We start from the raw sequence: 121896 nt of genomic DNA, 5'->3' as shown, positions 1-121896 counted from the left end.
TGTTGCTGCTGTATAGCTTATAAAGGGTCCTCAGCAGGACCAGCAGGAGTTCACACTTAAACATCTGGTCAACAGTTTCCAGCTGCCCATTGACACCTCTACTCAGCCCCTTCCTCTTATCTGATCTGAGCCTTGTCACACTAAGTCTCTGTCGTACTGGAGAGCAATTCATGTTTTGTTCCGTCATAGTTTATGTGTGTGGACTTCACCAGGCAAGGACACGTCGTGACTGCTAGAAACCAATCAAGAAGCGAACGCGGGTGTGGGCGTCATCGTTTCACAAGGTATGCGTTCACGCGAAGAGGCAACGCCGTACTGTGGACGCTCAGTGTAAACGTAGCAAAACATATGCTTTCCAAATGGAAAGGTAGTAGCGTGGACATGGCCTAAGACATCTGTTTCTGTTCCTAAACTAAACATTCTCTGGTTAACTGTACCTCCATTCAGTTACTTCCTCTTATGGAATCAAAGGCAGAAATACCCCATATGGTCTTGTTACCATTCAACTAGGTACACAATCATATGTTAGTGAGTAAGGCACATAAGCTAAGTCACAGTAGAAAAGTACTAGCACTGGGAAAATTCTCCATCACAATAACAATGTTTCAGACTTAACTCTTTCAACTGAATGACATTAGAATAAAGGCAGCGATAGTTTGAAAAATGTATCAAAATTAAATTAAATTGACCAAAACTGTGACCTGCACAGCTGAGCGTATATTGCGCACCATGATAAGACTTCCCCTTTAAACCTTGCTGTTCCAGTTATAAAAGAAGCATTCAAATCCTTTAGTAAAGTAATTAAGACCATATTGTAGAAGTATTGACATTAATTGGGGATAAACTTTGAAAGTTTCAAACACACACACACACACACACACACACACACACACACACACACACACAAACACACACACACAGTGTAACAGGCCAGTCACATATTAAATATTTTACAGAACCGATATGGACTCTTGGAAGGAACTACTGACAGGGTTTGACCTTAACTGTTGCAATAACGCTTTGCAATATAACAGACTTTTGCATTTATTTGATAGAGAAACTTTTGCTTTGCTAATCACCTCAGTGTCAAACCAAGTCTGCTTGCAATCAGACAGTCCTTTCAGTGTAACCTCTGTCAGTCTATCAAAACATGAAGTCTTTTTTTTAAGACAACCTTACATTTTGGGGACAGTTCATACTGCTGACATGTATTTGGGCTGGTTCTGCCAATATTCACAAGAGTCTTAGCTTCATCTCCTTCACTCTACTGTACTTGGTAGATAGGATTTAAAATTAGCCATTTCTTTGGGGGGCAGTAAAAGTGTAAACAGCACGATATAATGTAATAGGCAACTACAGTTCCACAAAACCTGTTACATATCTGAACAGTTGCACCTCGCTGTCACAGTGGCAGATGACTCCTCTTTCCGTTAAACATTGCAGGGAAACCAGTGTGAGAGACTTTTTGGTCATCTCAATCTGCACCAGTTTCCCAAGAGAGGTGGGGCAGGATACAGACAATGTTGACTCAAGCAAATGTTTATATGCACCATGTTTAATTTGATTTCTTTAGCACATTAAAGTTCACTGAAAAAAAGCTTGATTAAAAGTTTCGTCTGTTAGCTAGTTATTTCTCACAAAAAATACATATGTATTGCGCTGTATCAATTGGCACACAACAAACAGGCTCACAAAGAGAACAGACTGTAGATGAATTAGCAGTGAATGGCTGCAACACAACACATATGCTGTAGAGTTGTCCCAGAAAAAATTAACAGATAAAATCATAGTGTTTAGAAAGCAAAAGTAAAGCAAATTGACACATTTGCAACTGTATTTTGATTATCTCTACTGTATATTCATTGATGAACTAAGAAAATGTAAGATGTGGCTTATGATTTAAAACAGTACATTTATACTTCAGTTAAATCAATGCTACAACGATCACATGCAGTGTTTCTTTCCACGAAAAAACAGAAAAGGCAGTTCTTCCCTTTCTCACTTTTGTTAATAGCAAGCTGAATTTGGCCAACATCTGAGTAGGTCACACCTTCAGATATTCAAATGGCCACACTATTTTCTACCACCATTGGATCCAGGTATGTGTATGGGACCTCCAGATTCTTGTTTCTGGCATTGATGATTGCACTAAACATTTGAAGCTCTCCTTGGAAATCCTCGATTAGCTTGCAGGGCTTCTTCTCACTAAAATGCTCCTCTGGGTACTTGCCAAGAGGGACCTGATGACATAAATGATACATTTAAAAAATAAAAGTTTAGAATGTTTTAAAACAGACTTTGGGCAATATACAGTAATGTACAGTTTTAGTGAGCAGGACTCTAATAACCTTTTACTTTAAACAACTTGAACATGAATTTAATTTATGTGATTAAAGACTTGGACACTTACAGAGTCAGTGGACTGCTTGCTGAGTAGCCACACGGTGGACATTCCATGAACCGTTGCGTTGACAGCAGGGAGTGTCTGCAGCATCGTGGCCTCACTTGTTGTCCCCTTTGTGGTTGGTGGAGAACGTTGTAGGGAGATTGGACTGTTGGGCATCCAGCCAGCGTAGTCAAACTGTGAAGAATGAATGATTGACAGATGACTGATTAATATGGTTTGAAGCTACGCCATGTATCAGTCTGTCTACTACTTTGGTCCACACTGAAATATTGGATTGGAACAAAGACATTCATGGTCCCCAGAGGATGAATCCGAATGACTTTGGTGATCCAATGATTTTTCCTCTAGTGCCGACATGAGGAGAACATTCTTGGTTTTCAGAGGAATGTCTCGAGAACTTTCGGCTGGATCGTCATTAAATTTGGTTCAGACATTCATGTTTACCTCAGGACGAACTGTAATAACTTTGGTGATCCTTTGACTTTTCATCTATCAGATCAACGTTTTTATTTGTCCAATACTCTGTCTTATGAACAAATACCTTAAAACTAATGACATTCCTACCAGCTTCAGCTGTACTTTGTGTTTTGTGCTGATAAGAAAGCTTGCTGATGCTCGCATGTTAAACAAAGATTGTGATCTCATAAACATTATACCTGCTAAAAGTTAGCATGTTAGCGTTGCCATTGCAAGTGTGTTAGCGTTTGTTGTTTATAAGAAACATCTTGCTGGGGCAAGATGTTTCCGTTTAAAAGATGACTATGGCCCCTTTTGAAAAGATGTTGAAAATTGTTTCAAAAGTGAAAGTTTTTTCACCGACTATTTGAAGACGTTGATTGAACGTTCACGTTAACACCAGATTTTGACGGGATTTGCAATACAAATATTTTTCAATCTCTACATTGTGCTAATAATCGTATATCTTTATTTTAGATGTTGACAAAGAAAGCACAAACATTTCTCAGTTGAAAGTCAACATTTCAAATCCCAGTGAAATATTGTCTAGACGTGAACATTTGATCGTCTTCAAATAGTCGGTGAAAAAACTTCTTTTACACAAAGGACTTCATGAAATCTAACTTTTAAATTGTGAAATTTAATTGCTATATGCAAATGTGCAGCACATACACGAGCCACAGACAGTGTCAAGAGGAAACGCCGGAGCGGATGCTGCCGCTAAAGTGGCAGCCCGTCTCCCCCTGTGTCACTCTCCTCCTTTACTTCGCTTACCTGAAACATGTCCTTCCTCATGCTAAATTATCACATGATCGAGACCACGTGACAAAAGGGGGGACTGTGGATATTGTAACCACACATTGGTTTACTAAAGGTTTTTCAGCCTATGCACAAAAACACTGTCAAGCCTGCATCATATGTGCAACACATAACGTAGGAAGACCAGTTCAAGTTTCTCAACAGGCAGCGCATCCACCTCCTACAAGGCCATTTGAACACATGATGATGGATTTCATTGAGCTAACACCATCAGAAGGTTAGAAATACTGTTAAGCCACAGTAGTAGCTAAAGCACTGCTCCAAGAAGTTATTCCCCGCTGGGGCATCCCAACGAAACTGTCAAGCGATAACTGCTCCCATTTTGTCGATCAGGCGATCCAAGAGGTTAGCACCTACCTAGGTATAGACTTAAGAAACCACTGTGTGACCGCGGCACCCGTTTAGGCAGCCAGGACTATCTGGTCTCAGAGGCACAATGCGTTGTTTACTGTTCTCAATGTGTTCAACAACTTGAATCCTTGTGAATTTGTTAGCGTGATGTAAGCAGAGATGTCGTTGTAAATTCTTAATTGCAAAAAAATGTCTTGTGTTATCTAAAGATGATAAAAGGGGTCGAGTGCAATGGGAAAAATGTCCATTATACTAATTAAATGTTTATACTTATTAAATGTTCATAATCAGGTCTTATAGTTTTTGTGATACTGCTTGACAGTTTTGGTGTTCAGACCCTTTTGTCGCCTACGCTAAATGTCCAAGAAGCGTAGCGTGGGGTGACCTGTCAACGCACTAGCCACTTCTCTATTTGCTGAAACATCTTCCTGTTTTGCAAAATCTAGCTTTTAAATTGTGAAATGAAATTTGTCACGGGGACGCCCGTTTATAGAAGTCCAGACCATTGGTAGCGGTAAGCCAGTAGACAGGAAAAGAAGAAGGCTGTGACCGGTCCGCCTCTGAGTACTGTTAAATAGTTCTGCGTGTTCCAGACTATTTAGGCCGCCTCACAACCTCTGAGCTAATCAGTCGGACTAGCTATCTGGCCCGTTAGCACTTCCACCCGTGACCAGCCGCTGGTGGAAGCAAGAGGTCGATCTTTGTTGTTGCTACAGCAACGAAGAAGAAATGAAAAGAAAATTGTGCCCTCGTGCCCGAAATAGGCAGTTTTTTATTTAATTATCTTGCTCTCTCGTAGTTCAGTGAAAATGTAAAGTCCTGAGGAGGGGAGGTATCTAAGCTACTGTATTATGTTACTTTAAGTGCTCTCTAGGAAGCAGTGTTCCAGTGTGTGTGTCTGGGGCTTTTATTGTGAAGGATAAAACGGAAGGAAGGGAAGAGGAAAAAGGGTTTTGTTTAAAAAATGAAATAAGCAGTACAAATATTGTTAGTAATCTGAAAATTAACGAAACTAAACTAAAGCAAATTCTAAAGGTCTAGACTAAAAAGAACTGGTTGAAAATGTGGAACTACTGTAACCTTGCTTTAACTCCTGGTAAACTCCTGGCTGCTTACGTGGCCTGGTTAAATGTCAAAGGTCAGAGGTGTCCCACTGTGGCTTGAAGCTGCTCTGCAGATAAAGAAATGACACCCCATTTTGACAAGGTTTTAGGTGTGTCAACCAAATATTGTGGGGGGAAAAAACTATTTAATAGTACAGAGTGAGTCCTATAATACTATTGTCTTTGGAGTATTTATTTTCTGCGCAGAGAAGGCTCCATCGTCATACAGAGTGCAGTGCACTCTACAGCAGGATGAGCCAAGAGTGTTGCTGCTGTATAGCTTATAAAGGGTCCTCAGCAGGACCAGCAGGAGTTCACACTTAAACATCTGGTCAACAGTTTCCAGCTGCCCATTGACACCTCTACTCAGCCCCTTCCTCTTATCTGATCTGAGCCTTGTCACACTAAGTCTCTGTCGTACTGGAGAGCAATTCATGTTTTGTTCCGTCATAGTTTATGTGTGTGGACTTCACCAGGCAAGGACACGTCGTGACTGCTAGAAACCAATCAAGAAGCGAACGCGGGTGTGGGCGTCATCGTTTCACAAGGTATGCGTTCACGCGAAGAGGCAACGCCGTACTGTGGACGCTCAGTGTAAACGTAGCAAAACATATGCTTTCCAAATGGAAAGGTAGTAGCGTGGACATGGCCTAAGACATCTGTTTCTGTTCCTAAACTAAACATTCTCTGGTTAACTGTACCTCCATTCAGTTACTTCCTCTTATGGAATCAAAGGCAGAAATACCCCATATGGTCTTGTTACCATTCAACTAGGTACACAATCATATGTTAGTGAGTAAGGCACATAAGCTAAGTCACAGTAGAAAAGTACTAGCACTGGGAAAATTCTCCATCACAATAACAATGTTTCAGACTTAACTCTTTCAACTGAATGACATTAGAATAAAGGCAGCGATAGTTTGAAAAATGTATCAAAATTAAATTAAATTGACCAAAACTGTGACCTGCACAGCTGAGCGTATATTGCGCACCATGATAAGACTTCCCCTTTAAACCTTGCTGTTCCAGTTATAAAAGAAGCATTCAAATCCTTTAGTAAAGTAATTAAGACCATATTGTAGAAGTATTGACATTAATTGGGGATAAACTTTGAAAGTTTCAAACACACACACACACACACACACACACACACACACACACACACAAACACACACACACAGTGTAACAGGCCAGTCACATATTAAATATTTTACAGTACCGATATGGACTCTTGGAAGGAACTACTGACAGGGTTTGACCTTAACTGTTGCAATAACGCTTTGCAATATAACAGACTTTTGCATTTATTTGATAGAGAACCTTTTGCTTTGCTAATCACCTCAGTGTCAAACCAAGTCTGCTTGCAATCAGACAGTCCTTTCAGTGTAACCTCTGTCAGTCTATCAAAACATGAAGTCTTTTTTTTAAGACAACCTTACATTTTGGGGACAGTTCATACTGCTGACATGTATTTGGGCTGGTTCTGCCAATATTCACAAGAGTCTTAGCTTCATCTCCTTCACTCTACTGTACTTGGTAGATAGGATTTAAAATTAGCCATTTCTTTGGGGGGCAGTAAAAGTGTAAACAGCACGATATAATGTAATAGGCAACTACAGTTCCACAAAACCTGTTACATATCTGAACAGTTGCACCTCGCTGTCACAGTGGCAGATGACTCCTCTTTCCGTTAAACATTGCAGGGAAACCAGTGTGAGAGACTTTTTGGTCATCTCAATCTGCACCAGTTTCCCAAGAGAGGTGGGGCAGGATACAGACAATGTTGACTCAAGCAAATGTTTATATGCACCATGTTTAATTTGATTTCTTTAGCACATTAAAGTTCACTGAAAAAAAGCTTGATTAAAAGTTTCGTCTGTTAGCTAGTTATTTCTCACAAAAAATACATATGTATTGCGCTGTATCAATTGGCACACAACAAACAGGCTCACAAAGAGAACAGACTGTAGATGAATTAGCAGTGAATGGCTGCAACACAACACATATGCTGTAGAGTTGTCCCAGAAAAAATTAACAGATAAAATCATAGTGTTTAGAAAGCAAAAGTAAAGCAAATTGACACATTTGCAACTGTATTTTGATTATCTCTACTGTATATTCATTGATGAACTAAGAAAATGTAAGATGTGGCTTATGATTTAAAACAGTACATTTATACTTCAGTTAAATCAATGCTACAACGATCACATGCAGTGTTTCTTTCCACGAAAAAACAGAAAAGGCAGTTCTTCCCTTTCTCACTTTTGTTAATAGCAAGCTGAATTTGGCCAACATCTGAGTAGGTCACACCTTCAGATATTCAAATGGCCACACTATTTTCTACCACCATTGGATCCAGGTATGTGTATGGGACCTCCAGATTCTTGTTTCTGGCATTGATGATTGCACTAAACATTTGAAGCTCTCCTTGGAAATCCTCGATTAGCTTGCAGGGCTTCTTCTCACTAAAATGCTCCTCTGGGTACTTGCCAAGAGGGACCTGATGACATAAATGATACATTTAAAAAATAAAAGTTTAGAATGTTTTAAAACAGACTTTTGGCAATATACAGTAATGTACAGTTTTAGTGAGCAGGACTCTAATAACCTTTTACTTTAAACAACTTGAACATGAATTTAATTTATGTGATTAAAGACTTGGACACTTACAGAGTCAGTGGACTGCTTGCTGAGTAGCCACACGGTGGACATTCCTTGAACCGTTGCGTTGACAGCAGGGAGTGTCTGCAGCATCGTGGCCTCACTTGTTGTCCCCTTTGTGGTTGGTGGAGAACGTTGTAGGGAGATTGGACTGTTGGGCATCCAGCCAGCGTAGTCAAACTGTGAAGAATGAATGATTGACAGATGACTGATTAATATGGTTTGAAGCTACGCCATGTATCAGTCTGTCTACTACTTTGGTCCACACTGAAATATTGGATTGGAACAAAGACATTCATGGTCCCCAGAGGATGAATCCGAATGACTTTGGTGATCCAATGATTTTTCCTCTAGTGCCGACATGAGGAGAACATTCTTGGTTTTCAGAAGAATGTCTTGAGAACTTTCGGCTGGATCGTCATTAAATTTGGTTCGGACATTCATGTTTACCTCAGGACGAACTGTAATAACTTTGGTGATCCTTTGACTTTTCATCTATCAGATCAACATTTTTATTTGTCCAATACTCTGTCTTATGAACAAATACCTTAAAACTAATGACATTCCTACCAGCTTCAGCTGTACTTTGTGTTTTGTGCTGATAAGAAAGCTTGCTGATGCTCGCATGTTAAACAAAGATTGTGATCTCATAAACATTATACCTGCTAAAAGTTAGCATGTTAGCGTTGCCATTGCAAGTGTGTTAGCGTTTGTTGTTTATAGCTCAAAGCATCACCGTGCCAAAGTGCAGACTTGCTATCAGTAAAAACCTCATGAACCCATTCCACAAAAAGAGCATTATTATAACTGAATTAAAAGACCTCACCTGTCCAGCGTTCACAGCCGAGTGCTGTCCTGAGCAGGTGAAGATCACCATGGTGACAAACTTCACCAACTCAGCCACGGTGGTGAAGCTCTCTGGAATTCCTGACAATTAGAGGGAATAAACTGCATTTAAGATGTCTGGAAGGCAACATTTAAGTTTGACTTCTGTTTGCATTAAGATCATATAATGGTTCATAAATGTGCACATTCATCATCATGAAGATTGATCTTGTCTTTAAGCCCACCTGTGCCGGCTTGGGACAGGAATCCATGTTCAAAAATGTCCGAAATCCACTTCTGCAGTTCAGTGTCTTTCTGGACCTCAGTGTCATTCTTGTAGTAGAAGCTCAGCACTCCCTGCACAAACCTTTGACAAATGTGGATAAGTTCTGTTAAAAACATTTTTTAATACACACTGCAGTAGTAAGACATTCTTTTGTAAGACAATTTAAGGCCATCTCTTTAGAATAATCAGTTGTGTTCTTTTTAAGAATTTGCTGCGATAGTTCATTCAACACAGTAGATCAAACAACTTTAAAGAAATAGTGTGACATTTTCTGAAACTTGCCCATTGTCTCTCTTGTTGAGTGAGATGAGAATATCAATATCACTCTCATATTTGTGCGTTAAGTATAGCTCTAGAACCTGGTGGCAATTAGCTTAGCTTAGCATTAAGACTGGAAACATTTAGCTGGCTATCTTCATATAGTTAAAATATACCTACCAGCACCTCTAAATTACACAAACAGAAAATATATTAGTTACATGCCACATGTTATTCTTGGTAAACAGTTGCCAGGTGCAGGGACTTCCTGGAGTCTTCTGTCTCTGTGGCAACCTCACAGTGATGACAAATCACCAGGATTGGTTTTGATCTTCTCATCTCTTGGCCAACTCTTGGAGAGAAAGTAAAAACTTGTATTTTTGTTTGTGTTGAATTATTCCTTTTAATTAAACCCAAAAATACATTTATATTTCATATTCTGTAACTCCATTACAGTGCCCTCTGTCATAATACAAGTTATTACAGTCAGACATCACCTGTCTTTGTGGCAACCACACTAATGATTGCTTTTTATTGAAACTGAAGCCTTAAATGTTGAAGGTAGGGATGCCCCTTCCCTAATCTCACAGAAGTTCTCAATCAAAGTAGTTCAGGCTGGTTCATTTAGAACATTTTACAGCCAACTGCCAATCTACTCAATCAAGAGGCAGATCACTCATTTACTGTATTGTCATATTTTAAGGCATCGTTATTCTAACTTGCAGCAGTGACTGCTATGGAGCATATGTTTCAAGATAAACTGTTAACATGGACTAATTGAAAGAAACTGTTAAGGGTCAGAAGATGTTGCAGCTTAACTGATCCTTTATGAGAAACCAACTGAGTGACATAAGAGAATAAAAGCTAGCTAGTAGAGAGAGCAGGATTTAGAGCTCTTGTTATCCAATACCAGGACACCTGTACTACCTGTGGATGATCTCCCAAAGCTTGAGTCCATCATCCCTGTAGTAGAACTTCGGTACATCCTCCAGCCCACGGTCAGCAATGTCGTCTGGTATGCAGAGGGAGCGGTAGGTCACTGAGGACAGTGATCTCTTCAGGAGTGTCCTCATACCCTCTCCACCAGAAGCCGCAAACTAGGAGACATTCAAATATGTAAGGATTATAGTTGGAGATAAATAATGTACATGACACTGAAAATATATATATTACTTTTTTTAGGTATTTAGGTGTTTTTTCGGACCTGAGTGAAAACTCCATTCTCAGATATTAGAAGAGCTCGAGCCAAGTTGTTGATCTGTAGAGTGTAGCGAGTGTGAGGTACAAGGAGCTGAGGGAAAGAGGAAAACTCGGTGAACTCAAAGCACACATCTTGATGCTTCTATACTATTCAGCAGTGTCAAATACTTGAAAATATATATATATATATACCAAAACAGTATAATTCATCAACTTTGGAAGACACAAAAATCAGCAACTTGAATAAATGACAACTCCAGTAAAAGTTCAGTATTCTCCCTTTCAGTTACCTTGTACAGCGGATGCACCATGGGCACGTTGCGCAGCAGAGACACAGCAAAAACTTCAGCCAGCAAATGAGTGCGCAGCAGGTGAACGTTGAGTTCATGCTCGTTGAAATCTGCACTTCTCACAAAAATCTTGGCCGTCAACCAGTCGTACTCAGAGTCAGTAGGACAGAAGATGGGATTATCATCTGCTGGAGTCTGCTTCAGCTGCAGGAGAAGGAAGGGAGGTGTGGTTAACTCAATCCATTCAATATATTACCAGTAGTGGTCAATACCGTTAGATACTCTGTTGATCTCTAAGAGCAAATTCATCATTTATTTGACTCCCATGTCAGAGCACAGGGTCAACTTCAGAAAGGAAGCCCGACTTCAATGATCTAATGCCTAAATTCTCATGTCTTTGGCCGAGGGAAAAGGGAGGCGATCTGCCAATTGCAATGAAAAGACTTTCAATATTTCTTTCTCTGATCCACATTATTCATACATGTTTTCACTCTATTTGTGTCATTTAACTAAAGGTATTTCTGTCTTCTCTATACATATGACATCTATTGTGTTGCATGTTTGTCCGTCCTGGAAGAGTCATCACTACAATAAGATATTTGAGTGTTAATCTCACCTGAATAGCAATTGGCATCAGCTGATCATCAGGTGTTTTGTGAAGCAGGACGAGGGGAGCCATCAAGTACTGCTTCTTCCCGTTGATGTTGTTTGTTTTCAGCCCATCCAAACGCTTGTAGTCACACAGGAATATGTTGCCTTTCTGTTTAAAATTTTAGTGAGGATGAGAAATAATTTGACTCACATGCATACAGTGTGAATATTAATTATACAAAGTAAACGTTAGTGAATGTAAGTGTAACATGCTTTTTCAAATTGAACATGTCACGAAGCAAAATATGACTCTAAGATCACTCAAAGTCAAAACATTTACCTCCATTTCATCTGCCAAGACGCACTGACCACCGAGGGAGACCATGTCATCAGTGACAGGAAAGTTCTTGGGCAGGACTGAACAACGTTGGATCAACATGGGGTTGAGACCGTTTAGAAACTGGTAGCCAAAGAAAGCGTCCTCCTTCCAATGTTCCTGGACATAGTCTAGAAAAAAAAGTTGAAGTTCATTGAGTTATAAACTTTGTGCTAGAAAAGCTTCCTCTATCACAGTTATCAGCTTACTACACAGACTGCAGTCACAGACATGGTTGGACACTGTTTATGTTTCAAAGTCTTGATTAAATGCAATTAAATACGGTTAAACGATTCCTTCTGTGACATTTCTTCCTTGTTTATTAAGCCAAGTAATGAAAACAATTATAACATGTTTCGGTAGCATCACGTATATCCGAATGAACATAGTTGAATCATGCATACAGTAACAAGTATTTCATTAAACTACCATGATAGTACCTGATATGTCAGTCCGTTTGCAGCAGAACACCCGATGGATAGCATCAATATTAGGCCAGTTCTCCGTGCAGTCAGAAAGTCCCTTCAGTTGCAGCTCAGCCAGCCTAGAAAATAAAAGCATATAAATGTACTTTATTATTATGCCTTAAATCATGTTCATAGGAAGGTACAGTTAAATAGATAGATATCTGAGAGAATTGAAGACCTCACCCAGTGGCTGCAGTGAAAAGAAACTCTGTTGTCTTGGTGAAGGAGAAGCGGACCTCACAAGGCAGATCAAGAGGGTCCTCTGACCTCATGCAGTGGGGTATTCCCTCTAAATACTCATCCCAACTGGTAAATAGAGAAGAGCTGAGTAATGAGGAACTTTGCACAGATCCCAGTGTATAAGCAGTTTTAATTTAATATGTAAGCATAATATACTTAACTTGACTTCAATATTGCAATTTTGCTAAATACATTTCAATAAACCCTGGCAGGTGTAACAGTGTCATATGGTGGTTAATTTTCACCCAAAAGGGCGTAGATGAATGTTAGTTTTGGGGTGTTTAATAAAGTTAAAAAGTGTATACGCTCTGATTGCTCACCAATAGTCTTCCCCTCGCTGCTTCAGCTCCTGATCCCGACTGTATCTGCCAAGATGATGGTCGTCTTCAAAGACTCTCAGAGCTTGAAGAAAGAAATAACAACAAGGTTTAAAATTATTGATAAATACAGCGAGTTGGTTACTCCAGCCTCCTTATAGACCAGCATTTCCTTCTTTTAGGTCTTCTGTGGTCAGTGAACAGCGTACATGATGTCTGACAAGTGTAATTCACAAAAACCTTTTCCCTCTTTGAAGCGGTGCACCTCACTGTCAGTGATCCAGCGGTAGATGGGAAAGTTGTAGGTGTCACCCTCAGGGGATTTCACTTCCACGTTGGCAGGGAACCAATCGTCTTCAGGGAAGATGAAGTGAGGCTTTTTACCTATCTCAATCAGGATCAGCTTTCCAATGGAGACGGAGCAGGTCACAGTAAAACTGGACACCTGGAGTAATGGGTTGCGTATTTGATAACCAGGAAGTGAACTGTAACATTTCAATACAATACTGAATGTAGAAGGATGGACAAAAATGTATTCAATGCATGAATACAATATTTATTTGGAGCTCATTATGTGGACCTTTTTTGTTGCTTTGGTCACCTTTGAGGCCGTAAGTTAAAGAGTTACAGAGCAGCACATATCCTGTTGCTGCACATGCTGAGTTGATGAGGGTTTACATCAGCTTCTCTAAATTGATATTCAATTCAATAATCTGAAGTTGAAGAAGAGTGTTATACATTTAGAGAACGATATTTCAGACTTACTGCTCCACTGTAGAAGCACAAAGGCCCTTTGAGGCTAACGAGCCAGGTGTGTTGACTCTCTCCATCTGTGCCCACCAGCTTAATGAAGACATTGTTAAAAGTGCCGGCGGTGGCGAGATCAGTAGTGGCTACGGTCACTGTATAATCCACCATTTTCACACTGGCAAGCAGAGGAATCCTGGTGGGGAGAGAAAAATAATAACCATTCTAAGTACTGATCAGGTTAACTGTTGAGAACCAGATGAACCTTAGTGCAAAGAACCATTAACATACTGGTATCACAATGAAAATGGCATTAGCAAAAGATATAAGAACTAACATTTAATGGGTTTTTTTCCTCACCAATCTATTACAGTCTAATCTTTAAAATAATTTATTGAAGCGTCTCTCTTACCTGTTTATGAGACCAAGAAGCTCCTTTGATGAACTGCTCTCTCTAAGTCATCAACACTGATTTCTCATTTTATACACAGTTTTGTGGGAGTGTCAAGTCGGTATCAATAATAAATGGTTACTTCTGGTGATGGAATGTCTTCCAATCTGACTGTTTTTCTGCACTAAACCACAGGAAGATGATGCAATAATGATGTTTAAAGGCAACATTACTCATCAATTAAGACAAACCACCTTTTAAATGTGAGAACATCACAGTCAATTAAAAACATTATAAAACAACAAACTCAGCATTCACCTACGCTCTTTATCCAGATTATTCATCAGAGTTTTATTAAAAACAACTGTAACATGATAGAAACCAATTTCTATGGCATAACAAATACATACATTACAAAACCTAGTCGGGACAATTCAGTGACAGGTAAACGAGGTAAAGGCAAAGTTATTAAATCACAAAATGCACAAATTACTGATTTATTTCTATTGTTTCTAACACAAACATTGATTTTGTACACCTCTACAATCTAATGCAATTGAATACAACAGCTCTGCCATATAATCTACCTCTGCAAAGCTTATCATTTTTATAGTATCAGTTTTGTTGAAATTGTCAGAAATTAGTTAAGTCATTTATATGTTTATTACTGAGGTCATAGTAAATGGTGGACTATAGTGAGGTGTTAATAACTTTTTCCCTCCCTATTGTCACCTCTGAATATAATGTGGTCAGGTTCAACACCATTATTAACTATGGCTTAATCATTACTAAAACATAACATCTTTCTTGCATTGTCAAAAAATTAACATTATAGACATTAAAGTAGACTTTATGGCAGAACTATTGTATTGCATTGGTTCACACAAGTGTACCTCTTAGAGTGACCACTGAGTATACGACACAGTTCCTCAGATCAACTGGCTCAGAACAGACAGGTTGACATACATCAAGATATTCACAGGCAGCTTCATCTATCAGTGCAAAGCAACTACGACACATAGCAGAAGATTCAGAAGAAAATAACTGATTCAATCATTCTTGTTTGGAGACAAAAAATGTAAAAAAAGGTCCTGAAAGAATATTTGGTGATGAAATCAAATTGTGTTGAGAAGTGGATTACAATGGCATTTTTCATTTTACACCAGTTTAATTTGATTTGAATGTGTATCAAAAGAAAGTCTAAATTTGTTTCTTTGCTTCAATATCAGCTCAAAATGCAAAATACACTCGTTCCTTTTGTTAGTGTGAAGCTGAGATACGGGGTCAAATCTGAGGGGAGGGGACAGTCAGGAGTCCAGTGGGCTTCAGCTTGTTGATCCCTCCATCCAGGATACAAACCCGCTGGAAATTTACCTTCACCAGGTGTGCTGCAAACTAGGAGAAAAAAAAAAGAAGCTTAGATATAGCAGAGACACTGCGTTAGAAAGAACAGATGTTACTTTTGTTGTGACCTCTCATTTGACCTGTGTTGTGTAAGCCCTTGTGTCTGTGGCATTTTAGTAAATCTGATTGAGAAACCTCTGGATGAGAATGTAAGATTTGATCATACACAACAGGGATTACAAAACAGAAACTGACACATTGATACATATATTTTAGTTGTGTCATACATCAGGAGTTTAACCAAACCTGAATGCGCAGCTTTAATTAAATGTTGGGAGGGACCTGGTAGTTTATCTTTATTCACAATCTACATAGATGTCAGGCCATTCAACATTAATGCTTACATGGTGTTATTTGTAGGACACAGTTCATTGGACTGAACATAGTCTTGATTGCTTTACATGTGAAAACCGGAAGTATTATTTAAACAAAATCAGTCAAGCTTTACAGATGAGCTCTGTGCAAAACTGTGAGTTCCTTTATGTTAACAAATAAAGCATCCAACATGTGTGAGATTGGCCTAAAAGTCCCTGACTTCAGTTATTTTGGCTTTTTGCATTAGAGCTCTGCTCAGGTTGAAGGTGGCTGGAGTTATGCAGTGAAATAAGCAAGGTCACGGGACTTCAAACTGCTTATTGTGATAGAGGTGTATTTTGTGGAGCTCCATGAGGTGCAACGAAGCAAACGGGAGTCGGGGAAACGTCAGTCAAATACAGTCAATACAAGAGGTCTAAACAAAAGTGAAAGAACCTTAAAAATGTATATATAAAATATATGTAAACGCCTTTAATTAATGAGTGACAAGTATTGCTTTTCAAGAGCTGGAAAAACACAATTCTTTAGTTCTACCTTAAGCACACCTCTCAACTGGCTATTTTGTTGTTATTTTGCTTCCCTGTTGCCATGGCTTAAATCTACAAATGTGTTTGGCAATCTGTCTGTAACTATATGTTTTTTGTCCTGAGTCTAGGCTCACAGGCTCATAAAAGTCATGCTGTCTAATTATCTAATAGAAAATACAAATAAATAATGGACATAGACATTTTAATTCTTTTAAATACGGAGTAAAACCCAGCAACAATTTATGTACAAAAGTAATCCCTTTGAATAAAAACTGTAATGATTAATTGACCCGATTCATGTTATTCATGTGTCTATCACAAAGCAACAACAACAAAACAAAGCTTATTTCGTGAGCCTGGGTTGTTGCTCACACATTCAAGTGTTTTAGGAGTACAGTTAAAAAGAATCCGATTCAATCAACCGACTAAAATAAAAACAGAGCATGAAGAATCAGGCTTACTTCTGACCGCCAATAGGTTTTAAATGTTAAAGGTGCACAGTGAAGCCTGAGCACAGAGAGTGCATTCATTGCTTTGCCCCTGAGTTAATGATAATGTCGCACTGGTCTGGTGCACAGAGATGTGGATGGCATTTAAGCACAATTGAGTCCTTTTATTGACCTTTACTTTTGTGACCCGCACGACTGAAAGGTCTGATGAATTACTGAGGTTGAACCTCAGATGTGGAATTTCAAGTGTGGGGTTGGCCATAGAGGGGGGGGGGGGGGTGAATAGTCATCATACTTGCCTGCATTTGTGATGATAAAGATGGTGATCAATCATCATACTTAATACAAAATGATGATAATGATGAAACATCATTACACTAATGCTGTATAACACAGATGCTCTATTTATCAAAATAGTAGAGCTATGACCACGTTCTGATACATGAGCAGTTCACAAACAGATGTATTTACACTTCAGTCTATCTGCAGAAGAAATCTTCCATTACTCTCTGTAACCGTTATTTTTAACCAGGTTAGAAACTGATATCTTTCCGCTGCTCCCTAAAAAAAATGTAGGACTCATGTTTCTTTAATTAGGGAGAACTACTTATTTCCCTCTCTTACTTTCCAACATATGGAAGGAGGACATCTTTTCTAAATTGGGATGTTGCCAGAAGCAATATCCCTGCTGAGTATTTTTTAAATTTAAGTTTGGCTAATGTATTCTAACGAGAGCACAAAAGGAGAATATATAATGATCAATACAGTTTTCTGTTCAGTTACTCTGAAGTTATTTTTCTGCCAAATGTCAAAGGTAATAATTTATGTAAAAGCCGGTTACAGCCTTGGCTAAGGTCCTAGTGTCTTTTAGAGGTTTTTATTACACTGTACATCAGACCTATAAATGTACAATACTACTGTATTCATTCATGTTTTTCTGCTGCTTTCAGAATACAGCTAAAATATGACAAAGTGCTTCTTGAGTAAAACTAAATCAAAGGAAATTATTTCCAACACTCTTCAATGAAAGTCAGTTTTCTACTGATATTCTATCAACTAAAGAATCCCCGAAGGCAATATCAGTCTTTTGCAAAGTGTTTATGGCGCATGTTGACATCACAATGATGATTGAAAAAAACCCACATTGCATTCATTGTACACTATTGTCACAATGACCAGTGCAAGCAGCGGTTTGCTCGTCTTTGTGGTACTTTGGTTCCCCGGGCATATATACAAGCAGGCAATCAAACTTACTCACTCACATTGTTTCATGGTTGTGTTGTTTCCTGTCTCATTTACATCCTACGGCCTCAATGAGGATAGTCATAGAGCTTTATATTCAACAGATATCAGGGAATGTATAAATATAATATTAACTATAAATATGTGGTTCATGTCTGTTTTCATTAACTATTATTTCACAAGTATTTACGAGTCTTATGATCGGAAATATTGTTAAATAATTTCCAAAAAGTAAGACAAATATATATTTATTAAAAAAAAAACATACATTGGTGAAAACTGCTGTGTATTGACTGGAATAGTTGAGTAATTGCTGGATTTTGGATTGGATTGTGAAACACAAATTTTTGTGATAATGGTGTCGGTGAGTAATGTCACGTGAAAATGTTAAGTTTGGGTGGGGATCTGGATAATTCATCGCAGGATGAAACATCCTTTAAAAAAAAAAAAAAGCATAATCTCACTAGACAACTGCTCTTGTGGAGTTCACCTAAGACTCCAGTGAGGTCCAGAAGATTACAAGGTTTTTTAAGGAGGCAATATGACCCTGAGGTCTGCTTCCACTGTCCTGACATGACCCCCACCCAGGCAACTAAAGGGATTTCACACTCAATGAGACACCTCTGAAAAGATGAATATAGAGCCAACTTTGTTTCGTTCTACAGTTTAAAAAACATCCCTGCGCTGTTATTTTGTCAAAATTGCTTGATGTGCCGTTGCACTGCAGCAAATCGCTCAGGTTGTTGTTTTTGGGAACACAGCAGCCAGAGTACAATCTTTACCAAACCCGTCGTTCTTGCTAGAGGCTCTGTGGGGCTGTGCGTAGGCACAGTTGTGCTTTGAGATAAAGCCTAACATCAGCTTGATTACATTTCTAATGTACGTTCAAACAATAATGGTACCAACATGTCCCCCTTAGATATTACAAAAAGCAACATTACCGAGAGATTGACTTTCACAACATTATAAAGTGTTTGTATACGACATCTCTATGGTAGGTTATGTAATGCACATCTTGGGTTTATATGTCCGAGTTAACACTTTAAGAGTTAAGATAGTGTGTATACATGTGTGTGTGACTGCTTTCTCACCATAGCAGCACTTTTCATGGCGTGGCTAATGATCACGATGACACGTCCTCTGTATTTCTGGAGGATTCCTGTTGCAGGACACTGCACCAGCTCACCGTCGGGGCGGATGTAAGGGGCCTAACTCAATGTTGCACAATCTGGCAGCACCTGACTAAAGTAGATCATCCACCCTGAATCTGTTGCTACTTGCCTTAGATGGTAATGTCACTGGTGTACTTTCTGTGCCTGTGGTTCACTTTAAAAACTCTGCAAAGCACTGGCACCAGGTCAAGAGGTAAGCAAGAGTTCAGAGGCACTGTGGGATCTTGCATGCACAGATGCAACCAAATGCAAATCTCGTCTGTGTGTGTCTTTAACCTTGACCAAAATAATTTTGAGTGAAGGAAACAATCTTCAACAACAATCAGGTAAACAAAGTTTCACACGTTACACCAGCAAATATATGGCACAGATATGATACAAATGACTTGGACTCTGACCTTAAGAGAACCATTTAATTCAGCTGTGAGACTGAAAAGAGACACAAGAAATCTCAAAGCTGGTGTAGGTGTAGCGTAGGAGTGCCGTGTAGAAGATCCCTGTCAGAGGGGCCGTGTGCATAGTGGACACTGCCTTGTAGTGTGCAGTGTAATCTTAATCCACCAACTATGTCGGTTTCATACTTGATAACATTAATAGTTGTAATTCATCGTTTTATCTTCTGAGCTACTTAATCTCGGAACCCATCGACTATCGGTCTCAAGACAGATAAGCCTTCCGGGGCAAGGGGCTATATTTCTGGAGTCCGGTGTAGCCAGCGGATATCCGGACCAAGACTTTGTGCAACGCTCATCGTTTACTCTCCGATTAGCAACTCGAAATGCAAAACTGGAGTTGGAATTAAGAAACAACGTGTACGACCGGATGGTTTTACAAGTAGCCAGTTCACATACAAACGTTAAACCAATAAAAAGCTAAGTCATCATCAGACGATAGCCGGTAGGTTTCTCCACACAGACCGTTTAACTGTATTCAACCAAAGCCTGCTCCAACATCCTTGGTCAATGCTACTAGAACTACAAACTGAAACCAGAACGCCTCTGATGCCAAAATCTTGTCCCGCTGCCTACCAGACTGCACAAGACAAAAGACTTTTGCTATATGGTTCTTTTAAAAGTGTTTGTAAAGAAGTGATGGTATTGTTCAATACTGCTTAGAATTACAACACTTTCCACGTTATTTCCTGTCCTGCCTACAAGAAAAAGAAATTGCCAACATACTTCTGCTGAAGTGCTGTCACAATTGGGAGGGGGGCTGTGTTTGGCAACTTTCGGCCGTCAACAATCTGACATTCCCACCCATTTCACAAGAAGATAAAGAAGCCAGGGATTGAACTTCTCTCTAGCTCTCTCTTTTCATTCCTTACACAACAATTTCTGTCACTTTTCATGTGTACAAACTAGTGCAACACTATGAATGTCTTCCAGGAGAGACTGTCTGAAAGTACAGGCGGTTATTGCATCTCCCTCCGCTCACCCGACAGCCAGCTTTTCACTCGACCTTCAAGTGTAGCCTTTCGGAACAACTATAAACACTTTTGATTCCTGACGTGGTCGGACAGCATGTTGTAGGACCCATCTTTTCTAGTATAACATGGCACTCAAAACTACACTCAGCTGGGTTGCATCTCAGCTGAGTGAGAATTGAATAATTATAACCCTCCCTTAAGTAACAGAAAACTTCAAGTTGGAGGTTTGCTGATGTAAATTCTACTCAGAACAACCTTACCTGAAACTGGCAATATGTCAGCAGATAATTTCTTGTTCTTGCTTTGTTCGACACAATCCAACGTTGTCCAAACAAGCTCCAGTCTGCGTGCACCATATCCTGTTGTGCCTCAGCAGAGAAAGATTGTACAATGTATTTGAATGTTAAAATTTCAGCATTTAACAGACTGGTAAGGATACTCCTCGACACTATGGATGTCAACAGCAATGATTTTGGGCTTGCCGGCTTTGGTCCTTTTGGTGGGCCCGGCAAATGACAGCTCACACAGGTCGATTAGGTCCTCGGCCGAGATCCTCGGGGATACTTCTGCTTTCAGGTCACACAGCGCCAGAGGCTCCCGGGACTACAAAAAAAAGGAACAGGAGGTCATATGATGAAGGAGAAAAGTGTAGTGCAGTAATAAGTAATTGTTGTAAAATGACTCGAGAGACAGAAAGAATAGTTTAAATTTGGATATTGTTGCTTCTTAAAAATCGAAAAAAACACAGTGATTAGGCCTGAATGCCTTTTACGTTAAGTAAATTCTTTCTGTATTATTGAAATATTTAACACAGTCCTTTTAAACAGTTTGTCAAACTAACCCAGTATTACAGGTCAGAGAGCACCACAGACAACCAGCTGCAGTGACCAGAACACGGTTGCCAGTTTCCATGTGCACTGCCAAATGGGTTTATTAAAGCACTGAGCCAGAGGCACGGCTGCAGGGGACTACAGGGGTCTCTGCAATGGTGAGCAAGTGTAATACCTCTATGATTCCAAGATGCCCTGAAATCATTTTAAGCATTAAATGATAAAAAAGGAGAATGCTGACAATTTATTTTCAACAAACAAATGCATTGTGATAATGACTGGTCATTAACTCTGTGTGGATGGATACGTTGGTCTGTTAGCCACCGGTTTGGTTGAGACAGAAATATCTTGACAGCTTTTGGATGAACAGCCATGACATTAGATGTTGATATTCACGGTGCCCAGAGGAGAAATCCAACTGTCTTTGGTGATACTTGATTTCCTAGCACCACTATGAGGTCCAAATAGGTACACTTTGGTTTATGACCAAATGTCTGCAAAAATAATGGGATTCCCATCAACATCAGTTGCACTCTGGGTTTTGTGTTAATTGGCCAACGTTAGCATGTTAACATTACTTAGTTGGTGGATATGTTAAACATTACAACTACTTAACATCGGCATGCTGACGTTAGCTTGTGTGTGATGACTGCTCTGTGGGACTGTATTGGTGTCTTATGATGTTGATGTATGCCAACTTTTTGTAATTCTCAGGTGTCAAAATGTTGACTTCCTGAATTAACACACAGCAGAGCACTTTTTAGGCTATACTCCAATAAAGTTTGATACGGTCAATTCTTATTTTCTTCTGCAGATTCTAAGAGGATTATCTTCTTAAAAGTATATATTTTGTGATTTACATGCCTATTCAAGAACTTGTTACGTCATTATAAGATTATAATGGCAGCCTAGTTATTTAGTTCAGGTACAATAGATGAACAATAGATGAACGTAACCTGAACAATTAGAAAGGTGTGCCTTGTTACAATGTGACACAGAAACACTGGTGAAACTAGTTGGCCCAATGTGCAACAAACTGTTTATCACCTGGCAGTATCATTATTAATGGGTGGAACTGTAAAACTGGCACGAATTTAACCATTTAAGTCGTTGTAAAATGAGGAGGCATGAGGAAGGCGTTATCCTCAGATTACATTTCTTGGAAAGTGAAAGTGAAAGGAAAGATACTGGAGAGCTGAAGAGCAGGAAAGACACACAAGAGCGATCATTTCCATCTGCAACAGAAGCTTCTCAAACACAGGTGAGTTAAACCACTGTAATATAATGAGGATATTCTATCTATCTATCCGTCTATCTATCTATCTATCCGTCTATCCTTCTGTCCGTCTTTCTATCTACCTACCTATCTACCTACCTACCTATCTACCTACCTATATATCTATCTATCTATCACCTATCTACCTACCTATATATCTACCTACCTATCTACCTATATATCTATCTATCTATCTACCTATCTATCTACCTATTTATCATCTGTCTATCTATTGATTTATCTATCATTTGTTTGTCTATTTATCTATCTATCGATCATCTCTCATCTGTCTGTCTGTCCGTCCGTCTGTCTATCTATTGGCACTCTAAGAAATAAGAGTTTCAAATGGGTTCTTCCTGAATGGCCGAGGTTCTATCTAGAACAATTTGCTTCTAAAGATCAATTTTTTGATAAAAGTTTTTTTCAAAGGAGACTCAGGGTTCCATTAAGAACCCTTTTCATCCAAAGAACACCTTTTAGAGGAAAGAGTTCTTAAAGGATAGGGTTCTAGATGAATCCCTTAAATTATAAAAGGAATCTCGGTATAGAACCCTCTGTGTGGGTTATTGTTCTTAGAAGGTGAAAAGGTTCTGGATAGAACTTCGAGAGTAGGTTCTGGGTGGAACCATTACACAATAGAAGTTTTGTCTGTAGAACCTCTCATAGGAGGTTCTGGGTGGAACTTTTCACAGATGATTCTAGGTTTAACCCATTATGTTGGGTTCTAGGTAGAACACTTTATAAAAAGGTCTACCATGAAGCAAAATACGTTCATATTATATTATATTTTGTGTGCGCTTTGTCTTAAAATAAAACTTCCAAGATTTTTCAAACTTGCTTTTTTTGAGCGCACATAATCAGTAAACATAATGCAAACGTATATAAAATGTAAAGTTGGACTATAACATTTGTCCAATTTAAAGTTTTTGCTTTGAAACAGAACCTAAACTTGTTCATTTATATTTTTAATGCCATGGTAACGTATATGCTGTGACTTAGTTAAATTATGGTCTTCTGATGCTCTTCTTCATTAGAACGAAACGCCTCCAATGGTTTCCATCAGAGACACCAGTACAAACACGGCTATAAAACCTTTCAACCCTAAACTTCTGTACTCGTCTCTAATGTTCAATACAATTGTTTTTCTCTGTTTTCTGTACATAATTATTCAAGGCTGAGTGATGGACAGAGAGGACAGAGATGTGAAGGGCAGTCTGGCTGAAGCAAAGCAGCGTAAAGACGACACCAGAGGAAAGTCGAGTCCTCCTCGACTCACACCAGCGAGACGGAGACAGAAAACTCAGCAGAAACAAGCTTCAGGTGATGCTGCAGATTAAATTTGTTCAAAACTTTTCCATCTTAATCTCAAAATACATGTAATTCCGGCATGGTTATTTGTTGTTGAATGTTAGTGTGGTAGACATATTCAGATCATACAGTGTGTAGGATTTAGGGGAATCTATTGCACTGAAAAAAAAAAACCTGAGCTAATGTAAATATAGCATAATTCAACAATACAAAATCTCTACATGAAAATCTCTAGTTTGAACTAGATATATTTGCATAATCCCAGTCAATCTTTTTAGACACACCCACACAACAATGATCTTGCTAATTTTACTAAATTCCAATATAAATGTGAAGTGGGAGGAGCCATGGGGAAGTCAGCCATGAGTAACACCGAGTGTTGTGGGTTGCTTTGAACCCTGGCTGTTTTAACAAATTAGAACATTTCGATAGTTCCTGGATAATATGTCAATGGTGTCAGACACACAGGTCTGTAACACTGACATCAGGAAATAAATGGAGAACATCTCAGTTCCCCTGTGCCACAGAAATAGGCACTACTAAAGTAGTCTGTAAATGTACTTATTAATCATGTCTCTTTGCAGAGGAGGGATCCAAAGTGGTTGAGGAGTCGGTCTCTCCGGAGCTGACCAGCTGGATCAAACTCAACGCTAAAGACCTCAAGATCCGACTGACGGACCGCCGTTGGGCCGCAGAGGTGGTCAACGATTTCCGAGACAACCTGCTGAAATTCCTGAGAGGCAACAGTGATCAGCCTTTCTTCCAGTCCGCTGACTTCCTCAACAGCGGCAGCTACTTTGAGAAAGTCAAGGTGAGGTTGTGATTAACACAATTTCTAAAGTCAACAATACAGCTACAGAGCCCAATTTATTTTAGAACACTAAAAGGGTTTATCACAAAGATTTAAACCTCATAAAATGCATGTTCTGTTATTGTGAAGCACATACAGACAACTGCAGCGCGACCCCGGACCCCAAAGTTACTTTAAATCAGATAAAGTAAACAGACATTTCAAGTGTATGGAAGATAAACATCCACCGTCTTTGTTGTGCTGAATCTCAGATCCACAGCCCCGATGAGTTTGACATGATGCTGAAGCTTCAGGCCCCGTCGCGCCTCAACATGACAGAGCTCGACGGCGGCCTCTTCTACCGGATCGATCTTGCCCGGCCCACTCAGAGCCCCATCCAAGCCTTTGTTCTGGAGAACGGGCGCACCCTCTCATCGAATAAGATCCTGAGTGAGATGTATCGCCTGGTTCGCAAGTTCCTCAAGACCTACAAAGGTCTGATCATTACCTCTCATCTGTTGCTGTTGTTGTGACAATCATCTGGTTTCTCCCTCTATATTTCTGTTGGAGTTTGAGTTATCAGGACTCATTTTACACTTAATACTTTGTGGACCTTCGTCCTACTTTGGGAACCTGGATAACAGTCTGTGTTCACGTTCCCATGTTTCCAGTGCCTGATGAAGGCTTTCGCTGGGAGATGAACAGGAAGCGACTTCACTCGCCGGCTGTGACTTTGTCTCTGTGCAGGAATGAAATCTGCAGTGACGAGTTGATCTCCGTGGACCTGGTTCCTGCTCTGGAGGTAATCATTTAGATTTGTTTAATCACGAGGACTAGTGTAAATCTGGACAGATCAAATCATCGGATCTCGGATTGATATAAATTAGAGGGAAAAAACAAACCACATGCATTGATATATGATAATACACACACACAAAATGTCTGTTTTATCCCCTCTAATCTCCTAATTCATATAGCAATTCCTTCTCTTGTACGAGTCAAGCTCCAAAATACGCAAAGTAATATGTAGTCACAAAACTGTTAAATCGTAGTGGAGTAAAAAGTACCAGGAGGAAATGGCCGGCAGACGACAGACAGACCAGGTTACACCAAAGACAAACGAACACTGAGCCAAGGGGCACACAGGGTTTAAATACACAGGGAAGGTGCAGGTGATTAGACACAGCAGGTTTCAATTAAGGGCGGGGCAGACAATGACGAGAAGAACAGACGGGCAGAAAGTGAAGTGAAGCACACTGAGGAGGTGCAGGTGATTGAACGCAGCAGTGTCTAATTAGGGAAGGGCAGACCATCACAGGGGGAAGACAGACAACGGCAGGAGATAAAGTGCAAGACACATGGAACATCTCAATAAAACAGAATAAATAACTAAATCCAAACATAAATCGTGACAGAAATGTAGCAGAATAGAAGTATAAAGTAATATAAAATGGACCTCAAAGTACCTCAAAATTGTACTTAAGTATAATACTTGAGTAAATGTACTTTCCGCCAGAAAGTACTTACTGGATAATACTTATGTTGCTTTTAAAATGTACCAAAGTAAAAGATATACATCTTCCACCTATTGTAGCATTAAAAGTCATAATTGTAAAGGCAGTAGTAGTATTGGTAATTGAAGGAATACTAGTGAGGGTTCTATGTACTAATGTATTGACAGAGGTAGTAGATGTAAGGGTAGTCATAGTGACAGCAGTATTGTACTTAATGTAACACTTGTCCTTGTTGCTGTATGGAGGTTCACTCCTCTCAGGGCTGGCCGCTGTGGACAACTGGCTGGGAAAGAAGGTACGTCAAGAAATCAAAAGTTTGCCGTGCTTCTTCGTACCGAAGAGGCTCAAAGGACGAAACCTCAGTGAGGAAGCCAAAGGTGAGAGAAACGTCCGTCTGTTTTTGTTGTATTTGAACAACAATGACTGTGACAGAAGCAAGACGGTCATTTATCCGTAGAGGATTTTAATGCCAACGTGCAAAACTTTCTGACATGAAGTTCTTGGAGCTCCAAAGACTGTGTTTTCTCTCCGGAGGCAGTGGTGGAGTAAGAACTCAGCACATTTACTCAAGTACAAATTTGAGGTACTTGAGTTTACTTAAGTATTTCCAATTTCTTCTTCATTACACTTCTGCTGGGACATATTGTACTTTTTACTGCATTTATTAGTATTTGTTACTTTTCTGGTTGAATGTAATGAAATATATTACTTTGTTAAAGATTCCTCCAGTGGTTTCCAACCAATTTGACTTCTGACCTAAAAAGAAAACCTCAGTCTAGTTGTAATGTTTCAGGTGTCTGTGATTCGTTTGCAGTAGTGGTTACATTGAAATAACAATTAACAATAATAATAAGATGTACATTTTATATTTCACAGAAAAATTGCAGACATGGAATACAGATTTGTGTGTCATAACTTGATTTTTTTCCTTCATACTCTCCCATCACTTATCTCACAACTGCCCACATTTAGCTTGTGACCCTTTAGAGGGGCCCGGCCCCTAGGTTGGGAACCACTGGACTACACAACCTAACTAACCACGGCCAGCTACAACGGTATCTGTGCTTCTTACATGTATGCATCAGTATTAATGATGTCATTTATCATATCAGTCACAGGGTGAGTGAATTTAGTGTAATTTTAACTTTAACTTTTATTTGAAGGACTTTTACTTGTAATGAAGTATTTTTACATTTTGGGACTTTTACTTCAGTAAATGATCTGAGACTCTGAATACTTCCCTCCCCTCAGGAGAGTTGAATCTTTTACAGCTCCAAATATGTACAGAAACCATTGATAGAAGTCACATTTTAATGTTTTCTTTTGCAATTGTTTGTTAAAACACATTTTTGGAGTTGTAAGTTATTTTCCATGGTGGGTGTCCAGTGTTTGTGTTATTTGTACGCTGTCATCATCCCATCAGGTTGTTTTTGTCTTTATGTATCAGAAAGTTGGAGGATTTCTTTCTCTCACATCGAGAAGAAACTCATCAGGAGCCACGGCAACAAGAAGACCTGCTGTGAGAGCAACGCCACCAAATGCTGCCGGTGAGACTCTGAACCGTCTGCTTTCACATTCTTTACTGTAATAAGGTTGCCAGGTTGTGAAAAGAAATCTCTTTAAGACCAATTATTTCTAGGAAAGGTCTGCAGACACTCTGTACTTAACACCTAATTAACATTTTACAGCTTCAGACTTGATCATTTAAACCCTTTAATAATAATTAATTGACATTTCTAACTGCAGACTTGATGACTTAATAAAATGGGATTACCAACATGAATAACTGCGTTATTACCAAACTGACCCTAACCCTGGCGACCACCGAATGTGTTCTTACAAAATGGTTTATAACCGATTAAATCTTTAATACATGATTGATGGCTAATCAATAAAAACAATTATTTACTACTTATGAACACTTCATGAAGGGGGCGGTCTTAAAGATGATGTACTTCTTTAAAAAAGTAGTCAACACTGTATACAGGGTCAACAATAACTTAATAAAAGGACAAACGGTTAAGAGATTTGAAAAAGGCCACCATAACAGCCTCTAACTGAAGACGTTTTCGGTTGTCGCGATTTAAAAAAAAGGAAGACATATAAATTTGGAATAAAACATTTTTCTTGGAGCCCTTTTACAAGAAACTATTTCATCTTGTCTCTGGTAGTAAACAGTGCTTGATGCTCCTCAAGTCTCTGATTGAAGGCCTGAAACAACGTTTCCCCAAAGAGCTGGATCACCTCTGCTCGTACCACGGGAAGACAGTCTTCCTACACACCCTGTCCATCAGGTAGGACATCTTTATTATTATGACAATATCTTTATTATCATTGTAAGAATGGAAACGTAGCGGTGGTTGTTGCCAAAGTGTTATTAGCAGCTGCTGTGGATGTTGTTGCATTAGTAGTAGCTCTGTCAGTAGTGTCAAAGGTAGTTGTAGTGTTATTGTGAATTGAATATCCTTGGATTTTATGCATTTAAAGCATCTATAATCCGTTTTTATAACAATAATATAAGCAATGTTACAATGTGAAGGGAGTCACTCGTAAGGATGAACCTACAGAGAATTCTTGCCTGAATCTGCAGCTTGGCTTGGCTTGATACGGAGCTTTACAATCAGTTTCAGCTCATTGACTCGAGAACAAAAACAGAGCCACAAACAACAACAAAATGAATGATAATGTTGCTCTGTAACTGTTAATGTGGTGTTTGTATTTGAACTAGTTTCTGCTGCCCCCAAGTGTCCAAAATAATTGGTTATTGCAGGTGAAAGACATCTAATTGGACTCTATGATCAACATTTTCACTTTTTCTGCCATTTTAGAGACAACTATTCGATTAATTCAAAAAATAAGCAACATATTAATCAGTCATATAAAAAATCATTGGTTGCAGCCTTCGAAATATTTAATGTATATCAACACAACAGTTATCGCAGTAGGATGATGTAACTACTGGAGCAAGTAATCGATTAATTGACTGATTGATTAGTCTATCAACAGAAAACTAACCAGCAGAACTGGTTGTAAAAACTACTATTAAATATCCTTCAGTCTCATAATTTCTCTTTCAGTCATTTCTGTGACACCTTTTTCCCGTCAGGTTTGATGACTCCATGTGGGCTCGCCAGCAGCTCCCCGCCTGCTTCCTGCACCTCCTCGGGGCCATGGAGAGCCACGCTCGCACGGGCCTCCTCCCTCACTTCTTCGCGCCCAACTGCAACCTCTTCTCCCCGGACCTCCTCCCCCGCAGAGCGCTGGCTTTCCTCGTCAGCGCTTTGGAGGAGCAGAGGAGGGAAGGACTGCCCCTGCTGAGGCATCCAGCTCCTGTCCCACCACTCAGACTGAGGAGTCCTTCAGGAGACACCTCCTCTGAGATATCCACCGACAAGTCGTCCATGCTGACTACAGTTCTCTCTCTGGACACTGCATTTATGAATAAACTGGTCCTGCTGTTTGCTGTGGCTGTAGTTTGTGTCCTATTTTGTAAGTTAGGATGGAGTGTATGTATTGGGTGAAAACAGGGAGCCTAATAAAGGGCATCATTCCTTATTGATTCTAATTCATCTGTGACTATTTCAAATATTATATTTCCATGGTGATAAATAAGGTTTTAATAATGTATAATGCAAAGGGAAAATAATTATCCTCATGTCTACTTTTAATGCAGATTGTTTCAGAAATGTTTTAATGGGAGATGTAATCATTGTAGTTCTTTTCAAAAAGAGAAAACCTTAGTAACCTATATATGAATGTTTTCCTTTCCTTCCTTATTTCAGATAACACCATCAACAGCAAGACCTTTTTTCATACAAATTCTTTACCTTTTGTTTTAATGTAAAATGTTTCGTATTGTTCTGTGTTTTTGTAACTCTGTTTACTGTCATCTCTTGTAGATTAAATAATTATACCTCATCTTTTTGCTGTAATGACGAATAATAGGTGTTTAATGCATTCGTAGATGATAAACATACTGTATATGGCAAATGTGTATACTGCGAAAAAGCCAATAAACAAGGACTAAGGAATGTTTTTGTCAACAATGAAGCTGATGATTATTTTCTCAATTAATGTTTCTTTTACAAAATGTAACAATACCCAGAGGGCAAGGTAACAGTTTGCTTGTTTTGGCCAAACAAACATCCAAAACAAGTAAGATATTCAATATTTAAAACGAGTATTATTTATATATAAGTAGCAAATTGTGATATTTGTGAATATTGAACCAGTGGGAATCATTTGAAAAATATTAGATTTTTTTTTTATTGTCAAAACTGCTGCTAATTAATTGCCTCTTCATCAATTGATTATTCAACTAATTACCTCAAATCAGCTAATCGTTTCAACTCTACTTGTGAAACAAATTCACGCTGTGAAGATACTTGTGCGATGATTCAAACCAATTAAATGCGTAATTCCGATAGACAATAAAATAATGTACTTATTTTGTTGCTTTTCGTGCCGTAAACCGGAACTCTCACGTTTCCCCGCGATGTCTCCCCGAGATGATTTGCGGTGAACACTTCACTATAAATTTCTTTTGCCGGAAACGTTTCGGCCTCTTCTAGTGATCCAACATGGCGGTGAGTACTGTCTCACACCGTACGATGGTGATCCTACGTGAAGCTGTAGTTGAAATCTACAATCATCGGAGCTGTTGGGTCATCCTAACTGCTCCTTGACGTACAGAGACTTAAACTCTAATATGAAGGATTAAACTAGAGCCGTATTTCTTTAACAAATGAAACGGAAGACAGTTTCACCAAAAAAAGCGAGTGATGCTAACAGGCTAGCTACTGGAATATGCGGTTGACTCGTACGTTTGTAGTAATATTCAGTCATTGAAGACAATATTGTAGTTGTATAATGACACCAAGGCTATGCAGCAGGCATGTCTATGTTCTTATTGTGATATTTTTAGTTGTGTTCCATACTTTCCGGACACGTAACGTTAGGTGACAACGTTAACAGCAGAAGCAGCGGGGATATGTACGGACATGTTCTCCGGCCGGCATGCATTAGTCTGAGGCTGTTGGTAGTTTAATGTAGAGACAGAGGAGAGCATTGCGAGAAGTTGTGGCTTTAAAGACAACGATAGTGTGTATTTTAACCTGAAGCTCACTGTTAAGCTGGTGAAATGTTCGTGTATCTGTCTAGCCTGTGCTAACGTGATAGGCTAACGCTAATAGCTAAACTCAACATGGCAGCAGCGGTTGACAGGGTGTTGCAACTTCTTCGTAGTCATTTTGTGACTTCATAGTGTGAATTCAACCGTTTGTCTTGTGTCCTCCAGGAACAGGGTGAGAAGAAGGAGAACCCCATGAGAGAGCTTCGCATTCGCAAGCTCTGCCTGAACATCTGCGTCGGTGAGAGCGGAGACAGACTGACCCGTGCTGCTAAGGTGCTGGAGCAGCTCACCGGGCAGACCCCCGTCTTCTCAAAGGGTGAGTGTTGTGCAGTGCAGGACTCTGAGCTGTGGAAGTGTTGAGGTACAGCCTTTAGTGAAGTAATGTTTTATCCAACACGACGATAAAGGCCTAATTATACACATACCTCGAGCTGACAGTCATCGTGAAACTTGACTTAAGAATGTTAAAGATTTGATAAAGTTGTTGAACATGAAAGTGATTAGGTTTTTGTGATATTGCTCTCTTGTATTCAATGTCCTGTTTTCTTTTCTCAGCCCGCTACACCGTGCGATCCTTCGGTATCCGCAGAAATGAAAAGATTGCTGTCCACTGCACCGTCCGTGGAGCCAAAGCCGAGGAGATCCTGGAAAAAGGACTCAAGGTCAGAAAGTCTACACATCTCAGTAGTTCAGTTGTTCCTAACGATGTCGTCCTTGGCTTGTGACTTGGCTGCAGGTTTCTTAAAATGTAGATCAACTAGAGGGTAAAGAGCCTTTTTTGATCAACAACTAAATACAAATAGAGATGTCAGGTTAAATACGGCTAAAAGCTGGTTTTGGTCTTTGTGTTACCTTCAATTTAATATTCAAGGACAAGGTTGATGTGCTCATCATGCAAAAAACTGTTCTATTGCTTTGTACTCAGGCTTGTTTGTACAGATGACAATGTGTCTTAAGTTCCGTCACGATCAGCTTTCCAAGAACAGAATGCATGCGGAAACAAAGTTATGTTTGACTGCTTTCATTTGGCTCCTGCTTTTGGCTGGTTATTTCAAATATTGGCGTCACTCATCCAACTAGGGGTTGTGTTACAATGTTATGACCGTACTATTGCTTCCAGGTGCGTGAGTACGAGTTGAGAAAGAACAACTTCTCCGATACCGGAAACTTCGGCTTCGGTATCCAGGAACACATCGATCTGGGTATCAAGTACGACCCCAGCATCGGCATCTACGGACTGGACTTCTACGTGGTAAGTGGACCCAAAGACTGGTTGGATTTTGTGGCGAGAGCTAATTATGTAAACAATTTTTAGTTGCAACGGCACAAATTGGGTGTGGAACATTTCAGTTAACAAGGTAAATATTCAAAAATTCCCAGTTTATTTCCTGTTGCAGCCTGTGTGACAAAAGCCGACGGGAAGTAAACATGAACCCAAGCTGGTGGAGTACATACAGATATCTGAGGCGTTTCATTTTGTAGGAAGGATTTGTCACGATAGATAAAAAGTAGTTATTGTTTTGAAGTTGTACTAATTGAGCATTTTTAATTAAAACCACTTAAGATTTTTTTTTTTGTAAAGTGTGACATAATTTGTGCTTTACACATTAACATGTTGCAACTGAGATAAAAGGTGTTTGTAGAATTATGGATTGTGTAATTTTATTTAATGTAAATGTCGTTAACTTGCTCCTTGTACTTCTTCCTCAGTCGGAGGTCAACAGAAGATCAGTTAAATGCAGTTTAGTTTGTTTTATGTTGATTGTCTGAAGTAAATCATGTCCATGGTCAGCTGACATGTTGAGGAACCTGATAAAGTACTAGAGGTGCAGATATCAGAAGTATACTTGATTGTGTCTTACTTTGCCAAATACAATCAGTTTTGTCTCCATGAAAAAGATTTCTTGTGTGAAATGTCTAACATCAATATTAAATGTTGGTGCTAAAACACTAAGATGATAAATTCTCGATCGATCCAATTATTGACCATGTAAGAAAGTGATTAATCTTTGAAATTGTTTATCTAGTAAAGATTTGTAATCATTTCTTACTTGCAGCTTCTCAAATGCAAAGATATTATTTTTCCAGTTTTTTTTGTTATTTTAGAAAATATACACTCGACTTGTTGCTGAGTCTACTGAAATCCTTGAATATTAAACCTGTTGAACCAGTACTGAAGTCAAGAGGCCAGATCACCATTCAGTGATATGAATCGATGCCTCTGCAGTGTTCATATGTAACAGAGAGACGTTGCTGAAGCTTCTCTGACCACCTCTGTCGTTCAGGTTCTGGGCAGACCCGGCTTCAGCATCGCCGACAAGAAGCGGAAAAGAGGCCGCATCGGTTTCAGGCACCGCATCCGCAAAGAGGAGGCCATGCGCTGGTTCCAGCAGAAAGTGAGTGTTGTCATTGACATCCTCAGACACCCGGAAACTGTCGGTGGCTTTCCAGGTTTTGTTTAAAAGAACTTCCTGGAAGAAACCAAAAGGAACATGTTGATGATGGGAGATTTGGAAGCTTATTTTCAGAAAATGTACACCCAGAGTGGCTTATTATACAGACCGTCCACCTCCAACAACATGCTAGAGAAACTGCTGCATGATTGTAAACTGGTCAATTAGATTATTCATGATTTAATTAGAACGACTGCATTCTGTGGCTTTAATGTGTGTTGACTCTCGTCTGTTACTTTATTAATCAAATGTCTCATGTTTTTATTTTCTTTATATTACGATCTAATATTTGTCTCTTTTTATTTCTCTTTCTTCAGTATGACGGCATCATCCTCCCCGGCAAGTAAAGGACCACCCTTTGATGTTGTTTGTAAGAAATAAAATCTGAAAAAGGACACTTTCTGTTTGGTGTTGTTACTATGGTACTTCAACGGTGTACAGGGTTTAGACATGGCTACTTGTTTTCATGAGTCTCGTGCCTCACTTAAAGAAACTTGCAGTTGTGTCATCGCCTAATCGGCCCTGTTCAAAAGAATTTGGTTTATTGAGTTAAAGGGAAAAACTTTCTTGAACAAAACCTTAAAATCAGGAACATCTGGACAGATGTGAAATAATACCAGTAACTCTTTTGTGATTGACAGCTCGGGTAGAAGGCAAGAACAAACCATTGAAGGGTGTTTATGTTCCACATCTATATGGAAAGCTGACACCTGGGCAGTGATGGGCAGTTAATGTACTGAAGTACCGTAAATACAACTCTGAAGATGCTTCAATGTTTTTATGCTTTATATTTCTTTCTTTTTGCTCCATTTGACAGCTGTCATTCTAAATGACTTTGCATTGTTTAAAAACCAATGTATTGAGCATACAAAGAGATCCATTGTTAAGCAGTACATTTCCTGACGGTATATTAAATATAACTTGCCCCACCTCGGCCAGCTACATCAAAATGTTGCTTACTCTTGATTGCATCAGTAAAACATTAGAGAAAGGGGCCATTCTTGCTGCATGAATACTCAACACATTTTGCTTATCTTACTTAAAATTTCCAAAATAAACGTTAGTAGTTCTTACATAATGGTATTGCTGTTTTTGCTAAAGTAAGGGAAGTGAATCCTTTCACCATTGCATCTTTAAAGTCTGTCAAACACACATCTCACGTAAAGTAATGATCCCTTTGTATTGCTGTATTCAAAGCTCAGTTTGCTCTAAACTTGACCTCTGACCTCTAACGAAGAGTTTCTTGCAGCACAGCTTCCGTTCTGTTGTTGGACTACATTTCCCAGCAGCCTTGCCTGAAGTAGAAATAGAAAGCAAGACAGGAAATGGACATGTTTTGATCACTTTGGCTTTATTGGGTGAAACCACCAGCACAGAGCTCGTCCAGCATCAAATACAAAGGGATTCATCCAATCAGATGAGCCAGAGTGACCTCATTGTATCTCAAGTTAAAAATAATAATCAAAAACTCGATATGCAGCTGCCGCTCTTTGCAGTTTGTCTTTCCACCTGCTGGCGTCTCACTGGTTCTTCAGTTGGTAGTTTCTTAGTTTCAGTAAAAATTAGTTCAGTCAGAGAACTTCAAATGTTTTGAAACAAACACAGGTGAGGCTTTGTTTTAAATTATTGGATTTTTTTCTACATTTTTTGATTTTTTCTTTTTTTTAGATATGTTATAAATATTCTCAATTTTCCCGCTTCAGTATACATTTTTGCACATTGTTTTACTTCCTTTAAAATCTTTCCTGTGGTGTAGAGTTCACACCGTAATCCCTTTCACATTGCACTTATAAAATATTCATATATTTAAGTCCTACATCTATGTTAAATACATTTTGTTACAGTTGCACTACTCTACTTCTGTCAGATAACCATCAAATAAATGAGGTTTGTTTATTTCTAACCTGCTAAAGTTTTCTGGTGAGAAATCCTAATTATTGCAATTTTTGTCAGAATTAGCTCATATTCCTGTCACACACCTGTCATTCTGTCTCTCTGTCACACACACACACACACACTCACTTATTTTCACAGTTGAACGCTACAAACACTGCTAAGATACATCTTTGTACACAAACTTAATAGTTTGTTCAACACACTCAAACGCATGCCACTGTTCCCGTCTTCATCATTCATCCTCCTCCATCCATCGCCTCTCTACCTCCACCTGCTCCACTAAATAATTCATCCCTTCTCCACGTTTTTCTTCTCAGTTTCCATCAATGTAAAACCTCCTGAGACCACTTTGGATCACACAAGCTCTCTTTTTTTTCTTTCATACAAAACCAGCACATGAACATTTCATAGATCTGTATCTGGTTGTATTTTAGATTTGCAGCTTTCTCTTGGAAACTATAATAATGGAGGTCAGATGTCAAGTTAATATGATTTTGAAACTCCCAAATCCCTTTGGGAAAGATTGAGGACCAATACTAAATCTAAATGGTGTAAATCTATAAAAAAAAAAAAGGCAGAATTTTGTCCAATCAAATTATCAGTAATCATTGTTATCAGTACTTTTAGAGTTACATTTATATAAATATAAAATGTATTTATTTTATTATATATGTAGGATATATACTGTATGAATGTATATTCAATATTTATTTAAATTTTATATAATTTAGTTAAATAATGCTACAAAAAAGATCTATCTTCTAGGTTGCATTGTTTTCTAAATTTGTTTAGGATTGTCTTTTTTTTTGTCGTTTTTTAAATTATATTCTTTCCAAAATTCTTTATTTACAGATGAAAATACAATTAAATTTATTTTTAAGTAGATTCACTTTTCCAGAAGATATAACCCAATATAGAGCAAACATTCTCCAGATGTTCTCCAGAGGTTGAACTAGCCTTCCTCTCCTCTAGTCTCTCCCGTGCATCCTGTCTCTCTATGCGGTGATGGTTTGGGAAGGAGCCATGCTGCTCTCTCTGCTCCGGTTCTTCCCGGCCAGCTGCTGCTCTTCGTGGGCTGGGGTGTTGCGGTGCTGCTGTCGGCGCGGCGCGTGGCGGGGCGGCAGGGTCAAGGTGCAGCAAGACACTCCCACCGTGGGCTCGGGCAGATCCTCCGCCATGGACCAGCTGTCTGTGGCCGGGTCGTACTTTTGGACGGCTGCCTTGTAGCGCTTCTCCGCCTCGTTCCAGCCGCCCAGCAGGTACAGCTTGTCGGCCAGCGGGGAGAGGCCGGCGGTGCTCACACCGAGGAGGAGAGGGGCGGCCCGGCTCCAGCCGCTGCTCTCAGGGGAGAAGACCTCCACGGAGAGCACATCCACCCGCTCACCCCCGGGCCCCAGCTGGCTCCCTCCGACCACGTACACCTTCCCGCCGAGGGCGGCGGAGCAGTGCCAGCCACGTGGTGTCTCCATGGGGGCCTTCTCGCTCCAGGCGTCGGTGTCCACGTTGTAGCACGCCACGGAGCGGGAGTAGGCGCAGTTGATGTAGCCGCCGGTCACCAGGATGTCTCCAGAGGGCAGGGTGGCGCTGGAGTGGCAGCAGCGGGGCACCTCCATGGGAGCGCGCATCTGCCAGGCGTTGGAGGACGGCAGGTAGCTCTCGGTGGTGACCAGCAGACCCTCCACGTTGCGGCCGCCGATGGCGAACAGGCGGCCGCCGCTGGCTGCCAGAGAGAAGTGGGTGCGGCGCTGTTTCATGCTGGCCAGGTGGAGCCAGGTGTTGAAGCGAGGGTCATATCTGTTGGAAGGTAAAGGGCAGAGGGTCACGTTCAGAGCGGATCCCCAGACCCCAGTGATGAGGACCTTCAGGAGTGTCCTGTTTTACCTTGACGCCCTGTGTCTCAAAATGTGTCTCAAAATCTAGATTTCAACATTATGGTGCATGTTCCCCAACTAATTAAATGTTTGATCAGGTTACCAACCTGCATATTTGGAACTAAGTGATTAATAGTAGCCTCCACTATGATTAAGCCGGCTATTGGTTTATGTCTCTTCATACACTGTTTACTGTGTTTATGTCAGACAGCAGCAATATATCGTATTGTGAGGTGCTTGCCAATCCACAGCCCTAAACAGCAGCACCCTGCTACCTGCTGAGGGTGCTGACGGCATGCTTGGCCTGGTTGCGGGCGTCGTTCTGGTCTTCCCCTCCGGCCACGTACAGGAAGCCGTCCATCACAGCCACGCACTGGTTGAAGCTCTTCGCCGGCAGCTGGGTGAGGTGACGCCAGGTGGCTGCTCCTTCGCGAGGGTCCCTCCACAGCACCTGGATTACAAAGGTCAAAGGTCAGTGAGTGTTGTTTTTTTTTACGGTGGTGGATATTAGAGACAACACAACATCAAAGCACCGACCTCGCGGCTGAGAGCTCTCTCAGTGAGCGATGGCCGACCACCGACGGTGAGCAGAGTCTGCTGACCGGCTCGGACCTGCGTGCGTCGGGACTGCAGGGTGTTCTGCTGGAAGGGCAGCAGGTGGTAGTTCATGGCGTCCACCAGCAGGCGGTGACAGTGCGGGTCCATCATCATGCGGGGCACTGGCTGGATCTGGCTCACCAGCTCGCTGGCGGGGATCGTCTCAAAGCGGATGTGGGACAGCAGCTCGGCGGCGTGAGCCTGACGAGAGTTGTCGAAGTCGAGCCACCTCATGACCAACTGGAGGGAGAGTTTACAGGGAAGATATTTAATACATAGATACATGTCATGTGTTATGATATACATTTCTTTACAAAGCACCTTTCCAAACCAAAAAGGGATTAACATGTAGCTGCAAAACAGTCCAAAGGATGTCAAGTTCAAAATAGATCAATAATGTTATTAGGACGATAGGAAATAGATAAATTATTACATATGTACCGAAAATAGGAAATAAGCTATTGGAAATAAAATAAAAGTTTAATACGTTTTAATTTATTCCATCAACTTCCATGGTAAAGACAAAAACAAATAAATACCTTTATTTATTTTTTAACTAACTGACTAGAGGTTTAATGAAAATTATGAGGTTTTATATTTCTTTTAATTATTTAACAAGCGATTTATTAAATTCAGTTATATTTTTTGCTTGTCTGATAACATTTTGCCACCTTTGTTGGTTTTGGGACTCACCCAAGGTGGCAAATTCAAATAAGTAAGTTATATAATAAAATACAAAATCAAAAAAAAAAATGCATTTGGATTAATGAAACCGATTCCAGTGATAAAAGTACAAATGTAATCAAAACCTGAAACGTGATGATAATCTCGCAGTGCAGACAGACTCACATTTGGTCCTGTTTATAAATACAGCGATCGCTGCTTCTCTCAGCTGTCTGTCTATTTGTGTCTGTAACAGAGTTGCATATTAATACACAAGCTCTCTTCTTGCGTACAGTGAGATATTCTCAGCGGTTTCTGCCCACAATACTGTATGGATCTGTGTTATGCTCTGAGCAGCTGGTCTGGGGTCTGTTTTTAGGGCCTGGATGAAAATAGCAGGAAGGCCCAGAGGGTCGACGAGTTAATACTGGAAGTCGGTCTCCTCCTAGAAGACCTGGCACTTCTCCTCAGTTAGGATATCAGTAGTGAATCAATTCATTAGACAGCAATATCATATTTTAACCCAAATTTTCAGCTACAAATTTCAACCTTTGACCTTTAAAGACAAAGCTTGACCTCTGACCTGGAAGGCAGTGACCTCTGAAGGCAACAGCAGCGAGTCGTCCTGCAGGAAGGCGGAGATCTGCTCCAGGGTCAGCTGGGTGAAGAGCGGCGTTTCCGCAAACTGCACAAAGTTCTCCAGGACGAAGCGGCGGGCGGCGTCGCACACCGACGCCAGGCCGTAGGCGGCGGCGATGTTCCAGATGTAGACGCAGGTCTGCACGTTGAGCTCGGCCAGCAGGAAGTCCGTGCACATCTTGAGGAGCTGAGGGATCTGCAGGGTGGCGGCGGCCGAGGCGGTGCAGCCGATGGTGTACAGGGACATGTGGACGCGACCCAGGTAGGCGAAGGTAATGACATTAGCCAGGCCTGCAGACCGAGCGAGACAGGACATTTCACTTAAAACCAGATGTTTTTGAGGAAGCAGAAAACTGCTGTGGACAGGAGAAACTGAATTCTTGAAAACTGATATCTTTCCTTAAATTTAAATTTAAAGTTTAAAGTTGGACAACATTTTTGCTCCTCAACGCACCATTGAGGCTTTATGACGTTTACACTGAGTCAAACATTACAACATTTGGCATATACTTCTTTTTAGGGCTGCAACTAATGTTCTTTTTATTTTAATCAGGAGTTTATTTTCTCAATTAATTCATCATTTGGCCCATGAAATGTTAGAAAATAGGGACTGAAGGCAATCACAAAACTCAAAGATATTCAATTTGCCGTCACATTACTCAAAATAAAATAAAGAAGAATCTACAATTGTCAAGCTGAGACTACAGAGTTCTGACAATCGACTAATTGTTCTCATTTTATACTAATTTCCTGAAAGTTAAGCATAATATTTGGCAGCTAGAAAGTTTGGGATCTTGATCTGAAGTTCAAATATTGTAAACATTATTGTAATATCGTGGCTCAGCTTAAACTGAATTGGTAGGTGTACCTAGAGGTGAGAGGGAGGGGAGCTCCAGGCGCTTCATGCCCGGGTCTTTGGCCAGAATCTCTCTGAAGTACTGACTGATGGAGGAGATCACCAGCTTGTGGACGTCAAAGGCTTTCGTCTTACAGGCCAACTCCAGGTCAGTCAGGAACCTGAGGAGGGGAGCAGGAGGATGGATGACACACATGCCTGAGACAATAACTCGTGACACAATAAGTAATTTTGTTGTATCGCAATTTGAACGTATCGTAATTGTACCACATTGTTATTTTGTGCCTTGTAATTGTACTCTATCGTAAACGTATTGTATCCAAACTGTATTCTATCGTGAATATATCGCATCTAAACTGTATCGTATTGTGTCGTAATTGTATCGTATCGCTGTTGTGCCGTATAGTAATTGTATCAATTCATATCCCAATTGTTTTGCATCAATTACAATGCAATACAGAAAGTATCAGAACCCACTTCTCCTGCCGCATCTTGCTGAGCTCCTCCAGCAGGGCGTTGCCGTGCAGGGGTCGTGTCAGCTCGCTGCCCAGGCCGAGGCCTCGCTCTCCGGGCTTGATGACCGGCGGCGGCAGCGGCAGATTGAGGCTGTTCAGCTGAGCGATGTCCAGCGCCGCCATCTGCTCGATCTTCTTCACTCCGCTCTCCACCACCACCACACCGTCACCACGGTGCTCCACCTTCAGCTGGGCGGGGGCGGTCTCCACGGCGACCTGAGGGATGGTTTCCATGGCGGGCTTCTTCTGGCGGGAGGCCTTCTTCTTGGGCGCCATCGTTTGACCGCTGAGGTTGTCTTTTTTAGATTTCAGCATGTGTGTACTTTACACTAAATGGTTTCCTACAGTAAGTAACGTTTGCTGAGTTGACTTCTTGCTGTTTCACTTGCTAGAAATCCAGTTGATCAACAAAAATAAAATTGAAAATTTTTCTTGACACTCTGACCTAAGAGTTGAAGTTTCTCTTCTTTTAGCTGGAGGTCGTAGCTGAATGTTAGAAATGGTTGGACTAGTTTGGGATGATTTGTGATTTCGTTGGTGTTTTTACTTGAACACAGCACACAGCACCTGAAAAAAAGAAGGAAAAGTGAAGAATTGTTCAAACCCTTTGCTCTTCATTTCATTGCTCTTTACATTCATTAAAAAGTTAAGTTGACTGTCATGTAACTGGCCCATTAAAGGTCCAGTTGAAGACCTTTTGGAAGAATATGCTGTATATAGAAATGCAGCAATGTTGCTTGAGTATTCTGTGTATTCATTTATTCCATATATTTTACATTTCTGTCAAAAATCCCCAACATATCACACTATCTTGGATATTTTTATGTTATTCTGACTTCTGTTAGTTTCAATACATTTTTTGACAGCAAAAATTTCACATAAACAAGGCTTTTTTTTACATATTACATCTTTGGTGTACCAGAAGCAATAAGTCACAAAGCGTCCAAACAGTTTTTGGATATTTTAATGTTTGTCTAACTTTAGGCAGCCTTTCGTTTGGATTCATTGAAGATAAGTGTGACAATCAACATTCAGAGGTATAGAACGAAGGCTAATCTATCTTGACGTTCTATTGTTTTTGATTCTTTAATCGAATTGTGCTTACATAATATAACTTTGACAATGATATAAGAGAACATAATGTCCACAGAAATGGATTAGATCTGTAAAGCAAAATTCAACGGTCTGGAACTTGATTTTCCTCCAGCACTGAAATGACGCACAACACTTATATACTTTTCATTCTTCTTCTTGACTTTCACAAAGCTACTCTAAAGAAAACAAGAGTCACTCTTCCCTGCTCTTATAATGCTTTGTCTTGTCTCTTTTGTCTGCCACAGTGCCTCTTTATATCGTGACTCATTAAAGGGAAAGGTGTGTTTCAAAGCCAACAGTGAGCTCCTCATAGACAACCGACAACAGGTCCCTGGCAAATGTTTCCAGCCTTTAAACCACAGATTCATGGTCGCTGGAGGACATGACAAACCCACTGACAGATGCGCATTTCTCCGCTAACATCACACAACACAACAACACACAGGCTGACACCTTTTTCTGAATCCAACTGAGGGTCACCTACAAGCTCTGTCTCTGAGCCAGCAGCAGTGTGAATGACAGGCACGAGTGCAGTAAAGAAGCTCAGGGTTAAGGTTTTTGTGGTTTACAGCAGCCACAAGGAATTTAATGCAACTGGGGGAATCTTATTCATGATAGCAATGAGCCACAGTCTGCCAACTTCAGCAGAGAGGGGAGACTGTGACGGAGAGTAGAGGGAGTCTGAGATGAACAAATAGGAGAAATGGGGGCCGTGGAGGATACTGGAGGGGTTATGCAGAGCATGTATCTCAATTTTTGTTGTGGGTTTTCTGTACTTTGTGTGCTTGGTTGGTTTAGTTTTGTATCTGTTGCATGAGGCTTGGCTGGAAGTAATTGCTCAAACCGGAACAATGCAACAACAACAACCAGCCATAAGTGGTCAGCAATAGTGTCCAAACACTAGCAAATTGTATAATGATATTAAAGGCAATGAGTGCGTGGTGATTTCACCAATTGGCAGCATATTTGAGGAAGCTAAATAATGTTTTTGTTTTTCATTTTCACGTCCACTAAATCTTTGTTGTGCTCTTTCTTTTGTTAAAAAAAAAACGTACTTGATGTTCACGCAGCTTCGGAAACAAGACACGTTAAAATCAACTCTCCACCTTCTAAACTGCAGCAGCTGTAACAATTGTCGGATAATGCTGTTTTTAGCATTTAGCTAAAGCTTTTGTGATACTAGCTCAAGTGGAGAGGAGTCATGAAGTCAGCGCTCCGACTCAGTTTCGTCACAATATATTATTGCAAAGTTGAAGGCCTTTAAAGGGACTGGAAGCTGGACGTCTGGTGGTAAACAGCAGCAGGATCTTTACTCCTAGTTTACGGTTTGTTGTGGTTCACCTGAGCCTCGGTGCAGAGATCACCTCACTGCTGGTTCAGGGCGGGAAGTAAAAGAAACCCCAGGTGCTATTTAGGGACTCAGCTGTGTGCCAGTTCTATATGATCTTTCTCTCACATCGAGATCTGTACTTTACATTTTCTCAAATTTCCCCTTTGGGCCTGAATGGTGTTACATCATTTATTGTCCGTTCATTATTAGATTCAACTGGAGCTTCTCATAGTCTGACTTTTAGTTGCCTTTTTCACATCTTATATTTACACCAATCCTATGTCTCTGTCGGTTGGTTCACCACTTTCGTCCAGACTGAAATAACTCATCAACTGTTGATCAATCTGGTTCCCAGTGGATGAATCCTAATAACTTTGGGGATCTTCTGACTTTTCATCTAGCGCCATAATCAGCTCCAATTTTCAGTTTGTCCAATACTTTGTTTTAATACCAAATATCTGCACAACTAATGGCATTCCCTTTAGGCTAAGCTCTACCTTATTCAGTGCAAATTAGCAAATGTTAGCATGCTAACAAGCTAAATTAACATGGTGGGAATGGTAAACATCAGTATGTTAGGATTGTCATTGTGAGCGAGTTAGCATGCCGACATTTTCAGGTTATTATACATTAAGGAAAATATACTTATTAATATTATATTAAATTCCTGCCAATAGATCCCCCCTAAATGCCACTCACTGTACAATTTATGGTCATGAATGTGCTTGGAAAGTTTATTGAGCTTTACGCTCTTGAAACAACGTCAGATATCTTTTTTCATAATATTAAAGATTAGTGTCGCTAAGGCTAATTGATTTTCCATTACTTTCTTAAACTAAAGCTGCATGTCTCTATTTTTAAATACCTTCTCCGACCATATCACATCACTGTCTGTGACCTCTTTAATAACCTCATCTAGTGGCCATTTTGAATAATACTGACAATGCTGATAATGCTACTACCAGTGCTTCTGACCACAAACATGTGCATGACTCTCCCCGTCCCTCTTTCCACCCCTCCTCCTCATTCGCTCAGCGTCTGAACTCGGCTCTTTTTAAATAGCATCTATTGGCTTGCCAGCCAACGAGGCTCCACACATGGGCAGACCAGGGGCCGAGGCAGGATGGCACATACCGGGGCAGCAGCTGTTGTCGGTGTCATATGAAGAGGAGGGGCTCACCGTTACAGACCATAGGCTACTTGTTGATATGTTGCTATCCCCCTTTAAACAGTTGGAACGGCAACGATTCGCTGCCAGGACACCGTATGACTTCAATACACCACAAATTAATCAAGAGGAAGATGTATTTGACAGCAGCCAAGAGTTTCTGTGAATGTGACCCTGAGCTAATGGAACATGTGGGGAGACGATGAGTTCAATTTCAGGGCCAACTGGAGACACGAGGGGCAGGATGATGTCAAACACATATTTGATTGATGCAAAAACAGCAAGGTGGAAGATAAGAAATATATCCTTTGACTTTATGACTTTACTTTATTACTAATGAGGAGTATGGTCTTAATAATCACACGTTCCATAGGCTTTGATAAAGTATTCCTAATACCTCACTCACAACAGAAACAATCTCCTTCCCCAAAATCACAGTGTAAAAATACTCCATTACAAGTTAAAGTACACAAGAATTATCAGAAGAATTTACCTAAAGTATCAAAGTAAAAGTACTCCATCTGCAGATAAATGTCTCACTGATATATTATTATATAACACATTATTATAATACAAATACTTATGCATAATGTGAAAGCAGCATTTTACTGTTTTAACTACTTTAATACAGTGGTTTTCAACATACGGGTCAGTCCACAAAGGGTAAGAAGATCAATCTGAGGGGTCGTGAGATGATTAATGAGGGCAGGAAAGAAGAAAAAACAAAGTTATGTTTCACAAATTTGTTTCAATTTTTTTGACCTTTCTCTAATCTTTGTTTATTTTTTTTTATTATGTGATACTTTTATCTCTTTGGGCTTCAAGTTGTTATTTAAATGAAACTATCTGAAAGGTTGAGAGGTGAAATTAAAGAGTAACTGTAGCTGTTATATAACTGTTTTGGAGAAAAAGTATGAAGTAGTATAGAATAGAAATAGAAGTGCCTCTAAAGTACAAGTACAGCACTATAAACCCACTGCAGTTCAAATCCATGAAATGTAAAATCAAGGTCTTTTCTGTGGCATGAAAATAATCTCTGCAGAGATCAGCCATCAGAAATATCCAGGACCAAGGTTGGCACAGGGAGCAGCTGCTCTGTCAACCAGCATACTGGGAACCAGACCTCACCACTACCCCCTACCATCATCATCATCATCATCATCATCACTGACAGATATACTGGAACGAACAACAGCATCTGCTTTCTAAGCAACAGCCCCATGGCCCGATTAACAACCGAAGGAGGGTGCATAGTCTTGTAGATCATTTTTACACCTTCCCATTGTTAAACACTACTGACAATCAATGTGGTAATGCTTTACTTTTAAGGTACTCAAATTCCTCTTTATTTACATAGAATGTCGACTAATTACAATTAAAACAGGTTTAATTGGTTCATTCCCAATTGAATAATTTCAAATGAATGCCAATGAAATTGATAACCTGTGTCTTAGTCACACTGCTCATATATTTTGTACGTATTTTACTTTGTTTTTAAGTATTTATGTGTGTATGTTACTTATTTGGGTACTGATATTGTAGGTACGGTATTTTCTTTTCTTCTTATATATTTTTTACAATCTAAGTTATTATGATGCAATGAGAAAAAACTCCACAGTAAATAATTAAGTTTTTAATAATAATGAGCAGGGAAGAAACAATTATTGGCTGAAATGGAGCAGTGGAAATAAAGAACTATAGACTTTAGAACTACTTTCACAGGAAACATTTGTGTAATTATTAGGAAACAGACTTGAAAAATCGTGTTATTCATATGTTCCTGTCATGAACTACTAACTGTTACTATGTTATTATTATATACAAAACTGGAGCCTTGAGGGTTTTTAAAAATGTAGCCAAACTCCACAAGGTTGCAAGTAACAAGTCAGACACCAAACTAAATTATTTTTCAAAATTTCGAAACAAAATTTGCAAAAACCTCAACATTTAAAGGCATAAGACTAAAATGCAGTAATCCATGTCCAACATCAAATGTCATGTTTAAAGCAAAATGACTGAGTGTCGAAACTCAGTTATCTAATGACTGTTTTGTGTCTCGTGGAGAAAAAAAACCTGTTCCTCGATGCAAACTAAAACAATTAAAAGTAATTGCAGATTAATTCGTGGTTGTCAGGTGATGTGTGTGTGTGTGTGTGTCTGTTAACTCAAACTGAAAAATAAACAGTTTTAGTGCATAAGTGAAGGAGAAGAGCGGGAATCTAAGCACCCGAGGCCCTTCGTTTTCTTTTTAGTCTGCTGTCTGTTTGAAGCTTTACAGAGGGAAAAAGACAACTGACATGAGGCAAAGCATTGTGATGCTTCAGTCAGAGCTGTGGTTTTAAGGAGTGTCAACGTAGGACACAACAACTGTGAGCGACAACCACATTCTTATGATTCCAGTTCACTGAGTGTCTTAATCGGTGTGTTTTGATGTGTTTTACCGTGATTAGGTTTGGGTATAGGTGTATTTTAAAAGTTTGAGCAGGGCCAGCTGTTTCCAATCTTTATGCTAAGCTAAGCTAAGCTACTTTGCTCTGGCTTCATACTTAACGCACAAACATGAGGTTTACATAATTCTACACTTAACTCTCTCCAACAAAACAAATAATTGCATTCCCAAAAATTGCAAACTAATTATTTTAAACCTCTAATAACTGATTTATTCGTCCACTTGTAGGCAGTGTAAACAAGCTGTGAACATGAGAAAGGTGACACGGTAACATGTACTAAGTTGATATGACAGATATGTTAGTATGCAGTTGCTAATTTGCCCATCTAGCAGTTACCGAGCAACATTATCACTCACTAGGAGTTGTGTTTGTGTCCACCTGATGAATGTAAGTCCATATTCTCTCAGTTTTGGCTGTTTTTGGTCTCCACCAACTCCAGAGGAAAATATCTGCCTCGCTAGCTGCTAAATGCTCCACTATGTTTACCAGCTAGTCGCTAACTGTGTCTATCTGCTGTTTGATGCTGAGCAGATACAGTGTACAGTGGGCTTTTACAGCTTTTTGGATGAAAACAGCTGCCTGCTGCATCCAAAAATTACAATATGAGAGTGGTGAGTTGGCTATTGGCTAAAAGACACTAAAAGACACTGTAGAGATGATCATTTAAAACAAACCTAAACAACCAAAGTGCTCTTAACTGCAGGGCTCTGGTATTAAAGGGCTGCAGGAAAGAATCCTAAAACTCAGAAATGAGTCAGTATTTTTGCACTTCCCGATTCCCTCGTCTTGAGGTCAACGTTACTTTTGACTGTGTTTTTGGTTCGGAGCCTGAAATAAGGTCAGTGTTTAACACAAGCTGAAGAGATTTTTACGTTTTGTTCTATGATATAAAAGACGTCAGTAAATACCACTCTCAAGAATGTATAAGCTTTTACGTGACTTCAAAAACATCATCACTAGAACACTAGTCAACCTTTAAGCTTAATGGTGGTGACGTTGAAGTTATGTGACCGTGCTGTAGTTTATTTAAAGCCTAACATTAGCTTTTTACTCCTGCCGATTGTATTGACGCTTAAAAGATCCTAGAGGTGATGTTCACTCTTGAATTTGATCTTGCTGAACAGAAGTAACTATCATAAATGTTTGCCACAGAGCTTAATTCTGCAATAATCCAAAATCCAAAGGAAAAATCCAAGTGTTTCTGTTATTTTGTCCACCATTTGAACCCATACATGCACACAAAAAACACCACCCTGCGTGCCTGCCCAACTCTTCTATCGTTCTGTGGCTGCAGCTGAATTCCTTGTCTATCTCGTGTGTGTATTTATAGGTGCTGACACACAACATGTACTTTGTGTGTGTATATTGTGTGTTTTACAGCTAAGGACTGGAAAAGGAAGGGCCGACACCCCCCCCCTGCAGAGTAGTAACATCCACACGGCCACTGGCAGCTTCTACACATTGTTTCCATTAAGCGGTTAAATATAAATATAAGTATACATTACGAATTATTATGATTATGTCATTAGTTGTATCATTTGATATGCGGTTTCCAGTGGCGGTAGTCATACAGTATATTTTACTTCAGGAAAAGTAGCAATAAAACTATGTAAAAATACTCTGTTCAAAGATCTAACATAAGTAAAACTACAAAAGTATTACATGTAAGTGAAACGTAATTAAAGTATAAAAAGTAAAAGTACTCGTTGGCCATAATACTCTCTGTCAGAGTGTTATAATATCATATATTATTTGAATATTATAACTGAAGAGGCATTAACACACAAACAGCATTTCAGTGTTCCAGCTCGTAGTGGTGGAGCGAATATTAACTTTTTTTATGCTGTTGGATACATTAATATTATATAAATTCATATGTTTTGTTTGTAAAATCTTTAGAGTAATTATAACTCCAGCTGTCACATAAATGTAGTGAAGCAAAAAGTACAATATTTCCCTCTGAAATATAGTAGAGTGGAAGTATAAAGTACAAATACCTCAATATTGAACTTAACACATTACTAGATTAAATGTACTTCACTGATGATTTCTATCGGTGACAACAGACAAGTTCTCATTTCGATTCACTCTTATGAGACCTTTGTGGGAGTTAAAGTGTAAGTGGAGATTTTAAGACATTAAATCTTTGCGTTGACAAACTCTTCTCCCAACAAATTGTTAGGCAGTAAAATAAGTGTATTTTTCTTTTACCTCTTTCTCCCTCCTGGTTCCTGCTCTTCTTCCCTTCCTTTTGCTCTCTCAGCGTCTCTCTTGAAACTCTCTTTTACGTTCTCTTTTTTCTTTGTTTTTCTCTAACAGGCTCTTTGCTTCGTCCGTCTGTCCTCTGTCAGAGGGCTGTGTGTGTGTGCATGTTGGTGTGTGTGTGTGTGTGTCAGCATCAAAAGAAAATCAGGGTCCCAACCAACGTTGTGACGTATGTGCCCCCCCACCCACCCACCCCCGCTTAAACCTCTAAAATCCAACCATACTCACATCAGAGCCTCTTCTGTCATTCCCCACCTCCTCCAACATCCACCTCCATCTCCAAATACAGGCAGTCGGCGTCGCCCTCCCCTCCAAAAATATCCCATCAGAGGACGGCTCTTTTCGCACCCAACCCCGCCCTCACCCACCTCACCCCCCTCATGGCCTTTGGGTTTCAGGTTTTAGATTTAACTGTGTGTCTGCTTTCTTTCTTTGACTGTTTTATCTCAATCATTCCTCTTTAACACCAACAAAACAGGAGAAACTCCCTGGGAATCTGCATGAACAGGTTTAGAGCATGTTGTCTAATGTAACTCTAAAGAGGGAACACAGGTCGCGTTAGTTACTAGAGGATTACCACAGAGTTACTATCTATTAACTAACAGTGATGGAAGTTGAGATCCTTTACTTGAGTAAAAGTACCAATACCAACAATGTCAAAATATTCCTGAATTCAAAGGTTTACTGAAGTATAAAAGTATTCAAAACATTCTTTTTACAAAGGTATCAAAAGTAAAAGTACTCATTCTGCCGAATTGCTGGATGGGTTTCATTGTTATATTATACATACTGGTATTTCATAAGAAAATGTTTTCATCAATTCTAACTACTTAACCTACTGTTGGATAGTTCAATCTGTTAAAAATGTATCATGAGTCATATGTTTGTTATGCTCACTCTTAATGTGCAAGTGAACTGCAGCTGTCAGATAAATGTAGTGCAGTAAAAAGTACAATATTTCACTCTGAAATGTTGTGGAGTGTCAGTACAAAGTAGCATAAAATGGAAATAATCAGGTCAAGTAAAAGTACAAGTACCACAAAACTGTACTAAGCACATTATAATCTCAACCTATCAGAATGTGTTGGTTGATTACATTTTGTATTATCAATGTGACTCTGCAAAGTAACTTGTACCTTAAGCTATCAAATAAATGTAGTTCAGTAAAAAGTAAAACAAAATATTTGTCTCTGAACTGTCAACAGGTTACATAGTAAACTACACTACATGCTTATTCAGCGTTTTCACTGACGTCAAACCAACCAGCGTCACTGCGTGCTCCGTCAGCTGTACTGTGACGTAGTTCCGTCTTTCGTGACTCTTCTCATCATGTACAAACTTCAGATTTCCTCATTTGCTCTTAATAATTTAATTCGTAGTGTATGTATTGATGCCGTTTTATTATTAAATATATACGTTATTATTTCAGACGGCTGTATCGCCTCTTCTTCGCAGCAGCGTTCACTGAGTTAAACGGAACCTCTCCGTTTTTTTCACCCTTTCTCCGTTCAGTCAGGATGAAGTAGTTTCCGGGCGACAGGGTACCAGCAGTAAACATGGCGGAGGAACTGCTGGAAGCAGTGGATAGACTCCAGTCGCGGCTCCTGGAGAATCCGGAGCCTCGAAAGGTAACGACTGAACAGGTGGACACGGACAGATTTGGTGTGTAGCACCGACCGTCTCCCGAAATGCGACGGTTCGTCTCTGGCGACCCTAAACGAAGTCGCGGCCACGGCAGTGCTGCGAAAGTCGCAACGCTATTTTAAATGCTGCATTCAAGGGCCGCTCTCAGGACTCGTTTTCCTGAAACGCTTTTACGTTAAAGACCATTCAAGGCCATTCAGCTGCTTTTTGGGGGGTCGGAAATACAAATGATAGTAGTTCTGAAACTGCAGCCGTTTCCTGAAGTAATTGTGTTATTGATAAATGAATAGTTCAGTGGTTGATCAGTCCAATCAAGTTGTGGCAAGTTGTGACAACTGTAAAGTCAACCAACGACACAGGAATGAAAACCTTGACAGCCCATCAATCACCAAGTATTAATAGTTGGGCTGAAACCATGAATTTCATCATGTTGTTTGTACATTGAATCCAAGTTTACAATGTTTAAAGTAATCACAAAGGTCTTAAGCAAATTGCTAGAGGTTGAAATTAAATATACCATATCAACTCTGTCAGAAAATACACTGAGTTGTTTTGGCTCTAAAATATTTGGAAATGTTCTTAAATATCAATTAAAATACATTAATTAACAGAAGCAGCTATCATTTGCACATCCTCTTTCCCCTAAAAATACTAATGGGACACGGCAGTCTTTCACATTAATATCCCACATTCACAATTGTGCTCATCTTTTTCAACAATACAAACAACAAGGCAGCAGACTTTCCAGATCCCATCAAACACTCAAAGATATAATTGAAATTATAATATTCATTTGAATAATGTTGAATTAAAATACAATACATTAATAATTAACTGTTCCTTTGTAATTTTCAAGTTATTTTAAGACGTTTTTGTTGATTTAGCTTTGTGATCAGTAACTTTAGAGTTTTCTCCTTTTATTATCAATCCATATTCCCTAAAGATTGTATTTACATTATTTCATTTGCTTCCAATATAGCTGGGAGAGACCAGAAGAAAATAAAATGTTCTGTGGCTTCATTATGTTATTGCAGAAGCAAAATACATTACTGTCTTATTCACCAGATACATATTTATGTCTCACTCTTGGTGTTATAGCATACCGTAAAATGTAAGTTCTTCAGTATCCTGATATTTTAGAAGGAATCGTGTCAATGCCTTGGATGTGAATCATTAGTGTTCACTTTAGAATTTCAGTATGTCCGACAGCCTGCGAAGGCACCACGAGAGACGTCACGATAATTAAGGGGTTTTAACTAGTTATAACGTACTTCTTTAACACTATCTTTTAGCTAATATTAACCCCTGTCTGCTTGGTTTAATTACCTCTCATAGACACTCTATATGTCATTCAAATAATGACATTAACCACAACGTAATTTCTCTTATAGCGACACTCGGGCCAGAGTAGCCGTTAGCCATCAAGCTAACTAACGCTAGTGCGGAAAGTGATGACAGTAAACGTTACGCCGACTCCAGGCCTGAATGATAAAATGATTTATCTAATGTCGGGTCATGCTGCAGCTGCACATCACTGCATTGGGATCTGCTCTCAAAATGTTGAAAACTAAAAGCGGATAAAAGATAATTAACAATGTCCGACCCTTCTTTGTTTACTTTCACTGCTCAAATGGAACCTCCCAACACAAAGCAGTCGAGCTCTGTGTGATAGGTTTGGTAAACAGAAGCTTTAATCCGGTTTAGAGAAGTAAATATTTAGTAAAAAATTGGCAAAATCACAGCTGGGTGATTTTTTTTTTTTTTTACTACAGCCCGGCGCCGTTAGGCCACGTTATCATTGAGTCTCCACCATGACGCAGGGCTGGTGAATGCTACTGTTTCATGTCACTGTAAATGAAAAGGTCAAGAAGAGCTCCTCAGCCACCAGGCAGGAAGCAGGTGTCCCTTCGTTGGGTCAGAGAGTTCATTCATAAGACAATAATGTGAACAAAGGTAGTCCACGTGTGAGAATGTGTTTATGTAAATCATCCTGAAGGGACTCCAGTGGTTGAAATTGAAACCTGTGAACGCACCGCTCGTGCATGTACACAGTAATGTTACTGTGCTTTAGAATTAAGTAATACACTAACAGTCATCATGAAGATTTGTTTTTAGTAATGAAACCCAGTGTGCCATGATACAGCTACGGGTGTACTAAGTTATGACACATCCATCCCATCTCGATTATGATGATGATTATGTATTTATTCTAATCACAAACACTGCTGGTTCACCTCTCCTGCTGTCTCCAAATAGGAGAAGACCTATAGATCTAATCCTCTCTTACTTTACATCACCATATTGATGTGTTTTATATTATAGTAGTTTGTTATTTAATTGACTTTAAATTGCAATACAAACATATGAAATAACTTTAATAATATTTCATATCCCATACAACTCTGTCAGCACATATTTGATGTTATATTTAAAGTACATTTTCTGTTGACATTGATATAATGACTTGCTGGCTCTTTCTGTCACTTTCGACCACATCTGCTCCAATTTCGTGGATGGAGTCTGCTCTATCGCCATGGTGATGGCCCAGTTGTCGCCACGTGACCCGTGGCGTTGAACTTCGGCTGTGTGATAACAGGTGGTCGTCCATGACGACGGAGCCAACTCCATCCTCCGAGGAAGACTATGAGCTGTAAACTCTGGAACAACAATTCTTTAAGATTTAGATACAACACTTTTTTTTTTACAGTGTTTTATGGATACAATAACGAGACAGTTTTTGGAGAAGTTGTGGAAATTAGCTTCACAAATACCTTCATTAATAGAGTAGTTGAGGTTCAGTTAAGATCGACTGAGATAAATCTATGTGGGTTAAACAGTACTGTGACGTTCAGGCAGATCAGTTGGGTCCCCTGACGTTACGTTCCCTGCGTTGGCGTAACGTCAGACTCTGACGTTTTACAGTGTACACCGACGTTTTCTGAGAAAAAGAAAAGTATTGTTAAAAATATGTGTGAACCCTGTGAAAGGGTATCGATACTGAAAATGTGTTGACTTTAACGCCCGAATCCTCCTCTAAATAATTCCAATGCTCTCTTGTTTTCCAGCTACTGAAGACTTTGAAAAGACTGGGGGAGCTTCCCATGACTGTGACCATACTGGTGGTAAGGGTCCTCTTGATTTCCACACTAGAATGTCCACCAATAAAACAGACAGGACCCGTAGATAACCACGTTTTGGGAAGAGCTCTTAAGCAAGGCATTTAATCACTGACTAATCCAGACAGTCGTAGTGAGCAAGAATTGGAGCTTTTGCTGGGAACAAAAATACTTTGCTCCTCGGGCCGAATTTTGATTGCGATTTTGTGGGAATTATGAGCGAGGCCTCGACATGTTTCTGACCAATCAGATCACTCGGCTGAAGCTGCCAAATAACAGCTGTAAAAGTGAAAACACACACACAGACCAGATGTAAGAGGATGTCAGACTATTGTGGTATCTAAAAAAAATATAACTACAAACTATAAAGATTCCATCAAGCTTGCCTCGTGTTGTTGAATTAGATCCGACTTTGTTTTGCTCTCTCTTGTAGGAAACCGGAGTGGGGAAGACTGTCAATTCTTTTAGGAAGCATCAGCTGGCTGGAGAGATGGCGAAAGGCCTCGTGGCCAAATGGAAGAAACTGGTTCCTCAGTCAGACAGGTACGTTGTGCATACCTGAGCCTCGACACACGCAAACAGTAGTAAGGAGTGGAGATGTCCCTGCTTCAGCTCTCATGTCCCCGTATACTGTACGTTTCTAATCCTGCAGTGAGCATGTGCGATGGAGATGCAACATCTATATCTGTCGCAGGGGTCTTAACCTCAACCAGTGACTTCTTCAACACACAATGGGGGATACATTTGAGTCCATCTTTAATAAATAAACTGACACAGAGTTATATTGTGGCACATGTTTAGTAGAACAACGCTGCTGAGATCCAACGAGGGGCAGGATTCGAAAAGTTTTTTTCTTCCTTCTTGCTTATCCTGTTAAATGTCTCGCCGCCCGTCTTGCAGTTTATCTTTCGAGCCCTTCGAGGTTCCCCAACTCCCAGGTTAGGAACCATTGTTCTAGACGAAATAAATAAGAGCTCTTGAGTACAGGGAGGAACTTGTGACCCGCAGAGGAGCAATTGCGCAAAATCTCGTTTGTTGTATTTCACATCATTTAACATCAGTTCTGCTTTAATAGAAACGTCATCCAACCGTTTCACAGCGGTTACTGTCCACTGTTTGGGATAAAGGGCTTATTCTGAAGAGCTTTCCTTTTCAGACTGTTCATGAATTAGTGCTAGGTTAACCTGTAAGAGGTGTATAAATGTTGATGGGTCGTTAAATTCCTAAAACTTCATGTATTTTATTGCATGTTTTGCATGTCAAACTCTAATCTTAAAAGTAACTGGTGTTTTCACCACTTCCCATCTTTCTACCTCAGACCCGCCAACGTCAAAGAGGCACCACGGTCACACACGCACTCTCGAGGCCCAGAGGCGGGTGGTGGTGGTGGTGGTGGTGGTGGTGGTGGTGGAGGAGGAGGAGACCACAGACGCAACCGGGAGCCCTCTCCTGAGGAAGAGTCCTCCTACATGGAAGAAGAGGAGGAGGAGGAGGAGGAGGAGGTAGAGGTAGAGAGAGGCTATCACACGAACTACTCGCCCTCACCTCCTCAACACGAGCACTACAGCCCCCCGCAGCGAGGAGGCTACCAGTCGGACGAGTACGAGAGCCCCGAGCCTGAACCTGAACCCGAGCCTGAACCTGAGCCTGAACCTAGTCCTCCTCCTCCTCTTCGCAAAGAGGTCCGCCTCGCCAAACCCAACAAAGAACCCAACAAAAACCACCACCACGGCTCCCACGGCGAAAGAAACCGGGACAGAGACGAGGAGCGGCGGCAACGCCACGCACAGACGAGTAGCACTCGAGGAGGAGACGGCGAAGGGAAGAACCGCAGCGCAGACAGAGAGAGTCCAGTAACAAAGTCTGCAAAGCACAGCAGGAAGTCCACCACGCATGAGAGTAAGAGGGAGGAGAAGAAGAAAGGAGGAGACGACGGTGAGTGTGTGGAAGCAGTTCACTGTGACACCAGAGAGAGCTATATATATATACACACAATACTGTCAGACAGCGTGGAATAAGATTATTGATTCTTAAGAGGAAACAAAAAAGGGAAAATAGGAACAAAGTTTTCAAAGATAGATTTCAAATTGACTTCAAAGCTGCCTTCGCTTTAATCTTTCACTCAACAAAAAACTTAGAAAATGTATGATAATACCACAGCCAACAACAAAAAGAGGATTTAGTCCCATGTAGATTAGGCACTTGCTCATGTTTGGAAAGCAGAGATCAATCAGTTATCAATGAACACGTTGCTCTTGTTTTGAGGAATTGTAGCTGACAATTCAATTGCATTTCATTAAACCTTTTATTCATTGTCTAAGTCAAAATAATGCAAATGTTTCTTTTTTATTGGATGATTGTTTGTTCAGCTCTGAACACCAGAAACCATGTTTCTGTATCATCAGCCCAAAAAAGTTCGGGGCCACAAGAGAGACAGAGCGACATCCTATACCGGCTAATTGAGATACAATCTGCTGACAGGAAACGAGAAACGAGAAACTTATCATTTATGCAACAATTCCGCAAACAGCAGCGCGTGATTGCTCTGACCTTACAAAGCTGGACACATACACATGAGGTGTTTTGCTACTGTGTACTGATATAACACATCACAGACGGTTTATGTGTGTGTGTCGGTTGAAGTTGAGCTGAAAACAATTACAGTAGTTTTTACCTGAAGAACAAACTATTTTCAAGCAAAAATGTGGTTTGTCGTTTGCTGGTTCCAGCTTCTTAAATGTGAAGTTAAATGTCCTGGAAAATAATTTCAACATTTTCCCTTTGCTGAGAATGAACTACCAGGCGTACACTCCCGTCTGAAAGGGCTAATTTATGTTCAGGATCATATAAATGTTAAATGGTGTCACAGTCAACTTTGACTGTGTGAGCACCAAGCATCATGATGTAAACACAGAGTCCACCTCCTCTGGACGCACCAGAGTCCTGCTCTCTGTCCTGCTGTCCGTCAGACAGCCAGGAGCATGTTGGGTAGTGGAGTCGTGAAGGTCCTAGCTGGGTTAGCTTAGCTTCCATCTGGGCTCTCCTCCCTGGGGCCGTTCGGTGGCGTTTGGTCCGGCAGGTCTGGCTGGTTGGTTGCCTCGTGGGCGGTGATGATCTCAAAGTCCACTGCACTTAATCCAATCCCCACGCTTCCTTTTCAAATGTCGATGAATGTATCCTGTCGTATGCCATTCGTGATAAACATGAAAAAAACTTAACAAATAACAAAAATGTAGTGAAATTCATGGGAGCCAACGGCCTCAGCATGTACGCGGCCGGTAGTTATCCCACCATAAAGTATGGTGGGATATTAAACCTTGAAAACTCCACTCTTAGCTTTGTTTAGGTTTGTAACGTTCGGTCTAGACAGCAATGGTTAATATGATAAATATGAAAAAAGTGATTCATCAGCGGGATTCCTGTCTGTCGTACCGGCTGGATCATCACTGAAAATGCACTGGAAAGGGATTTCTAGAAAAGAGCGGGAGCCCTGATGATAGTTAACTGAACATCTTTGGGTTTGGCAATTTGTAGACGTCACTTTGGGCTCTGGGAACTTGTGATGGGCTTTTTTCCCACCATTTTATAGACAATTATTAATGGAGAAGTTTCAGCCCTAGTTGGATGCTGCCAACCACCTTTAGGAAAGGTTTCACCATTTTTCAGCTTCCGGTAGTTGTGAGTCATTTTGAGGATTCCCCATGATCCCCTGCATCTTCTAACTCTTCCATTTGCCTCTGTGTTTCCAGGGCGACCGCGGGCACCCAAGGACTCTCCGCCCAAGGTGGCGGAAGAAGACTTTGAGAATCCCACCATGTCCTTTGAGTCTTTCCTCACATACGACGCCCCGACGCCCGTCAAGAAGAAGAAGAAGCAGCAGCAGCCGCCAACGCCGTCGTCCTCGTCACACAGTCGGCCGCCTCACTCCTCCTCCTCCACGGCGTCCTCCCATCGTTCACGCACACCTCCGCCGGCGTCCTCCTCATCCTCCTCTTCCTCCAAAGGGAGTAAGGCCAACGGCACTCAGAGTACCAAGCGGCCACATTCAGGTTCGGCAACAGGGGAAAAACGCAAGCGGGTAAGAACAGCAGCAGAGATGTTTTACATTTGCTTTCGATTTTTTCCCAGTAGAATATAAGTAGGGCTGCAACTAATCATTATTTTCATTATCGATTAATCTGCCGTTTATTTTCTCTATTAATGGATTTATGGTTTTGTCAATAAAATGTCAGCCCAAGATGAGGCCAGATTGCTTGTTTTATTCGACCAACATTGCAAACCTCAAATATGATCAGTTTGCTTTTATTGAAGAAGTTATAGTTCATAGAAGAGAATTGACTCTAACAAGTTTAGAGACTGGAGTATCACTAAGGCTCTCTTCTTGTGGTTTCTCTGGAAACAGGAGCTTCTTATCTAACACACAGATATGAGAGTGGTATCCAAGTTTTGATCTAACCGTCGGAAAGAAACCGTTAAGCATATTTCCCAAAACCATTTCTTGAACTTATTGTGTCGTTCGACTGCTCATCTGTTGTATTTGAAACCTTTAGTTTCAAAAGCTGTTATCAGATCCTGCCTGTCGGCGTTAACGTGATGTTGTTTGCAGGTGGTTGAGGTTGTTGCGTCTCTTCCGGAAATCCCTCTGCCAGCGATCCAACCCAATTACAGACCTCTGCCCTCCATCGATGTCACACCGCTGTCCCCTCAGAGACGGAAAGGTAAGGTAACCCCCCCCCCCCCCCCCCCCGCCCCTTAAAACAACGTACGTCTTGTTTGTGAAACAGCACGGGCCCTTCTTTTGAAAAATGACATTTTGTAGCTCCAAGAACATAATCCTCATGTTATGTATTTCTAATATTTGATAGAGATCACAGGTTTCCCGCCGACAAAGCTTTCGTCGTGTACGAACTTCTTTAGAGGTATGACTAACCATGCAGTGCTTTGCGATTATGTAACCGGGTTGGGGTGGGCTTTCTCCAGTCACCTGATTTCTTAAATGTCATGTAAACAAGCAGTCTGGTTTGTGTAACGGGGGATAGGGATTAGAGGAACCCAATTTCTCCAGCTAGATCCCTCCAGGAGAGGGCTGATTTCATGGCCATGTATACGGGAAACAGGGTTTCTAATCGGCTTTTTACAATTCCACATATGCAGGACAAAGACTTCGGACAGAGAAAGTATTCCCATGTTCAAAATGATGCCATTCAAAGTTCGACTGAAACTTAAACTAACAAAATAGCCTCTAGAAGTCTATGTAAGTTCGGGTTTTTCTGCTGACTTTTGACTGTTCGTTAAAATCCGACACAGAAGCAGATTTTTCACTCTGTCTGACTCTGACTTTCTGCCGTATTGGAGTTTTTTAAAGTTGCTGCTAATGTCAAACCCAACCGTTCCTGCTGCTGCTTCACATAAAACCTTTCCGCTGGCGAAGCGGCGGGATGCTTTTTTTATTAAAACAAATGCAGCGTGTTTGTCCATGTGTTAGCGGAGCTTCGTTAGTGGTGCTATCCTTCAATAGTCAACCAGATACGGACAAATTCTGCACTCTTTGGTCAACGGATCAGTTTTGATATTGCAGGCAGCAACAGTACAAACAGAGATCTCTGTAAATGCACATTAAATAAGCGAGCCTGACCTCCTCTGTTTATATGCAGATTTACTGTAACCAGGTTCATAAAGTGGATGTTAACGCGTTCAACCAGGTTTCTCTGCTGGAATCTTGTGTCTATGTTAGTGTACTGAGGGAGGTGAGCCCATGTGTAAATGTTGGCTGTTGGTTTTTTTTCTGCAAGTTGACCAATTGTTTTGGCCATTTCAGTGCTGAAAGTGGCTGTGAACACATAACCGTAACCGTGCAGCTGTGAACCTCAGAGGCCTGGGGGCTTCTGTTCCACTCAGGATTTGGGTGTCAAATACCAAACTCTTTCTTCGACATGTTCAAACAACTGCACTTTTTTTCTTCTTTTTTTTCTTTCTTGTCAGTGTCAGCGTATCTGTAAAAGTTCGTCCTGCCCTGCTCCGTGTCGCCCTGACTGACGGACACGCTCCCTTTCTTTGCTTTCAGTTCCCGTCTGCAACGACGAGGAGGATACCGGGTTCACGGGGAAGCGGTTCAACTCCAAGATGGTGGTCTACTCAGGATCAAAGACCGCCTACTTGCCCAAGATGATGACTCTGTACGAGCAGTGCATCCGTGTGCTGCAGAACAACATTGACTGTGAGTGGAGCAATCAATATTAATACTCGGAAAAACCCCAAATTTAGATATTTTAGCCCCTAAACATGACATTAATATGGCACATGAGCACACCGGTGAATAGAAATACCAAAAGGTAGCATTAAAAAAAACAATAAATTGTTTTATTTCAAAATGTTCAGACATAATCATATGACTTGGCCTGAAGTGTGGTCATAACAGATCATTAAATGATGTGCTAATTTTTTATCATGTTATTAAAAAAGAAAAGATTTAAATGAATGCGGTGAAGTTGACGGCCGTGCTTCCTGCGTGCCTTTTTTTAGGAGATGCCGAATAAGCACTAAAATGTGTTTTTTTTAATGATTTTACTCTGCATTTAATGCTACTACAGTAATGGAGGTGCCAGAGGGGTGGGGCTCACCACAAAGCATACAAGATAAACGCTCACAGTCCCTGGACAAAATGTTGGAGAGTCAACATCTACGACTCCGCAAACACTTCCAACCCCACCCGCCTGTTATCTTAAGGTGGCTAAAACAAACTGCTCTTTTCAGCCATCGCCGAGGTCGGAGGGGTGCCGTTCGAGATCCTGGAGCCGGTGCTGGAGCGGTGCACACCGGAGCAGCTGTACCGCATCGAGCAGAGCAACCAGGTGACGCTCGCATCTGTATTTGTTCTGTTCGTCTGTGGGCGGTCGAGACACAACAGTAGAGGGAGCTTAGAATTGACTTCAGGGTGGGCAAGATCACAAATAAACAATTTAAACTAGTGATGTATACAAATATAACCAGACTTAATCAAAGAAACCAAATTACAACAACTTACCTCCACTGTGGCTCAACTGAATGTTGTATGTTAGAGTCCTGATGGGCAGGTGGCACCTTGCATGGTAGCTCCTGCCATCAGTGTATGAATGGGTGAATGATGACATGTAGTGTGAAAGCACTTTGAGTGGTCAGAAGACTAGAAAAGCGCTATACTTTACTTTACTAAAATTGACAAGAAGAGAGGAAGAAAATGCAGAATGACGAGGACAATATGTAGGAACACTGATGGTGCTCCTTGTTGATTTCGCTCCTCTCTTCTTTCAGTGGTTTACGGAGGAATCTGACGAGCTGTGGATGCGCCATTGTCAGCGGGACTTCAAGCGCGAGACACCTCAGGAGTACGAGTCGTGGAGGGAGATGTACCTCAGGCTGCACGACGAGCGCGAGGAGCGACTGAGGATGCTCACCCAGAACATCTCCTCCGCCCACGCCAACAAGCCAAAAGGTAGGAGACGCATCGAGTCACTATCGGTTTCTCATTTATGAGCACAGAAGAGGTGACGAGAGATGGACATTCATTTCTACAGAAATGTCACAGATTGAGGTTCATGCATCAAGGCGTTTTGAGCGTTGGCGTTTTTTAGTTTGAGCGTTGCGTTGTCCTGGCAGGGCGCCAGGTCAAGATGGCGTTTGTGAATTCTGTCGCCAAGCCGCCGCGCGACGTCCGCCGCCGACAGGAAAAGTTCGGCACCATCAGTGGCTCGTCAGCCAGCTCCACCGCAGCTGCAGCTCCCATCAAGTCAGTATCACGTCCAGCACATTGACATACTTGACATCGAGGGTTTAGGACTTGAGATGGAATAAAGATGAATACGTTTTATTTATGTGTGCACAGGGTTTATCCAGGAGTGTATTTACAGTCCGTCAGGGGAGTTCATTTCTCTTTTTTGCTTTAGAGCACGGTTACAGACTCTTTTTTTTTTTCTCTCCCTGTGTCCTTCAGAATACGACCAGCTACCACAGACTACTCTGGTGAATTGAGTCGCTCCTCTTCCTCCCAACTCGACCCTTCTCCCGGCTCGTCTCGCTCCTTTGCACCAGGTGGTGGAGCAGCAGCAGCAGCAGCAGGAGGAGGAGTAGGAGGAGGAGGAGGAGTTGGAGGAGGACCTGCCGCCCGCGACAAACCACAGGTCAAAAGTAAGTGTGCGTGTGCGTGTGTGTGTGTGTGAACGATCAGAAAGAGAACCACAATTATGTTTGAGGTTGTTTTTTTTTTAAATCTCAAACAAATCATTTGTTCCTTCTCGCAGAAATCGCCCCCATGATGGCCAAAACTATCAAAGCTTTCAAGAACAGATTCTCCCGCCGATAGTGTGAAAGAGACTGAATGTATTTTATGGATTCCAACTGTGTTTTTAATTTAAGTTTTTAGCTAATTTTACTGGAGACCCCATCATCCCTGCGCACACACACACACACACACACCATCAACTTTACCACCAAACATATCGTATGAACTTTTCAGCATTGGTGGGAAAATGTTTGATTTTTTTTAACAAGTTTTATTTAAGTGGCGACATCTGTTTTTTTTTTGTTGGGGGGGGGGGGGGGGGGGTCTTTGAATAAGTATTTAAATCATGAATGACGGTCACTGGGTGTGACGTCTGTGTTAAGAGAATTAACATTTTACAAGACGCAAAGGACACACACACACACCTACACCTGCAAACACACAGTCTGTTACTTTCTCTTGTTTTATAGCAGACATTTTAAAAGGAAAAGGTCAACCCTTTTTTGTGCTTACTTACAGAGAGTTAGACACCGTCACCTCTGTTCGCTAAATATGAAGCTGGACCCAGGAGACGGTTAGCTTAGCATAGCATAAAGACTGGAAACAGAGGGAAACAGCTAGCCTGGATCTGGCCAAAGGTAACCTCTAAAGCTCATTAATATGTTCTATCTTGTTTTCTTAAACCGTACACATTGTGTGTAAAAACAACAATTCTGTATTTTTATGGGGAGGGGGGGGGGTTATGGAACAAGCTAGTTTTCAGCCAAGACCAGTTTTACACAGAAAACTACAATTATTTTGTACATATTAACTAACTTAAGACTCAACATGTTAATCAGTGAGATTTAAATGTGGTGGTTGGTGGAATCTGCTACCATGCTGGCCGTTTCCAGTTTTTATGCGATGCTATGTTATGCTAGGTTAGCCGGCTGCTGTCTGTAGCTTCATATTTAGTCTACCGACATGGGAGTGGTGTCAGTCTTCTCATCTAACTCTTGGCAAGAAAGCTAGCAAGCATACCTCTTCAACAAAAATATCGAACTTTCTCTTCATGTGACAGAAAATTACTGATTCTTTTTTACATTTTTATTTTGTCACTTTTTACATTTGAGCAACTGATACACTACAAGAGGAAAACCTTTACACACTTTTTCCTTTTACCATAATGGCTTGCATGATGCACGTCAGCCGAGACATCAACTGGCTGGTTAAAGACTCTGCTTTTTAAAAAATACAAACACACACATGCATATCTAGACATTCATTTTTTTTAATGTGTAGGGCTGAAAATGATTTCAGTGAACAACACGGACACAAACTCTTTGTAGATTTATTTTAACCCTCCTGTGGCTTCAGATCATGTTTTTTCTGCTGTTGAATGTGTGTGTGTCCCCGTTTATATCTGCCTCACTGTGAGTGAATGCTGAAGAGACGAAAAGGAACTAGGAAACACGACAATAAGGAAGGAAGTTAATAGGACGTCTGCAGTTTCAGTCTACAACAATGAGATGTATTTATTTTCAACACTGGGACCTGGCACCCCACAACACGGGCCCCAAATGAAGTAGATAAAAAAATTGTAATTTTATTAGATTTTAATAAATGTTATATGGTCATTTTTATTAAAATTGACTTTTTGCCCTTAAAGACTGTGTGTGAAGAACTCTTTTTTTTGTGTGACGGTGTTTTATCCAGCAAAACAAACAAATCCTTAAACATGAGAAAGGAGCATCACTTTGTGTCAACATTTTCTCTCTAAATGACGGAACAAAAAAAGTCAAAAAGTCTGCAGAGGAGGTTGTGAAGTAATATGGAAAAACTGTCCCTTGAGAATATTCTGTTGGCCTTAATAAAGAGGTACTGGTATATTATTTACATTCGATGCTCTTCTTAAATCATGTATTGTGGCATTTATTCCCTATTAAACCTAAATTTTGTGTTTTTCCTTTGTTTCAAATATCTCGTCATTAACATCCAGGATCTAAATGGATGGTAACCTTTTAGTGGTTGTAGTTTCCATTTTAATTAATATGTCCTAATTCACATTTGCTCAATCTGAGAAATTTTAAGGTTTTAAGAGTCGGAACACTTTCTATAGAAAGTTGAAGGTAAAAGAGTCAGGTCAGGTGTGTTGTATGTATAGGGCGTGTCGGCCGTTAAAACACTTCCTGGAAGTCTGTTTTCGTGATTCCTGGCTCATGGCTCCTCCTCGCTCCTCGCTCCTCGCTCCTCGCTCCTCCTTGCAGCAATAAGAGCTTTGGGACGGCCGTCAATATGGCGGCGCAGAGCAACTTCCGGTTCAAGCGAGGATAGAGGAGCAGGGAAACAACTATTAAGAGACTTGAGATGTACCCACTGAGGTCAGACTAGTGTTCAGACTTCGCTTACCTCAGGGCTGAACACGTGTTACAATCAATCTGACCGGGTTTTCCCCGATGTTCCGTGTTACTGCTGCATCGGATAAATGCTGTCCTCTCTTAAAATGTCACTAATGATATTTAAGAAACTGTAACCCAGAAATCCATTTATTAAAAATGAAAAAAGCAGCAGACAGCCAGTTTGAAGGTATTTATTTTACAGTATTTCCACCATGTGGAGGTTGTTATGTCACTTTACTATACATTCATTTTTAGAACTCATAAAGTTCATCATTCGCATGTGATTTTAACCCACAGACATTTTACAAGCAGAGTGCAGCAATATGAGTTCATCTCTATTTCTGACAGTCAGGGCTTTTGGCTGTAATATTTTACTTAAGAAGTTTTTCCCCAAAATTACCGCAGAATTTTTTTAGATACTAATTACTTCCTTTCAAAGAGGAATATATAAATGTATATAGTGGCTTCTCCTTAACCCACACATTTATCCTAATTATATCAATATTTTGCTACTGGGGCCTCTTTGAAAGGAAGTAGTCTCTCTCTCTCTCTCGCTCTCGCTCTCTGTGTGGGTATATATATATATATACACACCAAACGCAGAGCCAGTTTGTCCGTCATGGGCTACTGTAGAAACATGCCGCTGCCCAGAGTAAAGAGGCCATAAATCGTAGAGGATGATTTCCTTCCCCTTCAAAATAAAATACCTGCCTGCACTTATTAAATAGAGAATTAAAAAGAGGCTACACTGTTTTCTATCACGTAGTAGGATCAAAGTGGGATACAGTTTTAAGCGCCGGAAAAACTTGGAAGTGATTGTTGAGTTTACAGTTTTTAGCAGATACATTTGCTAAAAAGCTTTAAATTAAGGGTCATTTTTTGATACTGTCGGTAAATTGTTTTATTTTTATTTTTCATGCCACTCTGATACGTTTAACTGTCAAATATCATGAACATATATGGTAAATCCTCATTACTATGGAGACCCAAAGTGTTCTATATCAGTTAAATAAACACAAACGTATGAACTATAAAAGCACATGAATTAAAACAACCATGAACATTTGAAAAACAAATTAAATAGAATAATTATTCATAATAAATACAAAAAATAAAAAATCTTTTAAAATGTCTCATAACCAGTTTTTCCTTTCACAACATTTTCCAAATGATCATTGATGCCTAATGCTATTGTGCGTTTATCTCATTTCAGAAAATGATATGATTGACCCATATTAGTACTACTTGATTTAATGTAAACGCAATGTTAGCACTCTCAGCATTGACCTTAATACCATTTAGACAAACAGCTTCTTTTATTCTAAAAATCTCAAACCGGAAGTACCTTTATAATGTCTGCTCGCTTGACAGACGTGAAACTTCCTGATAGGGCTGGTTCACTTTCTGTAAACACACTGAACGAGCGGCAGGTTGTTGTTGTTTCTGTCCGAGCTCACTGTAACGGAAAGCAGCGTTTCAAGCTCCACGATGTCCGGGCACGGTCATGGTCATGGTCACGGACACGGAGGTGGGTGCGTGGGGGAGCACGAGCCCGCGGAGAGGGGCCTGGAGTACGGACTGTACCAGCGGATCGACCTGGAGAAGCTGCAGTGCCTGAACGAGAGCAGAGACGGGGATGGGAAGCTGGTGTTCAAACCGTGGGATCGGCGGAACGAGCGAGACACGGTAACGACGAGACACAGAGCCTCTACCCCGGTCAGCTGTCATGTCCGTGTCCCCATAGATCTTTATTAGTGTGCGTTTCTCTTGAGAGTGCAGGGGCTGCTGATGCGGAGCCTCGCTGTGGAGCTGCGCAGTTAGTAAATCAAACAACTTTATTGATACTAATGTGGCTGCCAAATGACATGAGGTCTGCAGTCCCGTAATTTACTTTACTGATTGGGGCTGAGAAATATGGTTGAAATCCAGGGATTTTACTAGTTACTTTTCAAAATAAGAATGGAAAAAAAATACCATATGAGTTTATGAATGGAATGATTTTATTCTATGTATAGAGATTTATTTTATAGAGATATAGTTAAGGTTAGTTTAGCTTTTACCTATGGCAGTGAAAACGTACTTTTTCCGTTGATGCATCAGTCCTAACAGCTACTACAGTGTTACATATCAGCTCAGAAGGGCCTTTTCTTTTGCAGATTAACTACTTTTACTTTGGGGTTTATTGTACGTTCAGCAGATCATACTTTTACATTGAATGAAAGATTTCACATTGTTGTGCTGGTACTTTTACTGAATTGGCTACTTATTCCACATGATGTTAATAATAGCATTTTAAGGTATTGACACACTGGTATGTCACAAAATTGCAAATGGTGGCAAAACTACATTCAAATAACTGAACTGATGTTTGTGAAATCATATTTTATATTGATTCATTAGCAGGTTATTTTCTTGATTCACTGACGAATCATTTTCTTTACAAAATGTTAGGAAATAGTGGAAAATATTGCCCAGTTGTGTTTGCTCATATTAGCATCTTTGTGGCCCAGAAACCAGTCAAACCAGTATCCCGAACTGATAATGTCTCAGGCAGATTATAGTGTTTGTTTTATTGCTGATTACCCAGAGGGAGTTCACATCTGTTTGTCTATTTTCTTTTAGTATGTCGAGAGTGACGCTGATGAAGAGCTGCTGTTCAACATCCCGTAAGTCCTAAAATCCTCATCCTCCTCATCATGATGAGCCTGAACTTGAACCTTTTCTCCTGAATGAGCCAACTGTATGCTCTGCTGCCTTGTGCTCTTTTTTGCTGTAATTTCAGACCAAAACTCTGATTTCATTTTAGTTTTGTCATAATTCACTGTTCATCTCTCGTGACGGCTTCACAACACCCTGTTGTTGATGTTTTTTTGTCTTGAAAGCACCTCTTTGTGATTTTGCCCTGTCTCATCAAAGATAGCGGCGAACAAACTCCGTGTCATCTCTTTCAGTTTTACAGGCAGCGTGAAGCTGAAGGGCATCATCATCTCTGGGGAAAATGACGACTCTCATCCAGCTGAGATCCGACTGTGAGTGTCTTGCTCACTGCCTCTCGCGTTGGACCGGTTTTGATGTCCTACTAAAACCATAATGAAACTGGTCTGGAGTTAAAGTGCTTCTATCCTTTCCCCTGCTAGAGGGCAGCGACCGCATGAACTTCATTCTTGTCGTTCCAGGTACAAGAACATCCCCCACATGTCCTTCGACGACACCGGCAGAGAACCTGAGCAGGCCTTCAGACTCAACAGAGACCCTGTCGCTGAGCTGGAGTACCCGACAAAGTGAGAGCATGAACAGATTAGTTTTTTTAATCCCCTGAGCAACTTTGTGCACGCAGGAACCGTTAGTCCCGTCAGGTTCCCAAATCAACACTATCCACCTGCCTTATAAGATGCCAGTTAGCGGTGCATTCAAGAATACTGCAGTTTAAGAATTTTGCATGCTTGTCCTCTAGTTTCCTGTTACCTTTAGTCGTCCAAAATACGCTGTTGTACCTTTTTTCCAAGGATTTCAGATTTGGTCCTGATTGATAAGTCGAGAGATGAAGATAAAGAAGTGATAATGCAATGTAGCTTGTAAGCTTGATGCTTGATGACACGACGCGGTGAAGCGTTCAAAACACAAGTGGAAGCACCTCTTTTTGTTTTTCCCTTTCTGTTCGCCTCCATGCGTCACGCTTGCCTCCGCTTGCATGAGTTTCTACCTGCCGCATTGCGGTTAAGCATTGCCTCCAATGCCGTGTGAATGCTGCTGTCTCACACCGAGGTGTCTCTCCTGTTGTGTGATGATTTCCCAGGATCGCTCGTTTTTCCAACGTGCAGCACCTCTCCGTCCACATCTCGAAGAACTTCGGAGCAGAGAGCACCAGGGTCTACTACATCGGTCTGAGGGGAGAATACTCGGAGGTCAGTCGGAGTTACAGCGTCTTCTCCTCTTTTTGTCTCGTCATCTCAAATGCTGTAGATTTCGATGAGGGGAGTGACATCCTCCAAAATGACCCTTAAGACGCCTCTAAAACAGTATCAATAAAAGACTTCATGAAGGGAGGGTTTATTGCAGGGCTGTTGTATTAGCTTTAGCTAGGTGGACCTAATAAACTGGCTGGTGTTATTAATCTTCTTCACGTTCCCACATGTAGGAATGTATTTCCAGAGTCCAGTGTTTCCAGCACGGATAAACCGATGAAGATCTGTGTTTAGTTTTCCTCAGTTGTCTGATGGTTTGTTTGGCTGCGTGCGTCAGATCACAACTACATTGAAAGGAGACATTATTTTGACTCCTCTTCCATCCCGAGGGCAGCAGATTCTTTCCCAAAATATTTAGGTATTTGTCTGGTGTGACTCCACTTTCCCCCTCCGTTCTCCAAAGAGCCCCGCGTGTCCGTCCGTTGGTACGATGATGATGCTGTGGTGACAAGCTGTGTTAGCTCTTCACAAAGTCCTTCGTTTTAAGGAACGCCAAACGGTCCACGACGTGTAGCTTTGTCAAAACATTCGAGTTCCACCCCTGTTATTTATTGAACGTCAAATCTGTGTTCATGCGTGATTAAATCACGGGTTGCCACTTTTCCCTTAGAGCTCTGAATAGCAACGATCATGCACGTTGCAAGCATGCAGCCATACAGTCGGTTCAGCTGGTTCAATTTAGGTCTTTGAATCTTTGTTGTCACTCTCTTGAAGTTTGATGTCTGGCCCTCTCAGAGAGATCGCAGTTTCACTTGATATGGTTCAAGTCATTATTTAGTCAGATATTTTGTTTTTTATTCAGTTTGTGTAGCCCAAACGCTTGATTGGAAAAATAGTCTGTAGTATAATGTAGTTGGTTAGTTGCAGCCATAGACTGTAGGAAGTGGATGTAGTCAGCGTGACATCACCAATGGGTTCCACGCCTCGAGTTTGCCTTTTTTTTTTTTCAATCAGAAGTTACAACATAAGAAGGTTGAGCCACGTACAACCGAAAGCTGAATAGGACATTTTAGGCGATTGTGTTTTGAATGAATGAAGTCGACATGGTATCATATACACTAAAGGCCGTAGTGTATAACCAACTGCTCCTCTTTAGCCCTGCCTTTCTTTCTATGTAATAGATTGAACCTGAAACACACTATATATACATACCTCTGAATGTTTGCCTGTACGGTAAGTTGACCTGTCTTTCTCTCCGTGCGCTCTTCAGACTTACAGACATGAAGTGACGATCTGTAACTACGAGGCATCAGCCAACCCTGCAGATCACAAAGTGGAGAGCGTCATCCCCCAAACCAACTTCATTTCCTGAAGAAGCGTCAGAGAGTCGGAAGGAAAAGAGGCGGGAAGAGAGGTTTCTTTTGGCGTCTGCTGGCTGTCATTGATGCAAAAAGTCTTCAGAGGAGTTCAACGCTGCGGAGCGGCAGGCTGGTTGAGCCTCGGCCGGTGACTTGAGCGCTGTACTCTGAAGACCAGAGAGCTCCAGGTGTGTCTGGAAGTGCCATGTTGTTGCTCTGTGTTCTATGGCAATAAAGAGTGAAGGCTTAATGTGGGCAAAAAGCTTAGTAATAATTGCATGAAACATTTGATATTCAAATAAAGTCTGTTGCTATCAGTTAAAGCTGCATACTCTGATTCATGTTTAAAGATATCCACCACTTCAATAAAGTGACATCTGCTTTTAAATAAAACACATAAGGCTGGAAATATACCAAGTGATGTTACTCTTTGATTGATTAAATGACTTTGGTCGCCATGTTTATACAATGGATTCGTAGTTGGCTTCACGCAATGATTTTTAGGTGTGAAAAATGTAAAGAAACTTAATTTGCTCTCAAAAATCTTCAGGAAGAAAGATACACAGTCAGAAAATGTATGAGCATGTGTAAGCTAAATATGAGGTTTGAGGTCTCCAAGAATGTTACTATATTTAAGAAATAATTAAAAATGGAAGATTTAATCATGTTATGCTTAACAGTGCTCTGAAATGCTTAACATACATTCAATGTAACATGATTTGATGGTTTTTAATGTAGACATTTATAGTTTACACATAATTATAGTAATTGTGTCTTAATTTTATCATCTCAGATTTTTTTAGAAGCAAATGTTTTCATATACATGTTATTGTCTTTAAAGGATCAGTTCACACAATTATGTTTATCCTTACTATCCTCTGGTGGTATATAAATATTTTTGCTGCTCAAAGTATTAACAAGTTATATGTGGAAAACACAGTAGCCCATCTCTAGTAGGGTCCCATCTTACCCTAATATGATCATCTACAGAAGTCATTAATATCATGTTTCAGTGATGTCAGCACCTCAGACGATCAATTAAACTAACGTTTGGCAGTAAAGTTTCCATGTGTGGCATACTTCCTTGACTGATCATTTAATAAACAAAACACGAAACATTTCTATGGTATAGTATAATCTTAATCTGAAAAGTAACCTTAAATTCATGTAGCACGTATCATATAGTTATTGAGTAAATATACTTTACTATTACATATCTATATATATTTATTATATATTTGTTGTTATATTTTTATTTTATGAAGGAGGAAATCGTGATAAGAGAATAAGATGTTATACATCTGATTACGGAAGGGCGGTGCTTTGTGATGACGTCTCTACGGCTCCGCCCCCTGCTTGTGTGCGGATAGTACCGGAAGTTCCGTTCCGTCGCGAACTGGGACAGCAAGCGGTAAGTGCAGTGCATCTGTATTAGCTAGCGGGCCGCGAGTGTACATTTTACCACTTTATCCCGGTCCAAACTAATTGTTATTAGAGATTTTTTTTGCTTAAGGTGTATTCTAAAAAACGGCCTGGGTTACAGGTACGAATTTGAATCGCAGCGTTAATATGAGATAGACGTAGAGAGACACCGGCAGAAGACAATACAATGTGTGCGTGTGTGTGTGTGTGTGAGCGCGCGCGCGCCCAACGTTAACGTTAGCTAGCATCTCTTTTACTACCGTTAGCCCCGGTTAATGTGTAGCTGTGTGTGTGTATTTGTGCGCGTGTGGCCAGCTAAACCGAGATTAAAGCCGAGCGCGAGGGATGGGAGTCATTATTGGGGCAACAGGGGCTTTGCACCGCTGAATGCCATCACTACTGGGTCGAATAACATAGCTAAGCTTCAACCATTCATTGTCTCCTTCCTCTTCGACACTCCGCCACCCGCTTCAACCTCCAATCTTTTTTATTTTTATACAACCTTTTAAACGTCACTGATTGCACCTTTCTCCCTCGGCTGCGGTGTGTTTCTATATCAGCTAGGTTAGCTAGTAGCCAAGCTATCAGTAGCTCGGAGTAGCACTATTGTTCAGCGGTACATACTGATCCCCGGAGTGGTATGCCACTGTAGTCATCGGTATATACCGCTGAACAATAGTGGCTTACCATCGGCCACTCCGAGCTATTAACCTCCATCAGCAGCAGACGGAGAGCACAGTGAGCTGCTGCTGGTGGATGGTGTGTGAGGAGGGTGGGGGTGGGGGGGTGCGCCTGTCACTCATTGCCGCATATTATCCTGTTGTTTGCCAGTCATCCGTAGCCATTGAGCAAAGAGCTGTCTGAATGCAGCAGCCTGGTGTTAGTGCGTTCAGTCGTGTGACGTCCACACACACAAACTGACTGCAGCACGACTCCTTTCTTCTTCTTACGTTAGACTTATATGTAATTGGAGTCATGCAGGATGGAAACTCGTGATGTGCTTTAAGTTTGCTGCAACATAGGCGGCGTTTGTGTCACCTAAAAGTAATATTGGGCAGTTACTCAGATTTCTGCTCACAGCGCAATCTTCTAATCAGGAGAACATTTATCTCATCTTGCATGTGGATAACGTGTGTATATATATATATATATATAATATTTTGTATCAATCTGGTTTGAAAGTATTTTTGGGAATTGTATGCCTTTTTTAGAATAAAGTTGACAGAAAGATGTCATGGAATGAGGGCGTAGAGAGATGGGGGATGGCTTGGAACAACAGTTTCCCGGTGTCGAAATTGACGCCACAACTAACAGTATATTTGTTAAATGTACAAAGAAAGCAACCAGTGTTTGTTTTTATTCATTGCGTTTATCGTATTATGCCGTAAGTGTAAAGAATAATCAATCCTAATCAATCATTTTCATAATCAATTAATTGTTTAATTAATTTCTCAAGCGAAAATGCAACATCCCCCTGCTTCCAGTTTAGGTTATGTGAGGATTTTCAGCATTTCTCTGTTATACATACATTTCAAATAAAGTATTTGTCAATTTTAGGCAAAATAAGCAATTTTTAGATCTTACTACAGGCTCAGAGAACATGCATTTCATAGACCAATCGATTTATCGCAAACATAATCAACAGAAAATGTACATAATTATCACAGAACAAGCCTTAATACAGCTTTTAATAGGAGGAGACGACTCAAGATATTACAACATCAAATCAACAATATTCATCAGTTCCACTAAAGTGTTTTGAGGGCTTCGCTGGCGTTAAATGTATAGTTGGTGCATTTTCAGTGTAAATATTTATCATTACTAGCAACGGGTAGTGGAAAATACAGGGTTTTTTCTGCACCCATTCAGTTATTAGAGGAGTGCACGGTCCGTTAGAAACCCCACGTTATAGATTACATTGAATGTGTAGAACAAGTCCTGATTTCAGTTGTTTTTTAGACCCAATCTGAACTGAACAAGATGCTTGTACACAGCGTGACACTATTTTTAACCAGCAGCCTCCTCCAGAAGCGTAGAGAGCGAGCCATTGTTTCTTGGAGCATTGAAAACCCACACGTTTTGTTTTTTTCTGCTCTGGGTTACAGGTCGCCGTGAATCTGCTTAACGATGGCGGTTGGAGGGGGAAAAGAGTGTAAATGTGATTAATCACCTCTTTGCGTATGCTACCATGTTTCAAGAGCTTGTTGGAACAGATTGTCTGATGTTCCTGCACTCTCGATCCTCTTCTCCACCCTTTCTTATCATCTCTCTGTTTCCTGCACTGGTCTTCTTGTGAGACCTGCTTTTAGTCTTATTATCTATGTGGCACAGTCTGTTCCCACTCTGGGCCATATTGCAGCTAAATTACATTAAGTGAAAATATAACTGGTTTTAATACTGAATTAGAAAATGGTTGACAATGAATGCCCGTCTTGTGATGCACATTTTCATCACGTCACATTTTGTTTGTGTCAAATCATTGAGATGGTGGAAGGAGAGCTCACATCTCTTAACTTAACGTGTAATCCAAACATTACGGAATACATAATTACAAGTAAAAGTATTCTCAGCAAAATGTTCTAGTAATAAAAGTAAAAATATTTGTCCTGCAGAAAAATGGCTCCTCTTACTGATGTATTATATCTGATATTATTAGATTATTAATACTGATGGATCAAGTGCATTTTGGTGTTGCAGCTGCTGGATTTGGAGCGAGTTTGCACTTCTTTATATTCCAGTGATGCCCAACCTAGGGCTCGGGCCCCTCCTACGGGTCACAAGATAATTATGGGGGTCATGAGACGACTAATGGGAGAGGAAAGAAGAAAAGAAGTTTTAATTCACATGCTGGTTTTTATTTATTTATTCTGACATATTGGGTAATTTCTTTCTTTTTTTAAAATCCGCAAACAGTTGAAATGAAATTAATTAAACCAACAGAGGAGTTTAGAGGGGGTCATCAGACATCTGAAATGTGACAGCAATTGGTTTAAGCTTTAACAATACATTGTAACTTATAAGTGTCTGTGTTTTAAATGTGAAATCTATCTCTGAAAAGTAGATTTTTATAGCTGTTAGATAAATGTAGTCCAGTAAAAAGTACAATACTTGTCTCTGAAATTTGTTAAAGTCGACTTATAAAGTAGCATAACATGGAAATACTCCAGTAAAATACAAGAATTGTACTTAAACCGTCTGGAGTAAACGTAACATTATACATGTGGAAAATCTCCTTCTTGCTACTTAGTGCAGCACTGAAAGAGACCACTTCCTGGTGCCTACCCAGTTATTATTGAACTATTACTCATTTATCAGGGCACCGGATGAGAAGCAAAAATAACCTTCTTTTGCCCACTCTTTGGACGCTTGAATCGCATATTTACCGTCCACTTCCACATGTTTTAGCCGTGCGTATGACCTTCAGATGACAATTTGTCACCTGCCACAGAGCAAACACACAGAGCTGAGCAGCAGCATTTAGCTGCTCGGCCGTAGCGGCGGAGGAATTTGAACACCCGTAAAGTATAATCCCGCTTAAGGTTTAAACATTAACCTTTGTCTTTCAGACATTTCCTCGTCTCCCCATCGCCTGTTTACCAATCAGGCAGCGCGTCGTCTTGACTCGCCCGTCCCGCCCTGGCTCATTCGTTTCCACATCGACGGAAAGCTGAAGGGCATTAAGGCTTTTACTGCTCGACGTTACTGTAAATCTGATGTCATGTTTCATGCTCGCTATCGATGGCTGACTCACAGAGGGGGTGGACGCCTGCAGCCGGGTTGCAGAGTACAGTAGAAGGGAGGGGCGGTGCGTTTCATTTAGTTAATGAGTCTGGTGACTTGCTGACACACACAAAAACACACATACCTCATGACTGCTGTTTTTAGGTTCAGCAGCAGCTTCATTATGTGTGTTTTGCGTGTAAGTGGTATGTTGAGCTTTGTTGTTCCTGTCTGTGGACTGAATGGCTGCCCTGTTAACCAGCAGGAGGTATAACCGCTGTAGCGGGCTGTTCACTGTCATTGCTGATGTTAAAAAAAACATTTAGTCCTCCAAAACGACACAACGCATACAACTGTCCATTACTTGTCTGAATGTAACCTATTTTGAATAAGCTCCACGTGTTCCAGAGTTTGAATGCATCGCGTATTCAAACTTCGTTTATAAACTATCGCTGTGTGCATGTGATCAACTGCTGATAATAATTTAAACAACTGTTGAATAATCCATGAAATGGCACTAACACTTTGGGACAGACTTAAAATAATGTTTTAGAAATTTATTATTTAGATAGTTAGAGATATATTTGTCAGAAAGGCATTTTTCCTCTTTATGAAAGAAACGTCAGCGTATTCAAGGCGATGGGGCTAAAATATCCAGGAACCGCTGATTTTACAGCAAGCTGACAAGTCATATCTGCCACATCTTCAGTTTATTTCTCCCCCAAAGACTTTTCTCTCAGATATATATATCATACATATATATATATATATATATATATATCGCAACAATATCTGACCTTGATATGCATCGGCCAATTTGGTCGGCTATCAGCTTTTTCCTCATCCAAGACATCGTCTTTATATCGGTCTTCACAAATCCACTTTCAGTTGACCTCTCATACGGATCACTCGGATTGTTTTTTTTTGTTTCGTTTTTTTCCTGATTTCTGAAGATTGTAAAAATCTGTACACTGTTTCAAAATAACCTCAAACGTAATTTGAGATTTCTGCACTGCAGTTTCCATTGGGCCGACATACAATACACTGCTGCTGATGAGCTCTGATCGACCTATCATCAATATGTTATGGTTTTGGACTGTTGGCTGGACAAGGAGCTAGATGAACGGATCCCCAGTGGTTTGGGAGAAATTGCAAACTGCACGTTTTCACAACATTTTATTATTTCACAGATCGAAGGATTAACTGAGAAAATAAATGGTGGATTATTTGATAATAAAAGTAATTATTTGCGACCCTAATGGTACTCCAACAAAAACAATCACACTCTGGCGAAATAGCTACATTAATAATTCACTAACCCCGCTTAAAATCCCATTAATTCCACAAAGCTCTCACCGTCGCTGCTCGTAAAGTTTAGTGCTCTGAGTCATGAGGGACGGCTCTGATCATTGATCATTGGAAGAAAATCCTCTTTTCTCATCTGGTTCTTCACAGTCAGGGCATTTTTTCCAAAGTGTTTTGTGTGTACATCAAACCAAAAATGCCAAAATGTGATTTTAAAAAGTGGAAATGATGTCCTCATCTGCTTTGTTGAGCTTGCACAGTTCACGTGTCCTGCAGGTGAAGAAACCAGAGAAAACAAGTTAATATGATGTAATCAAATGACTGCTGATCATTTGGGTAAACCAATATTCATTTGTGTTATTAAAAACATTTATCAGCTCCACTAATCTCTCTTCAACCACAGGAATAACGGATGTTCAGTAGATTTCTGAATATTCCTCTTCTGTCATGTGAATAGTCCCATGGTTAATACCAAGGCTCTGGAAACTCTTGACGTCTTGTGGACGTTTTTGCAAATTGCTTAAATTAAGTTAAACAAAGCTCTTTGTTTGGCCCCAACGCACATGACAGCATATTTAATGTACTTCTGCACTCAGCTGACCTATTTTTTCTCTCTCCTGTCCTCTCTTCTGTCTCCAGCACCTCTTACAGTGTATGTGTGGCAACAACATGTCTGTGCCGCTGCTCGCCGAAGCTGTGACAGTGTCTGGGAAGGAGAAGGAGACCGCGGCGGTGAGTGAAACTGCGAAAGCCTCGTATATGTACTCAGTGTATGTATTCAGAGCGTTTTATGGTCACTTTTCATGATGGAAGGTGCCCTGAAGCCATGTTTCGTGTAGGAACAGGGACTTGCTCTCCAATAATAAGCCATGCACCATTAGAGCTAGATCAGACAACAAATGCTCTGTCGAGCTTCATTAAAGTATGTGAAAACCAAAATACCTCCCATCCACTGGGTCTTTACATTTGGCTTCTGATTTGGCTTCTGATTCTCCCAAGAAGAGCATGTCAGAGGCAGGAGCCGCCTTTCCTAATCTCTACAGAGCGGGTTTGACTTGTCATGTCCCTTTATTTGCCTTCCAGCATAATGTTATGGATTAACTCATTTTTGTGGAATTATACGGTGGTACTTAGGCAATAAGTTTGAAAAAACTAACTGAGTTGCATTCAAATGCTGACAAAATCATGTATGAAAACAGTTTGAGGAACACTTTAACATTTGTTTAACATCACATTTACCATCGTTACACAACACACACACAGAGCGTTTATTATTTAATAACTTAAATAGAATTAGTTTTCTTTTAATTCAGATATTTTAGTGATTTTGTGAGCATTAAACTCCAATGGATGTATTTGCAAGAACATGTTCATAGTTCAGAGTTTTAATAAATGTGGAATATTGACAGCTGGAACATCCTTCCTAATTGTCTTTACTTATTTATTCTTTTATTAGATCATTCCTCATTTAAGTGAAGATTCTCTCAGTTTCAGACTACTATTATATTCACGCAATGTTATTCTGCTGCTTTTGTGTCGTCAACATTTAACTTTTTTTATTGAAAAAATAGGTTTTGTGGAAAATCTTTTAAAATTCTAAAGATACCGAGTCCTAACCATCACCGTGCACGTCAAGACACAATCCACGCTTTAAAGTGTCGTCACGCCTCAAATACCTAAACATGACATTGAACGCTGCTGAAGCTTTAAAAAGCAATGAACACCAACTTCACCCGTTAACAAGGATGTCGAAATATTCAGCCCTGTTCAGTGCATATAACAAAATCACACTAAAGAGTCCAAATAACCACTATTCCTTTATGATGAGAGGCCTCACCTGTAGCAGGACATGTAACAAGTACAGTAGAATAGAAATGAAAGGAGCTGTCGGGTACAGTGCAGGCATTTGTTCAACAGCCGGATCAAAGCTGACAGTCGCTGGTCCCAGCTCCCGGCAAACCCTACATGGATCTCTGCGTGTGTTTTGATCTCTGCAAAGACAGCTGAGCCTCTTGATTTCTAGCCAGCGAACAGCGAACTGCCAGCTTTCTAGATTGCCGTTCTTCCCTTTCATGGATTCTCTGCGGGGAGCGGCGTGTGTGGAGACTGGCAGTGAGAGCTTATCTTGGCGAGAATTTGAGATTGGCACCTGTTATTCCCAGTTATAAAACAAGTACGCAACACTTATCTGTAGTACTTTCTGTACTACAAGACCGACGCAATGGGACCAGATGTCTTCAAGTTGTGGCTTTTTCCCTCCGGCAATTAGTGTGTCCAATGTGATTGATGGCTATCAGAACATTTCAAATATTATTGTATCTGCATTTGGTTTCTTTGGGTAGAATGTGAATATTTAAAGAGATGGTTCTAACCAGCTTTTCTTTTTTTGTGTGTATCTGCGCTGCAGGTGATCTTCCTTCATGGGTTAGGAGACTCAGGGTGAGTGATGTTTTACTCTTTATTCATGTTGTAAACATCTTTCCATGCAGACCTCTGAAAGATTTCATATGCCTGTTTACATGTTTTCTGCATTCATTAGTTGTCACACTTTGAACGTACATTTGAATATCCGAGCAGAAGCGCACCTGTACTTTCTACATAAGTTCGATGGCTCCGTACTTGTAAATGACGCAGAACCTCAGGACCTTCGTGGTACAGGCTGACATGTGTTCCTGATTTTGGTAAACAAAAATGGCAAGAACAGATTATTTCATTCAGGATATAGAATATAGAACGTCCTTTTCTCAAAATGAGAAACGAAGTCTCCTTGAAGCTTATGACAAACTGCCAAAAACGAGCCCAAGAGATGCTGCAATGAAACGTATTGTTTCTCAGGCGACCTCGTGTCGTCTACTGAAACAACGAGAAACAGTCATGGCCGCGATGGAGACAGAAAACGAATGCGCACGGGGAAAGCAACTGTGGTTGAGACAGCTGCACTGTGTTTAGAAACAACCAATACAATTCAGTCAATAGCAAAGCTGTCCGTTCCATTACCTTATATTTATGTTATAAATACACAAATGGCAATTAGATGGTAATCTGCATGAGAAATAAAGAAATATAAGTTGTTTCTAATAGTCATCGGCCTGTAAAGCTCAGTTGGACCCGGACAGTTGTACTTGCACTCGTGAAAACAGTCTGCGAGTGTCAAACTCTGCACGTAAAGTCATTCTGCACAGCGACGCTCAAACGGTGAAGTAACAATAAGCAAAACAGACCTTTGAGTGGAGGGGGACTGTTAACATGAACATTAAATACTCTTTAATACGTTTTACACAGTTTTGTTTTTTGCCTCTATTGAAATGTGTCTTTGCTGCTTGTGCATTGGGATTCATGACCTCAGTATTTCTGAAATCCTGGCTACAGCCGTGTTAAATTTACATTTGGCTTTATTTTTTGAAATAGCTGTTTTGAACTGCCCGAAATACCTGAAGTGGTGGAGTGTAAATGCGGCTAATTGATGTCCTCATTCATGTAGTTTCATTTCATAATACACCGCTGACAACAGGATGAATGGCTAATTCAAAAAGCTCTCAAACCAACACTTGATGTCGGCTGAGTCACTAAATCAGCTGTTAAATTGCGTCAGTGGAGATCAAAAATACCCCCTTTTGGTGGGTGTTTTTCTCTTGAGTACTTAATTGTACCTCCAGTCAAGGCCATATACTCTCACTTTACACAACACACTCTTTAGCTGTAATCCATGTGGGTTTTGACTCACTGCATATTTGTCGTTTTGCTGAAGCTGGATGAGAAACAAAGCGTTTCTTTCTCTCTGTTTTCTGCCAGGCATGGGTGGGCAGACTCCCTGACGGAGATCCAGCTACCTCACGTCAAATTCATCTGCCCCCACGCGTAAGTCTTTTTCTGTTTCGCCGATTCCTCCTGTCCTGTTATGTTCCTCCAAAGACTGTCGCTTGTCAGCAGGGGAGGAAAACTAATGTCTTCTTCTTGGTGTGCTGGAGTGGAGTAACCTGTGAACAAACTGTCTCTTGCTCTCTTTTTTCTTCTTAAGCATGTCAGAATGCGAGATCAGCTTTGAACCAATAATGTATCTGTAATCTCGTTGAGTGAATAAATCAATACACCAACATTTGGCTGCTGGTACTGATCTTCCTACGCTGACATGTCACATTTTCATTTCCCCGCAGGCCCCCGATCCCCGTCACTCTCAACATGAAGTCCATGATGCCCGCGTGGTAAGTTGGCGCCACGAAACAAACAGCCTTTTTTTTGGCTCAACACTGGAGGCCATTGTTTCCCTGGAAACGGCGAATAGGCTCCCGTCCCGGCATCGACAATACCGTGCTTGTATCTATTGATTTCCCTTAAACGCCTCGTTTCTGCGTGTGTGCAGGTTTGACCTCATGGGTCTCAGCCCCGACTGCCAGGAGGACGAGTGTGGAATCAAGAAGGCGGCAGACAGCAGTGAGTGAATGTGTGCACATTCATATTCACATGATTGTTATTTTTTTTAACACTTTCCCCTTTAGACTGTTGACACTACGAACAAACTAATTCCATTCAGGCAAACCCAGGCCTTTAGTTTTGAACTTTGAGCTCCTGACAGCCAGAAATGTATTGAAGACGTGGGGCGCCTCCTCGTGGTCAGAGAACTAAACAACGCCTTTAAACTAAGAGTCAAAAAATATGAAACTAATCCCAAAAGGGACAAGGGTTTGGCAATCCGCATTATATGTTGAGTAACACCTTTATTCTTGCTTTCCTCCAGTCAAGGCCATAATCGAACACGAGGTCAAAAACGGGATCCCCCCACACCGCATAATGCTCGGTGGCTTCTCTCAGGTTGGACCTCATATCTTAGCATCGTGTTGCATTCCACAAGAGAAATATTTTGAACACAATCAAATTAAACTTGTCTCCCTCTCTCTGTCTGCTTCCTGCGTTCCTCCTCAGGGCGGGGCCTTGTCCTTGTATACCGCCTTGACCTGCCAGCATCAGTTGGCTGGTGTTGTGGCCCTCAGTTGCTGGCTACCACTTCACAAGAGTTTCCCACAGGTACAGTCACAGTCTCACCGGGGACAAGTTATATGGATGTTGTTCAAATGTCAAATGGGCTGCTTTATTTTTATTTATTTTTTGACTATTGAAATAGTTCCACTAAACTCTCTCCGAAAACAAAAGATTTTCAGATTTCCGCTTTCAGTAAAGTGGACTTTATTGAAGTCGGTGTCGTGTCTGTTCTGCAGGCGTCCAGCGGACACAAGAACATCCCGATCCTGCATTGCCACGGTGAGATGGACGCCATGATCCCGGTGCAGTTTGGCGCCATGACGGCAGAAAAACTCAAAGGCATAGTTAACCCTCAGATGATCACCTTCAAAACCTACCCAGGGCTCTCTCACAGCTCCTGTCCTCAGGTACTGTGCGTGTGCGTGCGTGTGTGTGTGTGCTTATGTGAGCTTAAATCAGTTTGTAAGAGTTGTTTTCATTTTGACATTTAAGGGTATTTCTTTCATACTTTTGTAGAACACCAGTTGTTGTTTTTCTCAGTTTAAAGTAGGCTCAGTATTTTTTTCAGTATCAACTCGGCAGTCCTGAGTTTTAAACTTCAGACTGTTTATTCCCCACAAAAATGTCAGAAAATAATCACCTACTGTAACCCACGAATAGAACATGAAACCAATGCTGTAATAGTTCACTGCTTAACATCCACTTTGTTCTCCTGCAGGAGATGGCGACTGTAAAGGACTTCATCGAGAAGTATTTGCCCCGAATCTGACCTCGCCTCATCCCCACTGTAACCCCACCTGAGACACTGACTTCTCACCCTCGATCTGCCATTCTCCCACAGGAAACAGCCATGAGCCCCCCCCCCCCCCCTTCTTCCCACACACATCGGCAATTTAGCAAACACACGCATGAAAACACGCACACATTCGATAATCCGAAAGATTCTACCCACACAGCCAAACAAAGCATATGCTTCTCCACGCAGTCCGTCAACGCTCATACCAAGAACACACTGGTTTATTTCTAAAATAATTAAGCGCTCACACTCACAAGTCTTAGCCTTTCGGAGGGAGAATCACTGATTCACACGATACATTCCCTTTGGTTTTATTTAAAGAGCCTCCGACCTCTGCTTTTCTCCACTGTTGTTTTGTTTTGCTGTCTCGCGCTCTAAGGCTTCTACCGCCACGCCTTTTCCTCTTTCATCGCTACGTCAGTCTGTAGGATATTTGGCGAGAAACCAATAAACAGGTTGACACCTACCTGATACTGTCAGCGAGCATACTAAGGCGCAGTCAGACCGGATTTTACTTCCCAATCATTTGATTTGAGCTGCCTGCTTTGATTGATTATCAGATTGAACTTTGACACGTGAAATTTTGACGCTCTCCGATGTACCAGTTTGTTAAAAAACGACGGCATTCAGGAAATCTTGGTTGTTTTATAGTCTTGCTTTATAACTGCGCAGTGAAATACAACCCTCGCTATTTCCTGTCCCCTCCTGATTTTTTTTGCCGCACTGCACCAGGTTTAAATTCAGTCTGACTCCAGCGCTGGAGCCCCACAGAGTCTGACTCGGGTGCAGCGAATGCTGGTTTTAGAGCTGGTTTCCTACCAACCCATCCATCCCGGTGCATGCCACCCCATGACGCGTAAACTGCAGCCTGTCCGGGTCTCGCATCGGTTATCTACCTACAGACGAGCATTTTTTATTAAAGTACCAACATCCACAAGGGCCTCACATTTTCCTTTTTTTAAACAAGTGTGATAAAAGTACATGAAGAAAATTCAATTGAAATAAAAGAAAACTAACCAATCGATGCTTTTGCCACCCTGTGCTGTTTATTTCAAACCTTCCTCGCCTGCATGATCATGCTTTATGTCATTCTTTATTTAAAATTACCTCAGTTGAATTTTTTTTTTTATATACAAGAGTGTAGGCTTAAAGATGAATGACGGGTATGAGTTGCATGAAACTAAAACGCTCTATGGTTGCAGGCCTGCACAGACTGTACACACGAGTCGCTTCACTGTTCCTCCCACCGACCTTTCCTCTTTAAACATTTTCCCCATTCAAGTGTTCCTGTTTCAGCACCCCGTGAAACACCCTCCTCTCCATTAATCCCAGTTGATTTTCACTGGTTTTGTTTGTTTTAAAACTCTGGGATAAAACCTGCTGCTTCTGTATCTTCTTCCACGACACCACAGCAGTCCTGAGTTTTAAACTTCAGACCGTTTATTCCCCACAAAAATGTCAGAAAAGAATCGCTTACTGTAACCCACTAATAGAACGTGAAAGGTCAGATTTAAAGTGAAACCCAATGCTATAATAGTTCACTACTTAAAAATGAAATGGCTATACACTTGGAGGGCTTTGGCAAGAAGCTGTTCCAACATAACTGAAGGGTGATTTTACAAATAATAAAAAAAGTTAATCTTGAACAACGTGTGATCCTTGAACATAGGAGTGTAACTGCTGAGTCGTGTGTGCTTAACAAATATATATATCAGGTGTTCTGCATTTTCCTTTGTGAATGTTAATTTTGCTCTTCTCATGATTACTTGTTCTGTATTGCTGTTCTCAATCCTGATTGGAGAAAAGAGGAGGAAAGACATCTGTTTTGATTGTTGTGGACAAATCGATGAATGTCTCTTACTTCCTCGAGTCCTTTTATGTTTTCCCCCTCACTGAGTCTCTGATGCAGCTCTGCTTCTCTTTATGTCCTTTGTTTTTCTCCTCTTTGACATCCTCATCATTTGGGGTATTCCAAGATTTCCCGCCTGTGTGACGCCGTCTCACTGTCTTGTGTTTTCTCCTGGGTTGTATGTTGTCATTGGTTATGCTTTTTACTTTTGTGTGTTTTGTTTATTGGACTTATGTTTTGTTGTGTTTTCTCACTGTTGTCATCTCATCCTTTTTTTGTGTCTGTTTATAATGAGCATTAATAAAAACATGTTTAGGGGAGACTTGGTGGTCTCTGCTTTTTTTGTTTTCAAATCACCTCTATGCGGAATAAATGAAAAAAAGTCCCTGAGAGTTGAGCGTCTTTCATTTGGTAAAAAATGTGTATAAGCTATATAAAAATGTAAACTTATTTATAAAATCTAAATTTAAGTGACCACCACAAATGTCCTCTAAAGGAAAAACATTAATCAGTGGTTTAATTTAATTTGTAAGCCTTTTGACAAAGGTAGGAACAAGTCATTGTTTTAGAAATCACAAAAGTCTCAAATCCTGGCATCAAGTAATAACTTTATTTATATAGCATGTTTAAAAACCGAGTTTACAAAGTATGTTGACAGACAAAGCTGCAAAAGTCTTAAATGTTTATTTCATATTAATTATTTGTTCTTCAGTGCCACTTTGACATGTTAACACCAAAAGACTTGCCAAACTAGAAAAATGTAAACACATTTGTGTTAGTTGAGTTGTAATCAAAGTTATTCCCAAAAGGTTCAAGTGGAAGTGCTCATGAAGTCCAAGTCATTTTATTTTGTCAGGCCTGAAGTCAAATTTGTGACTCGTGTCCTTAAAATGTCCACTAACGGGAGGTCAGATGTTCCATACCTTTTTTTAATTTACATATAATCTTATCTCTGCAGACTTGATTTCAACAGTTATACTAAAGGTTAGCAAAGGTGGATGAGTTTAAATGGGTAAACACTTTATTAAAACTCAGTTGACTCGATTAGTGAAAGATCTACAATTGATGACCATTTCCACCCGTTATGATGATGGACTATGATCACTGTGAGGCATTTCGTCCACTTTAGAGAAGCGTTTAAATAAATAATGGTGCTCACTCTGAGGATGAAAACAAATAAGTGGTGAGCTTTGTGTTGTGGGGAAGTGGTGGACCAAATAGCTCTTTTTGAACAATTGATTGTTTACCTCAAACAGATCTTTTTTTTGGCAATAAATATGTGGACAAAGAGTTGTTTTTTACAATTTGTTTCAATAAAAAAATCTAGAATAATTACTGCTAAGGAATAAGCCATAAAGAGCAGTCTTAATATCAACAAAAGGAAGGGTAATTTACACAATAATTGAATAGATATTTTAATACAGGGACTAAAACTACATTTCAATTCGTAGTCTGTTTTCTGATGTTAAAGGTTTTTACATCCGCAACGTTTGTACACTGAAATTACATTCACAGCCACAGCATTATATTTTCCTAAATAACTTTATTGAGACCTGATTGTGATCCGAGCGAAAGAAAAGACTAAACGTAGTGCATCGTTCAAAACACCCTGAACGCCCCACGTGACTCCTGCTGAGTAACGGACCAATGAGCGGATCGGGGTGTTGCTGACTTTTCCGGAGAAAGAAAGACTCCTTTAAACACAACCGTTAGTCGCCATTTTAAAGAGCTCGACCTGCAAACACCGGGAGGAGACCGTTGTTGCGCAGCAATTTATAACGCTTTTTGGCATTTTAACTATAGTTTTCGCTGATATAAGGAGCAATGTCTCGATTCAACAACAATCGTGGCGGCCTCGGGATGAATAATTTCCAGCAACGGAGAGGCGCATTCGGGGGTATTGGGCCCGGCGGGCCGATGCGGGGTGGGCTAATGGGAAACCCACATTTCAGGAACCATCCATTTCAGAATCAGAACCAAAATCGGAGGGGACCAAACAACAACTTCAACAGATCGCTTAATCAAGGACCACAGACTCCCCAGAAGCCACAACTGAACCAGTCGCTGCCAATTCTGCCTCCGCCAAGTCCTGGTCCGGCTCTCACCATGAAAGGCCCGATGCAGCAACAGCAGGAGAAACAGGCAATGGCAACGGCAATGGCAAAGGCGAAGGCAACGGCACCGGCACCGGCAACGGCACCAGCAACAGCAACAGCAACGGCACCAGCACCGGCAGCGGCAACAGTACCGGCACCGGCACAGCAGCAGCCGAAACCGACAACCCCTGCGCCTCAGCCGAAGATTCAGTCACCCCCTCCGAAACCCAACATTGCCTCCCCTCCACCAACCCAGCCAAACAAGGACCAGAACCAGCAGCTGAAGTCCCCGGTAGCAAATGCTAACGGGCAGAAGCCGCCTCCACAACCAAGCCCCAAGTCAGTCCCCCAACAAGGCCAGAAGACGGGCCCTCAACAAGGCCAGAAGACAGGCTCTCACCAAGGCCCTCACCAAGGCCCTCACCAAGGCTCTCACCAAGGCTCTCATCAAGGCCCTCATCAAGGCTCTCATCAAGGCCAGAAGACAGGGCAATACCAAGGAATGAGATCAAACCCTTATCAAGGACAGAGGATGGGGCCACCGCCAATGAAGCCCAGACAGGAGCAAGATAAAATTACCACAAAGAATGATACATCTGGGTCAGATGGGAGCCAGGAAAAGGTCTGTTTTATTCGTATTAATATATTCTGTCGTGAATTGCGTCGACACATTATTGTTCGCTAATCTTAGCTTATTCTATACTAGCATTACGTTCGATTTGAAACGCAATGTGTCCCGAGCGGGCGGAGTTTCCCTGCTTTCTCTGAAAAGACAGCGGTCGTTTATATGGCGGCACAAGCGGTGACAGAAATCGCGCATATCCTTTTTTATCCGCCATCTTGTCTAAAATCCACACAGACGCATAAATGCGAAATGTTTACTGGTAAAACAAAGAACATGTATGTTTTTGTTTTTAAATAATTTCTCACTTGCTTTTTGACATACCTCGTGTACGCTAGTTTGTCGAGAATTGACGTTTGAATATAAACGCCAGGCTTATTTTTACAGCACATTGAATGGGGGATGGGCGGAGGAAGATTTGAGTGACGTGACTGAGCATGCATACAAACAAAGACATAATAATATTTGACCATTGGCTTGCTTTTATTTTATTTTTTTAAAACACAGTTCTTATGTGTTTTTTGTCGTCTCAGTATATCATACATATATTGTTTGCTTTAAAAGATTTGAAGGTGTTAACGTTACATCGTGCTCATTCGGCAGGCGTTCAAAGCAACGCTCTCCATGCTGCTGAAACCAGGCGAGAAGACGTATACGCAGCGGTGTCGTCTGTTCATCGGAAACCTGCCCAACGACATCACTGAGGACGATTTCAAAAGGCTGTTTGCCAAATATGGAGAGCCCAGCGAGGTCTTCATCAACAAGACCAAAGGCTTTGGTTTCATCCGATTGGTAAGACACCACATCCTTAAATATACCTCAGTTTCTTAGTTATTGTGCAAGAATTTGAGGTCCAGTTTGACAATGCAGCTAACAATCATTTGATATTTTCTGATTAAACGGTGTAAGAAAAGTCAATGGTTTGTGTAAAAAGAAAGATAGATGCTTTATTCATGCCCAGGGCAAAATTTGGTAAAATAATTATATTGATCTCAGGGTTAAAAGAGTAATGGTTCATTTGGTTTCTCGTAGGAGTCGCGTGCTCTTGCAGAGATAGCAAAAGCTGAGTTGGACGATACACCGATGAAAAGCCGACCCCTGCGCGTCCGGTTTGCCACACACTCCGCTGCTCTGTCCGTGAAGAATCTGTCGCCGTTTGTGTCCAACGAGCTCCTGGAAGAAGCTTTCTCGCAGTTCGGAATGGTCGAGAGATCCATCGTCATCGTAGACGACCGTGGCCGCTCCACCGGCAAGGGCATTGTCGAGTTTGCGTCCAAACCAGCAGCCAGAAAGGCCCTGGATCGGTGCAACGAGGGCGTCTTCCTGCTTACTACGTAAGTAAAGTTGAAGTTTAAAAATCCCTGCGCGCATAATGAGCCGATACACCTCCATAAAGGTGCCTTAAATCCGTTGCTTATTCGCCTTTGCTCGTTTCACCCTTTCCAGGTCACCCCGGCCCGTCGTTGTCGAGCCTCTGGAGCAGTTTGATGATGAAGATGGTCTTCCAGAAAAGCTGGCACAGAAGAACCCCAGATATCAAGCGTAAGCCAATCACTCTTTGTCCCATCCATTTGCCTTCTGGAGGGATAAGTTTAGCAGTTTTATTATGCAAATGTACTGCAAGTCGTTGTGAGCAGCAGATGGTGTGAGAGGGGTGAGGGGTTAGGTTCAGGGATTGCAGCTGTTAAAAATCAATCATTGGTGTGGAGTGGCAGATGGTAATGTGTGTAAAGCAAGGCAAGGAAGAGAAAGGATGTTGCCTGCTGCATATGAGTCCCCTCACTGGCAATTAGCACCGGTACCCATGTTGCTCACTTTATTAAGTTGACTACTATAGACAAGTTGAAAACAAATTACTGGCCAGTTTCAAAAGAATGGTGTTTGAACATTTATTCCCTCAAAATGTTCCTAGTTAATTCTGAAATGGTAGTATTTCCACCACAGGGCAGAACTCCACAGGTCTATGGTATCTTAATCTAATCAATCTGTATATTACCTCCATAGAGAGCGTGAGGAACCTCCTCGTTTTGCTCGTCCTGGCACCTTCGAATACGAGTACTCCAAGCGCTGGAAGTCCCTGGATGACATGGAGAAGCAGCAGAGGCAGCAGGTGGAGAAGAACATGCGCGAGGCCCGCGAGAAGCTGGAGAGCGAGATGGAGGACGCCTTCCACGAGCACCAGGCCAACCTGCTCAGACAAGGCAAGTTTAGTCGTATTGTTGCTGGGTTTACAAAAGAAAAAAAGGCCCTGCAGCGGTTGGATTGTATTTTTCTGATATTTATCACTTGAGAAAAGATGTCACTCACCGGATATCTTAGTCTTCAAGTGCCACAATTAAATATGCTGGTTTCCTTTCAGATCTGCTGAGGAGACAGGAGGAACTGCGACGCATGGAGGAGATACACAGTCAGGAGATGCAAAAGAGAAAGGAGATGCAGATCAGGTATTTATGTTCCTTAGAATTCTGATTGTCAATTGATGTTGGTCATTCGGGCGTCCTCTCAAACACCAAAACTTTTCAATGCAATATCGGGATCACGTGATTAATGTTTTTTTGTTTGTAAAGACAAGAGGAAGAGCGCCGCCGGCGGGAAGAAGAGATGATTCGCAAGAGGGATATGGAAGAACAGATGCGCCGCCAGCGTGATGAGAACTACAGGATGGGCAACTTCATGGATGTGAGTTTAACTTAACCACAGAAAACAAGACTGATATGCAGTCTAGGAAGATATTTCATAAATATTTGTCCGGTTCAATATTTATTTTCTTGTCTTTGTCTTTTGTTATTACAGAGGGACAGAGAAATGAGAATGAATCCCGGTGGAGCTTTGGGAATGAGTGGTGGTAAGTTCTTTTAAGTAATTTCATTGAGGTTGCTTATTTAGAAACTATAGAGGCATTAAGATGAGCCCCATGTATATCAGAATAATTCAATTCAACAGCACCACAAACTTCAGCGCCCAGCATGAAAGAGTTTAACCAGAACCTCTAAAACAGTTAAGAAAACATGAATGTAGGATTTTTTTCATTTTTTTGCAGGGCTTTAATATTAGACTGCATTAGTTTTTGCTAATGAGTATTTGTATTTAATACAGAACTCTGGTTGTTTCCTCAGTGTTTCGTGATTTCATATGAAACGAGACACTGATACCTAAGTAAATGTAATATATTAGGGCCTGTTTCATTCCCGATGGCAATACCTGGGCCTTGGATGTCAGCCGATACAGAGCACTGATCCAACACCAGTGTTAAGCCAATAAACTGTGGGCCTCACTGTGTGGAAAATACTGGGTCATTCTTTTATTTGTAAGGCAGCAACAGGCTTGACTTAACCATTGCTTTCTTAATATTGTAAAACATGTAACAAACGTACACCGGTAAACATACTAACTTGTTACTGATTAATATAATAAATCATACAGTAGTCAATTGTTAGAAATAAACACCCATTACAATTAAAATGTTATATAACCTTTATACATTTTTTTTTTTTTTTTATAAAGGTCCCATATTGTAAATTGAGATTTTCATGTCTTCTTTTTTAGTCTATATAAATACTGTGAAGTATTGAAACGTTGAATTCATGTGGAATACACACGTCATGTATTCAGACAAAGACAAAAGGGGAATATGGTGGTATGAGGAATATTTTTTTTCCAAGCATTAAAAGCATGTAAACATGTTGTGCCTGAAAACGAGCATGGTGTGCCTCCTTTTTAATGTAGCAACAAATTGGTCAAAATAGGAATTATAATTCCAGTGTATTTGATGTATATAGTACACAACATAGACTTGAATTAATTATATCCCCCATGTTTTTACCAAAACCAGATCGATCAGTTGGAGTCGGTATCGGCCCGATATCTGTAGCGCAGTGGCGGGCAGTGCATTTTATACCTGGGCCTTCACTGCTGTTTTGCAGCTGAAACACCACCTAATAACCTCATGATGGCGCTACGGTTATTTGTTTCTAGGGGTGTAACATCACGTATTCATATTAAACCGTTCGGTACGAGGCTTACAAACCGAACAATACGTTTGAATAATACTAGTGCATTTGGAAAATGCAGAAGCTTAAATTGTGGTAAATATAATGTTTTCGGTGGAGACAACGGTCTGTTTGTCTCTGTTTAGTTTCCTGGTCAGCGCCTGACCCCGGAAGCAAAACAAAACACAACTGTGTTCTGCGAGGCTATGCTAAACTAGCTTAGTAAGGAAAACAACACACACAAACTCACGCTACATTCTCCCCGCAGCGTTTAGGCAGCTGTTCCCTACTAATTCAAACGGTTAAGCAATCGCCACACAATCCCCATTTCTCCAGACCATGATTCTTGCTTTGTAAAAGAAAACAGCCCAAACGGATTCAATTATCCGTACCCTAAACCCACGCAGGACGGTATGCTTCGTAATTAAAGGACAATGCATATGGTCAAAATCGATGTAATTAACACAATGACAATAGCGAATTCACAAGAACCAGTCACATTTATTTACAACAAAGATACAATCTAGGGCTGCAACTAACGATTATTTTAATAATCGATTAATCTGTCGATTTTTTTTCTTCGATGAATCGGATAAAAAAACAAAGCATTAATTTCCAACTGAACAAATCGCGTGATGCTCTGGCGCGATAGCATATCAGTGTTGAGATGTTTCTCCTGTCCTCACTGACTTCCTGCCGTTGTTGAATCAGGAAATTAATACTGTAGCCGTCTGTGTTCACCCAGAGCTCTACGATATCTCATATCGATAGAAACCGGACCAAATTATGTGTGTAAACCATATAGTGCAAACAATGAATAGACGCTGCCTTATTTACATCTAGATGGCATTATTGTGAGTGTTTATGGAGCTAATACAATGTTAGCATAGCCTAGCATCGATCGATCCGAGCTCCATTGAGAAAACAAGTACAAATGGGCATCATTACGTAGTTATTTCGGAGTCCCTTTTTGTCGGTTTATTGCCGCCAAATCATGTGTTCATACAGCTGTAGTAAACAGCCGACATGTGGCTTGCTAGACACAGTGAGCTCGATGAAATCCATGGCGCTCCATGACTATGTTATGAACCAGACATGACGACGTTTAGTTTCCCGTGATATCTGGGACTTCCACAACACTTACTAGGCAGAAATAGAGGTGATTTTTTTTTTTCCACGGTTGATGGCGGACAGTTCAGGCCGATAAGCCGCGCCCCCTCTCCGGCGCGTCCAGCGCGATTCACGCGAATGAACACAAATAGTCCCCGGCGAGACCGGCGGCGCAAATGACGTGATTCTCGCCGCGTTAATCGCGTTTGTTGTGAACACGGCATTATTGAGTGCCGTAATAATCGCGCGACATAACGAATCGATAATGAAATTCGTTGCCAACTCTTTTAATAATCGATTCGTTGTTGCAGCCCTAATACAATCTGTCTTTTCAGTATTTCCCTATTCTTCTTAAGTTTTTCATTGTGGAGCCCCGTTTCCCTGCGAATTTGTTCGTTGATCTGGAGATCCACTCGGGTCCCTCCAAACGTTTTCAAGAGCACCGTAGCTTGTACGTGTCCCGCCGTACTTTGGTGTCGTGTAGCGGCCTTGCTCAGGTTACGAAATCTAGCATGGCTCCATACACCAAGACGTTCAGTTGCAAATAATAGGCATTCCCAGCAATACAATTTGCAGCTCTTCTCCGACCCTGTCAGCCAGGAATACCGTTCATAGTTTGCGAACTGAACATGGCGCACAAATCCTTTTCCTGGCTGGGTCAGGGCTGCTAGCTGAGGGGTTGGCCGGCCATTTCTTACTATGTCCAGTTTGTCCGGAAATGTCCTTCTTGAGAAAGGCGTTCCCAATAACTCTGCCACTAAATCAGTTCCTCCTCCCCCTTCTGCAGTTTGATGTTAAAAAAACAAACTAAAAATGCCATTTCTTCCATATCTTTCTACTTGAACTCTGACTGCTACAACCTAAGTTTTGCTAGCAAGCATAAGTTTCACTTAAGTCAGGTGCTCGCCCACTGACCAATCACAGCACACACTGCACCCCACTGCAGGACTCCACCTGCAAACTGAGCTGCCCGTAATGCTGACGTACTTATAGGCCAGCTAGCAGCTCTGGCGTGTCAAAGAATGCGCCCAACATGTCAAACTAAAGATCTGATTGGTTGAAGACTGCACTTGGATTCACTTGTGAGTCTGCAGGCCTGGGGCCTCTCTTCTTACCTAGAGACACAGAGGTGAACTGATTGGATAAAAGCTCTACTTAAAACAAGCTGCACTGGAAGCAGAGCAACTGAGGAAGACAGTAGCTGTGCAATGAGAAAATAAGATAATGGGGAAAATATTTGTATAAATTCTAATACATGTAGTGTATTTAAGAAGAATTATAAAATAGATAACTTTGATTCTGTTTAGGCCAGCAGAGAAGGCTTTGCAGGCCCTGACGGCCCGCCACTGCTGTAGCGGTGCATCCCAATTCTATATCTTGTCTAACGAACAGACCACATTAGGAGTTCGTCTAACACGTTGATTTCAAGTGCAGTACCTCTATTTGACTTGTTATGATGTTTCTGTCAGATATGCCCTTCGGTGGAGCCAACCAGAAGTTCCCCATGGGTGGACTGGGCTTTGAGGGGCAGAAGGGAATGGGACCAGCCGCAGGAGGCCTGATGGGCAACGAAATGGTAATGTATCCCACTTTGTGGATCAATCAGTAGTTGACGTAGTTCATGATCGACTTTCCTGTTTGTTGGAGAGACTCCCAGCTGATCTTTTAACTTGGAGGCCAGCTGGCCAAACCGGACGGGAAAGATGAATACTTTGTGCTCCCAGCTGTCTTCGGGTGGCTTGCTGGTTGTTGAATGATACAGACATGCTGCCTGCCTGATAGTGTTTCTTTCAATGGTTAGCCATGCCCCCTCAGTTACCTTCAGCTGAGTGTTATCGTTCCGAAACCGTCAACCTGCACTAAACCATAAGAGATTGCTCTAACCGCTGTAGACAGACTTCAGTGGCTCTGCTCACTCTTATCACACCGTTGGCGTAGTGGACTGCTATTGCAAGACCTGTCTCACGTGAGCTGGACAGGCACAATTTCTTGAGGTTTTTTTTCCCCCCTTAACGATGTTCTCATCTAGTTTTACATACCCTTTTGTTTCATGCTGTGCTAGCAGTTCGATGTATCATCTGTCATGAGAAGAAGAAAGTTGTATTTTTGGGTGGCAGTGTGAAATCCTGTGTAAAGCTCCTCTTGTGCTACAAGCCAATTTCAGACCTGAAGTAGTGGTGTAGTTCATCTTCTGGACCAGCAGCCTTTACCTTCTCAACATCTTTTTTTGTAACTGAGCATTTATAATGCTTTTAGTGCAGGCTGACGGTATGAAGCATTCAATCTTGAAAACAATATTCTAAATGATATAATACAGCAGGATTAATTGACGGGGGCAGGCAAAGCTTTGTGATCACCGGTGATGAGGATGATATTGGTGAACACTGGGCTATTATCTGCCTTGGCAGAATTGTAGTACCAGTGTTATGTTGGTTGCTGGGTTACAGTTGACCGGTTAAACATGTGTTAACATTGAAGGTGAAATTAATGGAAAGCATTTCCAGAATACTTAACTTGTTAATCAAGTGTTGAAGTTCTATATACGTTTGTATTTGCATTACAACATATGCTTCAACTTACTGGACTGTTTTGTATTTGAAAAATGGTGCGCTTCACTTTTGACAAATCAAACTTTATTGATGCTAATTATAGCATGCCCTAATTATTTAGTCCTGCTTTGCATTTAAAGCGCCATTTCCTCTTAATGTCATTGTAGAAATGGTTTTTTTGTGAACTGACAATATTTTTAGGTTCAAGTTTGTTGGCAGTGTTGTTGGCGATGCATCATTTTCTCAATCCATGGACTGTGCACCAAGACACACTGCAGTCACATCTAAATGTAAAGCTCAGTAAAAAAAGGGCTGAGCAGATTGATGTAGATTATGTGATCACATTCTCTGAATACTGATATTACTAATAAACAAATATTAAAGTATACTCTGTTCTGCTGCTTTCAGCATTCTGCTAAGATACAACAAATTACCTGTTGAAGTTAAAATAGTGACAGGAAATTATTAACAATATTCTTTTATTGAAAAATGTAATACGGGTGGGAATCAGCAGAGGGCCCAGGATATTTAAGTCAAGATTTATTGCAAGTTGTTTCCTCTTTTTTTCCGAATTCAGATTATGCAGTTTGTCAAGTTTTACTCGGTTCATCTCAATCACTTTTCTAGCAGCAAAATGTGTCGGTCATGCAGAAAGACTGACCAACTTCCTGCCGATCTTAACCCGTGGCCGCACCAGAAAAAGCAATTGTTACTAAAATTTACGTTACATTTGTATATAGATACTATATTTCTACTCAAAATAGTCCTATAGCCCAATCCTACGCTGTAATGATTTTTTTTTTCGCACACTTACAAATTGATCATTGAAAGGGAACAGATTTAATAAAAGATGTATACAGGTATTTTTCCAGTTAAGTGAAAGTGTCCGAAGGAATCGGCACTAAAATGTAGCTGAGTGCAACGTCGCAGTCTTTCACGATGTGTTAATCATGTAAGTTGACACCGCGGGGACTATAAATAGACGATATATTGTGCGGCCCTAATGTAGATCCAGTTCAGGATATATTCATAAAAGTACATTATTTTGTATGTCCTTACCATATTGTACCACCACTGTAGTTTCGTACATCAAAGCCGCCTCCTCTGATGGAGATTATGTTCTTTGAGACTTTCTCTCTCTCACACTGTCCTAGTTTCACAGAGCTGGATTGGCATAAAATGTACTTTGTGGTGAACAAATTGCTTTCTTGTTGGAGAAATGGTTATGCTGAATGTTGTGCAATGTTTACTTTATACTGTGCTCCTATATTCTACACATGTATTCCTGGACCAGTCCCTATACTTCAAATCCATGTCCCATTTGGGACCATTAGTTGAGTTTTAGCAATGCAGTGCCATAATACATGCTGTGATAGCTGGACAGTCGAGCAACACACCATCATTTCTGCCCAAGAAACTTTTGAACTCACTTAATTCAGTCAGAATTTGTTACGATGGCACAGCATTTATATATCTCTTTTTTTTTTTTTTTCTAAGCAAACAAGACTTCTGCCTTCACAAAGAATATACAATTTTTCTTTAGCATTTATTAATGTAATTTATATTCTAAATGCCTCCTTCGAGAGGTTTGTCTGTTGCTATAGGCAATGATCTTGAGGAGGTAAATATGGGCAGCATTTACTAGAGCTAAGAAAAAGTGAGGCTGATCTTGGCATGCACTGGAGAGACCATACTAGGTAGGCACTGACTAACGAAAGCATTACCCTCTCTTCCTTTTCCGTATGTAACCTGTGGCACCTGTGGACCTTCATATTGGAACGAACGGTTTCTCCGGATGTGTCTCCTGCTGGTTGTGTTGTAAATCTCACAATATAAAACGAATCACCTCTCTTGCCATACCTTTTTAATACACTTCCACATGGACATGAACTGTGTGCTTGCGCACTGAACCGATACCGTACCCCCCTCCCTCCCTTCCTATCTGCCTGCCTGGCAAATTGACCCCCCACAGCGCAACGAGCGCTTCGCCCAGGGCGGTCCTAGGGGAATGGTTCCTGGTAACCCCGGGTTCGGCAGGGTCCGCGAGGAGTTTGATGGTCCTGCTAAGAAACCCCGCTTTTAAAAATGCTGCCCTTTAATGCTCCCAGCAGCACCATTTTGTATAAATTCTCCGCAACAAACATGTTGAGACGCATTTCTTGTATTTAAGTTTAAATTGTTGCTACATTTTAGCCTGACAATTTACTCATTTTATGACAAAGTTGATATTTTTCCCCTTTTTTTATTTTGTATTGTCAGTAGTTTGGAAAGATAGGACACCCTCGTGTGATCTTTAGTTCTTTCTGATCCATGTATAATTTTCTTTTCTAGATGTATTATGCTCTGTGAGTCGCCGTGAACTGATGACTGTAACAATTCTCTCTACCCTCTATGGCTGTGTTTTGTGCCATACACTTGGAGTAAGCATGTATTATAATAAAGAGACATTGGTTGTATCAGGGCAAACGTTAGCATTCATTCCACAGTTGAGACATACAGTAAAAGCAACCAAATGCCAACATTTGGCTATTTGTAAGTGATGTGGATACATCTGCCACATTAGGTCTTAAAGGGTCTATGTGTTGTCTCTGCTGCAGTCCTGACTTTCGTTCTGCGATGTGTATTACGCAATCTAAAAAAACGCGTTTGCTCGCTGCAAATGCCCTGCATTTTCAGATGACCGACAGACACAGTCAGTCAGCATTCTCTATAAAATGTCTTTATTATACTTCTGACAAGGAAGTAATTAAGCGGCGACATGGCTTGTGCGTAACTGCACTGATAAGACATTTAGCATCTGCTCAGAAGTCGGCGCTCAGAAATGTGGAACCATCCTGGTGACGCCATTAATTCTCAACGTTGCTATTTCTTTCCACAAACACTGCTCAGTGGAAATGGAGGTTCCCCGAAACATGATAAAGCAATAATTCATACTGAAATGGCTGGACTAAGTTGTTAACCAACTTTCATTAATTGGCATTCAGTAACTCTGCTTTTACAGTCATGCTTCAGGAAAGCAGAAATACAATGCATAGATCCTTTTTGTGTGTGTGTGTGTGTGTGTGTGTGTGTGTGTGTGTGTGTGTGTGTGTGTGTGTGTGTGTGTGTGGCCAAGTGGGCACATTCTTCTCATATGACATACTCGGTATGTCAGTGACACACGGTCCACATTATTGTGTCTTGTGTGTGCGTTTGGAGAGTATTGACTACGTTTACATGCAGTCCACTATATATTAGCAAAATTGCCAATTCTTGTTGCGGTTTCTTTGTAGCAAATGGGTTGTTGCTTTTATCAATAGATGATATATTATCACAATTTCAAAACACAGTCCAGCTCTTAAGTCATATATTAGGCTTTTGATGATCCTGTTTGTGTTCATATTTCCCAATGATGTCTCTGGACATTATTAAGCTTTAAGTCTAAGTTCTGCTCTTGGCAGTGGGACGGACCCTTGTACTTCAGTGTGTACAGGCCTGGCCATGTAATAGAAAGGGCACTGACAGTTGTAGTTGAGCAAATAAGAAGCCCATGTTATGTATATGCAGTATAAACAGCTAGCTAGTTGGATGGTACCGAGCTACTGTGTTACGACTTAGGCCGGGTCTACACATGAACTGATATTTTCAAAAGCTCATTCCCCCCTCGATTAAAAAAGAAAATGTTAAAACAACCTTTCATTAACGAAATACCTCCATCCACGCTTGACTGCTAAAACTACTTGCCAGAAGCATATGAGACCCAACTCTAGAGTGGAAAAGCAGGCTGTACGAACATGCTTGTTATTGAGCCCCGTGATGCTACTCATTCACAAGCCCATTTCGCCAGACCATAATTCATGCTTTATAAAAGAAAAACAAAGCCCAAACAGAGAATCACTGTATGACATCAATAGGCCAATGTCATTAATCTAGCGTCTCAGAAAGCAATGGCAGTGCAGCAGATCTCTGGCCTCCTCCAAAGATCAGAGAGATTGTGACCTTCTTCCACAGAAGCACAACAGCAGCCCATGTGTTAAAGACAAAACAGGAGTTACTGCAGCTTCCTGTACACAAATGAATCCATCATTGTTCAAAGTAAAAATATACTTTATGATGGCATTTCTGCTTTTTTGCTGCACAGAACCGTGGCACAACTATCGTATTGAACCAAGAATTTTGTGAACCATTATACCCCTATTTGCCAGTAATCAAACAATAGTAGCTGACATATTTGATACCAATTTATTTTAGCATCTTTCTCGTGCGCAAGGTGATATGGCAAAACCAAAACGTGACTTGCGTGGACAGGCGGCGAGGTTGAGTTGCTGCTTAGCGTCGCCTTACAATGCTGGTAGTCCGCCATCTTTATTGTTTTTGCCGCATGTTCACAGATTGACGTTGTTTCCCCATGCCTTAGACAGATGATCCTTTCCAAACCTGCATGTAAACGTAGTCATGTTCAGTTATGGACTTAATTTTTGGTACAACGGATGTAAACAGCGTGTATCTTATATGAACACAAAAGGAAGTCTTTATTCAATTAATTCATTAAAACTTTTATTAGAATTGAATGACCATACTTTAGTTGCAATATTTGTTGGCAAGAGTAAACCTGCCTTTGCGTGACTGGCAAAGGGCTCAGTTGGACTTGCAAACATGCATTGGGGTCAGTTTTTTAGTCATACCCACCAGAAACTATAGCGTACCTATATCAAATGTGTTCAATCTATAGATGAAAATTACAACCCTTACATATTTTACCAAAAAAAAAAAGTCAGTATGACCAACTATTTTCAGTTCTTGTTTAAATCAAAACTATTTATGTGTTATCGAGCATGATATTGGTGTATCATGAGCCAGCAAACAAAGTAAAAAGATGTAAATCCCTCACTTGCACAAGTTGTACTGTGACGAAGTGTTCATTGTGCTGGACCTGTAAGAAGACAAGAAATCCAGGGTTTGTCCTGAGAGGTAAACTGCATCGATGTGGCTCGTACTGCAGTGGGATATGTGGTCCGTCTGCTTCACCCTTTTTTTTTTTTTATTTATTTTTTACTGACAAGACATCCAGACATTTCACATCCTCCAGATTGTGAATTCCATTTTACGTCATTTCACAAAAGGAAGACTGATCAGTTTAATGGTTTGATAATCTTATTCGTTTTTACACTGAATTCTAATTGTGTTGCACTGATGCATTCTAATGTGGCTGGATGCATAAACCAACATGGCTGGAAGAAGTTCTCTTTCTAGTTAATTGACGGCAATGGACGAGCTTTACTGTGTTCCTCGGGTACAGTGCTTTCATGTTATTATCTTGCTCAGATCTAGCTTCAGTTTGGTGTTCTCACACTGCTTCATATCATTGAGTGGGTTGCATTCCACAGGAGCCCATTGACCATCATCTTTTTCTGCATTTCAGGAAACATCATGTCATGTGTTAAATGTAGTTGCATGAATGTCATCTGTGGTGATATTACAAGAAACAAGTGGCCTAAAACTATAAAAAATATACAGAACAATTACCTACTTGTTATACCTGTCATGGCTACCTTTTGCCCAGGATACAGAGCCTTTTAGTCCTTTTGACATTTGAATCACAGATTTTAACTGAATTCTGTAAACTGAGGCCTATTTAAAAAAAAAAAGGCAAATTATTAGCATGTTACATAACTATCATATCAAAGAAAAAAAGTCTAGACCCTGCAATTGGAATTCACTTTCTTTCTTTTTTTTAACTCTGCTGCCCACTCTGGCTGCTCCCATGAATCGAATGAATGAATAAGAGTATCTGCTCTGAGGTTTTCTAACTTCACTTTGGCATCAAATGGACACTGGTTTGCCTCTGCAAGCATTTCTCAGAGTTGTGTGGTAGGAGAAGATGGGATGGGCTGTAAAAGTGAGTGTAAGTATTCTTGTATTAATTACAACTTTGCAGATTTAGCACATTTCACTTAACTGTTAATAACAATAGTTTCACTTATCTGTGCTTTTTTTTCTTCTTTTTTTTTTTATGGAAATGGAGAATATAAAGATGAAGCCAGAGAAATGGGAGTAGATCGGACATTCCCATTCAAATCAAAGTAGCAGGATGGTCAGAGTGGCGGCTACTTTTATGTGTATCATTGAAGGGATTAACTGAGGTTATGTTTTGCAGTGGGGTAGTAACTTTAAGAAGTGTAGACATTTAAAAATGATTTCTCCACGAGCTCCTGCACAGCGTATGAGACAGCACATTGCTATCGTCAGATGAGCGACGGCTTTGTTCGGCTCGTTTTCTGTAACTGGTGTAGCATTAGAGCATGGTGGAATTAGCTAGCTATCTAGCTGGCCAATAGCTAGCGTGCTAATTCCGCCACACTTTCATGCTACTCTGGGCTGGTGGCCAGCAGCAGCGCAGGGTGTTAACGGTCCCTCCGCCTTACTCCTCTCCGATCTGGATGACGACGAGCTGCCTAGCCAGCCTACCGTCTCTGAAGCTGTTTGCTGCGAAGAGACACTACGGCCCGACTGACGTGTGTTGTCACCATAACTAACAACAATCACCATTTTTCTTTCGTTCTCGTCAAATGACCATGAAGCAGTTCAATGTCCGTTCTACTCCTATTTTATTTCTATGGATGGAGCGCTTATTCATTTGTTTCCTGGCACTAGCTTGATGGAAATTCTGTGGGCTGTTGAAGGTGTATTTACATGTAGTTCCTTACAGCAGCACAGCTTTTGCTACTTCTTTTAGAATGCTTACATTTTTGAGATGAGCGAGAACATTAAGTGGAGCCACTTGTATAGTGCTCAGACAAGTGTCCATTGGCTGTCTTTGGAGAACATGTGGACCTATAACTAAATGATCACAATGCATCCCATGGTCTTTTCATTTGTCTAATAGCTTCCAAAACATTGACTTATGCAAGACATCAAAAAATGTTATGACTTGTAGCATTCTTCTTGTGCACAATATGATAATGTACCTGCACAATAACAAAGAAATATAACAGTATGAATTAAGCTTTGCTTTTTTTTTATTCTCATGACTAAAAAAAGTGTACAAATGCATATCATATCCCTCCTCATTGCTCCTGCCCCACCCTGTTCTCCCAAAAACAATTCAATAATGAGACATTTTAGAAATACAATATATAGAAAAGTAAGTACATTAAATAACAAACGCATTGATCTTCAGTAAAGACTTTTAAGAACATGAAATCGCCTGACCGTATTTGTGATTCAGTTGTTTCCACCATACTCGGTTCCACTTAAACGGCAACATACCTTTCCCACTTTAGCTTTCCTTTTACTAATCCTGTATGACATTCTTAAATGCATAGCAACCTTTCCCATTCCAGTTACTCAATGCTAAAAAGCAGTTGTTCAGGGGGCTTTACACTTCCTGAGAATATCTTGCTGCTCTATCATTACTAGTTCCCTCATCCCACCTACAAGTCAGAGTCCTTTAAGCCAAGTCTATGTGACCTGTTCAGGTCCAATAGTAACAATGCAGAATGTTTCACTGTATCAATCTTAACCACAAATCCCATGTCATTGTACGAGAATTGCTACAAATTTGAGCCTTTTCTTGTCATCGAATGAAATGCCCAAATCCCTTTCCCAAGTACTTTCCAGGGCTGCCACACTTCTATTTCTCCCATAGGACAATAATAATTTCTAATATTTGGCTACCTTGTGTCCTTTGCATTTTTGCTTTGTTATATAAAGTATCTTAAGTAAATCCATCTCCTTCATGTGGCATCTGAGAACCCTGAAAAACACATCTGCAGTGGCTGCGAAAAGAGGACTCCAGATACTTGGTAACAGAAATGGATGTCATGTAGTGTTCATCTGTAATGATACGTGTGTTTGTGTTATGTACATTTTTTCTTTAACAGGTTGGCTGTATAGCGTGGACTCAGGGATGATGCTGATCTAGCTTTGTGGCTTTTTGGAGAGACAAGAACATGACTAAATTGCAACTCAATGGATTTTAAAAAGTGTTTCCTAATAGATAAGTGTAGCCTACTTATTGTTAAAAGGGGAGATCCCTAAAATTCCCTGAGAAATATCACCTCAGTTTATGGACCTGAAATTTGGTCCACTTACTTTTGCTTACTTAGGTATTTACTTTTCTGAAAGTGGTTGGCTTCAGCGAATGCCTAAAACCTTTAAGTATACTGCAGTCATCAATTTCACAATGTATCTGAGCTCTTTGAAGGCATGCTGTAGTTGCATCATTGCACTTCTGTTGTGGGAATGGAAGAACCCTTTGGTTCTACAACACCAGATACATGTTGGTTGGTTAAATCAGATTTTCTGAAGAAAACTATTCATAAATACGTTTGGACTAGGGATCCCACCATACTAAAAATGTTATGATCGATACCAATGCTGGTGAAATTCTACGATACTGAATTTGACCCCACGGTAATGCGTAAACGCATACTCCAACATCCACTCCTTTATTGCGGTTTGCCTAGTGTGTTTTTGCAAATTTATTCAAAATCCTGCTTGATCCGCCTCAAGTTTCTCTTCAAAACCAAAATTTGACAAGATCACATTTGAGCACGTAACGTTATAATGAACCTTTTGCCCAATATCCATTTTACTAAATTGAGCTTGAGCGCATCGACGTAACTCGGTGCAACCTCTGTACGTTAGATGTTAGCGCCGTTATTTAGCCAAGCGGGGCTGTGCCGACTGCTAACGGCTAACGTTAGCTCGCTCTTCTGTCGATTTCATCACGGATTTGTTTACAATGTAGCATTTTCAGGGACATTTTCTATCGTCCCTTGGACGCCATTAATCTTGAGCCCTGATCTAGCTACCTCCGCTACTGTAGAAAAACAAGTAGTCAAGTTTTCAGAATTGTGGCATCGACTGTACCAAATTCTCGGTTCTTGTGACATCCCTGTTCTGGAACCAGTTTACAACCATTGTTTGTGGAACAATGCTGGAGTTTCTTTTCTTTTTTTTAATATTAGTCCATCCTTGTAGTGACTTTTCTCACTTTATGAAGATTTACAAGAAGAATTAAACGCAACAAAGCCCCTTTTGGATTCATATTCAGTGCTCTTTTGTAGATGTTTAACTGCATTACCTCTGGAAGGGATTTTGTCACATAGCGAATGACAAAATACTAGTAGTAAGATTTGATATTAAGTGCTAAAAAGAAATTGAAAGCTGAATACGCAGCTTACAAAATCTTAAATCAGCTATGTCCTTTTGTGTATAGTGTATTACACAAGTATTGAGGGCTTTGCTAGTCAGACGGATGTTCTCCACACGGCGTCTGAACATCTTGCTTATTGACGTGACCGAAGTGTAACTTTTAAAACTTGTAATGTTATGTCTGTGTGTTGTGTACAATTTGTTTTTCTTTAACAGGTTTGGCCATCTTTAAAGGTGTTGGACTATGAGAAGGAACGTTCCAAACCAAGAAATTCAAAGTCTGTAGCTTCTTCGCTTATATTAATGAAACACACTTGCTCTTATGGACCAGATAGCATCTTTTTTTGACATTTATTTCTGATCACAAAGGTTCTGGCTCCGTAGCTTGTGAAGTTGGTCATTTGTCTTGCACGAGACTGTTAAGTTAAAAATGGAAACTAAACCTTTAACATTTTTTGAGACATGTTTTTAGTTTAGATTTGTCTAAAGAAAGCTGCAAGCACATTTAACTACACATTTGCTACATTAGTTTGGAACGGTGGTTGTCCCCCATGGCCAACACATTTTGACATTTTACTCTTATCTTTGACATTTTTAAACGGATGTCTTTTGTCAGGATTTGTATCAACGGCTAAACTATTTAGCAACAATATTAAAAAGGTTCAAATAGGTATTGCAAACGCATTTTGACTGATTAAAGTAAAAATGGTAACCAAAGCTGTGACGCAGACATTGTTAAAGACAAGTTCCCAGTCAAGATTTGTTTTACGGTAGAGCAAAGCACACTTCAAAACATTGTCAAAGACCAGTCAAGAGTCATAATGGTTCTAAAGGTGGCAACAAGCACACTGAACAGTCACTATTTCAGAAGTTCAGAACAGGGACCTATTGCAGCGCATTTGGTGACATTGTGAGTAAACGTTGTTTAAACGTATTTTTCAGTTCTATGTCGAGGTTTATTGAAAGGCAGAGTCTTGACAGACTACACAGGAACTATATTAGATGTTCAGGACAGTGATGCACCTTTTAACCAACACACTGTGAAGGCATCACTAGATTACAGCAACGCTTTGACAATGATATTTTTCTTAAGAGAACTTCGTCAACAGAAGTAAAGTAACTCTAATATAGAGGTTCGGATCAGGGGTGTCCCCTATTGCAACTCATTTTGACCATGTGTCATGGTATAATAATTGATACCAAAGCCTTGATGCCATCATACCTAAAGAGAAGTTCCTAGTCAAGATTTGTTAAAAGGCCTCACCACTTATAATTCTTTGTGGAACATTCCTGACCCCTGAAAGCTGTTGGTAAAAACCGCACTAGTAGACCTGACCGACCTCCTGTTCACCAACCTACCTGAGGCAGGAAGTCCCATTCGCCCTAACCGGCAGAGGAGAGGATGGCGTGTTGTGCCCGTGTGGTTATGTGTGTGTGCGTGTTTCATGTCCTTTGGGTAAATGAGAGGGTGCGTTAGCTGCCTCAGTCCACAATAGAGCCTCTTCTCTGCAGTTGGGTTACATTGGCGATGAGTAGTTCTGCAGAAGTCAGTGGACAGTAAAGCCCGGACTTGTTTGCACTGCAGCCAGAGAGGTATGCTTACACAGACGAGCAAGGTAAGTGTCCCATCCATGTTTTATTATACAAGATGCACAGTTCTTCTCCCATGACTTAACTCTTCTCTCTGTCCTCTCTTGCACCGCGTCACTGCTCTACAGTGACGCTCTACAGGGCTTCTGGCATCACACTGGCAAAGAATGGCATCACAGTGCAGATTCCCGTTCTTCAAACCTGTGTGTGTGTGTGTGGAATGTGACTAAGCGTTATAGCCCGTGCAGTGTGTGTGTGTGGTTGTAGTACTTTGGCTTCTCTGTATGCATGCACGAAAGGTACCTGTGTATGGACGGCTGAGTCACTAGTTCAACACTGAGTGTTGTGGGATGCAGTGCTGCTGTCATTTTATGAACACTAGAGGCATTCATGCAAGATGGAAAACTGAATTTAGGCATTTTAAAGCTCAAATCTTGTAAAGCTGTGCAAAATACTTTGGTTCTCTTCCCTCAGTTTGTGTTGATGTCTTTAGGGATTTTTGCTGAAATCTTTTTTTAGACATAATTAATATAACGGTTATTAGCTTTGGTATTGGGCAAGCTGTGTGCAACGAGGAACAGAAAAGTGTATCAAACTCAAAAAGATGGCATTTTCCACTGTAATGCTGTAAGAAAGCCTTTTCCCGTAGTTTTCTTTGTGCTGGACCTCTTTTAATATCGAACAATCATGTAGTGCTGTCTGATTATTTTATTTTATTTAATTATTTATTTTATTTTTTTAAACGGTGCAAAAATCTATTTCTGGTTTTATTAGATTTGTTATAATTCTAACCACTTTTGCGTAAACAGTAGCACACGTGTGCATGCTAATCTTTGTTGCTCAATAATTAAATTTTAAAGGACAGTAGTCCTCATGTGGATTGTTGAACCATAGTCAATTACTAAAGATCTTCAAAGTTGTAGAAGTTGGCGCCCGTGCATTGACCTTGGTGACTGCTCCATCTATGGTCACCTTCTCCTGACTGTGAAACTATAAACATGAATATGTTGTGGTACTGGGTTGGGAAGTCTTTGCAGCTTTCACGTGAAACGGGTCACATACTGCTCGGGTTGCTCTGGGTGGGATTGTAGAAAACGTAAATCCCTGTGTCAGACATCCTGTTGTTGTAATCCACTGCTCAAAGCAGTCTGCAGTGTGATCCTTACATCACAGCCTTTACGATGAACACCTTTCAAACAACTTTGAATTCCTACATCACCTGAAGTGGCTTCACCAGCGCATTATTTACAAGTCTAATCTGAAAATGTAAAGTTGGTCATTTTAGTAAGAATTCTTGGAATCCAAACTTAGTCACGGTCTCAACACACAGACGTGATATCTTTTTTAGATTTAATGCGTCTTACACTTCCAAAGGACATCTCCTTTTGATGTCCATCGCAATTTAACGTCCATAAATGTGTTTAGAAGTCGCAGTAAAAGGTGTTCCTTAAAACTCACCAACTTGCTTGAGAATTATCACATTTTAAAGTTTTCTTCAGTATCACTGAAGCTGCTAATGGCTGAATCAGCAACTATCCAAAATGTAAGCAAGGGCTCAAGTTGCCGCCTGCATCGTAACTTACCGAATCTAAACATTATACGTCCTGTTAACATCCGCCAAAGCCTCATGGGAACTGTGGTTCCTTCGCTTTGCTTGATGATGATCTGACCCCTTAGAAGCAGTGAGACACAGAAGAATAATCGGAGTGAAAATCAATAAACTATCAATATATTTATTGACACTGTAAAGGCCTTTACACACCAGTTTTTTTTTATTTTGTCAGGAGTACTTTCATGTAGACTGTGAATATTACGTGGTGAAAAAGCCCAGAGGCTTTTTAAACCTTGCCGAAGACAGCCCGGTGTGTTAAGCCTTAACGGGGCAACAGCCTTCTAGAATACGGTGACGTTTCCCTTTTGGGTAGAGCACCACAGTCAAAATATAAAAACGACAAACTTTGAAAACTCTTGATCTAAATGCTGGTTGTTGAAATTTTGGCTGAAGTGGTTAGCTGGAAACGGCAGAACTACATCGACCTTTTTAGGCGCTGGTTGTTTCACATCCTCTGGAAAGGAAGGAGGAAAAGGGAGAGACGTGTAGTTGTTCTGTGAGAAAAACATTTTGCATTAACTGCTTTCCTCTCCTCTCAGTACCTCTCGCTGCTCCATATTTACTCTTTCTTCCTGTTTGAACCTGAACGATCTGTCCTACCAGTGACCAGCCCGTCATTGTGAAAACACATCACCACTGTGGCATTGTCCTCTATTCCACCTCGTACGTAGCTGTAAGGGACCGTGGTGGTTCTCCTCCATCAAGAGGGAACCACGCCGTGTTCAGCCGATGCCATGAGTCCAGCCCTGGAGGCATATCGAGATGTATCGTCTGCACTGTGATCCATTTTCTAACCACGTCCTCAGTCCTGATTGGCCACGGTGACATTCTCTTATGTCCCGCCTCTGAGTGTGATGCCAGAACAACCCTTTTGGCCTCTCGATGGCCTCGTCTAAAAAGGGCACTGCCCAAAGTCTGCACAACTGACACAGAAAATGACAAGGTCTACTTCTCTACGAGCTTCATGGTCCCGCTCTGTTTGGGCTGTTTTTTTTGCAGCAACACCCCTGATGTGTCAGTGCGAAGTCCAGCTTCACATGGCTTTGTAACAGTTACCTTCCCCGAGGTTTGCAAATGATCCGAACGTTGTCATGAGTTTGTCCCGTCTCAATCTACTTCAGGGTGCCGAGACGCCTCCTCTAAAAACCTGCATTTTCAACACGATCACATAACACATTTGTACTTCTCACATCTACATTGTAATGCATGTTGGCATTATAACATCATGACCTGTATCACTGCCCTCGCACATATACACACACACACAAAACACACGCATAGTCATTGTTTATTTTTTAGAGGTGGCAACCTCAAAATAGTAATGGTAAATATAACCAACCAAAAGAAAGTGACGGTAGAAACCTGCTGACCAGTTCACTGCCAGACTCTCATTGTTTGTTTCTCGCCACAGGATCCTCGACTCGTCGGAGGAGGCTGAGCATCCCCGCCGCTAAACCGGGTAAGAACCACAGCGGTTAGCAGAATGTACCGCGTGGCCTTATTTTTTAGCTTTGCACTCCTGTATCCTTGTCGGGCCACGATGGGCCGTTTGAAATACAAGAATCAATCAATGCAGCACAACCAAAGATATATATGTATAGTCCATGCATTTTTCCTCGTAGCCCACATTACCCACAATGCAATTCCACCGTAAACAGTTGAGAAGTTAAATAACAGCTGGTGTTTTCTTTGTTTCCTCCTGTTTTGCAGGTAAAATGAAGACCGTCTGATAAAAATGCCAGAGCTGCAGGAGACCCGTCGACTGCACTGCGGCGATGCCGGGGACGACCTCCATGTGAGTTCCCTCCGCAGTTCATTATTCAGACCTGGATGTGAAATATATATGGAGATAATAAAATGGAAAACAATGCTTTGAACGGCATAAAAATGTGATGCATGTTGTATTTAGCGCCACACTGGTTGTTGGACTGTTTAGTGATCTCCACTAACAATGCTTTTTTCCTGCTTCTCCGTGTCAGAGCTGCACGTTGTGGAGAAGACGCTGTCCCAGGAGGCGTCCAGCAGGAGGACAAGCAGCTCGCAGTCCAGAGGAGGGACGCACTGTTTTTTTTCGAATAATAAATTATATATAAAATTGACCTTTTGTTGTTTGTATTTCTTACAATGTGGATGATCACCTAATTATTTGGGTTAAGAGTATTTTTTTTTTCGGTTATTGCATTGAGAAGCTTCTAGTAGAACTACACTTCAACATTTTACATAATCAAATTTAAGTTCCAGCATGTGGCGAGTTCATCAAGAAAACATGAAGACCATTTTACTGGCTCAGGACATACTGCTGCTTTTCATACTCTTGAGAAATGCTCCAGCTGAGCACTGAGCAGTCCATTAAAAAAAAAACACCTCAGCCAGCTGACTGGCTTCAGTGCTCCGCTCTGAAACCAGTCCAGCTACAATTAAGGGAAAAGGTGCAATGTGTCTGCTGCTGGCTCACACGGGTAGGTTTTGGCTGTCAACCCTGGAGGAGGTCCAGCCCCGGACGCAGGAAGGCGATACGGAGGAGCCCGACTGAAGGAGGCCGAATGTGGGGCCAGTTTGGTGTCGTCTGACCTGAGCGGCACTCTGTGCTACAACACTCTGTAAACAGTTTGTCGGCAACACACTAAATCTGTAAACTTGTTACGAAATGGTGTTTTTATTAATACCGGGGACTTAACGCAGTGATTCTCAAAGTGCCACGCCCTCATGCGGTACGTAAAATAATGTGCTAGGAATTGTATAATTGTTCTGTCATTAAGAAGTGCACAGCTACAAATGGTGACGAATTGCACCAGTAAAACCAGCCCAGTGTCGGTTACTCTCACCCACGTTAGCTTCCGGCCAATAGAAACTGATATTGTCACACAGCAATAAGGTTAATTATTAAAAAGTTTAAGCTCTTACTGAACGTTGGCTTTATAAATATCTGGATGTATTAGGACTGTGCCAGTCTTGCTGCTCTTCATTTTCTGAAAGCTTTTGATGTCAATTCCTTGAAATATAATCTATAAATGCCTTAAGTCCCAATGCAATTTGAATAAAATCTCGTTCTTGGACAAAATAAAGGCTCATCTCATCTTATGATTCCAAGTTTATCACGATCACACGGTCTAAAGTAGTTTGGTTTAAAGATTTTAGAATACAAACACTTCCAATGGTGCCTTAGAGTCAAAATGGTAGTAAACGTGCTTATTTCGCATTACAGTAACAAGGTTTTCTCTCCTGTAAGGGGACCATAACGTTTGATAACCGTGTGACTTAAAGTGTTGTACCGAAAAAACAAACTGAGGTTTTGGGTTAAAATGATAACACTGATATTCTGCACAATTCCAGTATTTGTGTGCAGTAAATAATATAGTCGATTTTATTTGAAAGTCATTGTATCACATCTGCATTTCCTGCTCAGCCCAACGCTCGCGGTGCTCTGCCTGTTCACCACCTGCTCCCTCCGGCTGTAAGCTGACCTGGGGGAGAGGGAGAGAGGGAGAGGAGGCAAAGTAGGTGGTGTCCACCTGACCAGCTCCAGCCATGCATCATTAATGGAGATGCATCATTGATGGCGTCAGCTGCCCACAGGTGGAGCGGTATAATCCCCTAACCATCCGACCCCCTGCATGTACAGACTCACACTTTGTCCCCTTTGCTCGCTATCTCTAGTGATCGTCTCGTCGTTTGTCGGGGGCCGTCCATGTGTGGCAGGATAAACCAGTTTCTAGTTTAACTGTCGGAGGACATTTTCAGATAACTTCTCCACCCCCCCACCACCCACAGGTGTGTCACAGAGACCAATGAGTGGCACCGCTGGGGCTGCGCCCCCGACGGCCGTGCTCGGCCTGGGTTTGGACATCAGTGGAAGGTTTTATGGGAGGGCCGTCCACAAGGGCAGAGCTTTGGTTCAGACCTACCCGCTCCCCAGCTCTGTGCACCCTCCACCCGCAGCAGGAGGATCCAGGGGGACCAGGACCCCTGTGAGGCTGCCCTCACTGGTAGCTACAGCTGAGGGGCCTCGCAGGCGGAGCAGCACGGCTCGTCTCAGGTGAGCTGCACATCACAATTCAGCTGAAGAACCAGCTGGGCTCACCTCATATGGAGCCCTGGCTTACATCGGAGTCACTGAGCCAAGCACCTGTTGTTCACAATACACACTGCTGCTGTTCAAAGACTCTTCAAACTATCAGGGTGAAAACACATTTGTTTCTCCAGTTCCAACTGTATTTCACTTTCAAAACAATATATAGTCATATTTTTGTTGTTGTATAGAAATGTAATATATATATATATAATGTAACATAGTATAATGTAATATATATGTAACATGTAATGTAACATCAACACAGACAAATATAACTGATGTAACACTTACATTTCGTTTCACATCGTGAAAATTCCACACAGACATACTTCATTTCCAGCTCCTATCTGTGTTTAAATTAGAAAAAATATGCAGTTTTGTTCAACAAACAATTGGGGGTTTTCAACTATCGCTTGGTGTTTTATTTAATAGTTAAATAATATTCACGTCAAAGGAAAAGTGGTCAATTTATTAAATGTTTTCTGTGAGTTTCTCCGAGCCAAACTGTCCTGATGTGGTGAAACCCTGCACATTGGAGAGAGATATTAAGAAGTGAGGAGGTTTTAATCTGAATCATTTGGCCTGAAACTCTTTGTTGATAATGAGTGTTGAGAACAGACCTGTATTCTGTTTTGATAGGAAACAGTTGCTGTTTATCACATTAAATGTAGTTTTTATTCAAGTAAAGTGTTTTAATTTGAGTATTGGTCCCTCACTATATATTTGGTTAATAATTAAATCCGAAAAAATACAATTTCCCTGTTTGTTATTCCAAACATTATTCCCAGAGACAAATGTGGAAAAATGCAATTGAGCAGCAGATTTTAAACCACACAGGCTATTTTAAACGAAATGGGCTAAATTCCAAATTTAGAGCATGATTTAGCGATCGCTTCCACTCGGTTCTCAGACAAAGCGCATTTTAGCACCCTGGGGGCAGCATTTTATAATTGTTTTAAATGAGACTGAATTTATTTTTTTAGAAAAAACCCCCAACTCAGAGCGGAAAAGCTGGTGACTTTTTGCGGAATACCCACAACCCAACATGAGTTACCACGATCTGAACAGAAAACAGCAGGAGGCAAATTAGTACTTGAGTAATATGCAGTAACCATCATATGAGCACAATGAAGAACATCAGTGATCAGCAAGCCAGAGGCCAGTTATCAAAAGCTTTGCGTTTGATAGAACGAGCTGATGTAACTCCCCTGGACTTGCTCAAATCCGTCCCAAACTTGCCATGCTTGATAAAAGTCAAGGTGCAAGGATGTCACCAAGCTGATTTTCACTCATAGTCAAAGCGCCACCTACTGGCAAAAGGAAATCTGCGATCTGTGACAAACAGAATCTGATTTACATGACGTGTACATGAAGTGGTTTACACTTGACATAGAGCAACGTAATGCATGTTTGCGCGAGTTCTCTAGCGCCACCGTGCATACAGGAACTGGTGAAGTATTTGTAATACAGCATTTCCTAACTCGAGGGCGCGCTGTCCGATGGTCGCAGAGATTCCCGGATGCATTTATGTGCAATGTGTATTAAATGTCATAACATACATAAACTGGCAAAAAGACCAAACGTCTTTAAGAAACAACACCAAACAAAGGCCTGCGTCACATCAGTGTGTTCACGATAAAGGACACCGGGTACTGGCCGTGCAGCCTCGTCACCGCACGTTTGAATGTGATTAATCACCTGTATGTCATCTCCGCTCTCCCACCGTCCACCGTCTCTCTATTCATTTCAGCAAACGTGCCTGTCAAAGGTTCAACGCTTGACTGGAATTACAGTGTAATTGTTTCCTCTCTGGCCCATCCAAAATTTGATAGCATGATGTAAGCCACTCCCCCCCCCCACACACACACACCCTGCTAGTTTGCTTTGACTACAGAAGGCCGTCAACCAGTGTGTCATAAATCTCAGGTGTGGAAGCCGATCCGTTGCCTGATGCAGCACCCACACTGGCTTCACTCATGGGGGGGGGGAGAAACCCGAGTGAGAAGCAGACACTAACACACACGTTTGAGGCTCTTAAACACACACACAAACCCGCTCACCCAAGGAGAGCAGGTTTTGAATAACCATCAAATAGATGAGGAGGAAGAGGAAGACAAAACAACTATTGAATGGATTGGCTTTAAAAATCTATATTTGGTACAGATATTCATGGTTCCCAGAGGATGAATCTCTCTGACTTTGGTGATCCCCGGACTTTTCCCTCCAACACCACCATGAGGTTGACATTTATTGGGTAAATTTTGGCCAAATTTACTTTAGAAATACATGTCCCCCCTCAGGGTGAATTGTTGACATTTTGATGCTTTTTACTTTCCATCAAGTGCCATCATCAGGTGAAAAATATTTTTCAAAAAAAATGTATGACTAAATACCTGCAAGACTACATTTCCGTTAGCCTCCGTACTGTACTGTACAGCTGTACTTTGCGTTAAGTGCTAATTAGCAAATGTTGGCATGCTAACACGCTCAATTAAGATGGTGCACATAAACATACCTGCAAGTCAGCATTGTGATTGGGTGAGATGGAGTCCATACATCATTGTTTTAGGAAACTCCTGCATACCTTGAAAGCACTGCTGGGCCTAAGTACAGCCTCACTGAGCTGCTGGCATGGCTTGTTATCAACATATATTCCTGAAACTGTTTTTTATGACTAAAAAAAACCCCATTACTGTCTCCCCAGCCTCAGTGAGCCGTCCCTCCTCACCCCAGATGAGAACGTCTTATTCGAGGGATTCTCTGGCGACCGTCGCCCCAATGTTGTACAAAAGAGACCTCCGCCTCCGCCTCCATTTTCCAAGTCATCAGTCCCGCTCCCATGCAAGACCTACCGCCCACCCGTGACCAGCCAGCCTCGGCAGCAGCAGAACCGCCAGCAGGTCCAAAGCTGCAGCAGAACGGCCTATATTCACTTCTCCCAGGCCATCCAGCCCGGCTCAAAGCCGAGAGTGAGGTGCCATTCGCACAACCCCTCCTTGAGCCCAGAGATGGTACAGGGTGACCTCCGACCTTTGGTGATGCAGTATCGCAACTCGTCGTCTCAGGGAGAGCCTTTGTCTGTCGTTGGGAGGCCTTGTCTCCCGGGCTGCAGTGAACGCCCCGCTCTGGCTGCTGCTACTTCCGCTGCCGCCACCGGTCCAGCTCGCACTCAGCTTCATGTGTTCCTGCCCACAGAGGCTGAGAGAGAGGAGGTGGACAGCGAGTTAGTGGATGAAGGCTTCATGGACGAGTTGGACAGTAGGCTAACTTCTTTGAAGCTCCAGCAGATAACGCCAACGACACACACCTACCAGTAATATGTCCCCTATTTGAGCACCATATGGCCAAAAGTATATGGACAGCCCTGTTCATGTATTTGGGGTCTGGGGCTGTTTTTTATGATCTGTGCTATATCTCTTTAATCAGATGTAGACAAATCTTAATGCTGCAGAAAAAAAAGTATATTTTAGACAATAGTGTTCCTCCAACTGTGTGGCAGCGGTTCAGAGAAATCCCTTCCCTGCTTCATTGTGGCGATGACCCTTTGCACAAAGCCAAGACATGTTTTCTTGAGTATTGTGTGGAAGAAGTTGATCGAGAGCTCTGACCTCCAACACATTTGGGATGAAATGGACCGGCCACTATGAGTCAGACCTCATCGCTCAATATCAGTGTTGGACCTCACTAATGTTTTTGTGCAGTGGCGGACTGGCATTTGCAATTTTACAGCCACCCTAAAGGGCACTTTGTCGCACTATCTCCACTGGAAGGTCACCCTAGATGGCAGTTTATCACGTTTTTTTTACTGGAAGTGAACCCTAGATGGCACTTCATTACATTTTCTTCATTTGTGGGCACCCTAGCGTGCACTGCATCACTTTTTCTTCCACTAGAAGGGCTCTCAAGACAACACTATATCACATTTTCTCTACTGGAAGGGGGCTTTGCATCACGTTTTCTCCACTAGAAGGGCACACAAGACAGCACTATATTACGTTTTCTCAAGTGGAAGGGCACCCTAGAGGGCATTTTATCATGCTTTATCTAGTCCACCAATGCTCTTGTGTCTGAATCAGAGCAAATTCCTGAAGACAGGCTCCAAAATCTGGTGCAAAGTCTGAAACCTGAAGAGCAGGGACTGTTGTTGCAGCTTGTTGAAGCCTATTGTCTTGGAATTAAATGTTAGATGAGGTGTTATGTTTGGGCGTCCACGTGCTTTTGGCCATATAGTGTATGTCTTTAAACCCAATTAAATGCATTGAACCTGGGAGACAAATTAAAAACATGGAAGTCACACAGATTAATACACTAGTTACAAAAAATATGTTAATATATGCCAGTATACTGTAAATATGAATTGTTTCTTATTCAACACTCTCTCGCTTTAAGAGGGTTAAAGACTCCATGTTTCATAAATAATAAACAGAAAATATGTTTTTGAGTTTCCACAAAACAAATATATAATAATTACAAATAAAATATAATTTAAAAATAATATTCATGAATTTTTCACATGAATGTACAAACATTTTTCTTACCACCCTGTTCCTGTTGAAGTCCAGGGCTTGTAGGCAAGCTCTGCTCATTATAAGCAGAGTCTGAGTATTAAAGCATGTGTTTATGTAAATACATATACAAGTAATAACAAGTAATAAATCAACCTTTATAAAACTGTTTATGAGTACTGTTGTTATTATTAACAACAGTAACAGGTTGAAATCTACATACACATACATATGTGTATGTATATGTGTATATATAGAGTATAGTATATATATATATATATATACCCTACAGAGAAATAATAAGTGTTTTTGGCCCTGTCTGTTTGTGTCTAACCAAGTCTCGCTAAAGAGGAAGTCCCGTTTTGATCTCGCGAGGGGTGACTTGTTGCCGGAAGACAACGGTGGAATCGTGAGTGAGAGGGTAATGGTTCGTTTCTTCAATCTAAATATTTATGAAAATATGCACTTTGCATCAGTAATGATGTAATGATAATATTTAATTTATATTGCACTTTTTTTAAAACACACAGTTACGAAGTGCTTGACACATAATAAAATATTTTATTATAATATAATATAATATTTCCTTCATTTTATACTTTTTTCATTGGATGTACGTGATTTTGGCGTGTCCCACACACTGCTCTGCTAACTACAGTGTGTGTAATAAGTGGTTAAATTATACTAAATAAAAAAACATTTATATGGTTTATTGTCCACAACAAGTTATTTGATAAGTCATTTTGATCATGTATATTCTTTTTTCATAATGATATTGAACATTTTGCATGTGTCCCTGAAATTGTCACCTTGCTAACTGAATCCTGTTGCTAACTGAAGGTCCACCATGTGCTCATTAAATGCTAACATTAGCCAAAAATGTCCACCCTGTCATTGTCCACCCTGTCAGCAAGCCTTCCATGACAGGGTGGACATGGTTCGTGACAGGAAGGACATGCGCATAGTTTATGCCACATGCTGATAATGTTATACATATTACAACAGCTATTACACACTTTATAACAGTACATGCTATACATAGTAGGAGTGGACAATATGGACTTTTTTGGCGATATCGGTATCAGCAAGCCTAGTTTGATAAGGCAAACCTATAGTTTACCTGGACCGCCAATTAAAGTGTGTAAGGGAACATTTTGAATTGTCTTTTTCAAGGAATGAGCTCAAAAGGAGCTGAGATAGCAAGGACATATCGGGAACGTTGTGATGCTGACCCGGACAGAAGAAGAAAGTACCTTGAGAAAGAGAGGGACAAATGGAATAAAGACAGAGAGACGGGAAAGAAGAAGGGTGTCACTGAGCTCAGTGAGAGAGAGAAGAGGCCAAAAAGAAAGAAATGGAGAGAGGCAAAAAGTCAAGCCAGAGCCAGAAACAGGGCCAGTGCTTTGCTACAGTCAGAGACACCACCCAAATCCCCTGCAGCTCTAGAAGCTCCTGAAACTATGAGAATCCACCTAGCTATCAGTCTGACACCCGGCCAGATGAAATACCGAGGCATTTCATGTCTGTGTAAAAGGGAGGAAGGTGTTTTGGACTGCCCCTGCTTTAACCTTCAATAGGTCACTCTAGCTGATGTTCCTGTTTCATCTGATGAGTCCCCAGCATGTGGAAAGACACCAGATAACCAAGGAGACCAGAAATGATTGAGGTAAAGCACATTGGAGAGTGGTACATCGTTAATTACGACAGTGAAATATACCCAGATGTCATCATTGATGCAGAAGGGCACAGTGTGAAAGTTAAGTGTATGCACCGCAATGGCATATGTACATAAATACGTACACATACAAAGACAATAATTAAAGCACACAACTAAAATAAATTGGTTCTGGAGGACTGGAAACGTTATCATCGCTGGTCTGAGAATATGTCAACCATACATTATATAAGAAAGGCAAGCACCCAACCGTAAAATATACTCTGTAGCCAACCAGAAAACTTACTATTTCATTTTAGAAAATACAATATCAAGAGAAAGCCCCTTCTTAAGTCAAAAATCAAGGCGAACCACCATGACTTTTCATTGTCAGGTCTCTGTTGAAAACACCTAGCAAGATATACTGTGACATTCTTAACTTAAAAAATCTAGACGTCTTTTTGATCTCCCTGCATAATAAATTGTTCCACACCCCAGCCCAGTTGGTGGCGGCAATGCTCCTCTGAACTGGTATGCCAACCTCCAAAAAACCCACTAAAGAAGAAGAAGTAGACAAACACTCCAGTCTGAAAGCCCTGCAACAAGATAGACTGGAAGCAAAGGATGTAGTTTGGGTCTGTATTAAAAGCATTTCACGGTTGTAGAGTCTATTTTAAAGGCAACGGGTCGCATTTTATTTGCAAAACTCGTGCATCAGATTTTGGAGCAAACATGGCGGCCACGACGGAAACTGGCGACGGACACCAACGGCTGGCCACCAATCAAGTGCTGCCTGTCCAAGTCGCTGGCGCGGTAATGTTCTGCACGCTTGTGACGGTTAATTACATTTCGTATAACGTCGCCAAGTGAAGACATTGGCATATCGAACAAATACAAAAGTTATTAATTTCGCAAAGTTGTTAGTTATTTTGTCGTGTGGAGATATTGACGTGATAAAGGCGAGCTAACCGTAGCGAGCTAACGGGACAGGCAGAGAGTTGTGCAGACTTGTAAGCAAGCTAGTGTTAGCTTAGCAAATGGTGAGCTAGTTCTTCTCTTGTTTACAGGACATGTAATTAGTCTACATATCATCATAACATGGCTGAATCCAAGGAGGCGACTCAGACGGAGGTAATCAAAACTCTAATTTCTAACCTATCGTTACACTGTAGCAGTTTGCTAAACCGCTGTTCAGTAGTGACGCTAGTTGTGTTTACATTGCATGAGCAGTGTTGCTATGTCAGCAACAAGCTAACGCGTGAAGTTGACATGTGTTTGTTTTGAAGGAATGCACGGGTAAAATACTGACTTATACTGTTTGTGTTTTTTGCAACCAGTGTTTTACTGAAACATTATCGATCTACAGCTATGATTGTACCACAGCTAGCTAGCTTCATTGTAAAGGTAAATACATGGGTATATTGCAGTACTCAGTCCTCATGGGGATGTAAAATGAGACTCAAACCTACTCAAATACTTACAATTAACTCTCCAACTATCAGCTAATTATTCGATATATATTCGTCTACTTTTTAACTCCTTCTAAATTTGATGTCTTAGTATCTCTTTTTTAAATACTTTTGTATTTCCTTTTATACATAACTATTTATATAGCTTTTTTCAGAAAGTGGTGTAGTTCGCAGTGATTTACAATAAAGTGAAGAAACATGAAAAGAAATAAAAACAGGCATATTCAAACTAATGAAAACACTGCACGTACATGTACATGTATGTGTAGAACAATTGAATATGTAAACTCATAAACCTGTGCAAAACAAACCTTCACGCTCTCTAAACTGTTAGCGCTTTACAGTCATTCATGATTTCCATCAAGTTCTAACAACTTCTTTAAGAAGGTCATTTTTGACCGAGTGGCTCAAGGTTTAAAATTTCATTGTATGTTCCCTCCGCTGTGTGCAGGAAATGTTTTATTATTTAATTAGAAGTAGAATGAATTTTCTCTCTTTCACAAAACGTTGATGCTGATATTTTACCCTCCAAAACACTTGCATACTTCAGCTGTTATTTTGCAAATGAAAAATGTTAGAATCCACACAAAGTGGCCACTTTATTAGGTACACCTGTAAATCTAATGCAATAAAACAGTTTTGCCTTGAATTCCAAAAAAAGATAAGAACTTTCAGCTTTGATTCACACCGTTCAGAGAGGTGTTCATGTAACTACATGTTAATTGTTGGGGTGTAGTTCCTAATGTCTTGTTCACCCCATTTACATGCACAAGGGGGAATCCAATCCAGTACAATACCATCACCAACTGCAACCTCATATTAAAAACTTGAATTACGGTAGAAATTGTGGCTGAGCTGTTGTATTGCATTGCATTAGAATGTGATAGGTGTATTTAATAAAGTGTCCAAAGTCTGTAGAAATAGCAGACGAGATGAGACTTATATTTCCAAACATGAACCTGAAACAAGTCTCTTTATACTATCATTGATGAAAACAGTGGGTAAAAAAAACATATCCAAACGTTATAAAAAGCGTTTTAACATGCCGTGATCGTGAAATATGGCAGAGTAGTCACCTTCAGTAGCAGCAGGAGTATCAGCATAAATACATGTCTAAATTGCATACTGAGTTTTGGGGGTTGTATTTGTAGGAGTGTTTTTTCAATAGCACAAGAAAAAAAAGCCAGATCCCTGGCATTGTACATAATGTCAATTGTGTATTGTCTGACACAGGTAACAGAGGGGACAGACGGAGAGTCTATGGAAGCTGTTTCAGAGCCGGGAGCATCGGTGGATGTTGGAGACACGGAGCGTGTTTGCAAAGCTTCTTCGAGACCCTCTGAGCACAGAGAGAAGGATTACCCTGTAGCTGCTGAAAAAGAATTGGAAAGTAAAGAAACTGAACATAAAAGACCCGAAGAAGAAGAAGAAGAAGAGACAGTTTTGGTCCACGGTGGTGAGCCAGAGAGCACCTCGGATTCTGAAAAAGAAGAGAGAGTTGAGGTGAAAACCGAGGAGAAGTTTGAAGAGACAACTGAGGAAGAGTTTGAGGTGAAAACCGAAGAGGAGTTTGAGGTGAAAACCGAGGAGGAGTTTGAATCGAACAAAGAAAATGTGGCCGTAAAGGACGAACGCTTAGAGGACAGTCCTGCAGGACCCGATGCCAGCGAGGACACAATTATGCACAAGACTTCTGAGGAGCTAGCAAACATGGACATGGACACTAAGGAGTGTGTCGACACACAGCAGCAGCAGCAGCAGCAGCAGGAGGAGGCTGCTGGCGGTAAATTGAGGGTTTCTACAGCGGAAGACCTCGATGAGATGATGGACATCGGCACGGTGGATCAGGTGGAGCAGGAAGCTCAGATGAATGAGGAGCAGCAGAATAGTGTGATGGACATGGACTGCAGCCGCTCGCCTTCCACTGTAACCACAGGTAAAGTTCAATCACAAAGATTTTGTTTTGCAGAGAAACATTTTTTCAACCAGCGAGAGTTAGTTGGCGCGAAGTGAAAGTTGTGTTGTTCTTGTAGGAAAAGAGGAGCACAAAGACAAAACATTTGAAACGTAGAATAACATTGCTGGCTTCGTCTCTCTGTGAAGGTAAGCAAAGCACCGCCCTGTCAGCACCACCATTCATCTCTGTATTTCAAATATTGCCTCACAGCCTCAGCGACGGAGGACAGTAACTCTGTGGAGGAGGAAGCTGATGTGAAACCCACGGTATTGCCACCACCTGCGGAGGAGGAGCAAGCGGAGGATGCGAAAGTGGCTTTAGACTCTGTGCAGTCCAGCTCGTCTATGCCGTCTGAAGTCACGGCCAGCACAGGTGAGGGACCTCGGCGGACGTCCCACTTGCACTATTTTAGATGATCAGTTTCCTAAAGGAAATCTCTTATGATAAGAGATAAAACCTCCCAGATTTTGGCTAGTGCACATCATCCTCATCATTAAATGCTGAGATCTTAACTGCTGTAGTATATGGTGTGTTTTCTAATCCAGGACACTAGAAATCACTGGCACTTCTGAAGCATCTTAATGCTTCCTCACATCCATCAATTAAAAGTAAATGCTTTTAAACTCTCCAGTTTCGGTTAGATTTTGTTGAAATTGCTGTCCAATCACGGACAACGTGATTTACAGCTTTCATTTTTATGTCACTGTTGAAACGATGATTATTTTCTGCATGCATGTTCTTTATTATTTACTTTGCACCCTTCTTCACAGTTAACCAGTTCACATGTTGCTTATGTTCCCGTAGGAAGGGACAGCTCATCACCAGCGGCCATAATGAACGGAATGAAAGTAGTTAAGCTGTCAATTCCAAGATTAGACACTGTAAGTGTAAGTAGGACAACCTGCGTCAGCATGAAAAGTAAAACGAGTACAGAGAAATATGTTGTTTGGGGTGTTCCCATGGAATTTGAAATCTACTTATAGATCTAGGAAGTCAACAACAACATTTCTTTCCTGTTGTAGAAAAGCGTAAATGCTGCTGCTCGGCCAGTCAAGTCGTCTCCTTCGCCACCTTTGGTCAAGGTGAAAGATGAGCCCATAGACGAAGAGTATGAACAAGCACTGATATCTGCTGCGTTAACAGCGAGCGTGAAAGATGAGCCCGACACTGCAGAGGTGGGACACACACACACACACACACACATATTTTTAACTTCCATTCAACTGTATGGATTTATATTTGACTCCAGGTGCCAACTCTAAAAAATACACTGGAAACTGACTTGAAAGAAACTCAATAGCCGAGCAACATTATGACTACAAACAACCCATAATGCAACACTCTTTTTTTTTGATTGATTTATTCTAAAGTTAGATCCCCATTAGGGTCATAGAAGTGGTGGTTTGTTTTCCAGAGGCCCACACCAAAAACATGAAAATAAAAAATGTAACAATTTAAAATCACATTAATGAGCAAGATTCATCATTTTTAGTTTTAGCAACTTTTTGACAATAGTAGAAGAAGTTATATAAAGCACAGCTCCCATCATACAACTTGTTTATGGACATGGTGCCAACAAATGACCAGTGCTCACTTGACTCTTAATGTTATGTAACTATGGGAACGGTACTCACTTCATTTACAGAGAACATCTGTGAATGTCTCGTCCTTGAATATAGTTGGACCCCAACTTTCTCAAATATAATATCCAGAAAGAAAGTCCTTTTAATCAGGATTTGATGGACCCAGAATCAGTGAAGCGCCTCGTCAACCCTGTCTCCTTGTCTGTTGTTTGCAGGAGGACTTGAGGATCGGATCGGTCTTCTCTGTGCCCCCAGC

The 121896-nt window shown here is 40.9% G+C and overlaps 9 protein-coding genes across 15 annotated transcripts in view; 7 read left to right on the top strand and 2 right to left on the bottom strand.

Annotated features, from left to right (window-relative positions):
* Nucleotides 1-6999: 6999 nt before the first annotated feature.
* Nucleotides 7000-13565, bottom strand: LOC306707883 (polyunsaturated fatty acid lipoxygenase ALOX15B-like; the record flags this gene model as incomplete). Its single annotated transcript, XM_079175528.1, has 14 exons — nt 7000-7636; nt 7807-7977; nt 8624-8724; nt 8868-8989; nt 10094-10263; nt 10371-10457; nt 10657-10860; nt 11273-11416; nt 11588-11754; nt 12064-12167; nt 12274-12396; nt 12651-12732; nt 12888-13092; nt 13413-13565. 14 exons carry the CDS (start codon nt 13563-13565, stop codon nt 7457-7459), a joined length of 2013 nt encoding a protein of 670 aa, XP_079031654.1. The 3' UTR covers nt 7000-7456.
* Nucleotides 13566-22325: 8760 nt separating this feature from the next.
* LOC306708378 (cyclic GMP-AMP synthase) lies at nt 22326-29942 on the top strand (the record flags this gene model as incomplete). Its single annotated transcript, XM_079176210.1, is given in 11 exon segments — nt 22326-22411; nt 23600-23746; nt 24319-24545; nt 24797-25019; nt 25196-25326; nt 26284-26305; nt 26308-26415; nt 27486-27585; nt 28210-28332; nt 29145-29527; nt 29938-29942. Coding segments are annotated over 10 exon segments (1461 nt in total). The 5' UTR covers nt 22326-22411; nt 23600-23607.
* A 647-nt stretch (nt 29943-30589) lies between these two features.
* Nucleotides 30590-34019, top strand: rpl11 (ribosomal protein L11). The gene is made up of 6 exons (XM_079176149.1): nt 30590-30624; nt 31335-31485; nt 31725-31831; nt 32290-32421; nt 33455-33565; nt 33940-34019. Exons 1-6 carry the CDS (start codon nt 30619-30621, stop codon nt 33967-33969), a joined length of 537 nt encoding a protein of 178 aa, XP_079032275.1. The 5' UTR covers nt 30590-30618; the 3' UTR covers nt 33970-34019.
* Nucleotides 34020-34201: 182 nt separating this feature from the next.
* Nucleotides 34202-49082, bottom strand: klhl43 (kelch-like family member 43). The gene is made up of 7 exons (XM_079176148.1): nt 48914-49082; nt 40622-41226; nt 40157-40305; nt 39233-39579; nt 37927-38226; nt 37665-37840; nt 34202-37312 (listed from the first exon to the last, which is right to left on the bottom strand). The coding sequence occupies exons 2-7, from the start codon at nt 40972-40974 to the stop codon at nt 36514-36516; spliced, it is 2124 nt and encodes a 707-aa protein (XP_079032274.1). The 5' UTR covers nt 40975-41226; nt 48914-49082; the 3' UTR covers nt 34202-36513.
* A 1417-nt stretch (nt 49083-50499) lies between these two features.
* eloa (elongin A) lies at nt 50500-62265 on the top strand. The gene is made up of 12 exons (XM_079176730.1): nt 50500-50595; nt 53677-53733; nt 54161-54270; nt 55046-55662; nt 57477-57805; nt 58334-58445; nt 59792-59944; nt 60481-60578; nt 61018-61198; nt 61363-61492; nt 61697-61890; nt 62004-62265. The coding sequence occupies exons 1-12, from the start codon at nt 50524-50526 to the stop codon at nt 62063-62065; spliced, it is 2115 nt and encodes a 704-aa protein (XP_079032856.1). The 5' UTR covers nt 50500-50523; the 3' UTR covers nt 62066-62265.
* A 3482-nt stretch (nt 62266-65747) lies between these two features.
* Nucleotides 65748-70676, top strand: pithd1 (PITH (C-terminal proteasome-interacting domain of thioredoxin-like) domain containing 1). The gene is made up of 6 exons (XM_079176671.1): nt 65748-66048; nt 66985-67028; nt 67314-67391; nt 67539-67643; nt 68159-68267; nt 69538-70676. The coding sequence occupies exons 1-6, from the start codon at nt 65851-65853 to the stop codon at nt 69637-69639; spliced, it is 636 nt and encodes a 211-aa protein (XP_079032797.1). The 5' UTR covers nt 65748-65850; the 3' UTR covers nt 69640-70676.
* A 340-nt stretch (nt 70677-71016) lies between these two features.
* lypla2 (lysophospholipase 2) lies at nt 71017-84016 on the top strand. The gene is made up of 10 exons (XM_079175520.1): nt 71017-71036; nt 76712-76804; nt 78480-78511; nt 79865-79930; nt 80227-80274; nt 80433-80503; nt 80808-80881; nt 80993-81094; nt 81286-81456; nt 81768-84016. The coding sequence occupies exons 2-10, from the start codon at nt 76727-76729 to the stop codon at nt 81816-81818; spliced, it is 693 nt and encodes a 230-aa protein (XP_079031646.1). The 5' UTR covers nt 71017-71036; nt 76712-76726; the 3' UTR covers nt 81819-84016.
* Nucleotides 84017-85412: 1396 nt separating this feature from the next.
* sfpq (splicing factor proline/glutamine-rich) lies at nt 85413-108501 on the top strand. The gene is given in 14 exon segments (XM_079175819.1): nt 85413-85836; nt 85838-85945; nt 85948-86412; nt 87016-87204; nt 87445-87746; nt 87859-87954; nt 88417-88613; nt 88772-88856; nt 88980-89091; nt 89206-89257; nt 92981-93087; nt 96033-107859; nt 108111-108195; nt 108380-108501. Coding segments are annotated over 12 exon segments (2142 nt in total). The 5' UTR covers nt 85413-85518; the 3' UTR covers nt 96144-107859; nt 108111-108195; nt 108380-108501.
* Nucleotides 108502-116599: 8098 nt separating this feature from the next.
* Nucleotides 116600-121896, top strand: part of LOC306707982 (zinc finger MYM-type protein 4-like) — an 18141-nt gene continuing 12844 nt past the window's right edge. For 2 of the 7 annotated variants that reach the window (XM_079175657.1, XM_079175656.1), the window contains exons 1-7: nt 117210-117444; nt 117699-117762; nt 119334-120036; nt 120268-120429; nt 120862-120938; nt 121080-121232; nt 121856-121896. The exon at nt 121856-121896 is cut by the window's right edge and continues 198 nt beyond it. In XM_079175657.1, coding sequence (XP_079031783.1) covers nt 117730-117762; nt 119334-120036; nt 120268-120429; nt 120862-120938; nt 121080-121232; nt 121856-121896 — 1169 coding nt within the window. In that variant the 5' untranslated portion in view covers nt 117210-117444; nt 117699-117729. The other 5 variants (XM_079175655.1, XM_079175651.1, XM_079175654.1 and 2 more) reach the window with 4 other exon arrangements.

Source organism: Pholis gunnellus, assembly GCF_910591455.1.
Source record: "Pholis gunnellus genome assembly, chromosome: 16".
NCBI classification, from domain to species: Eukaryota; Metazoa; Chordata; class Actinopteri; order Perciformes; family Pholidae; genus Pholis; species Pholis gunnellus.
The sequence above is the reverse complement of the archived record's forward strand: the minus strand, read 5'-3'. Positions and strand labels throughout refer to the sequence as shown.

Excerpts from the sequence above, each read along its gene's own strand:
- klhl43 (XM_079176148.1), bottom strand. The coding sequence starts at position 40,974 with ATGCTGAAATCTAAAAAAGACAACCTCAGCGGTCAAACGATGGCGCCC. Across the intron at positions 39,580-40,156 it reads CCCCTCCCTCTCACCTCTAG|GCCTGGCTAATGTCATTACC; the intron begins GTACACCTACCA and ends CTCGGTCTGCAG. Across the intron at positions 38,227-39,232 it reads CAGAGGTCACTGCCTTCCAG|TTGGTCATGAGGTGGCTCGA; the intron begins GTCAGAGGTCAA and ends CTCTCCCTCCAG.
- eloa (XM_079176730.1), top strand. The coding sequence starts at position 50,524 with ATGGCGGAGGAACTGCTGGAAGCAGTGGATAGACTCCAGTCGCGGCTC. Across the intron at positions 50,596-53,676 it reads AGAATCCGGAGCCTCGAAAG|CTACTGAAGACTTTGAAAAG; the intron begins GTAACGACTGAA and ends CTTGTTTTCCAG. Across the intron at positions 54,271-55,045 it reads CTGGTTCCTCAGTCAGACAG|ACCCGCCAACGTCAAAGAGG; the intron begins GTACGTTGTGCA and ends TTTCTACCTCAG.
- pithd1 (XM_079176671.1), top strand. The coding sequence starts at position 65,851 with ATGTCCGGGCACGGTCATGGTCATGGTCACGGACACGGAGGTGGGTGC. Across the intron at positions 67,644-68,158 it reads GAGCTGGAGTACCCGACAAA|GATCGCTCGTTTTTCCAACG; the intron begins GTGAGAGCATGA and ends ATGATTTCCCAG. Across the intron at positions 68,268-69,537 it reads TGAGGGGAGAATACTCGGAG|ACTTACAGACATGAAGTGAC; the intron begins GTCAGTCGGAGT and ends TGCGCTCTTCAG.
- lypla2 (XM_079175520.1), top strand. The coding sequence starts at position 76,727 with ATGTGTGGCAACAACATGTCTGTGCCGCTGCTCGCCGAAGCTGTGACA. Across the intron at positions 76,805-78,479 it reads AGGAGAAGGAGACCGCGGCG|GTGATCTTCCTTCATGGGTT; the intron begins GTGAGTGAAACT and ends TCTGCGCTGCAG. Across the intron at positions 80,275-80,432 it reads AAGTCCATGATGCCCGCGTG|GTTTGACCTCATGGGTCTCA; the intron begins GTAAGTTGGCGC and ends GCGTGTGTGCAG.
- rpl11 (XM_079176149.1), top strand. Across the intron at positions 31,486-31,724 it reads GACCCCCGTCTTCTCAAAGG|CCCGCTACACCGTGCGATCC; the intron begins GTGAGTGTTGTG and ends TTCTTTTCTCAG. Across the intron at positions 33,566-33,939 it reads TGCGCTGGTTCCAGCAGAAA|TATGACGGCATCATCCTCCC; the intron begins GTGAGTGTTGTC and ends CTCTTTCTTCAG.